At 47.3% G+C, this 111745-nt stretch overlaps 3 protein-coding genes across 4 annotated transcripts; all 3 read left to right on the top strand.

Moving 5' to 3' along the window:
• The first annotated feature begins 2695 nt into the window (after window positions 1-2695).
• Window positions 2696-46283, top strand: LOC135370298 (trypsin 5G1-like). Of its 2 annotated transcripts, XM_064604010.1 has the most exons (12): window positions 2696-2812; window positions 3224-3262; window positions 11104-11186; window positions 11268-11359; window positions 18867-19120; window positions 20036-20416; window positions 30027-30100; window positions 33699-33790; window positions 44734-45016; window positions 45595-45728; window positions 45783-45976; window positions 46037-46283. In XM_064604010.1, exons 1-9 carry the CDS (start codon window positions 2758-2760, stop codon window positions 44888-44890), a joined length of 1227 nt encoding a protein of 408 aa, XP_064460080.1. In that variant the 5' UTR covers window positions 2696-2757; the 3' UTR covers window positions 44891-45016; window positions 45595-45728; window positions 45783-45976; window positions 46037-46283. The 2 variants fall into 2 exon arrangements, with proteins under 2 accessions (XP_064460080.1, XP_064460081.1); XM_064604011.1 differs by lacking the exon at window positions 3224-3262.
• LOC135370505 (uncharacterized) lies at window positions 45147-50013 on the top strand. The gene is made up of 4 exons (XM_064604270.1): window positions 45147-45177; window positions 45595-45728; window positions 45838-45976; window positions 49229-50013. The coding sequence occupies exons 1-4, from the start codon at window positions 45147-45149 to the stop codon at window positions 50011-50013; spliced, it is 1089 nt and encodes a 362-aa protein (XP_064460340.1).
• Window positions 50014-58590: 8577 nt separating this feature from the next.
• LOC135370501 (uncharacterized) lies at window positions 58591-80612 on the top strand. Its single transcript, XM_064604265.1, has 5 exons — window positions 58591-58721; window positions 59002-59096; window positions 75718-75940; window positions 79449-79607; window positions 80313-80612. Exons 1-5 carry the CDS (start codon window positions 58626-58628, stop codon window positions 80610-80612), a joined length of 873 nt encoding a protein of 290 aa, XP_064460335.1. The 5' UTR covers window positions 58591-58625.
• Window positions 80613-111745: the final 31133 nt, after the last annotated feature.

Genomic DNA, 111745 nt, shown 5'->3' with positions numbered 1-111745 from the left:
AAAGCTGAACACGACATCTAGAATTTCGTTACAGTAGCGGTTGGCACTGATGCTTGCAGTCCCGTAGCCAGTGTGGGTTTGCTTGGCTCCAATAATGCTTGTTGTGGAGATTCACTTGAGCGCTATAGCAGAAGTGGGCCTCACCAGTCCAAATGACCCTGTTCGCAAAGTTTCTGCTTTCCTCGGTCTGGCATAGAATCCAGTTACAGAAATCCAGCCGTTTCTCATTGTCGCTCGGCTGGAAATGTTTAAGGCACACGTGGTACGGGTGGAGTTTGTGCTTGTGTAGTATCCTCAGCACACTTTACTTTGATGTCTGTACTCGCTTTGCCAGGGTGCGCAGACTTACGTGGGGATATCTCCTACTTCTTTCAGGACCTTCTCGACCAACTGCCAGTGATTGGGTGTGTCCGGCTCTTGATACCGGAATGGAAACTTCCTGTTGTGGAAAGCCTCACCACCCAAGTTCCTGGAAACATTTCACTGTACTTGAGAACTGCTCTGTGATAGTCCATACCAGCGGCCCCTAGAGCAATGGGCATCCTTGTTTTTTCGTGGTTGGAATACACTGTGCTTCCCATCGCTGCCCTTTACTTGTTCACTGCATTCACTGAGACTGGAGTGCAAAATGCTCCAAAAATGTACTTTCTTCCCTACCTGTCAACACGTTGGGTGACCTCATTTTGATAAGATAGCTCTGATTCCCGCACTCACCGCGCGTGTTTGTTCCGCGAGTAAGGTTTGTAACCCTTTCCTTCCTCGTGTGACGTGTCAATGTAACCTCCTTTCTTCGCAGCTTTGCGCTCATACTGTAGAGCCATCAAAAAAGAGCCTCATTTCCACGGATTTTCGGCGAATTTATTTCGGCAATTGCCGTTGCATTACGAGTGGTATTATGTGCTATACTGAGCAAGATGACCACGGGGAACCCATTTCCACAAAGAAAACGTTAGGTTGCCTCGGGAAATTTCGGAGTTCAATGCAGGAAATTAACTTTCCGTCAATTGAAATGAAATGAAAATGTTACCAATATGTAGCAAAAGTTATTGGCAGAAAAAAAAAATATTGACCGCATGTCTCTCCGGGGCTTACGTTTTTTACTATGAATTTCTATCATGGTTGGTGGACCACCCTGTATATCATTAAAACTAAACTGTTCAGAATCCACCCTATTTGATTGGTCAAACGGTATGACCACAAACGAGATGTCGTTGTCCGCTCTGAGAAATAGTTCTCGACATGCCAACTTCCATTCGGCGTGGTGGGTGAACCTTGTGACATCGCTACAGCGTGGGGTTACACTAATAAACCTTGGAGAACAGATTATTCCTTTCAGGTTTAACAAGTGACTCGCTGTCTGCACTATAGCTCGTTTGGCTGCCCAGGGGGTGCGCTCGCTCACTGTCGTCAGTACCACCTGTGGTGGGAAAGATAAGTTATTTCCAGCATTTATGTAAGTTATTTCGCAGTTTCCTGCGGTTATTGCATCAGTTAATGCACACATTCGCTGGGATCAGTCGAAACGAGACAGAATTCACGCAATGCCGTGTGAGATAGCCAACGTCGTCTTGCACGCCTGTAAAATATGCTTTCCTCCTCATATTACCAGGGAGTAGGAAACCAGCGTAAACAGCGCCAGTGTTGCCGTGCCAAACCCTAGCCAGATGTCCCTATACCGAACATGGGGATCCGGACCCGCACTACAATAGAGAGTTTCAGCAAAGTGCGTCCTCCCGCACGGTAGATTACCGTCGGGGTGGCCACGCAACTGGGCATGCTCAGAAGATGTCACCTTCACCCTTATCTCTCCGGCCGTCGCCGGAGCTCCGTTCGCTAGCCGCCATTACCGGAGACATTTACGGTAGCAATCTTCAGCATGGCTGTGTCGTCTGCTACGGTGGCGCCTGCTAGAAAGCGATTTACAATCGCTGACGATCTACATCTACTCCGCGAGGTGCTCGCGGAGAATCCCTATGAGTCTCCGGCGAAATGGGCTTCCATTACGGAAGTGGTAAACATTGATTCCGGCAAAACCTTCACAACGAGAGGCATAAAAGAAAGGACAGAGCTCCTCCTCTCGCAATTCAGGATACCAATGCCGTTTCCAGAACAAAATTCCATTCGATAGGTCGTCCACGAAAAATTTGGGAAGGAAAACCATTGTATTCTATATTTTGTTCATTGCGCATCTCAGAGACGCGTCTTCCCTTCGCCCCCGGCGAGCGCATCTCCGGTTCACTCCAGTTTACTAAAAGTGTTCGCGCTGGCGTTGCCCCGGATACGATCGGTTCACCGTATTTGTTGCCGATCGGGAGCTGCAAAATGAGATTTGCTGAAACTCTCTATTGTCGCAACCGGATCGTACGGTATCATTTGATACTGCAGATCACTTGCCAAGATATCGGTTACCGGAGCATCCAAAATCGAGGTTCTTCTTCGAATGACCAAAAATTCTATCTGCGAACGCTTTCTTTTTTTTTTTGCCAAATGCGACCAAAGGATGCAACGGATTCTCGTCCCAGCTGTGAAAACGTTTTGTGCATTCAGCTACTTTATATGAGCGCGCTGCATATATGGCTTAATATTCGTTTGTCTATCGCTAGGCATTCACTCGCATTTTGCCGGCTACCCGTTTGTTTTATCTTATATTGCGGTCATGCTCGCTAAACATCTGCTATGTGACTTGCGTTCATTCTGCTTCCTGCAAGTTACTAGAGAGCATCGTCTTGTGCAGTCCAAAGCAATCGTTTCCTAAGCATGTTCGTCCTCGCCTGTGTACTGTACCAATATTTGCTGTTTCTTCTGCTAGCAGGTACCGTATTTTTACTGCCCTGTGCTTGCTCTGAATGTAAGTCGGTACAATGCTAGGCGACCTTCTCTCCATTATTAATACTACAAAAGTTGACCTCAGTCACCAGCCCACATTATAAGTGCATTGTATCTACAGAAAGGGAAGCATTTTCGCAAATTGTTGATTCTACGGGCAAGTGCAAATTGTAGATTCCGATATCATTATTCTGCTAAAAAAATTCTAGCAAAAGGAGCTGTCGATTTTGTTGCGTTTTTCACTTTTTGTGTTCCAGTCTGAAATAATTACGTCTCATTGAAATTGAAGTTCGTCAAACGTACATAGAGAGAATCTGAAACTCAAATTGGGAGCTTCGTAGCGCAAAGAGCCCACATAAAGGTGCATTTGTGATATACGTTTAAAATTACGTTTCAGAGGCATCAGATATAGGCCCCACCGTTCAGACAAACTGCAGTAAGTACGCTTCAAATTGGTCTCTGGTGTGTACGACTCGCAAATATAGCTAGTTCCTGTAGACTACAGTATAATGTTACGCAATGAAAGACGACAATTGCTATTTGCACACATGTAACTGTGCAATGGTGAAACTGTTTCTATACAGGCTGTCCCAGAAAACGTGTCATTGAAATATAATTTAAAAAACTACACCACCTAGAGTCATGCGGTCAACGGCATTTGTTCTTACTGGGTTTTTGCCACCTCCTGATGTGAATGTCGTGTAACGTAAGTTTAATTATGTAAATTCTTGCTAGCTCAAGTCGGAAATTTGCCAAGTAAAGTTCACATTTTTACCCCACCAATGTGAAGAGCGTGTCTAATTTACTCAAATTAATGATAATTGACAGGGATATTCAGGAGCTATCCAATCGGAAAAATAGTTAATTTTTCCGATGTCGCTGTCAGTCGAGGTCAGTGCCTGTCTCTGTGTTTTTGTGCGTGTGGGCTCTTTTCTTTTGTAGTCGGCTACAAAAGTGGGTGGGAATGTGACCATGGGCATGAAGGATCTCATTGTCACCCGGGCGTTTCCATGTGGGCAATGCTTCAGAGTCCTCATGGTGGTGTTGGCAGTACGGCCTCACATAGGTGGGCAATGTCACGACTGACGCCCTGGGGGAATATGCGCCCTGGGCCGACTTCTAACGGAACTGTGAACCCAAGAGATACAGACAGCACAGCCGATACCGGGATTCGAACCGGGGTACCTCCAAGTCTCCACGTGACATGGCCAGCACGCTAACCATTGAGCCAGGCGAGCTAGTTCCAGAGCCCTAAACAGCTGACTAGCAGACGATACTCTGATCCAACCAGCGAGCCCGGACACTGTAGCGTCAGCAAGTTCGCAGGCTGGTACTGCCCTCCACCATCATTGGGCACGGGCGCTTTCTGAAGAGCGTACTTCAAATTCAATTTCTGCGATAATTATGGTCCTGCGGGATGAATTACTTCTCACGGTGCTGTTTATTGGCCCACGAACCGTTTTGCAGAAAGAAAATAGGGCGTTAAAAATAACTTCTGTGCTACTTTAAACCGTCTGTGACACCACCATGTTCGGTAATGCGAGATAATCCACCTGGCTACTTTTTTTTTTTGCTAGAAAAGTGGTCAAATATTAAACAAACGAATTTAAAGAGCGCGGTACAGGGGGGGAGATGCCCCGTCAACATGCCCCGTAACTCTATGAAACGCCCGCACGGCCACGGCATTCCTTTCCTCAAGGTCGTGTCCTCGTTGGTTCTTAGGGGGGGGGGGGGGAAGGTATTCCTGGTTTTCCAGAGAGAAACTCCAGGCGTAACCTCGACATCCGCCGTCTGCTCTTGTCACGTATTCCGTCGAACTACAGGCAAGCTACACTCAGTCAAACAGTCAAACAACGCCACTATTGCGCGTGCGATTTTCGACACTGTGTTCAGTCTTCCACGGGGAATACAATTATAGTATAGTTTCGAAATCAATATGAACGGATGCGACTGTCACTAGGTTCCTCGGTCTCACTGTTGATGCTAGGCTCTCTTGGCGGAGGCATATTGCAAGCTTGGAGATCAAGATCCACCGTTGGATTGCAGTGATCCGTCGCTTGACAGGCATGAGATGGGGCAGTGACACGAGCTCTCTGTTGGCCGACCACAGGGCTTTGGCTCGAGGGTCGCTCGCGTATAGTTTGCCGGTGCTTTTTTTTTTTAATTGGGTGTTAGCGCCGCGAAGCAACTGTGGCTATGAGCGACGTACAGATGTGGACAGACGGAGAGAGGATAGCAGGAAGGAGTGGGGGACAGGGGGTTAGTATGCGTCCTGGGCCGACTTCAGGGGGAACTGTGCCGACATTCGTCTGGAAAGTCTTCGGAAAACCCAGGGAAAACCTCAGACAGCACAGCCGGCGGTAGGATTCGATCCCACCACCTCCCAGTCTACAGCACGACCTTGGTTACCACCAACGAGCGGACGCCTTAGCCCACTCGGCCATGCCGCTGGTTTTGCCGGTGCTTAATGGCCTGCCGACATCTTCAGATCATAAGCTGCAGTGCCTCGTGGCGCGAAGCCTTCGTGTGTGCCTCGGCGTCCCCCGAGCAGCAGAGACCCGAGCAGTTATTGCTGAAGTGAGGGACACCCCGCTGGAGGTTCTTCGCCACGGTGAGACCTGCCGACATATCCTCCGCCTTTTATCCCATCATCGGCGGCACCCGCTCATATCGAAGATCTTGAGGCGCAAGCACTGCAAGGTCCGCTCGGTGATGATTCAGCTGAAGCCTAGCGTCCCGCGTTGGGTAGTGAAGACAGTGGCTCCCAGTGCCCCTCCATGGTCTCTGTCAAGCCCAGTCACCCACCTAACTGTTCCTGGCCTGCATGGAAGGAAAAGGGATACAGCCCCGTGTGTCGCCAAGCAGCTTACCCTGGGCATGATGAACGACAACTACACGGCGTCAACGGCAGTTTTCACTGACGGGTCATCTACTCGGGGTGGATCGTCCTCGGCATTTGTCATTCCATCTCAGTCAGTCTCCTGTGGTCACCGTCTTTCTCACAGAACATCGTGTACGTGTGCCGAGCTTTACGCCATTCTATTTGCTATGCAAAAAATATCAGCCAGTCCAGCTCAGTCCTGGGTCGTCTTTACAGACTCAAGACCCGCGCTCCAGTGTGTGGCCAACTTGGGGATACGTGGACTCCTCGGTCCTGTTGTCTTTGACATCCTGCAAGCTTACAAGAAGGCGATCATTGCAGGGCACACTGTAGTATTGCAGTGGATCCCCGGACATGTCGGTATCAGCGACAACGAAGAAGCAGACAGAGCGGCATTGAACGCCCATCACCACGCCGCTTTTTCCCCGATAATGATGTCGTCCGAAGACACCTCCTCTCGACACTCACCGGTCCCAAGATGCAGGCTCAGTGGGAACACGACATAGCTCACTCCCTTCTCTCTGATGTAGACCCCACGCTTTCTCTCGTCCTTCCTCCGCGACTACCGCTCCCCTTAACTGCTCTCTTCCACTGCATGAGGCTCAACGTTGCCTTTACACCTGCCTTTCAACACCGTCTCGGCTCCACCTCGTCTTCCCTCTGCTTCATTTGTGGAGTGCACGGCGACCTCAGCCACGCCATCCTGGCTTGTGGGCAATACTACCACGAGCGTGCCCTTATGGAACTCTCTATGCAACGCACTGACAAGCGGCCGTTCAACCTAGCGAAGATCCTCGGTCCGTCGTCGAACGCTGCCCACCAGACGCAGGGCCTTCGTCTTCTGGCGGAGTACTTGTGCTCCACCGGTCCTGCGACGGCTTTTTCAAAGCCCCATCATCATCCCTTTATCCTCCTCCAACTCGAAATAGGGCAGTGTACCGCCTCAGCGGCGGTGAATCGCCGACCCCATCACCATCCAATGTATGTGTGTGTGTGTCATTTGAAAAAGTTCGCAGTGTGTTTGGTGACTCGTGTAACATATCTGCTGTCTTTGCCCAAGCCAGGGCCAAAACACTGGACAGAGCCTCTTAGTGCAGCGATCGCGGGTTCGAACCTTGCCGAGGACGCCAGCAACTTGGTGACAGGGTACGAGTTGCTTAGACACGCCGTCTTCCGCGAGGGACGTTAAATACGGGGTGCCATGTGATGAGCTTTCATCGCACGTTGGAGAACCTTCAGGTGGGCAAAAGCAATCCACAGACCGACCGCTGTGGCGTCGCTTATGATCTCAGTTGTCTCGCGACGTTAACACCCAATTATTATTGTTAACTTTTAGTACAGCAATAGTGACTTGTACAGCAATATTACACTTGTTTTAGCTTGTCTTAGAGTGTGACTTCTGTTGTGTAAGCATTTTGTGTAATTAGTTTGTGATACATTATTATTGGAACTGTATTGAACTTGTACTACACAAGTTTACTTGGTTATATTAAATATCCTAACAGCAATAGTGACACCCTTTCTTTCCAGACGAAACCAGTGCGCTTATTGATGGGCACAAAAAATTAAAAATAGAAAGGAACATGCCACAGGTCGCTTACTTTTGATTTAGGGAAACCGAGAGGCGCAGAAAACGGCACTGTGTGTGCGTTGACGCTCTCCTTTTCTTTCTTTTTTTTCTCCGTGCCTTTTGGTTTCCCTATACATCGTGACGACGAATCAGTCATCAATGGCGAACCAGACCATGTTTCCGTCTCGAGTGGGAGATAGTATCGACTATTAGCCCCCCTTTGATCGGGGCCATCTTGTTAGTGCACACTACTTCTTACTGCTGTTGCTAAGTGCATACTTTATACTGTTTCTGCTTGTTAGAGCGATTTTTCGAGGATAGTTACAAAAATGACGGGTTTATGTGAACACTGTGTAACATTGGCAGATCGCCGGCGGACGCTCACATTTTTTACACCTCGCGAAGGGCGTCCGACGTCGAGCGAATTTGGCCACTCTGTCGCTGTACATTCGCCCCGTGGAGCAAGTGTATACGGGAACTCTCTGCGTTGAATATAATGACTCAGGTTTTGTACGTAACTAAAATAAGACAAACCCCCAGTGCTCCGGGAACAAGAAAGGATCAAACGGCAGAGTATGAAAAGTATCATAGGGACTTCATTAACGTTACTAAGAGGTTGACAAGGAATGGTAGAAGTGCAAGGGTGCAGGCGAGCTGGTACATTGTAAAAACGACGATAAAAACCAGAGACACGGAACAGAAAAAGACAACACGACACGTTCTCAAACACAGCAACCCATTTAATGAACAGACCTACACTCCCAATAACCTCCGGATGGGTGGAAAGGGGGAAACAGAGGGAACACTAACGCAATTGCCCCGTGACTTAATCTCTTTGTACTCAGCTAAGAGTCGCCCAAACGGGTCACCCATCTTTTTCAATACACTTGTCTCTTGGAAAAGCGAGAAACAATTGTGACATTCTTTCAAGTGTTCAACAAGTTCCGAATTTCCTGAAAGGCTGTCTGCGTTCCTTTTATGCTCTAAGAGCCAAATGTTTAAGCATCTACCAGACTGTCCTACGTAGCAAAAACCACATGCAAAAGGAATATAGTACACAACGCCTACGGCGCACTCCACAAAGCGGGTCTTGTGAGAAATACGGCAAACATTATAATTGATAAGGAAATTGAGCAAACGATAGGGTGGCCAACGGGGAAGCGGAGAGGAAGTTCTTCGGGGTTATTCCGCACATATAGCGTTTGAAGAAAAGCCTATGTGGGGTTGATGTAGTTTTAGTAAATCGGGGGCACTTAAGTCGTTCGTTTTTAAGGTCAATAAGGAGAGAGGGGAGAACTGTAAAATAAAATACTAACGGAGGTTCGTTGAATGTCAAGTCGGGGTGGTTTTTGGAATTCCCTACAAATATGGAAAAGAGTATATAGGCTAACCTCCAGTTTGTAATCGTAAGGCTAAATGAACACCGAAATTTCCAAATAGTGGGTATAGTAGACTAGCTGAACAGTTGGCGGGTTGCAAGAGCTGCGTGCCAAATTTTAAGGATGCAAAGGTTGTGTTCCCATCCCTCCCCCCCCCCCCCAAAAAAAAAAAAAAAAAACGGGGGCACTTTGATATAAGGAGGCAGTCTTGATAAAATAAACAGGAGGTGTCTGCTTGAATGCTCCTTGCAAGACTGCAACAGCTAAAGTAGTAAAAGTTTCTTATCCTGGAGATAATGTTCACAGGCGGTCATATTTTAACTCGACGTTTTTCTTTTGGCCTTATCCGCGTCAGATGCGGGGGTTTATTAGAGAGTTTTAGCAGATCGTTGATAACGTGGCTAGCGTCGCACCGTATCAACCGGAACCAATCAGTGGATAAGATTCTGAGTCACGCACGAGTGCGATTGGTTCCGATAGAGACGATAACTTTATCAACGGTATCAACTCACTATTGTCAGGTTGTACCGACGACATAGCTCCTAGATGGTACCTCGGAGCGCGTTTACGTTGGGAAAGGTAAAGGACATTCGTGCGGACGTTTTAAATCCATGTTCAGTTCGATGAACACTCTTTCTCAGCTCTGTGCATCTTGGGCGTGCGTCATTCCCTGCTTCCCGAGCACTGGGGGGTTTGTCATATATTTAGTTATGTGGGACCAAACTCGTCCTCCCTCTATTCAGGTTTTGTTTTCGCTCGGGACTTATTTCTCTAATCGAGAGCACTGTGCCCCTATTAGTGCTGCAAAGGGATTGCAAAGTGAAATACAACTAATATGTTCCTATGTAAGTCCAGATAAAACTTGGCTCTGGCTTAGAAGAGAGACGGGGGCGTACGCCTTTTTATGGCAATTTTCATATATCCAAACTGCCACAAAAAAGGCGTACGCCCCCCTCTCTCTTCGAACCAGAAGCGATAACCCTATCATTCGTGGCAATGGTTGGCTCACAGCGTGATGTGCGGTGAAGTTCTGTTTTTAGAGTGTAGAACTCGGAAATGTTAAGCATGGTTCACACAAGTTCGTTCTGCTGCGTGCGGATGCGTGCGGGCGCTGGTTACCGTGGGAATCCCGCAGCAGAACGCAAGGAGTTCGCTGGAGCTCAACTTTTTCCGACGCACGCAGCAGCCCGGAAGCGGAGAACTAATCGCGAGGCCGCCTTCCGAGCGTGAGCGTGCGCAGTAGGTTTCTCTCTGCGAGACTGTTTTCAACATGGCGACCCCTGGAGTGGAAATCCCGCTCGGTGCTCATTGGCTTACGGTTTGGTGAGGCACGCAATGGGACGCAGATATGTAAACAGCTGAAGGGATTGCTTACAACGCACGCATACGCACGCAGGCGCCCGCACGCAGCGGAACGCACTAGCGTGAACCATGCTTTAGGGCTTGGGTTGGTGCAACCTTCCAGTATCCACGAGACAATGAATACGAAACGCTTGAAAATCGAAACTAGACACTCTTAAAAAAGAACTTCACCGCATAGCACGCTCGTAGCCAACCATCATGTCGAATGACATCGTTATCTGCCCTGATTAGTTGAAAACGGGAGGCGTACGCCTTTTTTGTGACACTTATGCTGTTCATAATTGTCACAGAAAAGGCGTACGCCTCCCGTTTTCAACAAATCAGGGCAGATAACGACATCATTCGAGATGATGGTTGGCTAGGAGCGTGCTATGCGGTGAAGTTCATTTTTAAGAGTGTAACCTACTAACACTGTGGTACAGGTGGCACTCTGGCACACTGTGGGAAAGTCATGAAATCGGAAAGGGGAAAAAAATTATGATGGACATTGAAAAACTATCATTCCTGCTCGCCTGCTATCAAGGGTCCTGGTGTCCTGGCAGAGATTCTTTGCCTTTGGCACGGGAATGTCATTAATTTGTGAAATTGGTACGACATACATAAGAATACAAAAAACAAAGTGATATGGACGCTGTACGGCAGCTATGGTACCGGATTGATTCAATTAGCGCCGAGCGTCGCATGTGGAACCGCTTGCACCCAAGGCTCATAAACCGAAAAACTGGACGGTGTGTGAGAATCTGCTAACGTATATGTTAGAGAGCACTGTATTTGCAAAGCAGGTCATCACTATTACAGCCAAAGCAAAATTATGGTTAGTTTCCCACTGGTCGACTCATTGCCGGATCCAAGGGCTGGTTAGGCGATCGCCCCCCGCCCCCCCCCCCCAAAAAAAAAGCTTCAGTTTATACATTGAATTTCCTTCACCCCAACTACACGCTTACACAGGAATTCCTCCCCCTAAATATGAGGGTCTGGATCCGCCACTGGGTCAGCTATAGTGTCTTCACAAAAACAGCATGTTCTCCTGCACACGGATTTCCAGTGTTGGGGACTCTGTATTGCTTGCTGCGTGTTTCTTTCAGGTTGCGGTGTGGAGAACTCTGTGGAAGGCTCTCGCATCCTTGGAGGGCACGAGACCAGTCCGCCCCACAGATTTCCCTGGATGGTAGAGATCAAAATTGCCTCTTTATGAGTGCTGAAACAGAGGTCGAAGGTGTGCAGCCTGATCACACATTGCATGGCGCAGGTAGCCCTGATTGATGACGATAACAAATTGGTTGGAGGGGGATCCCTCATCGGAAGACAACACATATTGACAGCAGCACATTGTTGCCTAGAGTAAGTAAGGCCTATCTCCAGTACGTGTTTTCTACTTCGTGACTGCCTCTTTAGCAACTGCCTCAGTCTGTAGAGCGCCTACACATGCGCCAATTTAACGGGGAGGCTACGATATACATACCCCGTACTCAATGTTCTACCTCATCGCTCGAAAACAAGCTAGCCACAATGAACCAATTTCATCAAAACACAGCGCATGCGCCGCCGTCGTTCTGGCTCCAAAGAGGCGGAACCATTACTATTGCTACACGAATGCTACCACCACTTTCTCACGAGAAACATGAGAAAATGTCGTTCTGAGGCTGGAACAAATAGAAAGGACAAATACATGCAAAGCCTCAAAGTGCCGAAGAAATTAATGATGGAAGATCGAAGTCACTGAAAAGGTTAGCCAGCTGTATAGGACGGTGTTGGCTACATCTGTCCTACAGCTGGCTAACCTTTTCATTGACTTCCATCTTTCACCACTTTCTCGTTCCTGCCGTCCTTCCATCAATGAGTGATTCCTGGCACCAAACATGTTGGAAAAGGTCTATAGAACGAACAACGAACAGCTTTAACGTGGAATGGCTGCACTATGCTGGAGAAGTGCAAAAGTCTTCCTCTTCTTTCCTGGCAGAGGACGGCAGCAATGTGTGGGAGGTAAACATTGCTTCCAACACCGTGTGTCGTGAGATTCCCGGCCCACGTCGGAAGAACCCCGGGTTGTCTAAGCTATCCGCAGTCCTACTCTGCGGCACGTGCAGCATGTCGCCACACTGGGAAGACACGACACCCATTGTTATTCCCCTTCTTTTTATTTAAAACAGTGAAGCATAGACCTCTTTCTGTGGGCCAGGTGGCCTCGGTGAGCAGCAGCGTCAGTGCCTCAAAATGTGCAACGCGTGGTAGTTCGCAGACGTCGGTGGCACCCTCAAATACATCGTCTCGAGTTGTTCGCAATCGGCAAGATGCGCCTCTTTTTCTGTGGATTTCGTACAGGTTTTGCAGGTTTCCTTTGCGCCATGCTGCTTAAAACACCATGCAAAACCCGGCAATGAAACAACATACTGTCGGATCCGTGGCTGCTTGGGCCCGAAATGGCGCTGTGCAAAGTTAGCTGCTAGTGTGCCTGACCACTAGCTCCCTCTAGCTTGGGAGCTATTATTCAGGCACCTTCTTTGCTGCAACAATCCTATTGCATGTGATGGGACGGCGGGCTCCAGCGTCATGTTGCATATATGAAACGAACACTCTAACTTCGTGCAGAGAGAAATAGCAAAAATCGAGCTCTTAAACTAAGGTGGGTACTCAAAAAGCGAGCAGATGCAGGGCCGCTGGAATGATTGATTGATTGATTGATGTGTTTAATGGCACAAAGGCAACAAAGGCCATAGAGCGCCAAAACCATGGTGAGCGTGTCGGAGATGATTATGGGAAAGATGATGTGAGAGAGAGTGTGTGGTAGTTAAAATCTATCTACAGGTATGAGCGATGATATTGACGAGGATAAGAGAGAGAAGAGGATGACGACAACAAGCAAGCTAGTGTGACAATGTGTGACAATGAGATATTTACATGAGTTCAGTGATATTGGATAAAAGCGGAGCAATGCTTATCATCTACATCTGACTAAGAAACCCACATGTGGTCAGAAATGAATGAAAGACACGAAAATGAAACCGCGGCACCCCTGCACGTGCATTTCTTTTCAGACCTAAGCAGAGTACACTCGAGAGGGCTCCACATATCAGGAAAATGGTCCATTGGTTTCAGTTTTGTGAACACAACCATTAAGTGAACGTCTACATGGTACCTTATTTGTGTTGCACGAACCCTTCCACTTTGTAATTAACACAATTGTGTGATTTTTCGTAGCGAAGGCAGGTTTCACAAGTTACGTCTGTGCCCTCTCATCAACTGTCATTCTTTTACGCCGGAAATAAGGTCGGATATGCAAATGGGAGTTGGGAGTGGTGATGCCTGAATGCGAGAAAAAATGCCGAACAATTTTTTTACTGGGGCAAATACGAGGTTCAACGTCCTATTTGCCTCGTTAAAGATGTTCGAAAAGCCCATATGGGATCCAAGCACTAGAAAAAGCTGCACGTTCGTTGTCAAGGCTCTCATATATATTCAATGTTAGACTGTATTCTTTCAGTACCCCTTACACTTGTTGACGGAAGTGCAAGAGGCAGTTTTGTCCAAGAACGAAACACAAGCTCATGCCGCTAATCGCATACTGAACTCCTACGATGATTTCGGCACCCAATTGTGCAATTGTCCAGCCGAAGAAGAACCTGACAACGGTGTCTAATCAACGAAGAACCCAACAGGAAAATTAGGACTTACACTACCTTCGTTCTCTGAAACTATAAGCACGTACCGACCCACAGAGCCATTTCTTCCACAACAGATGTCGTCAGTATTCGTCGAGAGCTCGGAATGTAAGTTTAATAAGTTACAGTAAACAGGCGTTAATTCCAGTTGACCTTTCACGCCTTTGGTAAATCCAAACACATTTCACATATTTGTTCAGCCTGCCATGTTTTCATGTATTTAGGACCAGGGTGTCGAACCGCAAAAAATACGGGTTCGGTTCGGGTTCGGGTTCGCGTTGTTTTGATTTCGTTCCGGTTCAGTTCCGGTTCGGCCACGCCAAAAACCGAACCGGTTCGCAAACCGGTTTGCAGCCCCGAACCGGTTCGCGAACCGGTTCAACGCTTCCGTTTTATATGTTCCATAAAACTGCTTTTATCAGGAAATGCGTGGCTAATAGCTTACTGCTGTTGTCTGCATTGACGTCTTTAGCGGTGAGGTAGCTCTTTAGCGAGAGATATAAGAAATGGATGAACACTTATTGCGAATAGAGTCCACGCTGATGAAGCGGTGTTGTCCCGCTACTTTCTGTTCCCAAAATCTCTTTTTCACAAGCACAGTGCCAGCAAGATAAACTTAAAGGAAGCCTAATAAGATGGACAGCGTAAGATAGACGACAGTACTTGCCGGCACACTGCCTTCGCAGCGTGAATCGATCTGAAACCGTACTGAAGCATGTCGAAAATAAGCCTGCCAGCCTTACTCTGTCCGAGCTCACAGCAGTGTACTAGTTAATCCACCTCACAAAGGCAATGTATCACGACACAACTGCACACAGCTTAGGAGGCAACAGAATCAGACTGCGCCCGGCTCGCTAAGAACTCGAGCCCGTGAGCGCGCGTCAGCGTTTATTTTTGGCGCGTATCTTCCGGTGGCGCCGACCTGCGGCCGCTACAAGCAGAACCACATTTACTTTTCAAACCACGACCAATCAAACAGGCACCGTTCTGCGTACGCTCCTTCTCCACTTCTCATGTTTCTGACTTGTTTAATTTTTACTGCTCACGTGTAAAAAGAAATATTGGGCGCTTATTTGATCACATATTCGTCGCGTAGAGCTACATAACTGGCCTACTCCATTCCTGTTGCATTCGTCCGCGTGGCACCTCGTCTCTGAAGAGTAGACGCCGCATCACCGCGTGCTGACTTCTATGTCCGAACCGTTTTGTTGCGAACCGATTACCGCTATTATTTTTTATGGTTCTGCTCCGGTTCGGGTTCAGCAGTGTTCTGAAAATTTCGGTTCGGGTTCGGTTCCGGCAAAAATAACGGTTCGGATACGGTTTTCGGTTCGGGTTCGGGTTCGGTTCGACAACCTGAGAACCCGCTTAATTCAGACGGTGTTCAACTCCCCATGTATCTTTATGTTAAAGCAGAGGCTCAGAAGCAATTTCTACCTTTGGATGGCAAGGAAATCTTTTAAGGATTCATGTTTTGGGATTGTTTTTTTTTTATTCATAGCTTTACATCGCTTGACAACTATGCTCACGAGTGGTACCACATTGGTCGGTCTGCAGAATAGTTTCACCCCCAGGAGCGCTAGCTAAAACGTTCCAAAATGTCGGCGCACGCCACACCGTACTTAACATTCCTTGTTCGAGACTCATTTATTTTCTAAGCAACCAACTACAACGTAAATTGTACAGACTCAACAAAACAATGAAGACAAAAGTAGAATTTAGGCCTGATCACCTGAGCGACAGTCAGGGAGATTAGAATGGCTGAGTGGGCCGGTTGGTGCATAGCTATACGAAGAAATTGGCGCCGTAAGGACAAAGGACATCAAAAGCACACGTACACGGAGCAGTGTACGTGTGTTCTTCATGTCCCTTGTTCTTACAGCTCCAACTTCTTCGTATAATCAGGGAGATGTTGGTTCAACAGGAGATGTAAGTGTTACCACCATTAACAAGTGTTTCAACACTGGTTAATGGTGGTAGCCAGTCGTCTGTAAACGGTTCATTTGTCATACCAAAGGGCCCTTAACGTAACGCTGACAGGATTTCAGACCACGTTCAATGAGTAGGTTCAATGAGCGATCCGTTCCAAGTAGTATGATCATAGAATAATGAATTACTTACACTTATCTGCATGGCTTCCATTAGGATATTTGCATGTAGAGTTGGGGAAATTATCAACACTGTGATTTCTATTGCAAGGGCTGTAGTCACCTAGCTTCTCAGTGTAATTTGAATTTTCATTGAAGACTCTTTTTTTTAATTAAAAGTTGTGTTCCTGGCTAATGATGTGAACACCAGGTGTCGATTTGGATTGGCTATGTAGAGGAGGTGGTGTTCCCCTACATTAGTCATCAGCGGCGATGATGGTATGCCACGGAGAGGCCATGACGGTGGACTATCACAATGGCCGCGCCGCTGGAACTGAGAAGCGCGCTCCAAGCGCGTGTCCATCCTCGTCGTTGTCCACCGGCCGCTACATCACTCCCCCCTCAGACGCGGAGCGGTGATAAAGCACATGTCCCCGATTTCACTAGAGGAGGGCAGCAAGGGCGACCGTGGTTGACATGCACGGTCGAACAGGTTGTAGGCACAGCACACGTTGGCGAAGCATCACAGCTGATGAGTCATCACGATCTTTTACATAATGTAAAAACCCCGAGACTAGGGAATACGAAGGGACAGGCACAACACGAAGACTGTGTGTCCATCTGTGTTGTGTCTGTCCCTTCGTGTTCCCTAGTCTCGGGGTTTTTACATTATGCATCATCTTCACCAGCTCGCTTGCTTCCTAGCATTTTTTCATTGACGATCTTTTAGTCCGAGAAGAGCGGGGAAGAGAGTGAGGCGATGGCGAACTGGTGGTCCTGGCTGGAGCCAAGAGCTCTGAGCCAAAGCTGGAGCCAAAGATGTGAGAGCCCCAGTGGAGGAGAGGGTGAGGGTGTGTGAGCCCTGGAGAGACGCCGAGACATCGGCTGAAGCGTGCCTGGCGTCGGCTGCCGCGACTGCCGCGACAGGCAGCTGAGCGCGAGGCTCGAATGTCGGGGCCGGCAGTGAGTGAGCGCCGGGTTGTTGGTCTACACTGGTAATTGGACGATACTGTGACTGGTATATTTTTTTTGTGTAAATCAACACCCTTAAGCAATGGCGTAACGTGTGCAGCTTTGTTTCCATAGTGACTGTATCATGCATATCAGCCAAAGTAAATGCATATCATGAACATTCTCCCAATATAGGAATTCCAAACTGGTGTCATATCGGGCCAATATACTGTCTGATATATGGATAAATATATAAGCCATTAAATTTAGAGATCAATTTGAAACTTCACATAAATGGATGACGAACCAAAAGCTCACTTAGAAAGGCATTTCCTTTCAAATAGAAAACAGATACTATATACATTGCCTGCCTTGCGAGCGTCTGCAAATTCGGTAGCACTGCTCCCATTCCAGTTAAGACGAACCGTGAGGTGTCTAAGTTTCATTTGATTATATACGCAGAAAACATTGAAGGGAAGAATTGCTTGGTGTATCAACTCACCATCAAGATATCGTTTGTATTTCTTACTGGTTTTGGTATAAGAGAAAATTAAGACTCAGTGCAGACGCCATTCATATTCCACAACAATGTTAAACATTTTACAATAAAGCAAAACACCTTTAAACCATTGCACCCTTGTTACACCCTTACTATACTCTTAACACATACACCAATGTAGATGTGCACTCAATTCACACCCATCTATGAGAGGATCAGCGTCGAAGGGGTGTAAGATGGGTGTGACCTGGGTGTATATTGCAAAATACACTCCTCTTACGCTAACATAGGTGTAAAAAAATTTAGTGTGCACACGACGGATGAGTACTCTTACTCTCGTAAAACGCATGTTTTGTACAGTTTAAGAAAAACAGAGGGAGTGTCAAAAACGTTGCACGAATACGTTAAATAACCCAGTCTCCAAAGAGTAGAAGAACGAACTGCAGCGACAACATGGAACGTCAGTTTGGCATCAAATGTAACACCAATATCACGGGCAGTGCTGAACCGGGAAATTTCAGCGCTAGACATGTACTGAAAGGTAGTAACATTTGTTTTACAGGTAAATGTCACAATCTTGGTTTTTGCCGTGTTTACCTTGAGGTGGTTCTCCGCGTGCCAATTAAGTATACTAGTTCTGTCATCTTGCAAGAGAACACAATCTAAAGGTGCTGGTACAGTTCGCATTGTTTTGATGTCGTCAGCGTTGAATGTTTAACAGATGATACAGGTCCATTAATGAAAATGTTGAAGAGCAACGGGCCAAGATTGGACCCTTGCGGAATACCTGACGAAGGAATGAAAGCGTTAGAAAAAGATTCTGAGACAAAGGAAGTGCCCTCCCGTAAATGAGATTCAAGAAAGCGGATAAGACGTTCAGGGACTCCACGCGATCGCAGTTTGGACAAAAGAATATCGTGATCTATTAGGTCAGATGCTATGGAAATATCAAAATAAATAACATAAACTTTCACGTGTTGACAATCAACAAAATTATAGACAGAAGAGACACAAGGTTGGAGAGCGTGCTCTCCCTGCAAGAAAGGGACCCTGCAGGAGGGACGACACGACACGTTCTTGAACGTGTAGTGTCGTCCCTCCTCTGTCCCTTTCCAGGGTTCCAATTTTTTCACAATATGCTGATAGGTCAGCAATTTTGTACAGTTGGTTTGTTTGCTGGCTTGTAAACAGGAAGGATTACAGGTGACTTCTATTGACTAGAAAAAACCGTGAGCTTTAGCGACAAGATTAACATATACGTAAGTACAGGCGCAAAAATATCACAGTAAGCTTTGAAGAATACGGCTGAGATAGCATCAGACCCCGGCGTGGTCGTCGGCTTAAGTCGGCGGATCGCGGCAGCAACGTCACTCTCAGTAATAACAAACACAATAATCAATATGCATAAGACAAGTGGCGCCAGCAGCTTTAGTTGTTCGTGGGGTTACGCTGTCATATGCTGAAGCAGAATAATCAACAAACACATTTGTAATTCTATAGTGCTGTCAGACTGCTCATTCTCTCCATCCGCTCGATAACCCAGCACCTGCAGGATCTTTTAGAATTGTTTCACAACTTCTTGAACAATAGCAGCATTGAAATTGTGCATCATATCAACTTGTCGATTCAAGCCATGTTGGTTTGCTGCACAGGCGCCTCCGTGTCCTACTTGGTGGTCATCGGATGTCGACTCCTGGACCAGCCGTAGCGGTACGTTCCTGTGTGAGGCACCCAAAGTACGGTGGACCTGGCTCTACGTATGAGCACGACATTGCTGTGCTCGAGCTGGTTGAGCCCGTCACGTTCCACGACCTTGTTTCACCACTTTGTATCGACCTTAGGCCGTATCCATTCCTTACAAATGGGACAATGCTTACTGCCATTGGATGGGGCCGTGTCAACGAGGGTAAGTCTCGTCTTCCTTACAACGGTTAATACGTGAACATAAGTTGTCGAACGCTTTCGTATTTATTAGCAGACGTCGCAGCTACGTGCTCTCGGCACGACTCACTTGGGCCCAGTGTCTCTGGAAACGCTCGCGAGACCCGCGCCGCGGAATGTTTGTTGTGTCCGCATTTATACACCATTCAATAAAGCTCTTTCATTGTTTTTAATTTCGCACATTTCATACACCTGATACCGGATAAAAATCAGCGTCTGATTATTGAAGGTCAAGTTCAAGCGTGTGTTTTTTTTTTCTCTCTCTTAGCTGAAGCCAAGGACGGAGGTGAATTGAGAGAAAATATCTTGCTCAGGACATTCTTTGTCTACATGAGACTTGCGGCGTGGGTCTGCCTATAGTCGGTGCGGCGATCGGTGCAATGGAAAGCGTGTGCATTCTGCTACGGCGTAGCGCTGTCGTTCTCGTTCTCATGTCTGCGTTGTCGATCTCAGTTACTGGGACCAAGGTTAGCCTCATGTGAGATATCCCAAATTCGTACGGTAGTCATGCCTGCATCGCCTGGAACGCAAGCGGGAGCCAAAGCCTGGACTAAACCAGGTCTCAATACCGCATATATGTATAGCTCTCGCCTGAGATAAACTAACGAAAGAGGCTTCGTTCTGTGTTGCTCCAGCAAGTTGGCCAAACTAAGCCTACCCGTTTCACATATCTTCGCTAAACCAAGAAGCACTTACGTTCCTCGTCAAAATAATGAGGATCAGTTTTTGAGGCAGACTCCTTTGAGAGAAGATAACATTTTCTATTACACACAACTTAGCTACAACAGCAAGCTAGCAAATTGAGCGCGTCTGTTACATCTGTTTTTACTCCTCAGCGAAGCTCGCACTAACTTGGCCCCTTATTTTCTTTCACGTGCAGTGAGCCAACCAAGCGACGTCCTGAGGGTGGCAAACGTTCCTTTGGTAGACCTCGAGGAATGCAGGCGAAAGCTGAGCGACACGGTTGTCCCCAAGTCCAATTTGTGCGCGGGCGGAAACGAGCAGGACACTTGCCAAGGCGATAGTGGTGGGCCGCTTATGTTCCACGAGCCCATCACTCGTCAGTGGCTACAAGTAGGCATAGTGTCATGGGGCATCGGTTGCGGACGTTTGGGTCTCCCTGCCATTTACACCAGGGTATCCGAATACCTCCCGTTCGTATGGAACGCCACGGAGGGTGAGCTCTGTAAAAAGGGTGACGACACCAGACATAAACTGAATGAGAGCTTTTCAAGACCTCTGCGCAAGCCCAATCTACCTGGTAAGTTAATAAATAATCAAGTAACCCTTCTGGGCAACATATTGTGGAATGGGCAACACCTGCAGGTCGGCATTCGTGTACAGAACAGCGATACAAGTACTTACCTGAACTTTTTTTAATACCGTGTTAGCGCCGCGAAGCAACTGTGGCTATGAGCGGCGTAGAGACGTGAACAGACGGAGAGAGGACAGCAGGAAGGAATGGGGGACAGGGGGGTTAGTATGCGTCCTGGGACGACTTCAGGGGGAACTGTGCCGACATTCGTCTGGAAAGTCTTCGGAAAACCCAGGGAAAACCTCAGACAGCACAGCCGGTGACCGGATTCGAACCCGTGTCACCTCCCAGTCTCGGCGTGGAAACTTACCTGAACTAATTTTCTTCATGGGGCTGTCGCAACAATACACGGACTGTCCAGAAGCGTGAGAAGGGTGACTCCACGGATGCCACACAAATGAATACCGTGCATACACAGTTGGTTTTCATGCACGGTGGTCCTCGATATAATTGACCGTGTTTACGTGAATGCGACAGGAGGACATCGTATCCAGTTTTGCATATCCCGCAACTTGGCGTCGACAGTGTTGGGGACAACCCGTTGCTGTAACTACGTTACCCTTCGGTAACTTTTAACTGAACCCGTTGCTTTCGAGGTCCAGTAACTTCTTGAGGAACCCGTTCCTGTTTTAGGTAACTTTGTCAAAATAAGTTGGGGTGAGTTCCGAGTTAATTTTGTCTGATTCTTGTATACAAACGTCGCGAGCTGCGTCTTCCCTCCCTAATTGAGAGGACAGCCATGTGCACTCCGGCCGAATGTGCACGCATGGCGTGTCTGTCTCCCTTGTTGTTGCGTGGTGGCCGCTACTAGTTCCGCTTTGACTGGGAGACTCAGGTGACGTTCATCACAGCACGCAGTACTATATTGATAATCAGGAAATCGTAACGGAGTATTTTTCGTTTCCATTACCGCCTCCGCTACAGGCCCATATTTGTGTCTGTTTCAAATTTTCGTTATTACCATTGTAGTAATCTTTTAGAGCACTTCTGAAATTTCTGGACACTTTAGGACTTCGGTCCTCACTGGGAGACGACTCAATATTCCCTTTCACCACAGTACCACCAGGAACGGGTTATGACATCGCTCCCGGCGGTGAAACTACTCACTCACCGTGATTGAGATAAAGTGCGCGTCGTTGTTCGTTTCCGTTTCAGTTTTTCCGTACTGCCTCCCCTCCTCCCCGGTCCCTTAGTTGTCTCCTTTCTGTTTTTCTTTTTGTAAGCTTTGAGGCCATCACAAAGCTGAATACTTCTCGCTATAGCATAATATGAACTCTATTCTAGGGACTTTGGGATATCTGTGCACAAGCTTTATTCAATCAAACATACATGGCTTCTTTAACAGCCAACACGGTTTTCAGGAATGTTACTGACCCTTGCAACTTGCAAGTCACCATAAGCGTATAAGGACCATGCTTGATCTGTTTCCTATATAGTATATAGGAAACAGAGAAAGCATGGTTCAGCAAGCATATAGTATATGCTATTATATGCTCCTGTCTGACAGTTCATTTTAGATTCACTTCTTGAGTTAATTTTCGTTTAGTAATTCGCTTCATTCAGCTTTATTTCAGAAAATTATTTGAATGACTCAGCAAAGGAACTCCTGCAGACCCTAAATTATTACCTTCAACTATTTTCGTTTACGTTTATGTTTCAAGTATTCTGAATGCGCGATATTCGTTTCAGGTTGTGTTGACGGTTACTTGCTCTATTTCCGGTTCAATACAGTTTCCGTTTCCCTTACCTTCCCCTGCTTATAACGACAGAGGGCAATGTGTAACAGGATTAAAACTTGGCGCGGTTCTAGGAAATGTGCCTAGAGGATAACTTCCGGAACCTACACTTTCAATGCAACTTTGCTAGAAGATAAATATCAATAAATGCTTTGCCTTACAAACAAACAAACATAAGATGCTTCCCTAAACCGGCACATGAAGGTACGCCCCCGTTGGTCACCTCAAATACTGGTATACTTTTTGCATATCAAAACCCTCATAAAACCTCTTGCACCGCCCATTGTGAGGACAGAGCTGAATTAATTATAGAAAGCTAAAGTACGAAAAAACTGCATATCATGTAGCGAGTAACCTGAAAGTAATTCATTACTTTTCGAAAGTAGTCTATTAGTTTAGTTTCGTTAACAGTAACTTGGTTAGTAACTTCGGTACATTTTTGGCGGAGTAATTAACTGGTAACGCGTTCCTTCTGTCGAGTATCTTTGGTCGTTGGTAGCTTATCGGTTGGCATGGTCTGCTGGGAGAGGATTCGGTACTGTAAGTCAATGCGATGTACTACGAACGCACTCCTGTAACTGTGGCTATGAATAGAAGTGAGCGCGAGTAAATAAACTTGGACACGCACCGGCACAGTACCCGCGCGTGTGTGACCCGCACCCGCAAGAATTTTATCTGGGCGATCCGCACCCGCAGTGCTGTCTGTAAACCCGCCCACGGGAGCCGCAGGGGGAAGTGTTCCTCGTCCACATTACCGCTGTTTCTATTTTAAGACAATGGAAATTCTGAGTGTTGGCTACGTGTTTCGGACGGCTTCAATCATATGCCAATAAAACTGCAATTCAACATGGAGCCATATATGCCTGCATTAATAATCGAACTCGCCCGTCAGCACTTGCCTACTGAAGTCTGTAGTAGTAAGTATTCAACCCAATTTCTACACAGAAAATCCCCGGCAAGTACTGCACATTTTACTTTAAAATTACTTTAAATTATTTTAAAATTACTTTAAACTTCAACATTTCAAAATTAACAACAACATTAACAACAAAATTAAATTTTGAAATAGTGCAAAATCTAACTCAATGTAATACTTGTTGTGGATTTTCTATGTAGAAATTGAGTTGTAGAAAAAAATAAGTAGACAGAGAGAAATAATTTATTTGAAAACCAACGACGCCATCTTGAAAAAATCATTTCGTTGCGGGTGACTGGGGCAGGACGCTTGCAGAGGCAGGTGGCAAGCTAGTTGCAAGACATCAGACGAGATAGCACCACCACCACCACCATGTGGATATGCTACGGGTCACCGCTAAACAAGTCTAAACACGGGGGCACGGCAAACATGCGAGAGAAGGAGTGCAGTCAAACAACGCGCAAACATCCGCAAATCACTCACCTTTTCGACCGCGGGGACTGCTCCATCCGAGAGCCAGGCAGAAGTTGAGCGGGCGCGGGGACTGCGAAGCAACAGAGCGCGCGTCTGCTCTCCGCGACAGCTAGCGAGCAACTGACTGGGGTGCCGCTCTGACGGAGCCGACGGGTTGACTTTTCATTGCCTTCATGTGAACCTTCACTTGAGAGTGGTTCATAACCGCCAAGAAACCGAAGGCATGATAAATGCTGCCATCGCAGAGGCCTCGCAACGCATAGAAAACTATGCGAGAGAAGCGTCTGGTTTCACCTCCATCGGCGTCCAGTGTGTCGACTTAAAACTAACGCGTTTGAAACCGAAGCAGATTGGGTGCACGATCGAGCTTCCAGAAATATTGAAAGGCAAAACAAGGAGTCTCACAAACGTCAAACTCCCGCCGAATCACGAAAACGAGTGTTTCAAGTATAGCGTGCTGGCACTCTTAAATCAGTTGAGGGGCAAACCGAACGATTATGCCAGATACCGCAAATACATGAATCCTTCGAATCCGGAGACGCGCGTAACGTTCTGACCGCCCTGCTTCCCAGTCACTTACGAAGACATTTCCCTGTGGGAGAGAAAAAACAAAATCTCCGTGTACATCTACGTGTTCAACGAGCAGACGAGTTCCCTATCTACCGGACGGGTTCCCTGCACGCTCTATAAAGATAAAGTCCATCTGCTCGAGGTTAGGGAGCATTTCTATGGAATTCAAAAAAAATTTAGCACTTTCATGGGACGAAGTGACTACTTTTATTGCGAGAAATGCACGAGCAGTTATGGGACTAGAGGGGCGTTGGAGCAGCACGAACGTCTCTGTCGAGACGAAAATGAAGTGATTCTCGAAATGCCAAATGCGGGGGAGTGTGTCTCCTTCACAAGATACAGTACATGCATCCCTATCCCTATTTTGCGGTGTTAGACACGGAGAGCTTGTAGAAAAGGACGTGCTCGTTAAGGACGCCGTGAGTGTGCACAGGATGAGCACGTACTGCATCGTTGTAGAGAGAAGTTGCGACGGAAAAATAGTAGTCCTAGATGGCTATTTGGGACCCAACGCGGCAGAGAAATGCTTCCTCGCGCTCAAGCGATTTAGCGATCAAATCGATAGGTTCAACCACTGTCCCTCACCGTTGGTCATGAGTATGGAAGACCACTTTTGACACAAGAGCGCGAGGCACTGCGAATTTTGTGGAATTGAATTTAACCGGCATATGCGAAAGGTGTCGCATCACGACCACACTCGCTTTGTAGAGCCCGGTTCTTCTAATTACGTCGCGACGCTGTTTGATACGTGTAACCTTACGTGTCATAACACCAAAGAACTCGTCGTGTGCGTGCACAATTTGCAATACAATTTGAGCTCCCTTCTCCACCGCATGCACGTTCTAAATCTGGGCGAGCAATCGAGCTTAGCTTCGAGTACGTTAAAGATAAGAGAGTTCAACATTGGCGATCTCCATTTCCGTGATACCACGCAGTTTTTAAACCTCTCCTTGTCTAACCTGGTAGAAACCCTCCTCGAAAGCGGCGGCGAGGGCGAGTTTCATTGTACCCATCAAATGTATGGTGACCGTTTCCGGCGCCTCCTCAGGAAGGGCGTTTATCCGTACACCTTCGTCGACAGTTTCGAAGCCAACACCGGTAAAGGAAGCTTTCAAAAGTGGCCTGAACAACCAAGAGATCACGGACGAGGACTATCAGTACGCCCTCGATGAATTGTTCGAATGTAAGAACCTCTGCGGTTACACGCGTCTCTACGTCACGCTCAACGCCTGTCAGCTCTGCGACACTGTGCTGTATTTCAGGAAGGTTGCACTAGAGATGGATAGGTTAGATATCCTACGTACCGTGTCGCTTGCCAGCCACGCGTGGGGCAGCGCTCTAAAGCTCACCAACGTCAAACTTGAGCTCATGAGCGATCGCGAGATGTACGAAACGATCGAGAAGGGAATCAGGGGAGGCATTTGTAACAGCTTCCACAGATACTGTCGGGCTAATCACGAGGGGTGCGACGATTACGACCCGGCATTAAGAAAATACTTTTATCCAGTACCTCGACGTGAATAGTTTGTACCCGTACGCAATGACTTTCCATCTCCCGACACGTGGTTTTGACTGGGTCGATCCTTCAAGGTGGAGCGAGATCGATTTTCTCAACATTCCTCACGATTCGGAAGTGGGTTACGTGTACGTGGCAGACTTGTCGTATCCCGAAGAACTGCACGCGCTCACCAGGGATTTTACCCTGGCACCCGAACATAGGTGCGTGGACGAGAACGAACTCTCCCCCTACCAGCGACACTTGAAACATGCGTTCTCGCTGAATGCCCCTCCCACAAAGAAACTCTTGCTGACGTGCTACGACAAAGAATGCTACGTCGTTCATTATGCATTGCTCGCTCTGTACGTGAGGTTGGGCATGAAAATAAAACGTGTTCACAGCATCCTCTCATTCCACCAAGACAACTTTTTGCGGACCTTCGTGCAGAGAAACGTCGCGTTGAGGAATGCCGCGACCAGGAAATTTCAGCGACTTCTGTACAAAACTATGTTGAACAGTACGTTCGGTAAGTCGACACAAAATGTGAGACGTATGAAGAGGTACGCTATAGCCTACGACAAAGAAAGCGCACTCTGAAAAGCTAGCTCTGTCGACAGTCAGAATTTCCTCCTTCTGAGTGACAAGTGCATCTTGTTTGAAATGAAACAGCGTCGCATAAAATGCACGCACCCCCTTTAAATGGGCTTTGCCATTCTAGAGATATCCAAAGTGTGAATGTACAGCTTCATCTACAAATCGCTCTTTTCTCGCTTGACCTGTCCAGTGCAGTCGATCTATAGCGATACGGACACCATAATGTTTTCTCTCATGTGTGAAAGCCTGGATGAACAGCTGATGAAGATTGAGAATGAGTTAGGTCTATCCTCCTATCCAGTGGACCACCCGCTTTCCATCGACAAGCACGCGAATCAGATGGGGTACTTCAAAGACGAGACGGGAGGTGGAGTTATTCAGGAAGTCGTAGCCATCCGAGCCAAAATGTACAGCGTTCTCTTGGCTGGGACACACAAACAGATCACGAGAGCAAAAGGAGTTAAGAAAGACGTGGTGAGGAGACACTTATTGCACGAAGTGTACCGAGATTCTCTGTTCGATGAAAACACAGTCTCTCAGAAGCAGTGCACCATTCAGAGTATAAAGCAAACAATGTACACCACTTCGAGACTCAAGAAAAGCTTGGTCTCTTACGACGTCAAGCGCTATCTCGTGGATGCCATACACTCCTTCCCTTATGGAAGCTGCGAAAACGGTAAGCTTTCCTACTGTTTTGACGCGTATAGGATTACGATAGTGTAGCATCTCTCTTTGTGTAGCATCGGAAAACCCAGAAGGGAGCCTGAGAGCGTCGTCGTCAAGCATCGAGTGACCGTGGAACAAAGAGCAAAGTCCTTGGTGCACGCGCATATAATCGAGAAGAAAAGTTCTGGTCCAGATATGCTTCTCTCTCTCTCTCAGACGGAAGAAGCACGGGTCATTGTGGCAGTGTGGTAGCGGAATGGGTGTACGAAAAGAATGACCATTCCGTCATCGTGCAGGTGCAGTGACCCGGGCAATGACGACGCTACGATAAAGATTCCCCGTTCCTTTTCTGGCACGTCTGATCATCTGGTAATGCTCTGTTCGTGAGATCAGACAAGTAAGGGGGTTGCAGGCATCTACCGACCAACTCTTTTGTATGTATTCAATAAAGATGTTTCAGTGAAAGAAAACACAGAGTCTCGTCAAAGTTATTCGGACTGTTTAATGTGTTGCATGTCGATAACCAAACGGTATTTCAATAAATCGCTGACAAAGTTCACGATGTAGACTGCTTGCAAATGTCGCTGCTTCCGCAGGGCGTACTTATTATGTGCGATGGTACAAGCGAGAAGGTTCACGATGTCTGCAACGATGTAGTTGAATTCTGCATTGGACAAGCTCACAAATTCACTCATCAGTTTCAGGGGTTCGTCCGGAACCGTTATACAGACGTTCGTAACGGGCGTAGATCCGATGCACCATCTCCTGCAGCGGGCCCGGAGAGATCTCTCCTATATTGCCAAAGCCTACCATGTCCATCACGTAGCGAAACGCAGTGATGATGAGCTCATTGCGGGGACTTTGTTGCGGGGACGCTGTTGAAACATTCTTTCTCCACTTCTTCCCAAGAAGCGTGGGCGCAGGAACAATTTTGTAACGAGTGGTAGCTGAACATCTTCACGAATTGATGACGCGATGATGGCGTATTGATGACGCGCCTTTATACAGATAAACATGCGCAAAGAAATGAGAGCGAAACTGAAACGAAGAAGCCAGCCGTCGCCGCTGGGAGAGAGCGCGCGCGCAGTGGAAGGAGCAGAGCGTGAAATCGAAACCACCCCCGGTCGGGTGGGCGGACGCATGCGTAGCTGCCACAGCGCAGCGCCCCAGTCACTTGCTCCCTCGCTGTCGTGAAGAGCAGACGTGTGCTCGGTTGCTCCGCAGTCCCCGCGTCCGCTCAGTTTCTGCCTGGCTCTTGGATGCAGCAGTCGCACTGTCGCCGCGGGGGAAAAGGTGAGTAATTTGGCGATGTTTGCACATTGTTTTACCGCGCTCCTTTTCTCGCATGTTTGCCGTGGCCCGTGTTTAGACTTGTTTAGCGGTAACCAACAAGTGATTTGCCGACGTTCGCACGTTGTTTGACCGCGCTCGTGTTAAACTTTTTCTCGCATGTTTGCCATACGCACTTGTTTAGACTTGTTTAGCATTGAGCAAGCCTTTTGTTTGTGTTGACGCATGTTTAGCGATGTGTGCCCAGTGCTTCTTGCCTTGTGTTAGCTGCATAGTGTTGTGACGCTGTGGTTAGGCCTAACTGATCGCACCCCTAAGCCTTTTCCCCGATGTGTACTGTTTTCTTCGTGCTGTTTAGCAGTAGCGGTTAGACCTTTTCTCTCGCATGCCTAGACTTGTTTAGCAGTGTTGCCATTTTTACCTGCCGCTAGTATCTCGTTGTTCTCTGTCTTTCTCGCATGCCTAGACTTGTTTAGGTGGCACCATCTGGTGTGATGGCTTGCAACTGAGTGGCCACCTGTCGTCGATCTCTGGAACTGCCCGTCACCAACTACCAACATGGCGGGCGCTGGTCACTCGGGCGTTTCGGAGTGGTTTCTTCGCCATGGCATCGTCGATTTTCGAATAAATTGCTTCTCTCCACTCTATTTCTATCTATTTTTCTTCTTTTCTTCTTTTTATGGACACAGGTTGCCGCCATCTCACAGCTTGGTCTGGACACGAGATAGATGCTCCCCAATTAGTGTAATGACTCCCTGGAGGATGCTGATTAATGTGGGAGTCCCAATTAGCTCTAATTGCTAATTAAATCGTGTTTAGACGAAGGTGTGAGTTGGCGGCAGTCTGTGTCCAGTCCATACTACTGAGGCAATGAGCCTCAACCGCTGAAGACGAACACAACTGGACCTTGCGCTCATTACCTTACTGGTATGCACAACTATAGACAAACAACGAATTCTATACTCAAGTACGCATGGTACCTTGTTGATACCAATCTATGAATTAAACAACACGCTTGATACACAGATCGAGAGACGTGCGACAGGTCGTGGCATCAAGCATGAAACAAAGATTAAGCAATCGAAAGATAACTGCATATGCCTTGCCTACGGCTGCTCTAACAACTAAACAAGAAGATGGAATCAAACTTGGCACGTGCTTCGTCTAACTGACTGGTATAGAAACGCATTGAAGAGGCGGGGCTCCGGATTTCGCCGTCATTCATGTTAAAGTAAAAGTGTTTGAAAATGCGACTGTTTTCATGCCTGTTCCGTCCGTGTGACTTTTGTCACTTCATCATGGACTAGTCGTTGAGTGGCGTGGAAAAAAAAACACGGATACAGAAGAGAACAAACTAGCGCTCTTCCGTGTCCACGTTTGTTTGTTTCCTTTTTCCTGCTACTCTACAACAAGTGCGTTGCAACACGCCCAACGTCTCAGCTTGTACATTCACCAACCGGCCCAGCTGTTACTTCATCTGCATATGCTCACTATAATTTGCCATTGAACGCTTTCAGAAGCTCTCTTTTACCGATTGGCCCATCGGCGAAAAATATTCCAGAAAAACCGGCGTCGACACTGTGATATTCCCGAGCAATTTATTGGTTTCCATGTACACTGTTGCATGGTTCAGGGTACCAATACACTCTTTCGCTCAGCTATCTGGGGATCTAGTTACTGTGTTACTATGTTTTGCTGCCTGTAATCAAGTGTCTAGTACTACAATGTAAATAAAACCAGTTTTCTGAAATTTTTTCGCGCTTGCTATACCAAAGCTAGTCCAAGAATTTATCCGATATCTTTCTCTTTTAGAATGTGGCATCGCCAATAGATATGGTCGAATCGTTGGAGGATCTCAAGTGTTTCCTAACAAGTTTCCTTGGCTGGTGAGACCCATTCTTCTTAGTCGAAGAGATATCAAGCACGTAAACATTTGGGCGATTCCACGCGAAATGATCGCTCGTCCCTCATAAAACTATCGCGAATTTTTACGAAAATTTTTTTAGCAGTCCCTAATAGTGCAAAATGACACACCACGAAACATTTCTTCCCAAATCTCAATGTGGCGGGTGCTACAGACGCGCAAAGTTCGCAGCGCTGGCGAAAACCGTGCCTGGCGTGAACGGCAGCTGCTGCGGCTCATAGAAAGCACCTAGAACTCCGCGGTTTTCTTTTGCGTATAGAGGAAGCAATGCTTTACACAGCGTTCAAATCCCGGTTGTCGTGCTATAATCGGTGCTGGTATACAAAGGCCGGAAGTTTTGTAATTTTCCTCCTACTTCGAGATTTTTTTGTGGAAAATCAAATCATTAAATGTTAATGAATATGTTTCCCTGAGAAGGCCTCCTGGAATACTTCAACAGGAAATATCGCAAGGCACGTAATTCTTGTAGTCATTGCAGAAAAAAAGGAGGAAGTATGCGATTTTTCGAAAATTCGCTACAATCGAGCGTAAAACACGCAATGAAGAGGTCGGAAGAAACGCCTGAAACCAATGCAGTTTTATAGAACGAGCCTTCCTCTACAACATATTAAAAAATCTCGAGGGTGTTTTTTCGTATACGGGAGAAAATAATTTTTTTGTAGTAGAGGGTGTTACGGCCACACAGACTCACGTTGCATGTATCCGGTGGGGTGTTATATTTGTTTCTTGGGCTCTCGTTTTAAGTCTGCGTATTTCCGATTTTTTTTTTCTGGTTGGTTTTCAATATGACAGCCACCCGGACCAAAGGAACATGGCTCCAGTTGAGCTCTGTGGAGTTCCTATTCACCAGTATGAATATTATAGGCGCGTGGATGCAGGTTCAGCTGAGGAAACTTTAACTATCACATTTAAATGCTGAACAATTCAGCAAAAATATTAACCACGAAAAGTCTAACAAATTATAACGCTAGAGGAAAAGCTCCCGTGTCGATAATGGCGATGTAATAGAGAGTTTTAGTGGATCGTAAGCTATCTTCTCTGCGTACGTGTTGGATAGCGTTGGTGGTTCTGCGCACTGGGCGAGGCTCTCTTTCTGTTATGGGCGTGCGCAGAGCCATCAACACTATCCCTTACGTATGCAAACACGATTGCGTAGGACCTACTAAAACTCTGTCTCTTTCGAAAATTTGAACAGCGATATTTGGTTCCTTGTTCTCCATGTTATCTCGGACTGCTTGTAGACCCAGCTCATGAATTATCAGGATCACAGATTGTAACCGTTCGTTCGCTCTTTCGACAGATGGCCGATGTCGTTGAGCAATTGTTTACTGGCGTCGGCTGCGACCGTTTCCCGTTCGCCCATTACGGGGTTTGCTCTTTGATGCGGACAGTCCCGGCGAAAGTAGTCAGACCTGCCGCACGTCCAGCAACCGGCGCGCATTCCGCGCTGCTGACGCGGAACATGTGGCTGCTCCCGCGGCCTTTCGCTTTTGGGGGTTTCGCTAGCTATATAGCCGTGGGTTGACTCCGATTATGGGACAGGACGGGACCTGTCAGTGCTCGTAACTGCGGGGATCACCCTGTGTTCATAACAGAAGGGATCAGGTGCTCGGCGTGATGGCTCCGCGTAATAGTTGCGATTGTGCTCATCCAGTCCCACTGCGGGTGGGCGCTCAGCCGAGGCTGCTCCCGCTGACCACGCACAACGCGGTTCTGACGCGCGCCGATTCAGGCGGCGGCGGGTGCCGATACTCGAGTTCCGCTACGAAGTCGCCTTGTATAGTGTGCGAACCTCTTGCGCCAGCGCGTTAAGGCTATTAAAGCGATGGGCTGGAAGATAGGGCCGGTAGCGAGGTAGTATGACACTGACGGATAGCCCGTGTAGGATGATATAGGATAGGATGCGATATTCGTAACCCGGTGGAAGAAATTCGCTCTTAAACCGCTTCTGACAGTCCTGAACGGACGTAAAACTCGACTGCAGCCGAAGGCAGCGAGCGGCGCCTCCGAGCAAGGCAACCCGCAGGATCCGTTGTATCAGGAATTCATCTGAGGTTCCCATACCAGTCTGATAGACTGTTAGGCCATCTAAGAAGTCTGCGACAGGCTTTTTATCAGTGTACCCTGATAAGGCAGGGATCGGTAAGTTCAGTCAGAGGGGCGCTTGTGCCTGCGGCGACGAAAACGACCCGGCATCAAGACGTTGTGCCACCAACGAACATAACTCCGTCATTCGTGACAGGAGTTCTGCCGTTATAGCGGAGTCCGACTGCGGCACTGCAGGTACCGTAGTTGATGTGCTTTGGGACGGCGGCACTGCATGTGCTTCATTATCCCTGGCTGGTCGTTTCGGCTCCATAGGCGCCGAGACGTTCTGTGCTAGCCCTTCCTCCGCTCGGGACTCCTGCCACACAGTGCCCTTTCATACGCTCCGGAGGTCTGGCGGCGGCTAATGGTGCATCGGCTCCGGGACTGGGGCACCGAGTGGGTCTTCTGAAGCACTCAAACAAAAAGCACTTCACCTAAACAAAAAACAGTAGCTCAGGGGAAGAAACGACATCCCGGAAAAAGTAAAAAAAAAAAAAACAGCGGAGTCCGAAATACAAGAATGAGAAAAAAAAAACAGTGCCCAATTAAAAAAGAACAGCACGTGCTGCGTCTTTCGTGCAGTCGAACGGACGGGCTGTGACCCCAAGCGTTGGGCGCCAGTTGTGGAAACCCGTGTTTCGACAACCTCGGGGCGTCAGCCCATCCATTACGTCGCCGAGAAAGACACAGCATGTGGACAGTGCTAACAACAAACAAAGGTTTATTCCATAACATACAGTGCAGAACAGCCTCAATCCTCGCAAACAGAAGGAATTACAGATCCCCGTGTGCCGCGTGTTTTTATTCGCTGTTGTCTGACCCCGCCCCCTTTCTTCAGCTAGCCAGGAACATTCTAGGAGCCACGTTTGTAGTGCCCCCACAATGTATTAACGGTTCAGTTCAGTTCCCAATTAACCCTCAAAACGGGATGTTCGTTATAAGGACATACCGTTTTAGAATATGCTTCCCGAATATTCGTTCGCCTTTCCCTAGCATCTAATCTCTCCGAATCACCTGTAGCGATTAAACGATTTCTTAGCTCAGCGTTACGAGAAACCGATAAGTTTCTTTGCCAACCTATATCCATCCGGATGTGCATCCGAAGGATACAGAGCTTTGCTGGATGCTCACTTTACATGAAAACACCTATCACTCCAACTGAAAATAGCGGGTGTTTTGCGCTCACCAAGTGGACACATTGTCGTCCGAAGCGCCACCGCTAGAGCGCGACGTGAGGAGCGCAAACTGGTGTATAGTTCCCAGAAGACATAGCTCTAGGTTTGCCTCATATCGAAGATTTAATCTGATTAGCTATAAACTGTCCTAAAACCTGAAATATTCCGGTTCGTATACTGTCCACGAAGCAGTTGAAGTACCTTCTGAAAATGTAAATGTTCTTGCTCGTTTAGACGCTGACCCAGGAACACTAGTTATGTTTTCTGCGTCACATATTTATTCTTTTATATTTGCAGGCAGCCATCTTGTTCCAGAACAACCTCACCGGTACCGGCAGCTACATCGGCAACGGCTTCGTCCTGACTGCTGCAGGGGCGTTGGGCAAACAGTAGGTGTTGATCCCGGTAATTCGTGTACATGGACATAGGGATGTCCACCAAGATCTTAACATTATGCCGTACAGGTGCACACGCAGGTTAATTAAATCACTTCGTGGCTGAGACTTAATGTATCATTTCTTTGACAGTGGCGCCGTTTGTGACTCGCTCACATTTTAGACATTGCAACCCAGACTTAAAATTCAACCAACACTAGTGCCTTGAATTATTCTCTCTGATAGCAATCATTGGTTGCCAAATGAAGAAGGCGTGAAAAATAGGTGTGCAACGCCACGCGCATACAGCCAACGCTCGAGCATTTAAAGAGACAGCTCGCTGTGCAAACGTCGGTTCATTCATTTTTGTTGCAAACGGTTGCGTACCTCCCACTGTCAGCCCATGCATTAGTTTCCCACAGCTCGAGCAATATGATTTATTGTAGATATCCAAAAGAAATGAGATCCACTCAGGTATGAAAACCATCATCCATACGAAATCATCGTCGTCAGTGATACCGCCGTCTCCATGAACGTAGGCGATCCGTGTGCCGACCGACGCGCCGACGAGGTCGACATTGCTGGTCACATGATTGCTGGTACACGAACGGACTACCAGCGTCCCAGTGCAACAGCGATGCCGTAAACTAGTTCGTGCCGCCGCTGATTGCGATGTAGTCCGGTACAGTTGCGGGAGTGCCATTCGCAGTGGGAGATGGCTGCGAAGCGCGCACGCAAAGCAGCATTGCAACGTGAGCATAGGGTTCCCACCTCACCGGATTTCACCCGAATAGTTCGGAAATATTCATGGCTTACGTTTGGTGCGCGGGAGGAGGTGTAATCCGGACATCGAACGTTCGGGAATTTGCCAGGTCGTAGTAAAAGCCTTACGACTTCGAGTTTTTGGTTTGCGCCACCGTCATCAAAGATTGAGCGACAGCTAAAATGAGCTCTCAAAGCCACGTGGATCCACATGAAGACTGAAATAATTATTAGAACCCTCTGTGCCTACTGTTCAGCTTTCAACGGTTTGTACGGTACAGGCTCAGCAATTTCATACGGTCCTTCACAAACCGCTTTGTCCAATCTAAGACAGGAGGGCGGCGTGGCAGTAACAGCTCCAGATAGAACGCATAGTTTGAGATAGTACACACGAGAGCCCTGCACGGGCCGACTTTTCCGGTTCTGACCTAGCCCGGGCGCACCGAAAAATGGCCCGACCCGGGCCTGGACCTTCACATTTTTATGCGGCAGCCGGGACGTGCCCGGTGGCCCAGTGAGTAAAGCCCGGCCCGGCCCGGCGTTTAAGCGAATAGAGCACGGCCATGCCCGGTGACGCGGCGAGTTGATTCAGACCTAGTATTTCCAGCCGTGACATACGCGTTTTTCGCACTTATCAAACAAATTTATAAGTAAATTTATAAGAAAAGAAGACAAGGCCACAAGCATGCAAGTGCTGACGGTTTAACACCGTAACAGCACCAGACCAAATTAAATCCAGAACGCACGCGGCCATGGGCGTTATCGTTATACTGTCAAGTTTTTTGCGCAGGTAGAGGATGCAGTCGATGAACTCCTTCTCCCAGTCCCTACTCCCATCACCAAGCTTTCTCAACGTGATTGTGAAACCCATGGGGAGTGAGGAGGAATGACAAGTGGCTTTGAGAATGTTCTAGAGGGTCGAACGCATAATGCAGTGTCCTGTGCTTGTCTATGCGAATGCACAGGAACTTGTCTTTGCACAGGAATGACGCAAGCGCGTGATGATATGAACTAATAGTACTCCATTATGTGGAATTAGCTGCGTGACCCGGCCGAGCCTGACTCTCGGAAACATTTTTGTCCGCCCTTACGCATCCCACAAGCCCGCGGGCCGGGATGGGCTTGTTATTGCCTGTGTGCTCCGAACCGGACCGCCAAAATTACTCCGGCACCGCGGGCCAGGCCGGGCCCGGGCCGCCAAAATAAGCTGTGGGGAAGACTCATCGCCATCGCCGGCCCCGCGCGGGAAGTTCATTCGAATTGAACGCTTTCACCGCCATGTCCGGAATAAACCTTTCCCCCCTCTGCTCTCCCGAACCGTCTTCACATCGCTGCCATCGCCGGCCCCGCGCGGGAAGTTCAATTCGAATGAACTTCCCGCGCAGAGCCGGCGATGGCGATGAGTCTTCCCCACAGCTTATTTTGACGGCCCGGCCTGGCCCGCGGTGCCAGCGTATTTTGTCGGCCCGGTTCGCAGCACACAGCCAATAACAAGCCCATCCCGGCCCGCGGGCTTGCGGGATGCGTAATAGAGCATGAGCGACAACATTCGTTTTCCCGAACGGTGGTGTATCTACAGAGGAAGTTCCTGAAGATCGATAACCACGCGAGCACATTTCCTATTGGTCTATGCATTTGTCATTAAAGAGAGACTGTTGTTGGACGATGGACGATAGTCAACACCTACACATAAATACAAAATTTGTCTGTAAGTGGCCAATGAAGAGAAATACTCGAGCTTGTCTGAATGCAGCTTTCGGTCTGCTGTGTTGGTTGCACTAGAGTCACTAAATAAGCTACGCTTCAGAGTATCGACACTGAGTTCCGAGAGCGAGCATGCGCCATCTTGTTTCCGCGGGCACGCGCACTGCGCACTTTAGCTCACGATGCCATCTATCGTGCGCGGGTGAAATGTTCCTTTCGTTTGCAAGCAGGAGTTGACGGCCTCGAGCTCACCTTGACATTCTCGGGGCGCTCTGGATGACAATACATGGATTAACACACAACAATCACACAGGCTTCTCTATCCCACAGGAAGCATTATGTCAGCCGTCTTTGGTCCCCAAATGGGAGGGTACCGGTGTTGCGGAAACAAGATGGCGCTCCTGCTCTCCCTTGGACCTCAGTGTCGATACTCTGAAGCGAAGCTTATTTAGTGACTCTAGGTTGCTCTGCTGGTATACTGTACAACATACTCTTTTCCATCGTGTTCTTTTTTCTTGCGTTTGTGTGAAATGAACGGTGCTATATGTTTTGTTGAGGCGTCAGCCTACACATGCGTTTCCCTGCTAGGATTACGGTATGCAAAAATAGGGGGTGATTTTATGAGAGGCTTCAGGTTACGAACATCCTCAGTGTATAGGTGTCCACTGTGCCGAAAGGTTAGTTCTCCCAATGTTTTTGGATTGTCGCTTGTTTTGCAAGAGGAGAGATAGAAGTCGCGCAAATGAACTTGCGAAGGTATGAAACAAAGCCCAACACTCTGTTTACATCTTTTAGTGTGTTCAGTGTATCAGGGTATTTAACAACAGCAGCTGACTTCTCCAGATCTGGCAGTTTACCCTTATTAGATACAATGTAACCCAAAAGCTTCATGTGCATAGGTCTGAATGAACTGACACTTACTGTTCAGTACTTTGAAACTATAATTTTCCATTATGGGCATGTATTGATCAAGAACATTGAGGTGTTTGTCTGTGGTGTGAGTATAGATAACATGTCATCCAAATAGAGAATTAAAACGCCCTTCCACTTGAGGGAATTCGTTACTGCTTGGACCATTGGCCTGCCACTTGGACCATTTTCCTCTGAAGAAAAGTATTTCCCTTTGCCTACTCTGTCAACAGTATCATCAATTCGAGGCATACTATTCACTTTTTTGACGACTTTCACATTTAGCTTGCGGTAGTCTACAACAAGTATTTACTAACACGTTCACCGAAAACTGTTTGACGTCGTCTCGCACTTTGGTTTTGGGGACACTGGTGTACTTGTGGTGTTCATCGCTTAAGCAGCTGTTGTGTCGCTTGCTTGACGAGATGGCGTCTTCATCTTGTCCATGGGAGCCACCATGTCGGTGCCAGGAAGAAGTGGACAAGGGCAGTTCCTTAGTGTTGATGTCCGTTGTCGTGTCGCTGTTGATGAACATGCACTAGGTGCTGATGTCAAGCGTGATGTCGAGGATTTGTTGTTGCTCACTTGCACGTCGTTGAGAGTGTGGTCGATGTAATGAGCATTAGTGTCCTTAGAAGTGTCTTGATCCGTGGATGTGGCGGTGTTCTAGAAGATCCGTTGTCTTGTATGGGTTGGAATTTTTTACCTTGCGATGGAGACGTCTGAGAAGGTTCCAGGATGATGTCTTTCTTCAGAAACATGCTGTTGAAGAGTTTGTTCTGGTCGAAGCCTGGAGGTGACTCCGTGGGGTGACTGCATGCAAAATAGGCCAAACATCATTCCAATGTTGGCAGACTTGCGCCAGTAGCTACCAATTAGGAAGGTATATATTATGTTAGTAATGATAGCAACTTGAAGAGGAACTGTTGCATTTGCTAGTTTCCCTTCCACGGTGGCTTTGCCAAACGGCAGACACTCGCTATCGACGGCAACCATTGCTGCGTCACACCACGGTTAATACCCCAAAGCTCTGCTTCCTGTTCTCTTAAGACAGAGATGTCTGCACCCGTGTCAACTAGTGCATCAGTCGGTGTGTCGTTTACAATAATCTCAGTTACGGGTCTCACAGGGTGTCTAGATGGTCTTACTGAAGTAGCGTAACTGTATTTCTTGTCTTTGTTCTGGTGTATGGTGTGGTCCTCTGGGTCTTTTGATTGGTTGCTAAATTTTTCCGATGCTTTGGTGGAAATACGAGAATTTTCTCACCGTTTTACCCAGATGAATACTTAGGCTGTGATGTGGAAGAACAAACCTGTTGACGCTGTTGTTCCCTCCTCATGTCGTCCTTTGGCTTGGCTCCTTGTTGACGCCAGTTTGGATCACGGTGTTTCCGATAAGAAGGCTCTATCTGTCGTGCCAGCTGGATGAGAGTGAGAGAGTCACATCCAGTTGACATATAGTAGGACGTCAGACTGGTCCTCCTTGCCTCTCTCTGTAGACCCATGGTGATGTAGCGAATCTTGCACGTTCCCTCAGCTGGTTAGGGCACTTGCATAGTAATTTAATATTTGCATGAACGTAGTCTGACATAGATTCTTCACTTTTCTGGACTCTAGCTTCACAGTCGTGAGTCTAATCTGGGAGAGCTGGGTCATAATCGACCTGTTCTTCCAAACATTTGACCCAGTCTTTCCATATGAAACAAGTTAATCCGGATCCATCGTCCCAATCCTTGGCCGCACCACGAAGCTTACTCTTTACTATGGCTAAAGCGGTATAATCGTCCCAGCTGTACTGGATGCGTAACACTTCAATTGACGAAAGCCATGGGCGAGAATCATCGTTGAGCCAACCAGAAAGGAACTTCTGAGAAAGGTCAGGGATCGCTACTATTCCCTGTGTTTTAGACAGCAGGCGAGTTACCAAAGGCAAGATGGACGTTTATTAAGATTTCAGAATGGTAAAGAGTCAAATTAAAGAGTTCATAGATGTTGACTGTCGACTACGCCATGTGAGGCAAGACAGACCAAGGGAAAAGAGTTGAAGATGGAGATAAGCGTCTGCGGCAGACCCGATGCCCCTGGCTCTCCACCTAACTCAAGAGATTCAAGAATACGGCATTTGGAAAACACACAGACACTCTGGGTGATACATACAATGAATGAAATGATGAAACAACTATTACCTAACAATTTGGATGCTGAAGGGCCGAATGAGCCAATACCAGGATCCAACATCCATTAGTGACGACGTTAAAGTAAATGAAAAACGTACATCAGCGTGTGGCGCGCGCTTATGCTAGCGGAGTCGCTGCTAGTTTATGACAGTGGTGATAACGCTGATTGAGCAGTTTGGCGCTCACAGTTCTCACCTCACTCTGCTCTACCCTCTCTCTCTACTCTACCCCCTACTTTCTTTCTCTCAACTCTACCCCCTCCACGCCGTCGCGCAGTCTTGAGATGTTCCTCGTTCCTCGACGTCACATGTTTGTAAACAGAGGATCGTCTATTGGTTTCTGTTTACATATTTCTTGCGCGTAGCAACGTAGCAATGCGCTCTTTTGTTCAGCTGTCCGGCGACGGAGGATAAGTAACAGGTGGAAAGGACGCCTTCGGAAGGGTATGCTTCTCCTTCTCTAAACGCCCTTTAAGTCGTTTAAGTAAAACGTATTTTTTTACAGAATTAATGATCAGCAGGATATCAGCCGCTCACTACTCGGTTCTTGGTCGACGTCTCATGGATGCTGCCTGAAAAGGAAGCTTTCCTGTGGCGCCTGTCTTATATACAGGATTTTCCACGGGAGGACGTCACTGAATTCCTAAAAATAGGCTGCACATCAATAATTACAAAACGACTTGGAATACACCCACACAAGCATTTGCCATAGATATAGAGGTCATTTGCATTCCTGTCACGCATGAATTAAACTATTTTGCATAATTTAACTCAAGGAATTGTGAAGCAAATGCAGCACTCTCCTTCCTGAATAGTCGTCTCCTTGTTTATAAACAAATGACGTCACAGTAGTCAACAGCGCCGCCAATTTGGTAGACTTGAAGTACGCTCGAAGCTATAGGGGTCAGCAAGGCCGCGCACGAAAGTCACGGTCTTAAGGGGATTACGATGGTCCCTGAAAGGGACGCGACCTTCGGTCCTACTTTTCTTTCAATAGGAGACAGCGAACAAGTACCAATTCCTGGACCCAGGCCTCCCCTTCCGAATTGTTTCGGTTTCAGTCTGTCAACGGACGTCATGATGACGTTTCACGGGTAGAGGTCCATTCGGAAGCCTATGGCCATAACACACTATTCCAATAAAAATCATATTTTCTGTTTATAAGACCTTGACGAAAATTTGCCCGCCGAAAATCAGTCGCTTGGTGAAGCGCCCTCCGTCCTGTGCCCTCCGTCCTGTGCAAGAAGAGAGGAAACCACGCCACAGTGCACTGCAGCACTCAACAGAGTCAGCCGCCTACTCTACGTTGCCGACAAAACATTCCGACGCTGTCTGTCTTTATTCCTTTTTTCCTTCTTTTTTTTCTTTTCATACAGCACCAGAAGTAAGCTTGACACCTGCTACCCGCTTGGAAGGGTTACAGTAGCTCATCTACCACCTCGCGGCAGCAATCCCGATTGTGGCGAACGCTTTGTAACCTAGTCACTTGGACTAAGGTGCTCGCTCCCGTGGGTTTGCAAGATTGACGCAATTCAGCACAACATTTTGGGGTTGGGTTTTGGGGTTTGATTTTCTGCAACACTTCGTCTTGATCGTCGACATCAGTCACAAAGCCATTGTGAACTCTACGACGAACTCACGCACCTCTGGACTTCCCATCGAATATTCGCCAGCGTAGACCCATTGTCAAAATCTGTGCACCGTGGTCGCCATCCGCTGCTGTCGTTGATGAAGCCAATAAATTGGACCCAGCCGATGCGCCACGACCTGACTTACCATAACCAGACGACTGGTCGTCTTGTGTATTCCACACTCCACTATGGCTTTGTCTTGCAAGTAGCAAAATATAGTTTTAGGAATTGAATGGTATCCTCTCGTGGAACATCCTGTATGCGTATACAGGGTGTTTCACCTAAAGTGATAAAGAAATCTAACTGGCGAAGTACTGACCGGAGGGTTGTGGACTTTCGGCAATTCCCCCCTTGGATTCTTTTGCCGCCATTCTGGAAGGTTTTGGACATTTTTTAATTCGGGAAAATTTATGTTTTAATCGAACTTTGAAAATTGCAAAGCCAAGCTCACTTTCTTTCCAGAAATATGAAGCCCTCCACGGATAACAGCAGACCCAGCAAGGACTATGCACAGTATAGCAAGAGAAATAGTCGAAAAAATTCGTAAAAGTTCCGTCTTAGCCCCGCGGGCTTGATTGTCGCAGGAATTTCATAATGTAAAAGCGCTAAAAACAGGACGAACACAAGACACACACACAACATCGAGCGCTCACTTTCAACAACTTTACTGACGTGCAACATGGAAGGTGCTCATAATCACTGCAACAGGAACTCCCTTTCAGATATCTAAATACTTTCCGAGCTAACACACGTGCTGCCTGCTTTCTTGATCAGGCAAGCCTCCAAGATCTCTCGATCTCTCGGCTTTTACACCTTCTTCTTATCTCCGTTTTATCGAAAATGCCATCACAGCCGCACTCTCTTGTGTGTATATACAAGTTACCTTGTTTACGTAAAAGAACATAAAAATTGTAAAAATAGTAAACAAGGTAACGGTGTAACAAGGTAAAACGGAGATAAGAGGGAGGTATAAAAAGCAGAGAGATCGAAAGATATGGGAGGCTTGCCTGATCAAGAAAGCGGGCAACACGCGTGTTAGCTCGGAAAGTATTTCGATATCTGAAAGGGAAAGGGAGTTCCTGTTCCAATAATTATAAGCACCTTCCATGTGGCACGTCAGTAAAGTTGTTGAAACCCAAGCAGCACAATGTACTGAAAGTCGAGTGCAATAGGAGTGGACGGTATGTGTTTTATCAATGTTCTTTAGTTTCACCAGTCAGTTCAAGGCCTTTTACCTACCCGTCCACCCCTATTGCACTCGACTTTCAGTACATTGTGCTGCTTGGGAAGTGAGCGCTCGATGTTGTGTGTGTCTCGTGTTCGTCCTGTTTTTAGCGCTTTTACATTATTACAGGAAAGGCCGTGCGGAAGGTGCGGCTAAGGAGGAAGTGTACCCGCCTTCATCTATTTTGCTTTCTTTGTGATAAGACGGTCATCGCCAGCATCAAGGTCAAAGCGGGGGTAAGAAAAGTTCAACAACAGGCGGAAACACTTGCTCCTCTTTCCGCATATACACAGCGCGCTATATACAGGGTGGTCCACCAATAACCATGATAGAAATCCCTGGTAACCAACGTAGGCAACGGAGGGACATGCGACCGAGGGATCTTTTCTACCAGGAACATTTGCCACGTATTGGTACCATTTTTATTTCATTTCGACGAATGGGAATTTAACTCGGAAATTGAAATTTTCAAAGTCAACTTCACGTTTTTTTCGCGGAAATGGGTTCCTCGTGGTCATTTTACTCAGTATTGCACCTGATAAGATGTGTAACGCAACGACACTCGCTGAAATAAATTCGCGGAAAGCCCAGGAAAATGAGTCCTTGGTTCCGCCTCTTTTTTGCCTGTGGGTGTGTAAAACTTTAGTTAAGAGATGTCGGTCAAAAGCGAGATAGCAGAATGAGAGATTATCCTAGTTCAAAGCCATTCCACGTTTTAAAAAAGTATCCTGAAACATGCAGGTGCGTTAAAATATCCATCCCCAAATTTTCATATCCAAATGAGCCGAAACTGAGGAAGCGCACCTTACGAGCGCATCATCTTCTCCAACGGAGACCCATTTGCGCCGGAAAGCGGTTTATCTGGCCAGCAAATCGGCACCTACTCCAATCACCTTCGCTTCAAACCACGTGGCCCTCTGGCCCCTCTGTGATATCAAACGCTCCCTGCGTTCCCTGTTGCCGCGGTTTCGGCTCATTTGCATATCAAAATTCTGCATGGGATGGATATTTTAATGCACGTGTGCGTTTTGGGGATTTTTTAAGCGTCCAATGGCTTTCAACGAGGATAGCCTCTCATTCTGCTGTCTCTCTTTTGCACGAAACCTCCTAACTAAAGAGTTAGTTGATGAATTTTAGATACGTCATTGGTTATCTTGTATTTGTATACTCTATTGGAGAGGGCATCCGCATGGCCGGATAACTCAGCTGCAAAAACAACATTTATGCTGTTCTGATAGCTTTTTTATAAAGTATCTGCGAAGGATAAAAATGAACATCCTGTATAGGTGGTCCCTTTCTCGACTACTCAGGCACAGTGGTGTCACATACGGCCCCACCTTCAGCGGAAAATTGGAAGTGGAGCTGACTTGCTTTACAACGAAAAAAAGAGGCAGTATATCCTGCGAAACGCATGATTACTTTATCCGAATTGCACGCAGAAAAGTTACCATTGCTCTTTTCTTTCTTTCACGACCATCTTTGTACAACATGGCATGGTAGAATCAGGTCCCCCAAGGTCGCCATTTTCCCATGTATTTGTTCCTATCCCGATGCGTGCAATGCCGGAGGCCGCCCTTAGATACCCCATTGTTAGCAGACGTTGGCTTGCGTTTGATTGTAGCGCGCTAAAGATCCAGTTGAAGCACAATCCAAGCCAGGCCAAGTCACCGAAGGAGAAATGGACGACTGCGCCTGCGGCGCCTGGTATGACAGGTACGCTATGTGATGCACGCAGCCGTGCACTAGATCCTTCCGATCGCTCAACACGTTTAAAAACGGGACCAAAAAGTGAAACACGACACACAAAGTTGTTATACGCGTTTTATTTGGACATATAAAGACTAGATTCATTCGCAGAAACTACAAAAACATTTTGCCGCTAAACTTAGCGCGCTGAAGTGATCCGGAACGGCAACAGTGGGGTATCTAGTGGCGGCCTTCTTCGTTGCACGCTTTTCCGAGGTGAGTTTGGGGGACCTGGGTAGAATCCATTCGCAGGTTGTACAAACTTGTTGATTTCATTGGACCTCTAACGCTGAAACGCAGAACAAGGTCGTACCGAAAGGAATACAGCGTCCTGCTTATATGTGCCTTCACCAGAGCCGTACACATCGAACTGTGTAAGGACATACTAGTGAACAAGTTTCTACAGGCATTTCGTAGATTCCCAGCTCGTAGAGGAACTCGCCATACAGTTTATAGCGATAACGCAAAGGCATTCAAGAGAGGAGCTAAAGAACTTTGCGCGCTATGGAGTGTAATGAGAGGTCCCATCATTCAAGACTATGCAGCCATCAGAGCAATCAAATGGCGTGATTGTGATTGTGAGTTTAATGGCGCAGCGGCAATCAAATGGCGTTTTATAGCAGAGCGGATTCCGTGGTGGGGGTTGCTTCTATGAGCGGTTAACACGTTCGGTAAAATCCGCCATTCGGAAGACCCTATCAAGGACAACTGTAGACAAGATTTGTCAGGATAACCAGAAACCTCGTTTCCTTGCGTCGCGGGGGAATCTGAGACATGACTAGAAGACCTGGCACTTTTTCTTGCAGGTTGGCGAGTCACCTGGACAAAATCAATGTGCTCCTTGGGCAGCACGATTGGATGCATCCCGAAGGCTTCAAGACTTCGTTTACCGTAAAGCACATCGTGCATCATCCAGCCTTCGTGTCTGGTCCACAGTGGGACGCTGCCCTGCTCCAGCTATAGACGGAAAACCTCCGCAGACAACCCATCCGCCCTTGTTCCCTCGTCCCGTGTGTCTGCCACAGTCCTCAGATGGTCTCCCGGTGGGAAGTAAAACGCTGGTCGCTGGCTGGGGAAAGGTAGATCAAAGTAAGGCTGTGTGCAGTGGCTCACCTGAAGTCGTAAATAAGAATATGTCAGCATTGCAACATCGGTGAATTAGATTTGATCACCAAGTGCGCTGTCTAGTTGAGCACAATCACAGTCTCCAGTCACGTTCATGGAAGACAGCGAGCTTTTGAAGCCTAAAGGTGTGGAAAAAGAAAGGTGGAGTTCTCCCAACTGCTTCGCTTCATTGTGTTACAAATTTGTGCATCAGTTATTTTCACTCTTTCATTTCCTCAATTATTTTCTCCTTTCGTATCTCCATTAACCTTATATCAAGGAGCCGACAGATAGCCTGCTCTACATGTCCTGGAGGAGCCAGCTCCAACCGACAGTATTGCGTAGATGCAGGCCAGCTGCTAGTCAAACTGCATAGTGGAAAAGCCCAAGTCTGGGCACAAACACAAGACTCTTGATCTCCTACCATCACCATCATCATCATCATCACCAAGATCATTGAGTCCTGTGTTGCTTCTCTTTGCGCTCATACTCAGGCTTCTGCACTATGGAAACGAGCCCCAAGTTCGCGGAAACCCCTCCAGGCTGTTTTTTTTTTTTTTTAGATGGCCCCCTGAGCCCGACACCGAACGAAGCGTACCTCTATTCAGTAGACAAGAAGCAGTGCAGTGGCATCTACGCCAACAGCACCATGACTGGGCTATTGTGTGCTACGGGCCCCAGCAGAGATATCTGCGAGGTACACCGCGTGCAATGCTATTTTTGTGTTCTTACCTCTACCGTTGCTTCTCAGGGAGACGCCGGAGCGCCGCTCGTCTGGTTTTCCCAGGGTCGTTATTACATCATAGGTATCGCTGCAGCCGGTCATAGAAGTGGCTGCGGGAATGGACCAGGAGTGTACGTCGAGGTGGTGCATCTTCTTCGGTGGATACACCAAGTCACCAAGCTACCCACAGCATGATCAGTTCTTGCACCTTCCAGTATCCAGTGAGTATTTCAGTCCGCTCAGTACAGGCAACCAACATGACGGACGATTTTGGTTTGCAGCGGCGGTTCCGTGCCAAATGTGATACAACTGCAGCTGGCTCTCCACAGGCCTCCATGCACCTCGTACAAATGTTTGGCGATTTGGAGTTACACTTAAGAGTAGCACAAGACGGCACGCACTGTTGAAAAGCCACGCTTAACGTTGCCCTTTGCACCACTTTATTTTGCAACCCAACGGACGCGGGTTTTGTAACGCATATGTAACAGATATCCCGCATCGGTAAATAAAACCGAGCACTACCCTCGACGTAGCAACCGTGATTGGATGACAAAGGATGACGCATATCTTTTCCGTTCTATGACCTCGTCACGGCAGCACTGCCACGTTACCAAATGGCAAAACGAGAAACTTCAGAGCTTTTCCGAATAAAATAAAATAAAATAAGATGCGCCTCAGCAGTGCAGCCACTGCCTATACAAAAGAGACGGGGGTTTGGCCCCCTTTTCGAGGCCAATAATAAACAAACAAACGAAAATATACGAAGGCGTTGAAGACTGGGCTGCACCTGCTGATTTTCGATTGTCTCCTGCAACTACGTGAGTATGAAGTATAATTCAGTGTACAATGTATTGAATTCGTGACAGCGCTATACCAAAACTATGCTGGCTCATCTGATTGTGATCTGGACTGTGTCTTTTGAAACGCAACAGGCAGTCATAGCAGAAGTAAATGCGGAAAGTACAGAAATTGCGCTTGCGGCTCTCGTTCTCCTCGGAGTCGAACAAGGTGTTCATGACATCGAACCGCATCGACGAACACGTCGAAGTCTGTGTGTTAGCCGTATTTGAGGCGTCGTCCGCAACTTAGTTGTTACGACAATCTTCTGCGAGAAGTCGCGATGGAGGACATGGACAGCTACGGCCGATATATGCGTATGGACGTCGGGATCTTGGAGTACCTATTGAACCTGGTGCATCCACACATCGAAAAACAACACAAAAATTGTAGGACTGCTATTTCGACTGGGGCGCCACTTTCGGTCACCCTGAAGCACCTCGCGACTGGTGAGAAGCTGGAAACGACACCGTAGTGCTCTACATACAATACAATGATTTATCTACAGGTGAATCAATGCATCCACTTGGATATCAGTTTCGCATCGCTCATAATACCATTTCAGAGATAGTGCGGAGGAGGAGGAGGAGGAGTGTCGTTGGGAGGAACCCGAGAGGTCTGCCTGCCTGATTAGGCGGCATGTTTCTCGGGAAGGGAAGGGTGGTGGAGAGGAGGAGAGGAAAGGGTGAAGTGGAAGACCGAGCGGAATCCGCTCGGGGGGAGGATAGCTGCGTCCATGGGCCGACTTCAGGGGAACTGTGCCGGCATACGCCTATTACACATCTGAGGGAAACCCAGGAAAAACCCCAGACGGCACAGCCGGCCCGCGGATTCGAACCACGGACCTCCCAGTCTCCAAGCGCTAAAGTGCGTAACCGTGTATTCACACGAGCGTGTTTTCTGACGGCGCAGCGACTGAAGGAGCGAGAGGGTAAATGATAAGGCGCCGAGGCTACGCCCCTCTGGCTTGCCATTGCCGCCACTGTTGAAAGGGACTACAGCGCTGCGGTTCTATGCTGCTGATACTTTTCAGCTGGCCAACGCGGGCATTTCCAGTGTGTCGCAACCGAGAGTGTGCCGCCTACTGAAAAGGGTCAGCAGGACCGTCGCCACAAAGTTGTTCCCGCGCCACGTTACCTTTCCTGCACCCGAGGGCATGACTCTGGTTATGCAAAATCTCGATATAATTGTTAGTGTACCAGGTGTAACCGGGTGCATTTATTCTACTCATGTTAGGATAAAGAGCCTTGGAGGTCCTACAGCGGAAACGTTCTGGGACAGGGACGGTAACTTTTCTATTAACGCAATTCATTACATTATTATTATTTATTAATTACAAATTAATTTGTATTTGATCTGCGCCCTCCTTTTCTTTTGGTTTCTAAGCATGAACGAGTGGACGAAGTGAAAATTATTTGTATTAGTATGTAGGAGGCCTCGACATGCAAAGTTCCTCTATCGAACTGTAATATGTAAGTAACGTACACTTCCATTTGTGTCGTAATCACACTTTCTCATTGTCTGCGTCCCCATCATAGGCTATAACTGGCCCAGAACTGCAGTATTTTTTTTTTTTTTATGTTTCCGCGCAGTTGGTCTGCCTCTGTCCACGAGAGCAGGAGCTTCGACAGCAGCCATGCCAAGTTCTTGTTCGAAGAACCTTTGTTGCCTGGCATTCTCCTTGGCGACTGTTGTTATCCATGTCTTCCATATCTTCTGACACCATTACTACATCTGCGCTGGCAAGCTGAGAAGCGATACAACACCGCCCCCATTAAGACTCGCAACACGGTTGCGAGAATTTGGTGTGTGGAAGCGACGCTTTCCATGCCTAGACACACCTGTGACAATCATAACTGCGTGTGCAGCATTGCAGAATATTGCACAAGTAATGAACGATTCGTGCGAGCTAGCAGCAGATGCCCCACAAACGAAACAGCTTCTTGGGAATGCCGAGGCGCCACGACACCATGAGCAGCAGCACGAAGAGCCCTGATCTGTAGCAATTTTGCGAATCGAACTGCCTATGGCAGGTACCAAGTCGGATGACAAATCGAAGTAGTTCTGGCTTATTTCTGTGTATCTACGCGACTGTAACAGTGCGCAACGTGTTCCTGCACTTTTGTTATTTCATGTTATGATTCATTTAATATCTGAATGGATGGATTGTTGTACGATGACGTTAAATGAAGCAGCATATTTGTGAGTAGAACTAATAAGAATAGACCGTACAAATGTGACGAGATTCCCCTGAACCCAGGAATGTTGTACTACCCGCACCTTACAATAGTTCTGAGCAGCCACCAGGAATTTTCCCGGGACTTAAATTAGGGGGGGGTGGGGTTGTGCTTGGGAATTGCCTGGCAGCCATGTTTGCCATATCGGCTTTTAAACACAACTTTCCAAAGAGAGTGAAAGAGAGAGAGAGAAAAAGAAAGAGCGGATGCGAAACGGATGTGGTGCTTTGAATTCTGAATATAATTTGTATTTCTTCTGTAACTCCGTTTCCAGCTTTTTCTTCTGCAGTTCAGCCACGGGGACTTGTAAACGAAGGTACTCCATTTCAAATAGATGAGCTCCTTGAGCGCCCAAAGAAGCTGATCAATTTCTCAAGTCAAGGAGTGTCATCGAACAAGCCTTCAAGCTTCCCCACGAAACGTCGTCCACCGAAGCGGAGCTTGTAGCCATTCACGAAGCACTGAAGCTTGTATCCGCTCGTCCACCTGGAAGCTGGACAGTCCTCACAGACAGCAAGTTGGCGCTGGAGGCACTGTCTTCGCCTCGCTCGCAAGTGGTTACTGACGTCCGCTCACTGATCCTGGTTGTGCACAACCTCCTCGTCACCTCCGGCCACTCCGTGTGGTTTCAGTGGGTGCCAAGCCACATTGGCTTGCCGGGAAACACACGTGCCGACACAGCAGCGAAGCGCGCTCATGGCGCAGCTGAGTGCAACACTGTCATCCCGTTATCACCATCCGTCTGCCGCATACACATCCGCCGGCGCCTTTCCTTCGTCACCCACCCTTTCATGGAAAACACTGTCGCAGTCAACACCTTCCTCCACCGCATTGACCCGAAGATGGCCTTCAGTGTGTCGCTACGGCTGTCTCGAAAGGAAGAGTCAGCTCTGCATCGTCTTCGCCTGAATGTCGCCCGTACTCCATCGTTCCTGTTCAAAACCAAGCAGCGTCCCTCTTCGGCGTGCCCCTCCTGCTCCACCGACGCCGACACCCATCATTTGCTCATGACCTGCCCAAGATATGCCGCTCCTCGGACCGCACTCACGCGCCGCCTATCTGCCGTGGGGCACAGAGACCTGTCTTTGGCCACCCTACTGGGCCCCGTAGGGCAGAAGCAATGGGCTGTTACCAAAGCGCTCATATGCTTCCTGGGTGACACTGGGCTCCTGGACTGCCTCTGAGCGGTCGTGTACTCATGCCCCCCTGCTGCCGATGTGCCGCTTGCGTCTTTCTCCCTTTCTGTTTCTGTTTTTTTTTCCTTTTCTTTCTTTTCTTTTTACAAGGAATAGCAAGTCGGCTTCTGCCTGGCTGACCTTTCCTTTCTATCTGCCTCTTTTTTTTCGCAATAAACATATACCCCCCCCCCCTCAAGGAGTGTTCGTGAAACGTTATAAGGGCTGAAGAAAACGAAGTGAAGTGAGATATTTCACAAAGTTGTGAATATCTCACTTCTCTTCGTCTACAGTACACAGTCATGTACACAGTCACAGTCGTGCACAGTATGTACACGAAATGAACACAGTTCTGTGTTCATTTCGTGTACACGACTGTGGGAATACCGCAGGCTTGAAATCCATTTGGTTCCGTAGTCCCCCTTTAATGTCATAATGAGAATGTATCCGTTTGTGCCTTATTTGGCACAGGAGTGTCACCAGAACCAGAACAGAGTTGCGTCCACGATCGTGACCCTTGCGTTCTCTGCCTGTCTGGCAGACCAGCTGGGATCGCACATGGTGTCAGCATGCCGACCTCCGCATCTTGAGCAGCTTCCTTTGAAGTGGCATTCCTTTCATGAGTGGGACGCTCGTGTGCACCGAAAACAACGTCGGTGTATAGCCAATGCTTTCTTCTCGTCTTCCAGGGAAAGGTTTGAGTCATGGAGGTCGTGGATTCCGAGGGGAACTGTCGAAACGCTCACTTCTCTCTCTGCTTTCTACTCCCAATTTCAGACGACGATATTGAAGTGGTGATCTCGTCTCCGAAGCAGGGCTGGGTCCGTCCCGGACGGACTGCGTCGCTGCACTAGTATCGGTGGCAGCTCGTACCTTAAAGCGATGGTACTCGATGACGATGTCGGACGGTGTTGCTTCTAGAAGAATTTGACGCATCATCTCGGAGTCCAGTATCCATTCCAGTAACCACTCCCAATGACCGCAGCCCACAAATGTTCGTCTGCACGTCGTCATAGAGTTTGCGTAGTTCCCGAGATCGCGGGTTCGAACCCGGCTGAGGACGGCAGCAACTTGGTGGCAGGGTACAAGTTGCTTAGACACGCCGTCTTCCGCGAGAGACGTTAAATACGGGGTGCCGTGTGATGAGCTTTCATCGCACGTTAAAGAACCCTCAGGTGGGCAAAAGCAATCCACAGACCGACCGCCGTGGCGTCGCTCATGATCTCAGTTGTCTCGCGACGTAAACACCCAATGATTATTATTAGTTTGCGTAGCCCCACGGTGTCCATAGTCGTCTATACTACCGGCAAGTGCCCAAGCTTCTGAAGGTACTGTTTTTCAAGTTTTCCTTTCTCGCCAAAACGTTGCATGAGAAGGGCGATTGCCGTGTCATAATTCGCCTCACTTGTCTGCAGTCCCGATATGACAGCGGTAGCTGTCCCAACCAGCAAGGAGCGAAGATAGTGAGACTTGTCCGACTTACTAAGCTTCTGGTTATCGTGCACGTTTGCCTTGTACTGTTCCCAGAATGGCTGCCATTCTGTAAAGTCCCCATGAAACTTCAGTAGTTGGAGACGTTGCAACTTGACCCCAGTATTCTGAGCGGTTGCTTGTAATCCTGGCGAAGGTGCAGCAGGTGAGAAGGTGGAAGATGGCGTAGCTCGCAGTCGTTTAACGTTAACACGTAAGTTTGCTATGGTCTCCGTTATCTTCTCCTCGTACTGCAGAACTGAAGTGTACTCATTTTTGCAAAGCTTTCGACTGGAGTACGACCTTCAGCTTCGCGGTCCAGTGCTTGAAGTTCCTTGCTGTAGGTGCTAGCTTTTTCAAAAGAACGTGCAAAGTCCCTGCCGTCGAGTTCGTGTCTAGCGTTGCAGCAGTGACGTCGTTAACAGTCCTCGTCGCCTGCGTTCTTCTAGCTGCACGCTTGACCTTGAGCCTATCCAGCACGTTACTAGCGTTAGGCATGACGAAGGATTTTGCCAGGTCAGTCTTAGACAACTCCCTCCCCGGTTTCGGCACCAAAACAAATATGTAGAAAGCATACACTACCCCAGAAGACTTGGTTCAGAGCTGAGTTTACTACGATGGGAGACCATAAGCCTAATGCCAGGAGAACGTTTTCATGTGTGCACACCATCACGCTACAGTATCAAAAAATCCTATAGCACAGAGTAGGTATGGAGTGGTGAGCAGTGTCATTGGATCATGGAATCGCGTGGAATGACCCTGTCGTCTTCGCCATGTGCGTTGTCCCTTTCACGATGTTGCATACCTTATGCATTGATATGGTCTCACAACTCCGTGTTATTACTAATCCACCGTGCTAGTACTAATCGCGAATTGATGTTCCCGCGAAGGTTGTGACAAGCCCCGTTTGTGGGTGCTTAGCATGAAGTTACTATCCACGGAGAAATACAGCTAAGAATGATATGCTTTGTTGACGCGCGAAGATCCGACCGATGTTCGCTCTTCTTGCAGATGTCACGCATCTAATGGGTTAGTCAAGTAACTTTGGATCTCTGCTGTCTCGAATCATTTTCATCGCTCAACAAATTAGTAGAATAACAAGAGCCTGTGTTGCTTTCTGAATAGGCGAACCCGAACTACTCCACAGCTGCTTGGCGGCAGTCCGAGATATTTTGTTCACCACACAGCCCCCGGTAGCCGAAGGATAACGCCTGGAAAATCCCCTTCTTTCAACACAGATTGATGCAACCAATATAGTATGAATGCTTCGAAATATGGTTCGGCCACGGCAATCATTTCGCTAGATTTCCGCGGCGAGTGAATCGGAATAGAACAAATAGGTGTGAAATCATCGGAAGTATACAGTGTGCAGGCCATCACCAAGTGATTTGTGCTTGCAGTCGCTCCGAGCCCATTGCTAGTATTGTCTGTATGAACGACTGCTGGTTGATTACCAACGAAATTGGATAGCATATAGTGACAAGGCCATCGTGACAGAGGTGAAGGTCTAACGTGTTTGTCTTGTTTTTTAAATGAAAAGCTCTCTCGCGTGTATGGTAGTCGCACCAAGGAAGCGGTTAAGAGCAGGGCAACGATCTTCACTGGTAGACAGCATCCTGTTTTGCGCGAGGCACAACTGTAGCGACCATTTGCGAGTTTTAGTGTAGCGATTAACCGCTTGCGTACGCTACACGTTAGCAGTTTGTGGCACTCTGCGGTTCCGTGGAGCACGCCGTTTTAGTGCGGAGAAGAACAAAGGAAGGCAGCCCAGAGAACCTGCCTAGTCCAGTACCCTTGCTGTAGCGTTATACTTAGCGTTGCAAGCTTCGTTGTAGCGTATAGTCATAGTACGTTCGTGTGTGTCGTGGAATTCCTACTTCCTAAGCATTTAAATCTAGGAAGCTAGAGTCCATACTTAAACATGTCTTATCACATAATAAATCTTCAGTTGTAAGTTAACAGTTGTGTGTGCTCCTTTGGTCCTCGCCTTTTAGCTGCTTGTTTTGTGAGACTATGTGCCAACTACCCAGCACTTCCAATGCTGCGTAAGAGGGCGCATCTATACCCCGGATTGCACGATTAGCAAAGGAGTAGCATGCCGTCTCGGCTAACCTCTCCCCAAACCCATAACCATTTTTCGTGCCGCGTTACTCGGTGACATGTAAACGTTGACGTTAGCTTTGCCTTGAGTTTGAGGAAAATACAGGACGAGTACAACACGCACTCACGACTCACGATTACACCAGCTAGCCTACCTACTCCTGTTATGTGCACATGGTGTGTTTCTCTAGTAGTGTTCGACTCAAGAAGGAATCGAGTCCGCCCGCTCTCAAAATATTACTGCACCGCAGATATAGGATGGCTGGACACAGAGAGGTCACGCTCGCTCCTCAGCGAGGTAATAGAAGCCATCGTACTCACTATGCTTCCGTATTGCCTGTTAAAGGCTGGCCACATGACACTCGCTGCGTGGTGAGGCTGCAGTATTTCTCCTGGGGCGCTATTGCGTTTCCCTATTCTTCAGCGGCGTATTTAGGTGACTACCTAGATTTCTTTTCCTTCTTAGGTTGAACACGACTATAACAAAGTGCTTCCCTTTCACAGAACCACCAGTGACTCTCTCGATCGGACTTGCGCCAATTGAGGACGGTAAGCGTGCACCGGCAGCACTTTTCTAGTTGGCATATCGTCACTCCTACACTCATTGCAAAACAGAACAGCGTGCTAGTTACTGCAACATCATGAAGCTTGCCTGTGTTTACGACATTTTAACTATTGTGCGTTATTTCATTGATTATACAGGGTGTTTTCTTTATTCGTTACATAATTTTTATTTAAAAACTAACAGAGCAAAATAGATGCCGTTTTAGCACGCGGGCTAAACGGCCAGGCTAACATCATATAGAACAGCGCATGCAACCACTGGACCACCAATCACCTTATTAATTGGGCGTTTTCCGGGAAACAAAGTAATGTTTCATAGTGAATTCCCCATCAGTGTGGCAATATCATTTCAAGGAACTCAATATTCTGGCCATTGAACAAGTTTACTCACTGCGACTGGGCATTTTCGCATATAACACTTTTCACTCGGGCACCATGTCGTTGACGTTCCTGAATACTGAATATAATCTTCGTAATCCAAATTTCGTAGTTCCTCCGCTTAGTCGTACCAGGTACGGAATGCAATCCACCGAATACTTAATACCACATTTCCTCAACATGTGCAGCTACTTGTTGCATGCTTGCCCAACACTGCATAGGTTTAAGCAAACATTAACAGAGCTATTATTACGTAACCTTGCATAATAAAGTGACACCTTGTATATCATTTCCTTACAAATATAGTTTCCTTTTCCGTCTTGTTCGGACATTTGTGACACAATTATGTAATCAAGTGCACTGCCACCATGCCTCCTTGTAGGGCCACCCGCATAGTCAGGGACCTTTCCCTTTTGCGGCTGGTCCACATTCAACTCGAAATGGAAATTAAATGAAATAAAATGACGTGAAAAAAAAATGCGAAGAAGAATTGGAGTCAGTCGTTACCACGTGCTTTGGAGCGATGGAGTTGATTGGAGTAGGCGTTATATTGTTGGCTAGACCACTATCCAATCCAAACAAGGCGAATGTGCTGTTTCTTCTGCCCTCGAAAAGCGTGTAGTGCCGGCTTCGGCTCCTTTATATATCTCAAATATATAATCATTATATCTCAAAGTTTATATATCAAAGTTTATATCTCAAAGTACTTTCGCTTCACAAGGCGTTTAACGGAGACTGTGGATTTAAATAATGACCGGCTCCAATTCTGCTATCTCACTTTTGTCAGAAAACTCCTAATTAATAAGACAATTAATGAGTTTCAGATAATTAGCCGTCCAGTAGTTGCATACGCCGTCCTACAGGAGGTTCGCCTGGCCGTTTAACTCACCTGCTACAATGGCATCAATTTTGCTGTGTTAGTTTTTTAATAAAAATTCTGTCTGTAACAAATTAAAAAAAACATCCTGTATATTATTTTTTTATTATGCACTCTAGTAACACTGCAGGGCAGTTTGTCGGAAAGGTGTCGATTTGCGCAATTTTGCAGTTATGCAGTCGCTGGAGTCTGGTTGCATTCCTCATGACTGGTCTATCGCGAAGGGGGTTCCCTCGTTTAAATCTGGTGATAGACACTGCGCAAGTAGCTATCGCCCCATTTCTTTAACTAGCATTCCCTGTAAAATAATGGAACATATAATTCACTCTCACTTAGTCCAGCACCTTGAATTTAACTCGTTTTTTCACCATAGTCAACATGGATTTAGGAAAAATTTCTCTTGCGAAACTCAACTCGTCTCTTTCCCAGATGACCTTCATCAGGCCCTTGATCGTGGGTCCTGCACAAACTGCATATTATTCATTGATCTATCAAAGCGTTTGACAAAGTCGTGCACAGGCATTTACTTCTCAAATTAAAAACACTTAATGTTGACAAAAGTGTTATAGCCTGGATTCATTATTTCTTATCTGATCGCCTGCAGTAGGTCGTTACTAACCGTGTATTCACACGAGCGCCTTTTCTGACTGCGCAGCGACTGAATGAGGAGAAGGAGATATCAGCATCATCACGCAATTATCCAACCATTCGGTCCCGGGCGGAGCTTATCGCGCAGCAGAATCTATGAAGTGCGCACGTTTTTATTGTATTTTTGGCGAGATATCAAAGAGCCTTGTGCAACATCACTGCGCTCAGCAGCTCCGTCCGTCAGAAAGAACCACACGGATAGTTTGTTCACGGGGCACAGAATCTGACGACTGACGCGCAGAAGGAGGACGGAGCGAAAAAGAAAAGCCACCCTCTGTTGCCAATGTTCCAAGCTCTATTATTTTTGATCTAATACACCAGGTAGACATCCTTCTGTGTAAAACATCCTTCTGCGTCGAAATATGAAAATCGCCTCTTGTAATTCGGGAAACGCGTCTAACTTATTGTATTGCAAAAATATTAATACGATACTTACATTTTCCTATAACCGAAGAAGTTTGGACCTGTACTGCGCCGGACTAGCCACATGGGCCTCCATTACTAACAGAGAACCCATATGGGTCCTTCAGGTATACTAAATGAAATGTAATGAAATGGGGACTTCACCGCCTCACGGAATTCATCTCTCAGGGCCGCTGAGTTGTCAAGAGGATGGTTGTGGTCATCTATATATACAAAACATGAACCATACGATATGCCAACACTATCGAGGCGGAGCTGCGTTATTTGGAACAAAGAGATGCCTCTGGACAGACGTCTGGACACCAGGGCTGGTGCTAGGGGCGTGCGGTGCCTGAGGCAAAGGCACATCGCGGGGCCGGTTTCACACGATTAAGTGCATACTTGATATTTAAAAAAAAAGTGATACTTGGTTGAGGGGTTTCTGCGCGAGGCCTAAGGCGGTCGCCTTACTCGCCCCCCCCCCCCCCCCTATCGCCGGCCCTGCTTGACACACTCCTCCTAGTTTACTGTACGGAGAACGTGGTCGCCTTCGGTGATGACGCTGGCTTTGCAGTTGTGAGAAAGGCATGATGAACATTGCCATGCTACCGTCTTGATCGACTCGCATCTTGTGGTGCCTGTAGTTTTCCAGTTGTAGTCGCGAATTCCGCTTTTGCATCCTTAGGAGCAGCACACCACACATGGCGGCAGATGCGCCCGACACAGACCTAAGTCGTGACTCCTCGAACCTCTCAACAGATACTAATGGTAATCAACCGCACAAAAATTGTAGGTCAATGCTGTGAATGGGTCAACGTCCACAGACTTTGTCGCAGGACAACCGTGCGCTACCTCTTTTGTCAATCCGGATTAACCAAGAAGGGTATTCCGACGAAGGGCGTTTTGACATGGGATAAAACATGAAAGTCGTTCCGCTAAAGGTCGTTTCGAGGAGGGTGAGATAAGAAGGCAGTTTTGAGAACGGGTTGTTTCGAGATCCTCCCAGATTGAGGCATGCAAACCTGTGTAATTGTAAGTAGGGAGTTGCCTGTTCTACTTCTGGGCCCAGAAGAAGAACAGCCTATGTTCGAAATATCAGCGACTTCTGTCCTGAGGCAACTCCCTTCCAACATCTCTACCGGTTCGCTGGGTTTCTACCCATCTACTGTGTAATTGTAAGGGAGCTGGCGAACGCAGCCTATTTCGTTGCAGTGGCGTAGCCAGACCTCCAATGTAGTGTGTGTGGGGGGGGGGGGGGGCTCGATACGAAAACTCGGCCCCTCCCTACTAATCCTGTGTGCGCCAACACACATACTTGTGCACACTGCAAACTGCGGATGAAAAAAAAAAGTTGATTTGGACGTTCACAATACAATTACATGTATAGGCTGTCATGACCAATGAGGTGGTGTCACGAGATTGGAAGTATTTTGAAAAGCTCATACTTTGAAAACCATTCAAGAGTGGGGCTTAGATAGACGCCATGAACTGCAAGAACTTTCGCGTTCGCCACACTGATCCCCCCATATGTTCTCCTCGGATCTGCACGATTTGTGTGGGTCGATCCGTTGCAGGTAGGGGGGCTCGAGCCCCCACTAGCCCCTCTGTGGCTACGCCACTGTTTCGTTGTGACCGTGACAATTATAAATTCCTAACGAAACCCTCCGACAAACACAAAAGGGTTTGACATTTTTGTTCTGATTTCCTTTACCCATTTTTTTTTCTTATTGCTGCAGATTCTTGTTTTTGGAGGAAAGAACATCAAGTGAAGAATTATATTCGGGAAGGCAGGGCGATGTAATTCGCATGTTTTAGATGTCCACTCGTTTAGAACCAGCGGAGGTGGTGGTTGTTGGTGCTCCTCGAGCGGGATGGCAAGAGGTGCAGTGGGCTGCGACTCTCGTGCCCGTCTTCTTTCACTTTTTTCATTTGTTTCCTGCGACGTGGTTAATATTCCTGTGACGACTGAAATACTTGAATAAAGCTCACCGGAAAAAAAAACAAAAAAAAAACTCTCGCGTATTGCGAACGTTCGGGAACATTCCAGACCGGTGGCATTCTGCTGTCGACGATCATTTATTCGCCTGTGCTTTCCGAAACACCTGAGCGGGCGCCGTCAAATAGAGGCCGATTGTATGCATCTGCTCAAACGCTACGTGAGAAGCATCCCTGCGATACCAACATGGCCTTCGCTTCGAGACTTCCTCCCCTGCCTGCTCGCGACTTCGCCGTACGACGAGCCATTGAGAACAAACCTGGTATACACCTTATATTCGACGTACGTATTTAAATATTATGTTCGTTCCCCAATCAAGAAATTGCTTGCATGCATTATTTGAGTGTCATTCCCAGCGTATGAGACGAAACAGCATCAATCACTGCGGAAATAGATTTAAAGTACGCTACGTTAGGTTGAACAGGCAACCTGTCTTCTGCGTTCCTGCGGCCCCTGAAGCCGCACTCCGCATGCAGTTCCAGACGGAGTGTTGTGTGAACGCCAGCGTTCCATACCAGCCGCATTGTATACTAAGATGCCATTACTGTACGCTGCGTTTCAGACTCCCCTCCGGGTTTCCGGGGGAATATTTCCGAGATCCGTATTCGATGGGCTCTCAGTAAGATTCCTCGGCTATTCTGAAAAATCTCCAGTCAGGTAAGTCCATCTCGATTATGTATTTACCCCAACAAATTGTGCAAAGATATAGCTTCGTTTCGGGACCAATGGGTTTTAGAAATTAGTGAAAGCGTTTCAAAGGTAAACATTGCACGCTTAATCTTGATTAAGATTTTAATAAAAAAATGTTGATTGATTAATCTTGAAATGTGAGAATTATAGAACTGTGTGGCCTAGAGCAGTTTTATAGGCATTTGCCTAACACTGTGTGAGGCACCTCCAGCACAGTAGAGACGGCCTTCCTAAACCTAACGGATTTTGGGATCGCCATTCTGTGATAGGTGTACAGGACTCCGATTATATAAACGGGTGCTTTTATGCCCTTAACAGAATTTTTATAATAAAGGTACGAGAGCAGCGTAGATGTTGTTTTCTTGCAGTTGAGTGCCACGACCAGGCGCACATCTTCTGGAAGGCAAGTCTGGTAGAGAGCGTTTGAACGACGAGATGACGGGAGGATAGAGAGGTAGCAAGCGAGCTGGTGGCATAGACCCATAATTTAAAAACCGGAGACTAGGGGACAAAAAAACGACAAACACAGACAAGGTTAATAACGATGAAAGTCACTGAAAAGGTTAGCCAGCTGTAGGACTTGCCGCTGGCGTCGATCCCTGTCGTATGAATGAATGTATGTATGAGTGTGCAAAAATGTACGAGTGAAAGGAGGATGAGTGAGAGAGAGTGGCTGGTTTGTCCCTTCAGATGACGCACCCTGGAAGTCGCTGAGAAGGCGTGTTAGCTTAGCACCATTGGTAGAGCCCCGGACCGGTAATCCAGAACATGTGGGTTCGAGTCATACAGCTGGCTAACCTTTTCAGTGACTTCCGTCTTTCATCGTTAATTTCTTAGGCAACTTGTCCGCGCGGCTTTCTACATTCCGGATGAAGACCTGGGCCACGGTTTCAAACTCCCCTATACAGTGTCCTCGACAGAAGCCGAACTGTTTGGTATCCTGGCAGCACTGGAGCATATTACAGAATCCGGGCACGGAACGTGGGTCATTCTTACAGACAGCAAGGCATCACTAGATATGTTGTCGTCATCTCGCCCCAGCATAATAAGCGATTTGCATACCATGACGCTTCAAAAATTCAATGAACTCTTCGCCGCTGGTTACAACATCACGTTTCAATGGGTCCCTGGCCACGTAGGCGTGTATGGAAATACCCGAGCAGACGCAGTAGCGAGACGCGCTGGGTCTGATGACACTTCGGCCCTGGCACCTCTGCCGCTTACAGCCTCAACATGCCGTCTATACATACGCCGTCGGTGTGCCACATGTGCTCAGCAGTTCCGTGCCGAAACAACGACTTACAATTCATTCCTACGGTCTATCGACCCATTGATGGAGTTCGTCATCACTTGCCACCGCAGCCGTAAAGAAGAATCCCTTCTCCACCGCCTACGTCTCAATGTTGCCCGTACACCCTCACTTCTCTTCAAGATGGGTCGGCTAAATTCACCAAACTGTAATGTCTGTGGAGTGGAAGCGGACATCCCACACCAACTCCTGTATTGCCAGCAGCACCTTCAACATAGGGACACCAGGGAGTTGCCGTCTGCTCCAGATTGGTTGTAACGACTTTTCGTTGGCCGCTCTTCTTGGCCCCGTCTTGCACCCCAACCAGTGGGCTGTCACTGCCGCTCTCCTCGGTTTTCTCCGAGTCTCAGGACTCGTGAACTGCCTGTAACGTTTATTCTCTTCTTTCTTTGTGTTTCTCTTTTCTTTCTTTGTGTTTCTCTTTTCTCTCTTTGTGTTTCCTCCTTTCTTTCCTTTCGTTTCTCTTTTCTTTTCCTTTCCTTTCTTTTTGTTTCTTGTTTTCTTTCCCTTTCCTTTCTTTTTGTTTCTTTTCCTTTCCTTTCTTTTTGTTTCTTGTTTTCTTTCCCTTTCCTTTCTTTTTGTTTCTTTTCCTTCCCTTTCGTTCTGTTTCTTGTTTTCTTTCCCTTTCCTTTCTTTCTGTTGCTTTTTGTTTTTCTTTCTTTCCTCTGTTTCGATCCCCCTTTTTCTTTTTCGTTTGCCCCTTCCCCCTTTTTTTTTTCGGAATAGCAAGCCGGCTCTTTGCCTGGCTAACCTTTCCTTTCTTTTTTTCTTAATAAACATATCCCCCCTTGTCCCTTCTATGTTGTTCCAGCCTCAGAACATCTGTTCTCTCAGGGTTAATAAGTTCGCAATGAGTGTGGAGAGGTATAAGACTACCTGGGGCCGATAAAAAAAAACAAAAAAAAAACATGCCTAACGTGCCAAAACATATAACTTCAATAAAGCCGCCTGTGCTGATTTAAAGGCTGCTACACCAGTGACGTCGTCTGCTCTCGGCGCAACACACGGAGCGCGATCTCACGTGATCCTTGCCATCCAATAACAATGCAGACATTTCTTCATACATTTTCTTTTTTTCGTCGCTTTGCATGATCTCAAATTACAGACTACAAGTTGTGCAAATATGTGCTTACGGGTCAGTTCTCTTCCCGTGAGCGACTCCAAGAAGTCTTCTGGCCTCATGTAAAGTTGATCCCAATTATTCTACCGATGCAAAGCGGATAAATCGCCTTTCACGTTGAGTGAGGTGCATGATTTGATCTTCCTCCACAGCTTCATTCTAAAACGCGCAATGAATTCTTTTTCATGCCATGTCCATCCCACAAAACCCATTTGTACGCACTGCCGAATCTTTGTCTGTGTTTGTCGTTCTTTTTTTTTTTTTGTCCCCTGGTCTCGGGTTTTTAAGTTATGGAAGATGACGGATCACCTGAGATTCGGGCAAAAAAGCCAGACAACAGAACGGGAGAGAATCCTCGTTGAAATCCAATCCATCTTTTAAAAATCATAGACGATGATCAACGGCGGTAAAATGAATAATTTAGATCGAATAGTTTTCGTGCAGAAAAGCCGAGGAAATCCGGCTCAGAATTCGAATGGTTTAGTTTAGCCGTTACTGCACGCGTATGTCTCCTGAGTTTTAAAAGATATTGCTGTGATTTTTTTATGCACTACTATGCCTATGGATCAACAGTCCGAGCTCAAAATTCTTGGCGCGCAGGTGCAGTGCTCTGTGCTATATAAAAAATGGCGAACATGCTCTTTCGCGCAGTTTTGTTCGAACTTCGACGCGCGATTTCTCTGGCTATAGACGTCCCTCATTACCATATCTTGTATCAGTTTACTCAGATTTTAATGCTCTTTCGTCACATATATCTATCGTTTGAGTACCTCCTACAGATACCTGCCGAAACAGGCAAATGTTTAGGCATAATTTCGAAAACAAGAGAATTTTGTTTTGTGCGTCAGTTTATTGAGAAGGCCCCTTTTGATTTCATATATATTTTGGCAGTACATGGCCACATGTTAGCCCTTTCATTTGCCGTATTCTGCTTCAAAAAGCGTACATTGGCGACTAGCGCGTTCAAACGCGGCCCTGCTCTGCGTGCATACGTGTCGGAGCCCGGCTGCCGGCACCGTGCACTCTCAGAAAAAAGGTTGCGAAAAGGTGATAACTTCCATAGTTACCGCCTAGCTCAACATAGCCTCTGATAAAGGGTGCAAAAGGGTCGTAAAAACAATTATCATATATCCAAATTGCTGTATAAAAAGGCATACCCCCCCCCCCCCCCCCCCCTCGGTCACCGAATCAGAAGTGGTAACTCTATCGTTCGTGGCAGAGAGTGAGGTAGCAGGTTGAACTTTGCAGCCTTTTCGACACAACATATGCGACAATAACGCAGACCGTTGGGCTAGTTGGTATTCAAATTGGTTAGTTCAAATAAATCTTAGTTGCTCCTAACCGTTTTTCATGTTCAATGTTCTCTAGGTTCAAGAGTCTGTTCAAGGTCTTCCACCTACCCGTCCACCCCTATTGCACTCGACTTTCGGTACATTGTGCTGCTTGGGTAGCTACCAAGTAGCCAGATATGATAAGCTTGTATCACTTCCCTCTTTAACCTATCGATCGCCCCATCCAAAATGGTCGTGTCACCGAACAACGGTTTGCATTTGCAGGCGCTCCAGTGGGCAGCAAGGCCGCCGTTTTCCACTGTCCGTTTTGTAACACTTTGCAGCGTTTTTTTTGTGTGTGTGTGTGTGCTTCTTGCGATATGCGACAAATATTGCCTCCCAAAAGGTATAACTGCTCTACCATTTTTTTCTGAGAGTGTGAGATAGCGGAACTCTGTCGACGTCGTATAGCTAGGAAAAGGAACAATTTTGTGTAAACAAAAGTGGTACTTTATGTCGGCATATTTACAGGACTGCGAAAGCGGAGGCAGTATTTTGCAATGACAGCGACAAAAGACTTCACTCAGTTCCTATCTCGTTCGTGGAGCTATCACGTCCGTAGGCCCGGTCGACCTCCAAAAAATAACCAGCGTCTGCGGAATCTTCAGCAAGGGTTGCATCTAAATCTGCGACCTCCTCGGGCGACAGTCATTCAAAGTTTCTAAATGGGAGAGGTTCACGCATCACTGCGCCTTAGAGTCCTTATGTCCATCTAATGAATTATGGTATTTGGTCTTTTTCGGAGCCACACCGCTTTGTCCCCGGGACACCTGCAGTGGCCATTGGCGTTGAACGCTGGGTCATACGACCACGCAGACCCCGTTCAGTTAGGAGATGGGCATCGGGATCGTTGATTAACTCCAGATTGATCTGACTTTTGTGTGTGTGTGTGTGTGCGCAAAATATGCTTAGCACTGGGATTGACATGAAATGAAGGGCTGCCAGAAGCAGTATGTCTGTCCGAGTACTGAGAGTGCAAATCCGAGTACTAGCCCATGCTCTTCGGTTGAAATTTTTCAAACACTTTTTGCGCATGGCGATAACCTTCCTCACTCACTTCTGATACGTTCAGTTGGTTAAAATACTGGTCACGGCATGGCAGACCGGACTCGTCGTAACGTCTGAAATAGGTAACGAAGTCATAACAGAAAACTTCTTTTCGTACAACACAGTTGAAAGTAGTCCTCCTCTGCGCCCTTTCACAGTCGCTTCCTCATCGTCTTCCGCGACACTACGCATCCCTTCTTCACCGCATGCGGCTGACCACCAGTTACGAGGCAGCGTCTTGGCCGTGCGCCATCGGACCTTTGTGCTTCATGCAATGTGTGTGCAGACCTGCACCACCTACTTATGGACTGCCCGGACTAGCAGCGGGAGCGCGAGATCTTGCAGCACGAACTGCATGCAATCGATCACCCCCCATCCACCATAGGCAAGGTGCTAGGCCCATGGTCCAGTACCGCTCATACGCACCAAGTCTCTGTCACATTTGGGATTTCCTGTCATCAACAGGCCGCTCCACCCTGCTTTGATTACCGGACCCCTCATCATCTCCATCATCATCTCTTATTACGTACAAGTTGCACTGGGGCAGCGCCCAGCCTGCTGGCCGGCATCAGCCGCATCTCATCATCGTATCGTTATGCGTGTTTGTTTGTTTGTGTGTCCTCCTCTGCGAAAAAGTGACGCACACACACCTGAAGTTATATTCACCTTTGTCGCGTAGATTTTTCGTCAGCGTGTCGAGACAAGTATTCAGGAAGCTTAATGACTCTATAGGAAGCGGAGCTTAGTAATGTCTATAGGCTTAAACTCTACCACTACCACTAAAGCTACCACTCTGACGTCCCGAAGCAGGTACAGATGAGCTACTGTGAATCCGAGGTCATGTTCGACAAGTTCGGAAAATCCCAGTGCTCTTTGCGCACGCATTGCATTCTGGGCGCTTGCTGAGCGGGGGAACCAAGAATAAACTTTCGCTTTCGCTGACCTTGACAACGCTGTGCACAATGCACCAGTGGGGGAGAAATCAGAATAGTTTGAAGGTCACCCGTCTCTTTCGTACTAGTAAACTCCCATAGTTCAAAGCGACGCTAGACACTCCGGGACTTTCTGAACTCGTCTATTGGCATTATGCGCAATGATGGGTACTTCGCTCAGTTTCAGATTACAATCCTGACACAATGGTTGGCGAAATTCTCCACTTACGTGATCATGGTCTGGCACTTTCTGCTTCTTAGTAAATGGTTCCGTACAGATGTTTCAGTGACTGGCTCAGGAATGTTCGCGTTCGTCTCCTGGAGTCATTTCCAAGGGCACAAAATCTTGAAACATCGCATACAGTTCGTCATCCAAATTACGCAATAGTTTCACGAAAACGGGAGAATTTATTGGCAGGAAAAAGAAAAGGAAAGATAAAAGAGGAAAACGGAAACGCAGTTTCTACTAGAGCACTGCACGGGCTTAATTTCCAGGTCCGTGCTCGGCCCAGCCGCTGTGGCAGAAACCCGGCCCGGGGCCGACATCTTCTATATATTTCCAGCCCGGGCCCAGCCCGTACCCGACTTTTTCCATGCTCAGGCTCGGTCTCCTCTATCTGTTCTCGAGGTTCGGAGGCGTGTTTAGATTTACTAAAGAGCACAGCGCAGAGGACAGACACAACTAAGCAGAGGTACGCTGGAACGCAGCAGCGGCTGTGTTCCTCTGCCCGCAAGCCGTTCTGTGCTTGATGACTGCTTGCTTGGGAACGCAGCGCGCAGCGGCGTATGTGCATTGCGGTTCAAGAGGCACTCATCGCCGCTCTGTTGCACATGCCCCGGTGTTAGTTACCCTTTCTCGAACTCTCGCGCAAACGAAATATATGTCAGAACACGAAACCTAACCGACCCACTTGCCGGACCCTCATAAATACGAAATATATCCCAACACCTAACCTATAACCACGGTCCTTTGATACTCTCTCTGGTCACGAAACTCCGCCGCAAAGTTAGCCTAGGGACCGGAGCTGCCGCGCGGCGGCGCGCGCGTGAGCAGCAGGTGGTGACGGTCGCGTCTGGCGCATCGTAGCCGTATGAACAAGAGATAAACTGATGTTCTGAGGCTGGAACAACATAGAAGGGACAGATACAAACGAAGCCTCAAATTGCCTCAGAAATCAACGATGAAAGATGAAAGTCACTGAAAAGGTTAGCCAGCTGTAGGGATCGCTACAGCTGGCTAACCTTTTCAGTGACTTTCATCTTTCATCGTAGCCGTATGTTCGCGCGTGGGCTGAGCTGGCCGTTTTAGGCGGTTTTGAGCACAACAAACCAAATAATGTTGTTCAACGTTTTTTAATTTTGTTTTATTTTACACGTGCACGGGTGCGCAGCGATATATAGCTCTCTGAGCAGTATAATCGGCTGCGGACGGAGGAGAACTTTCAACGAGAAATGGCTTTCACATACCGACGTCCAAATGGGACTGATCGCAAATTTGCAGCGGCGCTTTGTCACTTAAAAACGCTGTGTTTAGGCAGTTATCTCATCGACACGCTTTACTGGAAGTGTTTCGATCGTGTTTAATGTCTGAAAAAATGAAGACTCAACCTGCGCTACAGCAATGAACCCAATCATCATTTATTGCAAATTTACTATTTTAGGTAGCAGAACTCCACAATACTGCTATTGCAACATGTTTCCCACACCATGGAGGCTTTAATTAACTACATTTTATAATTGTATTATACATTTTATGATTCGCGAAACAACAGTGATCGCAATCAGCGGCACAGGAAATGAGGACTTTATATCACAGAACATCAATGGCAGTGAGTGACTGGGCTTTACATAATCAATTATGATAATCGGCAAAAACAGTGTTCCTGGGCAACTCATGAAATGCCTTACGGCCTTGGAGGGCCAGACTTATTTGCACTGTTCACCGACAGTGGTGAATCTTTCCTGCCACCTGCAACAGGGCGTGACCTGGGTGTAGCCAGGTTAAGCTTCTTGTTTGTTTGTTTTTTCTTTTTTAGGGCAAAGAAGCGCAGCCGACATCTAAAAAAAAAATTAAGCTCTTCAGCTGTTTTCTGGATTTAGTGCGCACTGCATCCAACGCTAGGACCCGGACATATATATATATATGTGAGGTACATGTGACACCTTGAAGGTTGCACAGACCTGTGCCAACTTTCTCAGCAGGGTGTACTGCTTCTATTGTGTGTCCCACAGCTTCCGTTTCATTCGGTCAAGTTCTGCTTTTATGCACACATGTGAATCAGTCCGACACTGACTGACGACGCTGACTGAAACCCGAGCCTGGCCCAGGCCAGAGAACGCCACAAGAGAAGGTGCTGAATAAAGTGATCACTGATCCGTATCGCGGTATGCGTACACCACATAGCTATCAACGTCACCTTTCGGCAATCTTAGTGCAGTGAAGCAAGCAAGCCGTCCTTAAAGGAACTGTCTGTCGCATCCGTTCGAGTCGATTTCGAAACGCTGTCATTTTGTTCCTCCTGTACCACTGAACACGATAGCGAAAATCCCACGCCAAATAGTGGCGTAGTTTGACTGTTATTCGACGGAATACGTGACAGGAGCTGACGCCGGTTGTTGAGAATACGCCGGAATTCCCTGTGTGGTACAACGAGGAAAAGGTCTCAAAAGGTTTCAATGTCTTAAAATGGCGTCTCAAGAATGCTCTTGGAGGGCGTAGCCCAGAAATTGCGGAAAACGCGAAACACGTCTTCAGTTCACTATCCTCGTGGAGGTCGACACTCAGAACTTGCAATGTTGTACCCGCTACCTGAAACAGATAGCGCAATACCAATACGCGCTACCCGATCAAAAAGTAACGAAATCCCGATATCGTTACACGTACTTAAGTGCAATACCGCTACCGTTACCCGTAAAAAGTAAGGCGATACTTCATGCGCCACTTTTTAGGAAAGAAACAAACAGTATCGTTCATGACGTACTTCGAACGTGTTAAAATTATATATAATAGAATAATATAATATCCGAAAATAATAAATCGACGTCCAATCGAAGTAGGTCGCCTGCAGGCTATATTTTGGAAAACCGTTCTTACAGACCTTAAAGCCGCTTTGGCCCACCATCCCGCACATCTTTTTCTCTTCCTCTAAAGCAAATAAAACACAAAGAGACGCAGATTACCCTGAACGAGAAGTTAGTGATGGTGCCGTTTTTCAAATTCGACGTCGACTTCCTTGACGCACAGATAAAGCTTTTCCAGCGGGGCGCGTAGTAGACATCTCAACACCACGCTACCACTTTCTCTCTCCCCATTATACTCAAAGATGCTTGGTGTAGCAGACCATGGTCCCTCCATTGCAGTGGACAGGAAATGGCAACGGTCAAGCATCTAAGTGTACGTGGTGCAATATGATGTGGAATATCATGACTCATAGCCAGCGAGGACTGCTCCAGAATGCAGTAGGAGTGACGTCAGTTTGCAGACAACCAGCTCCGGTGGCGCAGCGGTAACGCGTGCGCTTGGAGACTGGGAGGTCCGCGGTTCGAATCCGCGGGCCGGCTGTGCCGTCTGGGGTTTTTCCTGGGTTTCCCTCAGATGTGTAATAGGCGTATGGCGGCGCAGTTCCCCTGAAGTCGGCCCATCGGTCGGCTCGGTCTTCCACTTCACCCTTTCCTCTCCTCCTCTCCACCACCTTTCCCTTCCCGAGAAACATGCCGCCTAATCAGGCAGGCAGACCTCTCGGGTTCCTCCGAACGACACTCCTCCTCCTCCTCCCTCCTCCTAGTTTGCAGACAACTCCAGCCATACACCAAAATCTTCAAGGTTAATCCCAAATAGGGAACGCGTGGACGACACAGCCTCTTTGTAAGATAACGGCAACTGTGCCCTCCTTTCGGCTATTTGCCCGGTCTTCCTAGAAAGAATTGGCAGCTTGTTCGAAGACAGGCAGAGTGGAGACTTGATGATAGGTCAAAGTCCAGTTGGAAAGTAGCGGTAGGCACCGCAGATTTGTAACGGAAGTACTTCTTTTGTTACCAGTTTAAAAAAGTAGCGGGATCCCTACTCCGCTACCGAAAGAAGCTTATAGCGGTTGGTATAATTCCCACTTTCAATGTGGATCGAACCCAATCGGCATCGAGTTTCTCAAGTGGGTTTGGTGCGCGACGCTGCTACACGGTCCAACTCAATGTGTATTGAGAGGTTGGCTCGTCGACAGGCGGCGCTAGCAGCCCCGGGGCAGCAGTGCCGTGTATGCCAAAGGGAGTCTGGCCATTAGTGGGACCTGCCTATACCTGAGGCTCCACCCACTTTTTGAGGTATCTAGCTAATCACAGGTCGAAATACCGTCGTCTATTATTACGTCCATCCAGTACTTATACTTCACCCCTATTTACTGGGTGCCACCATTTTGGAGAAACTCGATTGATTTGGATTGAAATGGATATCACTGGTGACAGACCAAAACGACGGTGCCCACTTTTATCAACGCCATCTGCATGGAGAGAGGCATGTTGGGGAGGCTCAGAATTGCAGAAATGGTTGCCGGCAGAAATGATTGGCCAGGAGAGCGGTACAACCGCTTCTTCGTAGCAGACGACTTCCTGTATGAAATTTTAATCACTTAGTGTAAGTAGATCGAATCAAAAATGAGCAAAGGCGTTCATATAAATAAATTGCAATTATATAATGCAAAGTCTTACGTATAAGGGTCGTCCTTCTTGCTATTTTCTTGGTATAACTAGGCCTAATTTTACGACGAAACATCCCATTTTCGCGTAAAAAAGGATAGCGGAGGGAACCTTGAAGCTGATTTTGCAGATGCGTACATCAGGATATATACTCAGAGTATGAAATTAAAGTATTCTGTGAAAATTTTTTGTCACGAAATCTCCGCTTCGCCGTTCCAAGCACCATCCTCCATTTTGGAGAAAATTTGGTGTCATGGCAGCGCCCGTAGAAAACGGTAACCAATGAAACGCGCCCAAGTTTGATTGACAGGTCGAGCCCTTTTTTAGGATCCTCCTAATGGCCAGACTCCCTTTGGTATACACGGCACTGCGGGACAGTGCGCTGGGATTGACAAATATGTTCCAACAAAGTCGAGAATAACCGCATCCGCTTCGCATAGTGCTGTTTACTAAGCATTTACTGGAGGCGTGGTGTCGATTGTGGTCGAGATTAAACAAATTAGCAAACGCAGTCGCCCGTCATACCTAGACTAAAACTGTAATCGTGAAATTCTGTGGGCTTGTATAGGAACATTTGCAAATGAATGTAGTGTTTTTGTTTACCACTACAAATTCACTGAGTTCGAGGATGCCAACGAAGGTATTCGAGCCGTCTTGAGAATCTCGATCCCGTTTAACGAACTGGATCAGGTTAAGCAGGATCGGGTTAAGCAGGATCCTGCTCGAACGTGTCGGTGTAGCAGAGCCGGATCCGCATTGAGCTTCAGGTGCATTGGCTGAATGCGGATCGAAAGTATCCGTATGACAGGGGTATCAGAAAATGGGATACAGGGTGTTGCAAAGTTATGAACGTTAACCAGATAAATTTGAAGTCCCAGCTGGTGTCGTGTAGTGCTGCCGATAGGCCCGAGAACAATGACATGTCACATTGTTCTACTTTCTTTTTTTTTTTTTTTTGCTCGGTTTGATTGAACACGATGTCGGGTAAAAGGAGATGTTTGCCACATCTTCCAACTCGCTCTTTCTTCTCCATCCAGAGTCGTCTCGTGTTCCTCATGTCCTCGGGGTCTTGAGTGCGTAATTCATGAAACCGAGGAGGAAGGAACACCTTTACGTGCTTGTTATCCTTCTTAATTTCATCATACACTGCCTCGCCATACCTCGTTTCAATTTTGTTAACATGGACCACATCATACTTGATGTATTTAGGAATTGTCGCCATTTCTCGCGCCATTGTCGCCTCGCCGAAAATCATGGAGCACATCATACGTTGGCGGGTTGTCAATTCCCCAGAATCAAATGCTTACTTTTCCCTCTGCCAACGTGGCTTCCGGCACAGACCTTCTCATGTGAAACACAACTAGCTAGTTTTATCCACGACCTCCACTCAAATATGGACAGTTCCATATGTGCAGTATGAAGAGCTTATGGACAGTGCCGTGCTCCTGGGCTTTGCTAAAGCCTTTGGTCCTGTATCGCACGCTAGATGAATGCTAAAACTCTCACAACCAAGCCTTGACCCACACGTTCTCTCCTGGATACATACCTTCTTGTCTGACGGCCTTCAGCTCACCTTCGTGATCAGTCATTCCTCGTCCTTCTGTCATGTATCCTCTGGTCTCAAACAGGGCATGGTCTTCGGTCCCTTCCTCTTCTCTGTCTATATCAACGACCTCCCTCATTGTGTCTCATCGAGTATACGCCTCCCAAGCAGCACAATGTACCGAAAGTCGAGTGCGATGGGGGTGGACGGTACGTGTTATCAGTGCTCTTCAGTTTCACGGGTCTGTTCAAGGCCTTCCACTTACCCGTCCACCCCTATTGCACTCGACTTTCAGTACGTTGTGCTGCTTGGGAAGGGTGGACGTGTGGTTCAACGACCTTGAACAGACTGGTGAAACTAAAGAAGATTGATAAGACATGTACTGTCCACCCCTATTGCACCAGACTTTCAGTACATTGTTCTGCTCGGGCTGCACGCTGATCACTGTGTCACCTACAGACCGATCGGCTTATCACAGAGACATCGACCGCCGTGACCTACAGGCTCTCGAAACTTGGTTTGATAAGTGGCCTCTTTCGTTCAACATATCTAAATACTGCTACATCCCTTTTTCTCGCACTATACGGCAATCTTCCACTACACCACATGCGACTCCGCGGTTCCTATTGATAATCAACACAAATATCTTGGTGTCATTATATCTCATCTGACCTCACATGGCATGCTCACGTTTCCTCTATTATTAGCCACCAACATGGCGGCCCGAATGCGTGCCCCTCTCCCACGACCCCTCTCCCATACGCGATCCAGCCTTTATACATAGAGGTCAGTGGTAGCAACGGAGCGGGGCAAGAAGCAGACGACAATTTCTCTCGTGCATTCTTTTCATGCCACGGGGTGCTGCACCTTTCGACAACTTTATCCTCGTGTCCCTACTCCCTCAGGGAAACGAAAGAAACGGGGCTGTACCGGGAAGGGGGGGGGGGTCTTATTGAAAAGAATGCACCTATTTTGCAGCGACTGAAGCGTCACAGTGGTGGACGTCGGTCGCAGTAGAACTACTCGCGTGTGCTGGCGTATATAATCACGTGTGTCTCTTTGGCCCACCAGTAGTCAGATCACGTCACAGTGACGTAGTCCTCGGGGAACTCTATTGCATATCCATAAGAACCCAGCCACAACGACAATCCCGATTGACGACACTCAGACTTAGCAAATTTACAGATTTTACAGAGTGCACCGTTCGAAAAAAAAAAAAGTCGTTCAAAAACGGCCGTTCTTGCGGCTATATTTATGCCATAGATTTGCCCATTTTACAGGTTACGGAATACCGCTATTTTACAGTCCTCTTCTCCGTTCTTCATTTTTAACGTTGCTCGTGTTCTTACGGAGAATGCTCCGCCTTTGACTTTACAATAAGGCGCTAATTTAAGGGAAAAGGTCCGCTTTTCACTTCACGGGTTGCTTGTGTTTTCACGGACGATGATTCGCTCCGCTATTACGGGTTCTCCGTTTATTTACGGAGAGTTCGTTTGTTTCGTCCCAGACAGGCGGGTGTCCTCTTTATTACAACTCGTATGCTGCACGTGCCCTGCATCCATGCTCCGCATTGTTTGAGCTATAGCTATGAGCAACTGCTGCAAAGACCAGCTATTCAAATTTTTTTTCTTCTTTCTTGCCGGTATTTGCGTGATAATAGCATAAGCTAGTACTGCAAGTAAATGAGGACAAGTTTGAACTACATTTTGACATATTACTTACACATACATACTATTTATTCAACGCTCAGCAACATACACTTGCGTTACATGTTTTTGGCTCCTTGAGCTGTGAAGTCTTGAAATGTTGATGAAACAGCTGTGGTGCGGCTACTGGCTTGCTGGGTGTGATGTTCATGATGTGCCTGCAGAAGAGAAAAAAGGAAATAATATAATTAAAATTCAAAGCCCGCAGACATACTGATACTCCCACTACCGCAGACTGACGGAATGAGCAGATGTTCACTGCTGGTGGTTTAATTTCCTGGTGTGTTCTTTTTTTTTCTCTCCAAGGCTGTGCCTCAGTCTGTATTATGTTGTATGTGCATGCAATTTGGGTAAATATACTGAACAAGGTAAAGCAAAAGGGATGAAAAACTGTATTCGATTAAACAGTCTGTCTTACTAAAAATGCAGAAATTGGTATGCATTTTTAGCAAGAGTGATTGTTTAGTCGAATACAGTTTTTCATCCCTTTCGTTTCACATAAGTCTGCAAGTTCTGTTTTACATAAGTCAGAAAGATCAGCTTGCGTAAGTGCGTGTTGATCTTGCTGTATCGCGCAGGACATCTAATGTTAATCATTATGAATTGAAACACTTACTGCTCCATGACCTCTAGTGCGGCGATGACTTCGGATGGCTATTCCATGTTTAGTGTGTAGTATGCAATGAACAGAAGTAGGGCAGCATAAAGAAATGTCCGTACAGCTTCAAATAAGATGACACGTTCTACGACAACGAAGAAGCAATTTTTGCTGAATATGTCTCCACCTGTAAGTAAAGACATTTAATCAGGAACATTTTGGAATTTGGCATTGCATATCATCCCCCAGCGCCACCACACTTCCGGAAGTCAAGTGTCCAAAGCCCCGTGCGAGACTTCGCCCACTACATCGTATTCCTCCTCTAGCCGCCGCCGGAACGCCCGCTCCCCATGGCGCGCTCTCATTGGCTCATTTTGGAGCGACCACGCCCTCCTCTCGTGATTCGACCCCTCTCCCGGCCCCGCCCCCCTTGGGTGCAGTTCGCCCTTACGCCCGCCGCCGTGCAGTCTTCATTGTTTCACCCGTCCAACCCTATCAAAAGGCAAAAGCAAGTTCTGTAGAACAGTGTTCCCGTACGTAAAAGCAACGTTCGATGTAAACACAGTGCAAGCCAATTCACTCGGACGCTACGTGAACTTTGCCCCGGCAATCGTTCAACCTTGCTTTCATTTTTGTGTCCACATCGACAAAACTGGTCGTTCAACCTTGCTTTCATCTTTGCGTCCACAACGACAAAACTGACGCAACGGCAAAGCTTGTCGCACTGACAATAAGACACAAGAATGACAAAGGAAAGGACATTAATTTCGTTGAAGGGGTGCCGAAATAGCAAGTTGACGGCGTGCCGGGTTTTAGAGCCCCTGTTCAACAAACTTTTCATTCTGGTTGGGCAATGACATTGATGGGTAAGCATAATGTAGTCAATAATGTCAGTGCATGCATCTGCTTGCCTTGTTTTCCCGGAAAGGCACCAAAATTGTCGATTATTCTGATCCGTATCCTCAGCGTGACTCGTTCGCAATCACAACGGACGCTCTCTTTCAAAAATGCGTCTCGAACGCGGGAGCAGTGACGGGTGCACAGGTGCGACGTGACCTCTCTTTGGAAAACTGGCGCATCTCCGTTCTACAAGATTACGCACGAATCCGCATTAAAATGACGGGCTCTGTTACATAAAGAGAACGGGTCATAATTTATTCCGTAAGCAACGGCCTGTTATGCCGCCATCGTAGCGGACGGGCGGTCGTCCGTGGAAGTTTACGGGCGACGGTACCAGAAAAATACGTTTTTTTTTTTTTTTTTTTTTTTTACAGTGTGGTGTCGGCGAAACAAAAATGCCATCGCAAGTTACCACAAGATACGTAATTACTACCCCGAGAAAGGAACAGGGCATAAGTGAACATGTTAGCAGTGCCGACCCCGGCTCCCGGTGCACGACGAAGCTGTTCGATGTTATATTCTGTTTCTGGAGGGTCATGTGATATCCCTGCGGTATCCAATGGCACGAGGGTATCAGATGCAAAGACGTGCTGGTCATCACTAACACGTGTGATAGCTAACTAGGGTAATCCTACAGGCAGCACAGAGCTGACTCGGGTGAGTCGATCTCTCCGTGGACGTACGGGTGCGGTTCCCGTAAAAGAGGAAAAACCAGAGATATATTTTAAATCCCGGGTTAGCGTCGCGAAGCAACTGTGGCTACGAGCGGCATACAGACGTGGACAGATGGAGAGAGGACAGCAGGAAGGAGTGGGGGACATGGGTGTTAGTATGCGTCCTGGGCCGACTTCAGGGGGAACTGTGCCGACATTCGTCTGGAAAGTCTTCGGAAAACCCAGGGAAAACCTCAGACAGCACAGCCGGTGACAGGATTCGAACCCGTGTCACCTCTCAGTCTCCGCGTGGACAGCGATCATCCTAACCAAAAAAAAAAATAATAATAATGAGAACGGAACAGGGCATAAGTGAACATGTTAGCTCGGCTTGTACCTTGTTGTCATCGCCACCACTGCGGTAAGCCGTAAGTATGTCGTGGCAAAGAGAAAAGGGTACTTGTGTACCCCTGTGTACTCAACAGCTTGTAGTTTCCCGCCAACCCTGCCGAAAGTTCGACAAATGACTTCAGCGGAAACTGTTGCCGCCCCATTTTCAATTTCTGAAGCCACGTTTCTTCCCGCTGAACATATCGCGATCCCTGGTAGGGGTCGCGATCCCCCCATGAAAGACCGGAGTACAAGCGCATTACAGCTTCACTTCAGTAAATAATTGGTCCAACCCTCTGACTAGAGGTGGGGCGAGTCAGCCAAAAGGACATCTTGAAAAGTGATTCGTAACTCTTTTTTCTTCTTCTAGGTTTAGAGTGGTCGTCAAAAGATACGAGGCGGCATTTCCCTATGTGGAACTCGGGTACTTCAATGACGACTCAAGTTATGGCGATCATATCGTTTTCAAGACTCAAATGAAGAAAGTTGGAGATCCAAATTACCAGAAGAGGACTATGTCGGGGTATACCATACCCGGAATTAATGAGTACGTTTGGGTGGGGTATAACTTCACCGGGACTAAGAAGACCCAGGTATGTGCAGCAATTCATTAGCCCATACAATTGGTATTGGGGAGGAAATCCGCCATAGTAGTGGCCACGTGCGTTCTTCCTTTTCTTTTTTTATGTCTTTCTTCTGACCGCACATAGTAACTACAGTCTCACACGCAAAGGGATCCGAAGGGACCCGTTCGGAAAGTTAGCCCGGAATAATAACTTGGACATCTTCATTTATCGTTATCTTTTCCCTGCGTCTTTCCTGCGGCTATAGGCAGTGCACACCCAAGCAGCACAATGTACTGAAAGTCGAATGCAATAGGGGTGGACGGGTAGGTGGAAGGCCTTGAACAGGCTTGCGAAACTAAAGAACATTGATAAGACACATACCGTCCACCCATATTGCACTCGACTTTCAGTACATTGTGCTGCTTGGGCAAGTTCTTATATGGTTACTGCACGTGTCTTCGGCAGAGTGAAGTCAAAGTGCTCAACATTCATGCGGCGCAATGTACGCCTGTATAACATCGAAAATAATGAGAGTTGTTTATCGGAATCTGTCACACACAAAAGGAGAGGCCAAGCGAAAGCGAGGAAAAAAATAGTGTCACAGGTGAAGGAGATAAGACGACTAGATAAACAATTGACGAACGCTTTATTCAGCTAATTTCTAAAATAAGCAAAAGGACGACCTTCGAGACTCATGACCACAATCAATCATTTGGCAGGCGTAGGTTTGGGCCCTGTTAGGTACCCGCGTGAGCTCCATCATGCCGGATGTTAGCGCATTCATGACCCAAGCAGCACAATGTACTGAAAGTCGAGTGCAATAGGGGTGGACGGGTAGGTGGAAGGCCTTGAACAGACTTGTGAAACTAAAGAACATTGATAAAACACATACCGGCCACCCCGGTATGTGTTTTATCAATGTTCTTTAGTTTCATTGGAAAAAAAAAAGAACATGTTAACGATATGGTAAAGCAGAGCATAAGCAACGTTAATTGGCTGAATACGCCACCTAAGACATGCTGTCGTTACGCACGGACGTGTCAACTAATGAGAAAATTCGGGGAGCTAGACGTACGCGATACATGCTGTTTTCCTTTTCATGCACAACAGCGTATTACACATTAGACGCATTCAAATAGCAGAACAAAACTGAACTACTAGTAACGCGATACAGAATAGCACGTCAACCAGGTCATGACTGATGACTGGCAGCGAGTCTCCATGTAACACGGGACAAGACGGCAGTATCGAACGTCTCATCGCTGATATGCATGATACGTTTGTCTGCTTGCCTTTGGTTCCGGTGTTCGTGTACGGCTCGAACATCTTGGATATCCACGGAACGAAATCACCGTCCGCCAACATGGACGCCAGCTGCACAACGGTCAGACGTGTCGGCGTCACAGAGGAAACGAACGCGACGGAATCCACCGGTTAAATGAGCCTCAGCCAATCATGATCGAGAAAGATCACGTAGAGGACTGGAGCCAATGAAAAGCATAGAGCCGGAATTTGGTGGGAACTGGCAGCGGCGACACCGTTTTCGCTGCGGCGAAACCCACTCACTGTGTCTCCCCTATCTTCGCACCTTCCTCAAACTCGACTGTCCCGATCTCCTCCCACGTCATCTCCCCCTCCTTCAATCTCACCCTGGGCAGTTAGGTACCTGTGGAGGCCTCATACGACGTACGTGTGCTGTTAGGGGTTCTTTATAGAGACATAGAAGGAAGAATGCAGGGTGATCGAAAATGCACACATTTGGCCCATAACCGTGACGCTCCGACAGCATAAAAATTCGTCAAGCATTTGGTGCTACAGACAGAGCACCAGCACCAGCATCACAAGTGCTACATAGTTCTAAACAGCGCACAGCGCAACTTACTGAACCACTGCCAAACGGCTCAACTCTCCCCCGAAGGTGACGGGGAGTGTCTTCGAGTCTGTACGTCTCTGTAGCGGCAGCAGGTTGGCTGTCAAGCGACATTCGTTTTGGAAGTAGCTGACGTAATACAAATCGTCGTCATTCTCGGCAAAACAACTCATCCTGGACAGCTCTCATGAATTTCGCCACGGCCTTGGTGCAGAGGCCCGACGGCGGGAACACTCGTGACGTTAACCCGGAGGCGTATACGGATCACCGATACTAATTAATTGATTTGCTCTGAAACGGAAAGCTTTTACCTTTTCTACTTTGCGTACTGTTGGGGATACTGTTGTCTAAAATCTCCAGCCCGTGGCCGAGCAGTTCCCTACCGGCGATGTCGCGCACGAAGGAACATTACAGTCTCCGAGGTAAGACCACGCAGCGCCGCATGTCGGGAGAGAGTACGATCGCATTCTCAACGTCGTCTGCTAGGGAGAGCAGTTCGGCGTGGTCTCCCCTCGGGGAGGGTAGTGGTACAGTTCCTTCGTGCGCGACATCGCCGGTAGGGGATCGCTTCGCCACGGACTGGAGATTTTAGACAACCGTGTCCCCAACAGTACATGATAAATGTATGGAGCACAATCGAATGCAGTTATGGTCCGAATACCCTCTGGATGTACGGGCTATCCCTTTAAACTTTGTTCCTGGCAAAATTGGCACGTGTGCAAGGTTGGCCCCGACTTGCTCACTCTTTTCTCGTATACAGTCATGTCTCGCTTATCCGCAGTTCAGATATCCGGAAAAATCGTTATCCGGACTACATTACCGGGAACGAACCTGTTACCATTGGACTTTTGTCTCGGTTATCCGGAATTCGTTATCCGTATCCGGACAGCAAGTACGGGGAACAATCTTCCAGGACCTAGGTCATTCTTATTCGCTTACCCGGAAAAGTGTGAACGTCCTTTGACCCTGGCATGTGCTGTGTTCGCATTAGTCCGGAAAAGGTCACATCTCACGGGGCATTATGTACTCTTTGACTCCCCTTTCTTCAGTGGTCACTCCCTTTTGGTGTGTGCGGGCACACGGTTTGAGATGGTAGACGATAAGCGGAAGAAGTGGCCAGTATCCACTTGACGCAAGAAATCCACATGTGAACGTCAATGTCCAAGCCGTCTGAAAGCATCGCCTGTCTTTTGGCCTATGCCAAAGGCATTGGCTAATAGAGAAAAACACGTGCGCGGGACTAACTTTCTGAGACATTACCCTTCTTTGAACAGCAGGGTGACGGAGCGGGTGCCGTGGCTGTGACGAAACTTCTGTCCCACGCGTGCCTATAAATTTCAAGAAGCTCACTTCGCATGAATTTGCAGCAACGATCTTTTTCTTGTTTTCTTTTCTGGAGCTATATAGAGGTCACCCAAATTTTTCGGGTTTCCCCAGAAGTTTGCTTGTCAGGTTATCCAGAAATTCGTTATCCGAAAAAAAAAAGGACGACTCCCGAGGTGTCCGGATAATCAAGATATGACTGTATTTCTTTCCTGTACGTGGGCATCTCAATCACATATGGCGCATTTTCCTGCCATGTTTGCCTGTGAACGGTCATAAACGGTCATACATAACGTCGGTAAACTTTTTTCAGCATAATGTACTTTCTGTCTGTGTTTTCAGTTCTACTACAATGAGCACCTTCTCGGAGAGCATGAAGAAATTGAATTTTCTCAGTATGAAGGTTTCGTCATATGGTCAGGTATAGAATACAACAACCTGACCATGTTGGAGATCCACATAACATACGACGACACAGCGACTTCGTCTATCTTCCATTTGGTCAGTACACTTTTTTAAGTGCATGTGCGAGAACCTTCCCCGAATCGCAAATTTGTTCATTTGATGCTACTGACCGCTACACAAGAGTGTCCTGAATTATTTGTGGGACATTAGTCAGGTGCAAGAAGGGCGAGTAGAAATAACATATTAATAAATCGGGCTTTACGTCACGAGACAACTGCGACTATGTGCTGGTGTGCATGCCGGAGCACACCACACCAAGGTGGTGTGTACGCCAGGGCTCACCACAGCAGGTTGGTGTGCACTACAGGGCACTCCACAACGATCTGGTGTGTACGCAAGGACACACCACAGCATGTTGGTGTGTACACCAGGGCACACTACAGCAATCTGGTGTGTACACCAGGACACATAGGAAACACCAGACCAGCGTGTTTTTTTTTATTTTTTTTCATGTGGGATAGAAAAGTAGAAAACTGAATACTGCGAGAAATGCTGCGGCATTTTCTCCTGGTCGTCAGCCGTAGTCCCGCACCTGCTTCTATTGCGGTGTCCGCGGTAACATTGCGCGGTTTTGCCTGAAACGCCGTAGATATATACAGCTCGGCAATTCTCCGTTCAACGAAGGCTATGGGGCTCATCGTACACAAGGGAGGTCCTACCCCCCCCCCCCCCTTATTGCTACCTTTCTCGTTCAACCCATGGGCCTCGCGCGAACTCTCCCGGTGGCTGGTACTCTGACAGCGGTTCATCGTCACCTATGCGTCGCCGGTCGCCTTCTCCATACCCAGGTCGTTCGCCGACAACACGCTGAGTTCGTGTCCTTTCGCCGCCTCGCGCGGGAAACCAATAATCGCAGTCCGGAGAGGCGGACTGCGAATGCGGCATCAATGGAAGCTCCTCCGTGCGCCCCCTCACAACGTTATCGCTTCTTCCATTGATGGCTGTTCTGTAGATGCCTTGGTCGATACTGGTGCCGCAACATCTGTCATGGCCATGGACTTGTGTACTCGGTTGCGAAAAGTGAAGACTCCCAACGGGTGAAAGAATTTTTTCAAAGCGCTTCGGGAGCCATCATTTCGCCCCTCGCAAGGTGTACAGCACTACTTACTGTCGCAGGTGCTCCCTATCCAGTGGAGTTTCTTTCGAGCGAGAGTGAGCAGAAAAGGACTGCTTTCGTGTGTATGAGAGGATGCTAGCACAACAGCCTCCGCCATTGGTTCACTGAGTCATGTGATTTCTCCCAATACCATAGCATGCTTGAGTACGGCCGCATCAGTGGCAGACAGGCGTGTCGTCAGCCACACTCGTTTCGATACAGACATGTTTCGCATGCGCATAATAGTCTATTTTGTCACGAACCTTAAAGGAAGTGTAAAGTGAATGGAAAACGTGTAGAAACTGTATACACTTTTCCGAAAAATTGTAAACTGGACACTTCAGATACGTTATAGCTCCGCTGCATATTCAGCAGTTTTTCAACGATCGAATTTCCAAGATTGCTGCGCCAAGCAAAACGCGCGGAGTCCAGACACGCCAACACTGAGGCAACTCGCGCGCCATCCATTGAAACCGCAAGCAACCAGGCGAGCCATCTAAGCGAGATCGTGCAGGTGCACGTTCATCGAGGAAGGTACACCGCGGGCAGCACACCGTTATTGGCCAAGTATTGAATGAATGTGAGCTGGCAGCAGAACTGGTTACTTGGTAACGGTTACTTTTTTGGGAACGAAGTAACGATTCAGTTACTTTTTGAAAAATGGTAATAGTAACGGAATCGGTTACAGAGGTTGGGAACTCGTTACTGAGGTCACTCGTTCCTTTTCTTCAGCTCGGGGGAGCACATTTCAGCACTCCGTGTGGCGCAATGCGCGGACGTGCGTGAGCCACGACAACGTGTGACTCAAAGTATTATTGCAGTCCTTCGCAGGATGTGTTGTTGAAGTGCTGAATCGTCGTAAACGAAAGCCCTTGTCTTTTCCATTGTTTCCGTAATCTCCGACCATCACTCCTTCCCAAGAATGAGCACCAATTGTGCGACGGCTACAAAAAATGCGTTTCGAATTGTAGCCTTTTCTTGTGTTTGCTGAGCTTCTAAGCGCCCCAAATTATGACGCAGCCCCTCGTCTGTTTTTTGGGAACCGTTGGTGATCGGTTGCACGAAAACAGGTGTCTTTTCTCACGTTTTCATAACCTCCGATCACCCGCACTTCGGCAGCAGATATCTTCACAGGAAAGAGAACGAAGATCACTGGTGTAAATTTCGAGTATCGTCTTCTTGTGAAGTGCAATTTCTCATTAATAATGAGTTGAAGACAAATGACTGCACGTTTGTTGGCTCCGTTAACTACGCGGCGGTAACGTAAAAGTAGCTCGTTACCTGTGAGTAACGAGAACATGTTACCTCTATATGGTGGCAACGAGTAACGTATTTAGTTTCTTTTTTCTGAAGTAACGGGTAATGGTATTTAGTTGCTATGTTTTTTTTTGTATCGGGCACAAGTATGGCTGGCAGGTTCGCTGATATGGGCCCCATATGGTCTGCCATTATTGGTCCCACATGAAAAGTGCAACCAGGCTACTCATTGGACGAAACGTGCTGCCTATATGGGAAAGCCAAATTTTGCCCGTATTGGTCATGCCTTCAGTGAAAACGCCGATGATGATGAGTTCGCGTAATAATAATACGTTGTCCGGTATGATATCCACCACTAAAAGAGATGTTACTTCATTCGTCTTTCTACTTTTTTTTCTTTTCCCGTAGATCTCGCAATTGATCCACCTCGCATCGCATTACTCACCCTTAAAACGAAACACAGGTGCAGTGCTGGTCTTGCTCAAGGATCGAGGTACTTTACGACCCCAAAATTTACAACTCCGTCCTAGAGAACGCAGGAGCGTAACACGACAGTGACGGTGAGAGACATATACGCCTGAGCAACTCGCACTGCATCTGCAGTAAGTTCAGGGGCTAACGTTACTGAACAGGTATCCCTTTCTATCAGGCACTGCGTTTTTTAATTGACCTGCCGCATCCATTGTCACCAGAGATTATAACCACAAACAATTTCGCTCGAACGAAACAACCGATTCGAGTGTCGCGCATGCGCATTACGAGTTGTAGGACGCGCGATTTCGTTGAAGCGACCACACACTCCGAGTCCTTTCGTTTTATTCCGCAGCTGTGACCGATCGGTATCTCGCATCAAGATGGCGGCTGTTTGCACTAGAGCACTGCACGGGCCGAATTTTCAGGCCTGTGCCCGGCCCAGGCCCGGCTGCTACGGCCCGTATCCGGCCCGGGCCCAACGTCTTCTATATATTTCCAGCCCGGCCCGAGCCCGACTTCACCGGCCCGGGCCCAGACCGTGCCCGACTGTTTCCATGCTGAGGCCCGGTCCCAGCTCGCCTCTGTTCTATTTGTTCTCGAGGTTCGGAGGCGTATTTCGATTTATTAAAACGCTCAACGCAGCAAGGAAAGGACGCAACTAATTGGTGGAGGGTCAGGAGGTCAGGTCCCCCAAACTCACCTCGGAAAAGCGTGCAACGAAGAAGGCTGCCACTAGATACCCCACTGTTGCCGTTCCGGATCACTTCTGCGCGCTAAGTTTAGCGGCAAAATGTTTTTGTTGTTTCTGCGAATGAATCTAGCCTTTATATGTCCAAATAAAACGGGTATAACAAGTTTCTGTGACGTGTTTCACTTTTTGGTCCGGTTTTTAAACGTGTTGAGCGATCGGAAGGATCTAGTGCACGGCTGCGTGCATCACATAGCGTACCTGTCGTACCAGGCGCCGCCAGTGGGCGCCGCAGGCGCAGTTGTCCATTTCTCATTCGGTGACTTGGCCTGGCTTGAATTGTGCTTCAACTGGATCTTTAGCGCGCTACAATCAAACGCAAGCCAACGTCTGGTAACAATGGGGTATCTAAGGGCAGCCTCCGGCATTGCACGCATCGGGATAGGAACAAATACATGGGAAAATGGCGACCTTGGGGGACCTGCAGGAGGTAGACTCGAACGCAGCAGCGGCTGTGTTTCTCTGCCGGCAAAGCGCTCTGTGCTTGGTGGTTGTTTGCTTGGGAACGCAGCGGCGCGTGGGCGTATGTACATTGTGGTTCAAGAGAGACTCATCGGAGCTCTACTGCACATGCTCCGGTGTTAGTTCCTTTTTCTTGAACTCACACGCGAACGAAATACAGTCAACCCTCGATTTATGAACGTTCGATTTATGAATTCCCTCGTTTTATGAACACGACCACGGGGAACCAAACCTTTTCCATTCATTTTTCCCTCGTTTTATGAACCTCGATATTCGAATAATGAACGGAATTTCTGGGAACCAACTAGAAGTTGCCCAGCGTTTTTGCCCTCAATTTATGGACGGGTCGTTCCGAGGTCAACAGAAACCTTCAAAGGGATAATTCCGTGGTCTTATGAATGACGCCTGAACGGACAAAACGTTCTCCAGGTATTGCACCCTCGGTTCTTAACCCCTCGAAATCTGAACAACAAACGGGTTTTCCGGGGACCAAGTGTTCCTGACCTCAGTTGATGAATAAGGTGGTCGCTGTCACCCGGAGATTAATAAACGGAGGTTAAAAATGCCGGAGGAAATCCGAGACCAGTCCAGTGCGAATGTGGTGACATCTCTTATTTCCAAGATTGACACAGCGGAAGGAATGGTCCAATGCAAAATTAAACAATTTAGTATTGCATAATAAACAGAGTGTGAATGCGCTAACGTCTGTTCTTTGTGACTGATACAGCAGAAGGCATGGTCAAAAGCAAAATTACACAATATATGGCATTATAAACACAATCCCAACTCGGAAATACTGTTGCATTTGCTCGATAGTACTCAGTTAACTGAATTTTCGATTTATGAGTCCCTCGATTTATGAATGATTTTTCGGGGAACCGAGGGTGCTCATAAATCGAGGGTTGACTGTATATGTCAGAACACCTAACCTAGCCTACCCTCTTGCCGGACTCTCATAAAAACGAAATATGTCAAAACACTTTACTTCACTGATTCTCGCGTCGGACCCTCACAAGAACGAAATCTGTCCCAATACCAAACCTAACTGACGCTCGTGCAGGACGCCACACAATCATCCCCAAATGTGTGTGAGTGCGCGCATGAAATTCAGACCCATTCACGAAATAAGCATGATCACATGTTGCATGATCACCGGGCTCGGGCTTTCGGTGCTCTAGTTTGCACCAGCTGTACGCGCTGAGTTACAGCGCATATTACAGTAGGATTGCCTGATGTTGACTGTTTCGAACAATGTCTATCCTCTGGGGAAGTTGTTGCATCTAAAGGCGCATTGAGTAGGGCACTTCACACGCTTCAGCATCCAATCTTGCCGTGCTTGGGCACTTGAACATAACGGTTCGCCCCGTTTTCCGCCAATATGGGGTGTTCGGAATAATCGGGTATTCCGGCAATATAAGTCACATTACAGTAGGTTCGTAATGAGTATGCAAGCATATGGGGCAGAGTGCGGCAGCCCCATTGCCCAGTTACAACACAGCAGCGATGGTAACGTAATTCTCATCCGTAATCGTGCCCACAACAAGCTAGCCAGCTTAGCTTCCGAATTAGAGAGCACAGCTCTGGCGAGTGGACAGGTTGTTCCTCTTGCGAATGCAGGGCCCGCTTCCACGAAACAATCCTCGGTACGGTCCTCAATGCTCACCCTCCTCGAGCATTTCTTTACTCAACTGAGGAATTTATGAGTTGCAGCAGAAAGTGGCTTGCACGAACGCTTTGAGAGATGTCCTAATTTGAGTGGATCATTGCTAGGAACTTCCGCCAGGCTGTTATTGGCGAAACGGCCCCCAAAAGCTCCTCCTCGAAAAACACTGCGTCATTTCGCGTTTAGACCAACCAGCGATCGCTTTGAGCGGCAGTGTCGTCTACTTCTGGCAACGCCCCATAGAATTTTGCAAATCCACAAGAGCGAGCGATTGTTCCATTTTCACTCTTATACGCGTATTTGTACATTTTTGTAAATAAATGAACCTCACATTACCTACTGTCTCTTCCGTGTGTCTCAGAGTTCAGGAGAAAGTCATTCCAAACGGGTAAGTAGCAAAACGACGTTAAATCCGGGGACACTGAACAGAAAAAAGATACCACGACACGTTCTCAACACAACCCTGCTTTATTATATACATTGGTTTTATATTGGGTTCCGTTTCATTTGCAGTGGAATTGACATAAAGACATTCACACAGTCCTACATCACAATCAACCTGTACGAGGAGCATGACCTCCACCACTGGAGTTATCAAATGTAGTAAGAACAACTTCATGCAGTAGATGAGACAATTAAATGTAGAACGACGAACACAGCACCACACGACAGGCCGTCGCTTCGTGTACGTTGATGATGTCACTCGCTGTGATAAAAAGTTTGCAGTGCGCCAGGAACTGCAGTGTCAGCAGCATTTGTAGCGACGACGGGAGCAACAAGGGATGTTATGAAAAGTCTATTGCGTCCCTCGTAAACCGGAACCGCCGTTGCAGCTCACCTTCATTTAGATATATAGTCCAAGTGATTTTGACGGTTTCTCTAGACTCGCGGCTGCGACAACGAGATGCACTCTCAGGCGATGACGACGTCGCAGCCTCAACGCGATCCATGTTAGTGCTAGCGTAAAGGACGGTAGAAACAGCGGTGAGAGAGCTAGTAGCTTCCTCAGCCCTTTTGGCGCCACCGTCCTACCTTCCTCATGGCTACGATCCTCAACTTGTTTCGTGCAAGCCACTTTTCCGCTTGAGGACATCACAGAGGAAGGAAAGTGCCGAGGACCGTCCCGGAGTGACCTCAAAGTGTTTCGTGCAAGCGGGCCCAGGTCCGCACTATCGTCTCTGACTCAAGACCGAATAAGTGAAGGTGGTTGTTGACTACTTCCTTTCGTGGCCTCGGAAGGTTTCGTAACGATTCGGTAATGGAAACCCCGAAACATGAAATTACATGGAAGTGTTCCGGTATTGCAGGCGAAAAGTTATGTTGAGGAGTTATGAAACTTGAGCATGGACCGAGATGTTTAACCAGACCTGCAAGGATCGCTAATGCGAGTAGCCAATGCAACAGAATGTAATGCATTTAATGAATAAAAACGGGGTTGCGAGATTCCCTTCAAACCAAGTCAGAATAAATCATTCTTTCTGTCGTTCCTGGTGACACCAGCTCGACAATTTTGTTGAGCATGTTCTAAACCGGCGTTCTCTGAGGAGGAGAGCGATTGAAGAGTACTGACACCTACATTTTACCTCTGAAATAATGTTCTGTTGTTTGACTAAGTATCGTGACGATAGGTGTCCCGGGTGGCATCTAAAAAGGAAGACGACGATTGCGCGCCAAAAGTTAGGACGCTTTGGCGAACGGGCTTCTTTGTGCAGGGCAATTCCGCATTCAGAGACCAGACAATGCATTCAAACTTTGTTGGTAACAATATGGCCCTTGTAGCACGTACAGAAAAAAAAATCTCCCTCGTTTTATTGGGCTCTCTGCTAACACACATTTCTGAACTCTTCCAAATTATCGATGTGCCCGTTCAGGGATAATGCTTTGAGTGAGAATTACATAGCTTCGGTGGATGGCTCCATGTTGTTATTGGCTGCTTCTAAGGGTTGGTGGCATTGATAACGAGTCTATCAGGGTACTTTGGACCCATTGAGCTCACTGACATCCGATTTGTATAAATTTTCACAATTTCTACAAATTTGTTGAAATTTCTAAACGCAGTGTTGCAGCGACCTGTTGCACTTTTATAACTTGATGAAGCTTCATAAATGCATTAAAAAATATTTGACCGTGGGTTCTATTAGCGCCAGTTAAAGGGATAACTTTAGCCCAACTAGAACGCTTCGCAGCGTTGGCCTGAGTGCGGGCCCAGTGCCGTCTATGCAAAAGGGAACCTGGCCATTAGGGTGCACCCAATAAAGAGGCTCGACCTGTCAATCAAACTTATGCGCATTTCATTGGTTACCGACTTTTCCATGAAAGCTGCCATGACACCAAATTTTCTCCAAGATGGAGGAGGGTGCTTGGAATGGCGAAGCGAAGATTTCGTGACAAAAAATTTTCACAAACTGCTTTAATTTCATACTGTGTTTCATCTTTATGTACGCATCTGCAAAATCAGCTTGAACTTTCGCTCCGCCACCATTATTTACGCGAAAAAGAGATGTTTCGTCGCTAACGTTAGGCCTAGTTAAGACCGTGATACCAAGAAAATAGCAAGAAGGACGAAGCTTATACGTAGGATTTTGTTTTATATAATTGCATTTTATTTATACGTACATCTTTGCTCATTTTGGATTCGATCTACTTACATTCCGTGATTTAAAACTTCATACCGGCTGTCACCCAGTAAACCACAAATATCCTTTATACCACAAATAGCCACAAATAACCTGAAGACATCCAGTGGATGGTTCAGCTGGGACGTTTAGTATGTCCAGTGGATATCCAGATATATCCAGATTACGTTGAAAAGACGTACTATAGATGATGGAATGCTTGTCCAAATCACGTTGCTGGTACGTTGCAGAGATATCCAAGCTGGATGTTTCTCCCCTCTAATGGACATACATCAGAAGCACATATGGACATCTATCGGACGTTCTACATGACCACCACTGTACACACCATGCGTCATACAGGAAATATTTTTCATTTCACATGAACTGCAGCACAAATTTTCAACCTGTTGGACGAAGCGAGGTAATAGTAATTCCACACAACACAGTTTTGAGTCACAATTTTGTAATACACTTGAGAACAAATACTTCCAACACAAACCTCACTGAAATTGTTGTAATGCAGTACACATCATTGTACCTTGGTACTTTCAGTATTACAGTATCACACGTGTTAAAATTTACAATCGCGACACAGTTGTCTGAAGTCGCATGTGAGTAGTTCCGCTGCCCATGTTATCTTTCCTGTGGTTGAAAGTTATATAAAGCTAATATTGGTATTATACAGCGTTTACGCGCAGCATCGCATTTCAATAAGGATAAGATGCTGATAAGCTTCACCAGAGATGTCACCCTTTACATCACTATGCAATGAACACGGAGTAAGGCAAATACCAAACGTACGCACTTCACCACGCTACTGCCGTCGCTCCAATTAACTCACTTGTCACTGAACACAAAATAACAGAAGATGGAAAAGGCTACTCGTCAGCGATGGAAACCGAACGTGCGTGAAGAACCACGTGTGGTGTTTGGAATTAAAAAAAGAAGAAACAGAAGATGGGGGCATTAAACGAGCATTGATGAATTCGTCACACGGAGAGAGCCATTATTGTGTCACTAAAGGAAGAACTACAACGACGACCGATTAAAAATATATTGTTTAATACTGCGTTTTTCTTTTATTTTTTTTAAATTCGAGGTTACACTCTGAACCCAGTGACGGATATGTGCCATCAGATCAATTGGTCACGTCCACTCGAGAGTAGCGATCGTTTCGAACCTAATACACAGACACTCTCGAGAACCGTAAGCAAAAAATAAAAACATAAAAATGACTTAAAGGCTTCGTAAAAAAAAAAAAAAAAACTGCTCCAACGACATCGAACTTGAAACACTAAATTTTATTGGCTTGTACATACCTTTAAATTGCATCCATACACATTTCACTGATTCCAACACATGCACATTGCATGGACACACAACCCATCCGATGCACCAGGCACAGCCAAACTCAATCAAGGTCATCCTTATTGACGAACACGATAGTCCCTCAAACGATATGCCCGACGAAGAATAGTCCAAGCAGAAAGTTCCACCAGACACGCTTCGATGTAAGGAGCAGTTACAATTTTGCTATGTGTGATCGTTGAGACAACAAATATCCTGTAAAGAAACGGAAGTGAGTAGCAGCAGGTTGGCAGTCTTCCAACGTGAATGCTGGAACACTAGACCGTTTTGTAACTCACTTTCTTGCAGTCGACACAGTCCCACAGTCACCTAGAATGAAACAATACAGGGTGTCGAACCGAAACGTTTTTCGTTCCGGTTACATCATAAACGATCCGGTACCGGTTCTGCATCGGAGCAAAAAAATAACGCACCCTGCAATTAGCCTCACTTGTAATGTAACGTCGCTTCACTCATGTAGCCGATCTCTGTCCACCGCCTGCAACAGAACATACTATGACAGTTAAACAAAAGTAAAACACAGCAGTTGTACGATGCATCACAAATAGGTTGACCTGCGTTTCTTGTACTTCACCAAACATTAGACCTATACTGAAAAGTGCGGTTGTCATCCGTCTCCACGGAGAGGTTGCAGCTCTGCCAACGGACGGGAAGGCGACAAAGCAAAGAATGCATGCACTTTTGAAGAATACGCGATGCCATGTCACTCCTCATCGGCGGTGCGCGGAGCAACGTAGTACGCTGCAACGACACCACACGTAATTAGCCGGCACACGGATTCTTCAACAAGCACACGAGTCATGAGGCACACATATTATTCAGCGGACACAAAGCTGTTGGATGCCGATGTGACGGCTTTGTATACCTGCTCAAATTTGTCGATCGGGAGACTTGTGCCAGCTATCTCAAAACTGTTACGGCTATTTCCAGACGGTTACGGCTGTGTACCGGCTGTGCAGTCTGAGGTAGAGCCCTGCACCATCCGCGGATGGAAGCGGATATCCGCGGATATCCGCAATATACTTGCGGATTCGGATGAAAATTTAGCTCTGCGGTGTGCGGATCGGATGCGGATGGCTCGAGGTCGGATGCGGATCGGACGCGGATACGAAGGCAGCGGATCGGTAGCGGATCGGATGCGGATATACCGCGTGCTGTCATTTTTCCACCCGCAATTTGTTTGTATTGCGCGCCGACAGCTGACAGCGAGCGCATGCTCTGGTTCACCCTTGACCATGCACGGCGCCAAGACGGGAGAGGAGGCATTCAGGCGTCTCGAACCGCGCGAGCGCCGACGAGGTAGCGTTCCACGCGTTCCAGAAGTCTCTCCATATCGCTTTTGTTGAAAGGTTTACATTTGCTTGTCGTCATGACTGAGTCCTTCCGTGACAGCATGTAGGCATCCGAAATTACACCAACATGCTTCCGGCGGTCTTTACGCGTCTTGCGAAACGTGCGGATTTTTGCGGATCGGATGCGGATGGTGCGTTTTGCTCAGCGGATCGGATGCGGATGTAAACTGTTGTGTATGGTGCGATGCGGATCGGATGCGGATAACGTGTGCGCGGTGCGGGTCGGATGCGGATGCCAAAAACCTCATCCGCGCGGGGCTCTAGTCTGAGGGACCTTTTCGAACCGGCACGTGTCCGTCACAGGATTTAGTGTGTGGGCGCTCGTTTTCGCACTGCCGGTCAGACTAGAAACAAACTTTCTCATTCACCTTCTCGACACCAGACATGTGTACAACATACAGGGTGTCCACGCTAAGTCTGAACAGATTTTTCATAAATCGGGTAATTATTATTTTTAAATGCAATCAACGGTGATATGTTCTATGCAAGAGGGCTCGTTCTTTGAGCCACCAGGCGGCCTCCATTAACGACGTCTTAATTAATTTTCACTAATTAACTTTTTAATTATGAACGATAGCGGGATGGTTCCAATGCAACATTTGTTGATCTTGCTTCCCTGAGGTTATTGCTTTTTTCAGAATCAAAATCGGCCTACTGGGTCAGCCGCAATGTCCGCTCAAAAAAACTTTTTTACTAATTACTAATAAGAAACTTTTTTTTTCTCTCGTTGTTGTCGCTTCCGAATAAGCGCGGATTGCCCTCACTCTCTATTGCAGAGAGGGGCCAAAAGCTGAGACATTGGGCAGCCGGGAGACGTATTACAACCATGAGTGAGGACTGCAATACCAGATTATTCCTGACGGTTCTTTCAACGACCTTGATGGTCTGGGGAGGCACAGGTTAAGATACGCCCACCTAAACCTGAGTGCCAAGTCATAGATAAGAGCAGGTTCAGACCACACCTGCAACTCAGTTATCGCTTCGTTGCTTTGTTTCTTTCTTTTTCTTTTCGTTTTTTTTTTTTTTTTTCGGTGCTCGGGTGCCCCGTTTCGTTGTTCGACATGGTTTAGCGGACGACAGCTTGCTTGCTGTTAGTGAATCTGTCACTATCATGGCACGACCCGCCGCAGCCTATTCCAACGACCAACTAACAGATATGATTCTGGCACTGGGGAAGGCCAACGGGAACTTCAGGAGGGCAAGGGATATTTACAGCCGAAATCGCCCGAATGATCCTGTACCAACCGCAAGCCTAATACGGAAGTATCACAAGCGCCTGCGGGAGACCGGCCAATTTCACCAAGAGCATCACAGATGTAAAGTGTCTTCAATGCAACAATGGAAACAGACTCAGACAGTCAGTCAAACCCTCTTCTGTATTTCCGAGCTCTCGAAAAGAACCCTAAACTCCACGCGCCCCTCGTCCTCCTCCTCGGCGCCCCACATACTCCCTCACTTTTGAGAACCTTCCCTCCGGGGATGGTAAGGGACGACATTCTTGATGGCAGCGATCTCCATGTTTCCCTCATCGTTCGTGTATCCGATGGTTTTCAGCACACCACCCTGGGAAGCTGTTTTAACAACCAAAAAGGGGCCCGTTAGACGTTGCTGGTGTCCAGGCAGCCCTTTCCATATCAGGACGGAGTCGCCAACGGTGACGGGTGGGATTGTTGTCACATGCCGTCTGTCAAAGTTCTTTTTCATCGTATTTCGGTACGACTGCTGTTGTTCTGGGCTTTTCTTATGTTCCGCTAAAGAAAGCCTGTCACTAATTTCCAATGTGTAGTCTGCCGGTAGAAGGGTCGGCTTTCCAGTAAGGGCACAAAGTGGAGAACATCCTTAACGCCGCACTAGACGAACGATTGTGGTGAGCAACCGCAGCCTCCAAGCAACACTTCCAACCACCTTGGAAATCTGGATACATGGCCATGTATTGCTTAATGCTTCTGATGGTCCGCTCTGCCAGCCCATTTGCTTCTGGGTGGTAGGGGGAAGTGTACTTGAGTTGGATCCCACGATCAGCAGCCCACGCTTGTATAACGTTGCTCTTAAAAGCAGCAGCGTTGTCGGAAACCAGAAATTTTGTTCCTTCAAACATTTTGATCCTGTCGGCTGCGCCAATTGTAAAGTGTCTTCAATGCAACAATGGAAACAGACTCAGACAGTCAGTCAAACCATCTTCTGTATTTCCGAGCTCTCGAAAAGAACCCTAAACTCCACCCCTCCTCGTCCTCCTCCTCGGCGCCCCACAACAGAGAGTCTACTGTAAGGGATTCCGTCGCTCCTGACGTTCTAGGCTATGTCGCGCAGAATCACCACGCTAGTGTCCGCGCCGTAGCCCAGGCAATCGGCCTATCAAAAAGCAGTGTATGGAATATCCTGCACGGCAACAGGTTTCACCCGTTCCACGTTAGTCTGCACCAAGAACTCCAGCCCGAAGACCTGGCGAAAAGGCTGGATTTCTGCAACTGGCTCCTGAACATGGTGGACGAAGACGAAAACTTCCCACCGAAGATTATGTTCACCGACGAGGCAAATTTCTCGCGTGATGCCCAAGTTAACCTCCATAATGCCCATTACTGGGCAGTGGAGAACCCACACTGGTTGAGGGAGTGCCGCTTCCAGAGAAAGTGGTCCTTCAACGTTTGGGCAGGCATTTTTAATGGCTCAGTTATAGGACCGCACTTTTTTATGGGACCCTGACGGGCCACCGATACAAGGAAGAAATTCTGGAAGCCGTTGTCGACGCCTTTATTTCCGAGATTGCACTCAGTGAGTACAGGGTAATGTACTACCAGCATGATGGCGCTCCACCACATGCTGCTTCTTCAGCAAGAGGATGGCTGGACGCGGCTTTTTCCGAGAGGTGGATCGGGCGCGGAGGACACATCAGCTGGCCCCCTAGGTCCCCGGATCTGAATCCGTTGGATTTGTTCTTTTGGGGTTATCTGTAAGATTGCGTCTACGTCGAAGACCCAACGTCTCCAGATGTCCTGCGAAGAAGAATTGAAGCCGCATGCGATTCTCTGTCAAGCCAGCAGCTTGAGAGTGCAGCAAGATCTTTGGTCAAGCGGTCTGAAATGTGCATTGGTGTAGAGGGTGGACATTTTGAACATCTTCTCTACAACACAACTTGCTACAAAGCGCGTGGTAGAGACAAAAAAAAAAAGAAGCGGAATGACCGAAAATAGACCAATGTTCTGGTTTGTGGTTCTGTCCTAAGCAAATAATAATAATAATCCGGGGTTTACGTCGCGAGACAACTATGATAGTAAGAAAATAACCATGACGAAACATTAGAAGAGAAATGTTTCGTTATCCCAAATTAGCCATACTACTCTCCCTAGTATTGCCCGCCTAGAATACACAACGCCGTTTCACGATTATTACCGTGTAATTCGTTTGGCAATGTACCGTCCCGGACACGCTTGCACAACGGTATCGCAAGCGAACAAACACGCGATTTGAAGTCTTCCCCGATCATCAAGGTCGTTCAAAGAACAGCCAGGGATTATCTGATATTACGGTCGTCACTCACGGCAGTAGTACTTGTTCCGGCCGCTAAATGTCGCAACTTTCGGCCCCTCTCTGCAATAGAGAGTGAGGGCAATCTGCGCGTGTTCGGAAGCGACAACAACGAGAGAAAGAAAAAAATAGACGTTTTTCGAGTGGGCATTGTGGCTGACCAAGTAGGCCGATTTCGATTCTGAAAAAAGCAATAACCTCAGGGAAGCAACATCAACAAATGTTACATTGAAACCATCCCGCTATCTTTCATATTTAAAAAGTTAATTAAGATATCGTTAATGGAGGCCGCCTGGTGCCTCAAAGAACGAGCCCTCTTGCATAGAACATATCACCATTGATTGCATTTAAAAATAATAATTACCCGATTTATGAAAAACCTGTTCACACTTAGCGTGGACACCCTGTACATCAGACGTTCAATGCACATAACAATGGATGCACACTAGACGTCTGAAATCAGGGTGCAGTGTACGTTCCTTAGACATCCAACTTTTCTAACATACTTTCTGTACGTACGATGGACATCGATGAGTTGCTTTTGGATGTAGACGTTTGGATTTTTCTGGTACGTCCGATAGATGTTTGTGGTTTACTGGGCGTCTGCTACGAAGAAGCGGTTGTACCGCTATTCTGGCCAATCACTTCTGCCAGCAACCATTTCTGCAATTCTCAGCCTTCCCAACATGCCTCTCTCCGTGCAGATGGGGTTGATAAAAGTGGGCGCAAAATCCGCCGTTTTGGTCTGTCACCAGTGATATTCGTTTCAATCCGAATCAGTCGAGTTTCTCCAAAATGGTGGCACCCAATGAACAACGGTGAGGTATAATTACAGAATGGATATAATAGTAGATAACTGTATTTCGACCTGTGATTGGCTAGGTACCTCAAAAAGTGGGTGGAGCGTCAGGTATAGCCGGGTCCCACTAATGGCCAGAGTCTCTTTGGCATACATGACACCGTGCGGGCCAGAGCTTTTGCCCCCGACCCGGAAATAGGGAGCCGCCGTGACATGAGAGCGCTCACTCCGCTTACGATGCCCCGCCCACTTCATGAAAGGGAATTTCGAGGCTTCCTCCGTTCTAAAATGGCGCCGCCCATCGTGTGACGTCAAATAGAACGCTTCCAGACAGGCAATAGAAAAGCTCTCCTCATAAAAGCTCTGCTTCGGGCCACGCGATCGCGCGTTACGGTTAACTGTATCGACGCCTTTACCACGCATGTGATTGATTACTAGGGACGAGCCAACCGAATCCGAGAATCCACGAATCCTAGGCAGGGATTCGCGAATCCGAACCCCAGTGCCCAAAATGGCGAATGGAATATTGCGAATCCACCAATCACGTTTGTTTGTTTCTTTTTCGAGTTTGCTCCTCCGAAGTCTGCCGAATGCCTCATTGGCCGACAGGTGCTTGTTTACGTTGCTTGTTTTTATTATTTGAACGTATTTTCATTATTGCAGTTCTTGTTTTGCTTGTTTACATTGCTCTGGACTGAAAGAGTTCAGGCAGGAACTGTTACGTTACAAGTTTAAAAGTAACATGGTTTTGCTTTTGATTGTTGCTTAGCTTTATGGAAATAATTCAGACTCGAGAATTTACGCATTTACTGTATTACATTAATTTACTACGCATTTCTTGTAGTCAACGACCAACATGTTATATAGATTACGTTTAAGAAGAACTATATAAGTATATTTTCTCCCGAAACTCACGCATTATTTAAATTGTTTTTCATTAAACAGAGGCATCATATCCTGCTTCAAAACATTTTTCACTAGGAGTGACTCTTTTTAAAGAAAGGCTTCAAAAGATTCGAGATCCCTCGGTAATTTGCAAAGTTCAATCGAAACAAATAAATTTCCCGTAATTTCCCCAAATTCACAGTTTCGAGAAGGTACTTGCAAAAAGTCCGACGATTCCCCGGCGAGTACCGTCGCCAGATATAATTTTTTATCGCCTCAGGTGAAACACCTTGTATTCATTGCACCGGAGGTTGGTATCCGAGATCACGTTAAAAAGTCCCGATTCTTGGACGTTGTGAGGTACGATGGAGGGAAATTTTGCTGCGCTTTTGAGTTGGACATTTGAACCAAGTATCTCGCTTTTGACCTACTCTTTTTAAAACAGGGAAGCCGGGTCAACATTATCGGTCCTGGAAATTTGAGAGCCGGCGGACGCCTGGTAATCGTTGGAAGATACAAGATGACAACTACGAGCAGTGACGTGTAAGCAGTTACGAGACAGCTCTCTATAACCTTTCTTTTAAAGCGAGAGGGTAGGGGCGGTCAGGCCCTCTCCAGCACTTGTCATAAAGTACAAGTGCAGACGCCTAAAGTACAAATGCAGAGTACTTCTGACGTCTGAGTCATTTAGAAAAGCCCGTGCTAGACAGAAGAGGACTCCGAAGCCCCGATGACAGCTTCGTAATCGGCCAGAAAGTCTGGATGCTCGACCCAATCGAAAAAGGTCATTGGAAAATTGACACAATCGTCAACAAGCAGAGCTCCTCAATCTATGTTGCGGGAGACGAGTTCGGCAAATAACACAGGGACTCTATCTTATCGAGACGTGTGCAGGGGACCCCGGGTATGACCTATCCCCAAGGCCCGTAATATCTCGCCTCGGACCTGCCCTTGCACATAGATGTGTTAACGCACCTTTCTGTTTGAATACCCTTCACCTCCACTAGAACGGCAGACGATGAGCATTTCTCAGAGGTATTTCATCAGTATAGTTCATAACGCCGAATGAACCATGGGCCGCGCTTACATGAACATGACACAAGTGTATCGAATCCATTCGAAACCAGAGAGAACAGACGATATGGCACCGTATATATGGACGCGCATAGAGTCCAGACCGAAGATGGCACAAATAGAGCCCTGCACGGGCACGGGCCCCCGACCCGTCCCGCGGGTCGGGCCAGGCTTGTTATTGGCTGTATGCTCCGGGACGGGACGTGCCCGGGCCGACAAAACATGCCAGCACGTCGGTCCGGGCCGACAAACATGTAGTGTAACGACAACGTGCTTGCAGCGTGTGTCTTGGATTTAATTTGGTCTCGCGCTGTTGTGGTGTTAAACCGACAGTTCTTCTATGATTGTGACCGTGTCTTCTCTTCCTATGAACTTGCGTGATTAGCGCTTGAAATGCGCATGTCACGGCTGGAAATACTAGGCCGGGGCCTACGCGCTCAGTCACAAGGCCGGGCCGGGGTCTTTGCCCTTGGTCATCGGGCCGGGCCGCATAAAAGCATGAAGGTCCGGGCCCGGGCCGGACCATTTTTCGATGCGCCCGGGACGCGAAATTCCGTAACGCAGGCTAGTATACGCATAGGAGAATGCGCGCACGCCTATTGGTTGGCACCGCGGCAGCCTGAAAACCTGGGGCGGCTAGAAACAGACGGAGTCGCCGAGTTGCCTTCGCCCCATCGCGGCCAGCATGGCTGCCAGTACTTGTTTACACTCTGCAATGGGAACTGAATTATTTAGAAGGGAAGGTGCAAGGAGCCAAGAAAGCGAGAGATGAATAGTGAACAGTGTGATCCCCTAGTACAGTGTTGCAATTGTGGAAGTGTTGTGGTCAGCTCTCGTTCCGAGCGGCATTCCGTGTTGTTTGGCATGTGTGTGTTTGACATAAGCCGCTGCACAAGTACGGTGGAAGAATTCAGTATTGCTTGGCTGCACCTAAGTGTACATAAACTCGATGCCCGCTCAAGACCCAAGAAGTAGAAGCCTCAATTTCGTTTTGTTTTCCTAATTGCGCTTCTCGCTTGGTGCTACCGTTATTACCGCAGGTAGTACAACCACATTTCAGCTGTGTTCCGTACATTTGCTGAGATAATTTAAGTGTTCTATTATTCTTGCGTATTTAGCCGACGCCTGAAATGATCTTGTGGCTTAATTAGCATTTACACAAACCTAGATTCATAAAACATACAACAGTGTCAGGCAGTGGCCTTTTTTTTACTTTGAAGACGACAAAAGCAGTGTCAAATAAGATCACATGTACAAATGCGTGACACAAATGACTATTCAAACATATCATTCTACCAGTGCATGCTCTTACGTTACGTCTTGAAGTCGCGTCAATGACACATTTCCCATATGATCCACTTATACCGTTCTTCAGGCTCTGTAACACAGTAAAGTCTCTCAAGACATATCTCTAAGACACAGTCTCTAAAGACATATATACTATGACAAATGGTTGTTGCTGTGGCACGCGCCTGTACCGTTATCCAGGGAATGGTTTAGGGGGTCAACCCCCTCATATCATGCCCTTGGTAGTGCATTTGGGAGAGGAAAACGAAGGGGGAATCATCCTCCCCATGTAAAGTCCCCATATAAACTGCCATCGTGTCAGCTAACTACAATCTACTCAGGAAGGAAGTGGAACCTCAAGGTCATGGGCGTACCGAGAGGGTGGCAGTGCCCCCCCCCTCTAACTTTAAGATCGCTTGTGAAAATGGTGCACTCTTAATCATAGGTTGTAATGCGCAGCTGCCATGGTAGGAACCTCTGAACGCCCCATAGCCGTCCCCAGAAAAAGAAGTGGTTTGGGGGGGGGGGGTTGCACTCTTGCTCCCCTTGGAGAAAACCCTGGGACCGTCAATGCCCATGGTTAATGCCTAACATCAAAGTGGTCACACCCTATAGACTAATATGTAGACCACTGGATGTGTTAGAAGTTACGCGTATATTTCTACTTCCTTGACACGTGTCTGTAGAAATTGGCAAGACTCAGTATGTTGTCTGTGCCTTTGCCTGGCAAGTCTCAGTCAACAGTAACAGACTCTGTTGGCACTTAATACAGGCATTTTGATTTATTTCTGGTGCTTGGAAGTCCTGAGTACTTCATTTTATATTATTTTCCTCTCTGAACCTCTTTTGAAAGTTTTGGAGTATTATTATTAAAGCAACATTACAACACTTCCTCCCACACACGTTTTCCTATTTAAGCTTGAAACCTCGTTCATTTTACCGAACATGAATAATTGAACATCTTTATGAAATAATGGGATAAGTCAAAAGATACCAAAACCGAGATAATGGGCCTGATCTGATCGTCCGCCCGTCACCTGCTCAGACTCCCCATATTACCGTGGTATACACCCTTCTCTCTTTCTGACCACGAATGTTTCTGTGTGTTGTTAAAAAACAAGCTAACCTCCTTTGCTGGAGCAAAACCTGCATTCTCCTGTATCGTCCAGGCAATGCTACTGAATGGTGTGTCGCTACTCTTCGCACACTAGGTCCACACTAGCACATACTTCTTCAGCGTCCGCACCAAAAACCTTCCCGAACCACCCTTTCAGGGTCTCTTAATCAGCCGAATCCTCGCCCCATTACATTTCTTGGTCCATGACCAAATACAGCACACCAAAGTTCTGCCCTCAAAGCACTTCAGTCCTCACTGTTAGGTGACTCATTATGATATTTTGCAGCAACACTACAGTCAATGGGTTTCAGTATCACCCCTGGTGATGAAACTCCCCAATCATAATCACCAAATAAATTAGTTGTTGGGTACACACTAGCACAAATTGCGCACAATACACATTCAGACTACATGAGGGGTACCAGGACAGTTTTCTTCCTTATATGCACCTATACGTAGTCTCAAGCGTTGGAACATGCATCACCACGACTCCATCATCGTGGGCAGGTCAGTGATGCAACCTGCAGGAGTGAGACGGGCTCTCACAAAAACCATGTGAAGCATTTCACAGTGCGAACGAGGGTAGAATATACGCGATGGCATTGTGTGAGGTGCAATCAGTGCAGAAATCTTCAGTAATAGAATGTTCCAGTATTCACGAATACCGACAAGTCACAAAAGCTCCGTTCCACCCGATACCGATGTGGGAAACTCAGTAAGATAGTAAGATATCCAAGGACTGCAGCCAGAGGTGAAGTGCTGGCGTTTTAATATGAAATGCTGTAGCAGCATTGAAAATTGAGCGCACCGCAGCATCGTTCTATGGTTACAGGTTATGGTTACAGATACTGTAGACCTTCACTGAACAAGTGAACATATCACTTGACTGCAGTAGAACATGGACAAAAATTAAGGCAGGACACTTGCAAGATCAAGCTATCATGCCAAATCAGCATTGCGTCGACTTGACAAATATTTCCAAGCTATCCGCCATGCTAGAATGCCAAAAACAATAATGTGAACTGCGATAACAGCTGTTGCTAGACCAGCTAATCCTAAATGCTATCCGCACCCACCACACTATCTGCACACTCCGTTCGTGACACCTTGTGGTCAGTTTAATTTACTTCGATTAACTCTTCCACGTTGATTTGTGCCACAAACATTGCCAGGAAAATATTGTTTTATACTCCCGTGAAAGGGTTGAAAACTTTTAAAGCTTTACAAAATGTTAGGTCACGTGGGTCTACGGATTCAAACAGGTGAGCTGGGGTGCAAGCAACAAGATGCCTGAGTGGATATAATTGGGACACGTTCCAATTGGAAGCAGTGTCAGTACCCTAACGCAGTATTTGTGTTGAAGACAAAGCATCTTCAAACTCAACGTATGTTACGAATGTCCTTCTTTCCAACTTGTTTTGACGACGCCCAACGATGGCTAGATGACTGCACTAAATGTACATCTACCTCGTGGATTATAAGCATGGTGAAGAGATCTGAACGGTGAGTTCTTTGCACCTTCAGGCAGTTCTGCTGTTTCAATGTGCTCATTGCTTACCCACCTCCTGAAAGCAATACCACAGGGTAGGGGTCTTGAGGTTCATATAGTCATCTTAGACCATATGCTGGACACTGGTAGAAAAGTTAAGATAGAAAAATCATAGAACAAGACTAGATTGGCAATATGCAATCTTAAATATGTATAACTTGCTCAACAAGGAGTTCAGGTTCTCATGAGGTATATTTGATCTTATTGCAAGACAGTACTCTCACAGTACTCTCATGTTACATAGCTAACTTACAACATGCTGTATGTTGTTCATTTGTTCCATTTTCGTTGTCACAACCAGGTTGCTTCCTTGGAGGCATGGCTGTGTCAGAGGCCATACGCCTGCATGAAACTAAGCTGGAGATGTAAAACAATGCCCATGAACTGCTTAGCTGTTAACCCAACGCAGAGAACAGTGTACCACTGGTATGAACAGTGGCGAAAGGATGCATATGGCGATGACAGAGAGCCCATTCAGAAGCTGAAGGAAAATATTTCTTTGTACAGACAAGATGGTAACCCCTGCCACGCTTATTTTAGTTTATGTTCAGTTATTTTAGTGGTTAACATATTTTTAAACCTAGTATATAATAATGCTACATAACATGGTTAGCGGTATTGGATAGGAAGCACAGAATGTGTAAAAAATATTTTGAGGTACAGAGACTTGGAAGACTATCGCAAAAAATTATGAATTTGGGAAATGTTGCTTTTTACGACATATTCATCCGTTAATTGCACACTGATGTAATTCTGATAAAGATATGAGATAAATTTCAGTTGGAAGTATGCCCCTTGTACAAAGGTTCATCATCGGCAGCAAAAAAAAAAAAAAAAATATTGAAGTTAACCATCTCCGCACTCACTTCACCTATCATATCTAGCAACATTACATCTAACATCAACTGGAGGTGACACCAGCCTGCTGAGCTGGCTCCTCATATTATAATTTTTATTTTTACTAGTATTTAGCAGGGGGTGCAGGCAAAAAGCTACGACACTGTTGCTTCGCGGGGCCTGGCCCCCTCAATTACTTCACTTCGACAGTTCGAGGCTTCTGTTATTGTTTTCTTTAGTGGTAGCTGAAAGAGTTAAGTTGTTGTGCTTTCCTTGCTTATTTCACACCCATTATTGCCTGGCACCATAGAGTCTGTGTTAGTAAGCATCGTGTCCGTCACCGCTTAAACAGATTATGATTATTCAAGGGCTCGTCGGTGTCGAATGTCGTTTAAGTACATCCGTAGGACCAGTGCTCCTGTTGAACAGCGCCGCAGAAGTAGGCTGTTCTCGTGAGAACCTAAGTGTGAAGGTTAATTTCTATAAGTTGTTTCTGAATAACGCACATCGGGTTGTGCCGCTCCAGTGTGTTTGGAGGAAGCAGCGACGATGCTTTGTAGGCTGAAGCAGCCTTGCGGGGCAACACCGTATGTGTGTGACGGTGGTCAAGTTCTAAAATTCTTTCGCTGCAAAAGCAGTCTTTTGATGAAACGTTGTGGAAAAAATAATCAAGGTGTGTACTATGAAATGCAATTATCTCATATTTTTATCAGAACCACCTCAGTATGCGATTGACGGCTGACTATGTGGCAAAAAGCAATATATCTGAACTTCCAATTTTTTTCCCACATACTTTTCCAAATATGCGCGCCTCAAAATATTTCTAACATGTTTTGGGCCTCCTAGGCAAGAGCGCTGAACAGTTTAAATGGCTCTGAAAAAATTGTGGAGTTCCATAAAAAGTCCAAGAAATTTTTAAGTTTTGTTTTTGTCGGGGCATAAACTGTCGATTAGCCACCGATCACAGAGTGTCGATCAACCTTCAGTGCATATGACATGAAAGTGTTACGGTTTGTGATCGCTCAGAAGAGATCCGCTTAGAATTTGCAAAAAAAAAAAAAAGCTATTTCGTTATAATTTTTTTTCAACATGTAGGTCACATGTCCCTTCGGAAATCTTCCCAGAGAGCAATTTTCTTTCTGCAAGCGGGAGAGCATTGGCTGCATGGAAACAATCAACCACAATTTATTTGAAAGAAGTCAGGGACAGTCCAGCGCAACATCTGGGACATGGAATGACCCAGAACATAACGATAGAATGCAAGTGACTCAGCGTAGTCTTGGAGGAGGCAATATTACCCTGTGTTTGGGATGTGCGGAGACGGAGAACAAGGGACTTACAGGACTCCCATCTGCATCTGTTGTCCTCTGTCTCTGTACATTGACTCACGGTAATATTGCCTCCTTTAAGACATTTGTACCTCTGCCAGCTAGTGATGGTCATACTAGAAAATATATAAGGCCACTGTCTTCTTAGCTTCTGCATGAAGAGCCTGTTTATTTTTCCGTTGTTTGAATTGGTCAGAGTTGTACAAAGATGTCTGGGAGCACACAAAAATCACATTTATGGCAGGGCAAACAGCTCCCTAGAGCCATTAAAAATTTGACAAATTGCATCCCAATTCCAATGCTGGCATTTGCTATTCTACTATTTTGTCTGGGTTACTGATGGAAAGATATCACCTTCTACTTCGTAGTCCTCTGTTCTCAATTTTGTGTTTCGTTTTAACTTCAAATTCACGATCTGCACTACTCAGATACAGATGTGAAGACCTCTATCATCAAAGGTCTACCATCAAAGCTTATGGCTGCTCAATCCCAGAAGATCCACTTTGGTCTGTCAATTAGAAAAACCATAAAGCTTTAGGAAGCTGCAAAAATGCTGCACAGTCAGGGCTTGCGTGCCTCATTTTATGTCTTGGTTATTCGTTGAATTCGATTTCAAAATATTCATATTCAATTTGTATTTGGTTTGAACTTGAAAATCACTATTTACGCGGCCCTATTTTCTAATTGTGTCAAGGTTGCGCAGCTCAGCCTCAGACCCACAACAGTGCTTCTAGTTGCAGTTGTGCATGCTTGTCCCCTAATCGCAGCTGTGGCTGCTATTGCTAGTGATGACTGAAGAAACTGGCATCGTAGAGTGGTTTTAAAAAGGCTGTTGCGATACACTTGTCTGAAACTGCGAAAATGTTATAATGCCTCTGCGTTCGACCATTGCAATTGAACAGCAGTCAATATGGCAGCATACACGGCAGGAGTGGTGTGTTGTGCATTTCTGCATATGCACTATTTTTCCAACAACAAATTCTGAGAAACAAGTCCAACTTGCTATTTGAGTGGATCACCAGAGCAACAGAAGCAAAAGAAAAAGTAACCAAAGTAGAGCAATGCTTTTCCAGAAAAGGAGAGAAAAAAAACTCGTACAATTCTCTTGTACAGTTGCTTTGCGATATACTATTTTTTACGTTACCGTAAAATGCCATTTACAATGTGATGATGCACTGCAGATGGCTTGGTAAAAGCAAGGGAAGAGCTCCAAGCATTGCCGCATGACTCCTACAGGGCATGTGTGCAAGCATTCTTGCAAAAATGAACAACAATGGGTGATGCTCCTTCGAAAAAGCATCTTAATGCGAGGCCCGACATGTACAAAATAATACGCAAAAGTATTTAAAGTAAGATGCTAAATATGCAGCGGACTAAATATTGAAAACAGAGTACAAGATACTCAAAACTGAAAGTAATTCGAGTAAAGCACTAAATACCCAAGTATTTAAGATACTCTTTAAAGTACTTTAGTATTAGCAGTAAGTCAAACGCCTATTCTGGCTGATGTGGCCGTACAACTGAAAGGAATAAACTTCCTCTGTCATACTTAAGCACAATGTGTGTTTACAAGGTCTTTGTGTCAAGTAATGTTTTATGTATTTTGGTGAACTCAAGTAATCTTTGGTGATATATTCTGACCCAAAACTTTCTAACCCCCTCCTGTATGGCAGCTTGAGTCTTTCAAATTCTGAGGCGTGTTTATTGCTTTGTTGACCAAGGAAATAAATGCCGGGATTATCTGGTACCTAACCCCCTGAGGATTCACCTGGGAATATGAATAGGAACAGTTTTCTTATGGCTATTGACGAGCAAGGCCAGGCATGGGACCAGCTTATTGTACAGGAGGATGAATGACAGATGCGCCAATTCCCAAAAACAAAGAATGAAAAACGGGGGAAGTTCCAGTGAGCTGAAAATCTGGACACTGTGGGGATGTTTGCGGGACACGGCATGTCGAGGAAGGAGCGTTTTGAGTACTGACTAGCAAATAGTGAAAGAAGTATTTTAAATGCTTTAAAAATACTTGTCACAAAAACTATTGCATAGAGTATCAAAATACAGAAAAAAGTATACTGTATTTTGAGTATGTACGTAAATCTGTGCGAAGCCATAAGCCCATAACACCAAGGACTTTGCTGATGCCGACATGGCAGATAGGGTTGCCACCTTTCGTAGTGAAAAATACCGGCTGAGGGAGAGGAGGTGGAATAGAGCAAAAGGCTCGCAGGAAAGGGAAAGTGGTTGAGGGATGGATGAGCACACGTAAGTTCCTGTGTGCGGCTGGATCATTGATGTTAGAAATTGCTGTAAACAGGCATGAACGCTACACTGGATCGTATTGGAACAACCGGATTGGACTGTTATTTACTTTGATAAAAGTATCGATGCACACAAACTCTTCTTGCAGGCGGAGAAGTCATGATGGTTGTATACGGCATAAGTACTTCTAGCTGGCTCGACACAACCACCAATAGCTTTGCACAACCATTGATCTTGTCCCCTCCGAACACAAGACTTAATGAATAACAATGATAATAATGAATAACTAAGAAAACGACTGGTTACTGCGGAGTTGGGTCTGTGCTCCAGATTTATTCAAGCTGTAGTGGAATGTTGAAGAGAAAACCTTGCAAAAGTCCCTGTGAAAGGTGTTGAGCCACAAATACCGACAAAAGGCTGTCGGTACCACCTTCCTACCGGCAACCGGCAAAGCGAACAAATAACCGGCCGTGCCGGTATAATACCAGCCTGGTGGCAACCCTAATGGCAGATAGGTTGGAAAGAGCCAAGTAACAGCTCCAAGCCATGTGCATGTGCACGCATTCTTGCAAAATGAACAGCAGTGGGTGTTGCTGATTGAGAAAAGCATCCAAATGCGAGGCCATAACACCAACAACTTTGTTAATTTTCTGTCATGCAAACCTATGGCAGAGAATCTGCTACACTAAGACACCCTAGAGGCCACTGTGTTCTTTCCAAATACATATTTATCGTACTTTCAGCAGAGGGAGTGTTATGCGAAATGAATAAGATGGGGTGGATACTGTGGTGAGCTCTGCAAACTGAAACATTCATTCTGCAGCAGACAAAACATTGAAATGCACTTGAATCTTACTATTACAGATGTCAAAGGGGGCAGGCTTATGTGAAAACAGCATGCCACATTAAATATCCATTGCAGCTTCTGCCCTGTGAAAACTTTGCTGTGCATTGCCACCTATCAATGCAAAACCACAACATTCAGCTTTGTACGCATGAGCTGCAGTTTCAGGTCACAAGCTCACACAAGAACAGACCGCCCAAGAGACCATGCTGCATAGGTTACCACAACTAAAGGCAGCTGTGAATTTTATTATTGCAAGCAGATCCCCTTTGAATTAGCATGACATACACATGGTAATTATTCGTATATCGGCTCTTGGATGCACACAGACGACAGAACAAAAAAGAAACTTCTAGATACTAGACTCTTCCATCCAGATACAGGGAAGTCATACATCACCACTCCCTTCCGCCCCCTCTTTATTTGGAGGGGGGTGCGAAGCATGGAATATTGCTCGCGAAACCGCACAAATTGACTACATCTTTTCAATCGTCGACTGAGGACGCAAGAATAGCAGCACACTTAAATTCTTCTTCAATCCTCACGCCAAATGTACGTAACACAGTCTAAATGGAAATAGTGGTTGCCCTTCATGTTTGGCTACACGGAATACTTTGCCCTCATTCAGAATCCCATCACAGCAAAAAGGAGTGTTCCTAGTGGTTCGACTACCTGCGTCAATAACAGAAGCAAGAGCGAGAAGTGCAATTAAGAAACCGCAACGAAGTTCAGAATTTCTTGCGTCCTGAGCGGCCGTTGAGTATATTGACACTTGGGTGCATCTACTGATCGTACTTGATCAATGCGCGCTCAACACACACACAAAGCAACACGAAACGCCACACGGAACGAAGGCTGGCCACAGAACTTTCACCACTGCAACACTGTACTACGAGTTGTAGTTCATCTCCCACTTTCTTTGCTCCTTGCACCTTTCCTTCGCAATAATTCAGTTCGCAATCCAGTTGGTAAACACACACTGGCCGCCATGTTGACAGCGGTAGCGGCAGCGTCCGTTTCTGGCTCCCGCAAGTTTTCAGGCTGCCGCAGCGCCAACCAATAGAGATGCAGCGCATTCTCCTATGCGTAAACTAGCCTACGTTACGGAATTTCGCGCCCGGGACGGGTCGGGCACGGAAAAGTCCGCCCGTGCAAGGCTCTAGGCACCACGCCGTGTCATATCGGAAAGTAGCACTTCTGCAAAAACTGTCGTTTCCTGTGTTTCGCTACCTTCGTGCCGAACGTTAAAACGTCGAAAACGTACCATCTACGTGACCGTTTCAACCGTATATCAGAAGGAACTTAGCTCTACGGCTGCAGGCCCTGCTGCTTCAGTCAGTGTAGACTAACATGCACATTCCCACGTATCGTCTTTGGGGCGACCACACGCAACAACAACAACAGGCAACGAGGCGTCGAACGACGGGCTGGGGCGACGTGCTACATGGCAAGCGATCCTTCTGGAAGCCATCTGCTCCTTCGCTCGCATCAATCTCAAGGACGTGCCGACAACCTTGGAGAGGCTTCTGTATTTCATCCACTCCACCGACGCGTGTTTTCTACAATGTTCACCGCTGTGTATAAAAGCTTGTGAGCTCCCAGTCGGAGTATTCTTTCACCTTAGTTCTGTCTAAGAGCTATCCCTCTAGTATTAATCAGCTAAGCAGCTGAATAAAGTGTTCGCCGATTATTCGCCGTCTCGCTCGTCTGTTTTCATCCGTGAAATTTCTGGTGGAGATGCAGGGGAATCCCTGTTCAACGGCCTGAAGGAACAGAAACGACTGAGTGGAAGACAGCGTGGTCTACCTGCGGAATTCGGCCCATTGGGATCCCCAACCCGCAAGAAGATGAATGCGACAGCCACCATCAGCAGCGCGGCACGGCAACAGCTGGGCGCATTCGCGACCCGCCCAACCTGCACCACTCAGCTATCCGCCACGCGCACAAGGAACTCGATCGCAAGACAGACGTATGGCGAACGTCATCCACGTCTACCGCCGTTGTCCGTACCGACGACTGGGTCTACCCGGATTTTCACCTGACGCCTCCGCCTTCAGCGCGGTCGTCGCCGCGCCGCAATTGAAGACTCTCTGCGGCAGCAGCATGCTTCCGCTGATTCACGACGCGACCAGTCCCGGAACTCGACGAACAGCAATATAGACCGCCGCGACGCTCAAAACCTTACCAGTGACCTGCAAATACTCATCGACGACCACGCTAAAACTGCGTTAATCGATAACGGCGCCGACAAGAGTTTTAGCAGACCGTTGATAACGTGGATAGCGTCGAACCGTATCAACCGGAACCAATCAGTGGACAAGATTCTGAGGCACGCTCCACTGGGATTGGTTAGGCACGATAACCTTATCAACGGTATACTAAAACTCACTAATGTGAAAGTGCTACGTTGGCTACGAGGCTTCGCAGGGTGCAAACGAAATGCGATGAGCCGACACAGGTTCCGGCATCGGGACGATGCCACGTCTACGGAGGGTGCAATGCCACGTATCGTCTCTGGGGCGGCCACACGCAACAAGAACAACAGGCAACGACGGGTCGAACGACGGGCTGGGGCCACGCGCTACATGGAAAGCGATCCTTCTGGAAGCCATCTGCTCCTTCGCTCGCATCAATCTCAAGGACGTGCCGACGACCTTGGAGAGGCTTCTGTATTTTCTTTTCTCCATCGACGCGTGTTTTCTATGTTTTCTGTGTATAAAAGCTTGTGAGCTCCCAGTCGGAGTATTCGTTCACCTTAGTTCTGTCTAAGAGCTATCCCTGTAGTATTAATCAGCTAAGCAGCTGAATAAAGTGTTCGCCGATTATTCGCCGTCTCGCTCGTCTGTTTTCATCTGTGACATTTCTGGTGGAGGTGCCTCAGTCTCGGCATAGCGTGTCAGGTAGTTGGTGGCGACGATTATCCAATGATTTCCGGAAGACTGACGTCGGAAGGACCCCAGTAGATCCATCCCAATCTGCTCGAACGGCGCCGACGGCGGTGCGATTGGCTGAAGGTGCCCAGAAGGTCGTACCGGCGGCGTTTTTCGTCGTTGGCATTTCCGACACGTCCTCACGTAGTGGTGGACGGTCTTGGCCAGTTTTAGCCAGTTGTACTTTTCCCTTATACGGGCCAGTGTCCGGCTGTATCCCAAAAGACCTGATGACGGTTCGTCGTGGCAGGATTCAAGAATCACGAGGCGCATGTCTCCAGGCACAACGAGAAGCCACGTAGCGCCTTGTGGTGCGTGGTTTTCTTTGTAGAGGTCACCATTACGTAGAGAAAAACTTTGGAGTGATCTTCTGAAGATCGAAGGAACATTGTGTCCAGAGAAGGCCACAGACCATTTATCTTCGATCGGCGCGATCATCAAGGACGAGGTTCAGCAGGCAATCCAGACTTCGTCAACCGCCAACTCCGACGCCGAAGTACCGAGACCAACCTACCCGCCGCTCTCAGACAGGGGCAACCTACTCGTCCGCCGTACTACAGAGACCGTTGGACGCCTCCTCGGCCTGTCCAACCTACCCCGAGCGTCCCCCACCGCAGCAGGTCGCCAGGAAGAGCACGTTCACGGTCACCGGCAAGACGACGTGTGTGGCGCAGCCCTAACCGGCAAAACTGAAGACTGCAGCTCCGGGAGGTGAGGCTGCGGACCGACGACAAGTTACAATTCCTCCAACTCGACGAACAGCAACATAGCACCAACACGACGCTCGAAAAATTACCAATAACCTGAAGATACTCATCGACGGCCATGAGATGATTGCGTTAATCGATACTGGAGCCGACGACTCTGTTATAAGTGGTTACTCTGGCTAAGAAGCTTCGCGACGTGCAAACGAGGTGGGATGAGCCTGACATCAGGACTGCTGGTGGATACGTCGTAACACCGACTGGCCGATGCACTCCAGTCACACAAGTGCGTGACATCCAGTACGTCGTCAGCTTCGCCGTTCTGCCGAACTGCCCACGGGATGTAATACTCAGAATGGACTTTCTAGTCGAAAATGAAGCAGCCATCGACTTCACAAATGGAGTTATCTCTTTCAAAACGCCGGAAACCGCGGAAGACAAGTGGTGGGCACGAATAACCCCGGAGAAGTGCGCAAACACGGACGTAACCGCCGTGACGAGTCAGCACGTCAACCTGCCTCCCTTGTCGTCAGTCCTTGTGACCGCTACGTGCGACAGAGCACCAACTGGCTGTTTGTTGGCTGAAGGCAACACGCGACTTCTCCCCGAACGAGGAATTGGGATAGCACGAGGAATTGTGCCCGTAAGAAACGGAACAGTCCAACTACAGTCCAACTACTGGTCACAAATTTTCGCCCGGAGGCACAACACCTCGCAAACGGGACGAAGACAGCCGTCATCGTATACCAATACACCACCACGGATGTTTGCCTGGTGGACGCTTCTCGCATCGCCGTCACCGCGGAAAACGAGGCCGGACATTTCGACGTAAACCCTCAACTCAATACAACTCAAAAGCAAACCCTTCTCCAGATGCTCAACGATTTCAGTGACTGCTTCGCTGCATCGTCGAAAGTAAGACAAACGCCCATTGCGAAGCACCGCATCATCGTCGACGAAAACGCCCGTCCAATTCACCGCATGCCGTAGCGGGTATCCTGCAAAGAGCGAGAAACGATTCGAAAGCAAGTAGAAGAGGTGCTAAGAGATGACATTATCCAGTCGTCGACCAGTCCGTGGGCATCGCCGGTGGTACTAGTGAAGAAGACGGACGGAACACTCAGGGGGGGGGGGGGGGGGGGGTCTGCGTCGACTACCGGAAACTCAATGAGATAACGAAGAGGGACGTCTACCCGTTACCGCCCATCGACGACATGCTCGATTGCCTTCAAAACGCAAAATTTTTCTTTTCCATTGACCCAGAGACGATACGTGGCAATATGCAAAACGGAGCGTGGCTGAGAATGCCCTAATACCACCATTTTGTCGTTCCGACTAGGAGCAGCAGACGACGCAACTAATACGCGGCGGAACTCCTCTTCCCATGATCCTCCCTTCAGCCGCCGCCGATATGGATTGTCTGTTTCCGTGCACAATGTGCATGAGCATCCACCGTTTCGACCCAACCTCTATTGTGCGGATTAATTGACCCGTTTGCATGGGTGGATGCGACAACTGGATACGATACGCTTGTGCCGCATTCACGTAAACGCAGCTATTTCGTGAGCTGCTTTGCATGCATCGAAAACCCCCTTGGGTACAACCCGCGGAAGGTGCGTTAGAATACAAGAAATATTGCGTTCAAATACGCGTTCAATAACCGATTATTTTTATGGAAAATTAATAGCTCATGAGGTGAGTTTACTTAGTCGAAGTCGACGCTTTAAGAGGTCCATGCGCATGCCAGTATGTTTGTGGTGATTTTGTTGCGGAGTCCCACTTTAAACGAAGGCTGACGGAGAAGCCAACACTAGCCTTATGTTCACCTATGGCCAGGACCGAGCTCGACACGTACGGAAGAAGGCCTTGCTACGGACCACAATCCAAATGAAGTTTCCATGCACGCAGCAACAGGCGAGCTTAAATAAACAGCTCTGTCGTTGTTGTTGATTTGATGACACTGTACATTGCATCATGTGTACCACCTTTTTTCAC

This window comes from Ornithodoros turicata, chromosome 10 (genome assembly GCF_037126465.1).
Source record: "Ornithodoros turicata isolate Travis chromosome 10, ASM3712646v1, whole genome shotgun sequence".
NCBI classification, from domain to species: domain Eukaryota; kingdom Metazoa; phylum Arthropoda; class Arachnida; order Ixodida; family Argasidae; genus Ornithodoros; species Ornithodoros turicata.
The sequence above is the reverse complement of the archived record's forward strand: the minus strand, read 5'-3'. Positions and strand labels throughout refer to the sequence as shown.

Excerpts from the sequence above, each read along its gene's own strand:
- LOC135370501 (XM_064604265.1), top strand. The coding sequence starts at position 58,626 with ATGGCCTTCGCTTCGAGACTTCCTCCCCTGCCTGCTCGCGACTTCGCC. Across the intron at positions 58,722-59,001 it reads GTATACACCTTATATTCGAC|ACTCCCCTCCGGGTTTCCGG; the intron begins GTACGTATTTAA and ends GCTGCGTTTCAG. Across the intron at positions 75,941-79,448 it reads CCGGGACTAAGAAGACCCAG|TTCTACTACAATGAGCACCT; the intron begins GTATGTGCAGCA and ends CTGTGTTTTCAG.
- LOC135370298 (XM_064604010.1), top strand. The coding sequence starts at position 2,758 with ATGTTCGTCCTCGCCTGTGTACTGTACCAATATTTGCTGTTTCTTCTG. Across the intron at positions 3,263-11,103 it reads CACCGTTCAGACAAACTGCA|GTTGCGGTGTGGAGAACTCT; the intron begins GTAAGTACGCTT and ends TGTTTCTTTCAG. Across the intron at positions 30,101-33,698 it reads CTAACAAGTTTCCTTGGCTG|GCAGCCATCTTGTTCCAGAA; the intron begins GTGAGACCCATT and ends TTATATTTGCAG.
- LOC135370505 (XM_064604270.1), top strand. The coding sequence starts at position 45,147 with ATGGAAGACAGCGAGCTTTTGAAGCCTAAAG. Across the intron at positions 45,729-45,837 it reads CCAGCAGAGATATCTGCGAG|GTATCGCTGCAGCCGGTCAT; the intron begins GTACACCGCGTG and ends ATTACATCATAG. Across the intron at positions 45,977-49,228 it reads CTTGCACCTTCCAGTATCCA|CCTTCAAGCTTCCCCACGAA; the intron begins GTGAGTATTTCA and ends TCATCGAACAAG.